Source organism: Lachnellula hyalina (assembly GCF_007821495.1).
Source record: "Lachnellula hyalina strain CBS 185.66 chromosome Unknown contig00062, whole genome shotgun sequence".
Taxonomy (NCBI): domain Eukaryota; kingdom Fungi; phylum Ascomycota; class Leotiomycetes; order Helotiales; family Lachnaceae; genus Lachnellula; species Lachnellula hyalina.
The window spans coordinates 1-136,798 of record NW_022157176.1 but is presented as its reverse complement, the minus strand read 5'-3'; the positions used below and the strand labels follow the sequence as shown (position 1 = coordinate 136,798).

At 47.2% G+C, this 136,798-nt stretch overlaps 36 protein-coding genes and 1 non-coding gene across 37 annotated transcripts; 17 read left to right on the top strand and 20 right to left on the bottom strand.

The window, feature by feature from the left end:
* Window positions 1-8,036: 8,036 nt before the first annotated feature.
* Window positions 8,037-9,305, bottom strand: creA (DNA-binding protein; the record flags this gene model as incomplete). Its single annotated transcript, XM_031149364.1, has 1 exon — window positions 8,037-9,305. The coding sequence occupies one exon, from the start codon at window positions 9,303-9,305 to the stop codon at window positions 8,037-8,039; it is 1,269 nt and encodes a 422-aa protein (XP_031005551.1).
* A 14,245-nt stretch (window positions 9,306-23,550) lies between these two features.
* On the bottom strand, window positions 23,551-26,371 carry orc4 (Origin recognition complex subunit; the record flags this gene model as incomplete). The annotated part of the gene is made up of 4 exons (XM_031149363.1): window positions 23,551-24,129; window positions 24,177-24,614; window positions 24,665-24,826; window positions 24,875-26,371. The coding sequence occupies 4 exons, from the start codon at window positions 26,369-26,371 to the stop codon at window positions 23,551-23,553; spliced, it is 2,676 nt and encodes an 891-aa protein (XP_031005550.1).
* Window positions 26,372-27,042: 671 nt separating this feature from the next.
* CYP7B1_1 (25-hydroxycholesterol 7-alpha-hydroxylase) lies at window positions 27,043-28,901 on the top strand (the record flags this gene model as incomplete). The annotated part of the gene is given in 6 exon segments (XM_031149362.1): window positions 27,043-27,231; window positions 27,244-27,257; window positions 27,278-27,592; window positions 27,680-27,811; window positions 27,861-28,434; window positions 28,557-28,901. 6 exon segments carry the CDS (start codon window positions 27,043-27,045, stop codon window positions 28,899-28,901), a joined length of 1,569 nt encoding a protein of 522 aa, XP_031005549.1.
* Window positions 28,902-29,919: 1,018 nt separating this feature from the next.
* LHYA1_G004401 (LysM domain-containing protein) lies at window positions 29,920-30,592 on the top strand (the record flags this gene model as incomplete). Its single annotated transcript, XM_031149361.1, has 3 exons — window positions 29,920-30,082; window positions 30,130-30,226; window positions 30,274-30,592. 3 exons carry the CDS (start codon window positions 29,920-29,922, stop codon window positions 30,590-30,592), a joined length of 579 nt encoding a protein of 192 aa, XP_031005548.1.
* Window positions 30,593-32,831: 2,239 nt separating this feature from the next.
* On the top strand, window positions 32,832-32,985 carry LHYA1_G004400. Its single transcript has 2 exons — window positions 32,832-32,921; window positions 32,950-32,985. It is a non-coding gene; the product is annotated as a tRNA-Pro (tRNA).
* A 2,775-nt stretch (window positions 32,986-35,760) lies between these two features.
* Window positions 35,761-38,801, bottom strand: fox-2 (Peroxisomal hydratase-dehydrogenase-epimerase; the record flags this gene model as incomplete). The annotated part of the gene is made up of 7 exons (XM_031149360.1): window positions 35,761-36,511; window positions 36,561-36,718; window positions 36,802-37,233; window positions 37,280-37,688; window positions 37,737-38,121; window positions 38,170-38,599; window positions 38,646-38,801. 7 exons carry the CDS (start codon window positions 38,799-38,801, stop codon window positions 35,761-35,763), a joined length of 2,721 nt encoding a protein of 906 aa, XP_031005555.1.
* A 4,257-nt stretch (window positions 38,802-43,058) lies between these two features.
* Window positions 43,059-44,051, bottom strand: rib2 (Diaminohydroxyphosphoribosylamino-pyrimidine deaminase; the record flags this gene model as incomplete). Its single annotated transcript, XM_031149359.1, has 3 exons — window positions 43,059-43,729; window positions 43,779-43,940; window positions 43,994-44,051. The coding sequence occupies 3 exons, from the start codon at window positions 44,049-44,051 to the stop codon at window positions 43,059-43,061; spliced, it is 891 nt and encodes a 296-aa protein (XP_031005554.1).
* Window positions 44,052-44,873: 822 nt separating this feature from the next.
* On the top strand, window positions 44,874-47,063 carry FAA1 (Long-chain-fatty-acid--CoA ligase; the record flags this gene model as incomplete). The annotated part of the gene is made up of 3 exons (XM_031149358.1): window positions 44,874-45,735; window positions 45,781-46,916; window positions 46,974-47,063. The coding sequence occupies 3 exons, from the start codon at window positions 44,874-44,876 to the stop codon at window positions 47,061-47,063; spliced, it is 2,088 nt and encodes a 695-aa protein (XP_031005563.1).
* A 5,430-nt stretch (window positions 47,064-52,493) lies between these two features.
* Window positions 52,494-53,501, bottom strand: LHYA1_G004396 (uncharacterized protein; the record flags this gene model as incomplete). Its single annotated transcript, XM_031149357.1, has 3 exons — window positions 52,494-53,101; window positions 53,199-53,308; window positions 53,362-53,501. The coding sequence occupies 3 exons, from the start codon at window positions 53,499-53,501 to the stop codon at window positions 52,494-52,496; spliced, it is 858 nt and encodes a 285-aa protein (XP_031005562.1).
* A 354-nt stretch (window positions 53,502-53,855) lies between these two features.
* On the bottom strand, window positions 53,856-55,605 carry pgiA (Glucose-6-phosphate isomerase; the record flags this gene model as incomplete). Its single annotated transcript, XM_031149356.1, has 3 exons — window positions 53,856-54,483; window positions 54,534-55,067; window positions 55,115-55,605. 3 exons carry the CDS (start codon window positions 55,603-55,605, stop codon window positions 53,856-53,858), a joined length of 1,653 nt encoding a protein of 550 aa, XP_031005561.1.
* Window positions 55,606-56,638: 1,033 nt separating this feature from the next.
* Window positions 56,639-58,847, bottom strand: gad8 (Serine/threonine-protein kinase; the record flags this gene model as incomplete). The annotated part of the gene is made up of 4 exons (XM_031149355.1): window positions 56,639-56,842; window positions 56,893-58,460; window positions 58,512-58,658; window positions 58,826-58,847. The coding sequence occupies 4 exons, from the start codon at window positions 58,845-58,847 to the stop codon at window positions 56,639-56,641; spliced, it is 1,941 nt and encodes a 646-aa protein (XP_031005560.1).
* Window positions 58,848-59,976: 1,129 nt separating this feature from the next.
* ADA2 (Transcriptional adapter) lies at window positions 59,977-61,612 on the top strand (the record flags this gene model as incomplete). The annotated part of the gene is made up of 2 exons (XM_031149354.1): window positions 59,977-60,069; window positions 60,122-61,612. The coding sequence occupies 2 exons, from the start codon at window positions 59,977-59,979 to the stop codon at window positions 61,610-61,612; spliced, it is 1,584 nt and encodes a 527-aa protein (XP_031005559.1).
* A 2,730-nt stretch (window positions 61,613-64,342) lies between these two features.
* Window positions 64,343-66,627, bottom strand: nirA_0 (Nitrogen assimilation transcription factor; the record flags this gene model as incomplete). Its single annotated transcript, XM_031149353.1, has 4 exons — window positions 64,343-64,991; window positions 65,036-65,395; window positions 65,446-66,254; window positions 66,376-66,627. The coding sequence occupies 4 exons, from the start codon at window positions 66,625-66,627 to the stop codon at window positions 64,343-64,345; spliced, it is 2,070 nt and encodes a 689-aa protein (XP_031005558.1).
* A 4,136-nt stretch (window positions 66,628-70,763) lies between these two features.
* Window positions 70,764-73,290, top strand: usp107 (U1 snRNP-associated protein; the record flags this gene model as incomplete). Its single annotated transcript, XM_031149352.1, has 4 exons — window positions 70,764-70,785; window positions 70,863-70,952; window positions 71,001-73,117; window positions 73,198-73,290. 4 exons carry the CDS (start codon window positions 70,764-70,766, stop codon window positions 73,288-73,290), a joined length of 2,322 nt encoding a protein of 773 aa, XP_031005557.1.
* A 2,995-nt stretch (window positions 73,291-76,285) lies between these two features.
* Window positions 76,286-77,239, bottom strand: LHYA1_G004390 (Uncharacterized protein; the record flags this gene model as incomplete). Its single annotated transcript, XM_031149351.1, has 2 exons — window positions 76,286-77,171; window positions 77,202-77,239. The coding sequence occupies 2 exons, from the start codon at window positions 77,237-77,239 to the stop codon at window positions 76,286-76,288; spliced, it is 924 nt and encodes a 307-aa protein (XP_031005556.1).
* A 466-nt stretch (window positions 77,240-77,705) lies between these two features.
* Window positions 77,706-78,716, top strand: LHYA1_G004389 (uncharacterized protein; the record flags this gene model as incomplete). Its single annotated transcript, XM_031149350.1, has 2 exons — window positions 77,706-78,109; window positions 78,152-78,716. The coding sequence occupies 2 exons, from the start codon at window positions 77,706-77,708 to the stop codon at window positions 78,714-78,716; spliced, it is 969 nt and encodes a 322-aa protein (XP_031005574.1).
* Window positions 78,717-79,313: 597 nt separating this feature from the next.
* On the top strand, window positions 79,314-80,083 carry LHYA1_G004388 (uncharacterized protein; the record flags this gene model as incomplete). Its single annotated transcript, XM_031149349.1, has 3 exons — window positions 79,314-79,532; window positions 79,582-79,650; window positions 79,724-80,083. The coding sequence occupies 3 exons, from the start codon at window positions 79,314-79,316 to the stop codon at window positions 80,081-80,083; spliced, it is 648 nt and encodes a 215-aa protein (XP_031005575.1).
* A 2,641-nt stretch (window positions 80,084-82,724) lies between these two features.
* LHYA1_G004387 (Uncharacterized protein) lies at window positions 82,725-84,125 on the top strand (the record flags this gene model as incomplete). The annotated part of the gene is made up of 1 exon (XM_031149348.1): window positions 82,725-84,125. One exon carries the CDS (start codon window positions 82,725-82,727, stop codon window positions 84,123-84,125), a length of 1,401 nt encoding a protein of 466 aa, XP_031005576.1.
* Window positions 84,126-85,633: 1,508 nt separating this feature from the next.
* Window positions 85,634-89,782, bottom strand: NUP170 (Nucleoporin; the record flags this gene model as incomplete). The annotated part of the gene is made up of 3 exons (XM_031149347.1): window positions 85,634-86,248; window positions 86,297-89,466; window positions 89,515-89,782. The coding sequence occupies 3 exons, from the start codon at window positions 89,780-89,782 to the stop codon at window positions 85,634-85,636; spliced, it is 4,053 nt and encodes a 1,350-aa protein (XP_031005577.1).
* A 719-nt stretch (window positions 89,783-90,501) lies between these two features.
* LHYA1_G004385 (Very-long-chain 3-oxoacyl-CoA reductase) lies at window positions 90,502-91,563 on the bottom strand (the record flags this gene model as incomplete). The annotated part of the gene is made up of 2 exons (XM_031149346.1): window positions 90,502-91,365; window positions 91,417-91,563. 2 exons carry the CDS (start codon window positions 91,561-91,563, stop codon window positions 90,502-90,504), a joined length of 1,011 nt encoding a protein of 336 aa, XP_031005578.1.
* Window positions 91,564-91,784: 221 nt separating this feature from the next.
* ERG28_1 (Ergosterol biosynthetic protein) lies at window positions 91,785-92,294 on the top strand (the record flags this gene model as incomplete). The annotated part of the gene is made up of 2 exons (XM_031149345.1): window positions 91,785-91,859; window positions 91,905-92,294. 2 exons carry the CDS (start codon window positions 91,785-91,787, stop codon window positions 92,292-92,294), a joined length of 465 nt encoding a protein of 154 aa, XP_031005579.1.
* A 151-nt stretch (window positions 92,295-92,445) lies between these two features.
* On the bottom strand, window positions 92,446-93,798 carry gal7 (Galactose-1-phosphate uridylyltransferase; the record flags this gene model as incomplete). The annotated part of the gene is made up of 5 exons (XM_031149344.1): window positions 92,446-92,666; window positions 92,715-93,353; window positions 93,398-93,536; window positions 93,588-93,639; window positions 93,698-93,798. 5 exons carry the CDS (start codon window positions 93,796-93,798, stop codon window positions 92,446-92,448), a joined length of 1,152 nt encoding a protein of 383 aa, XP_031005580.1.
* Window positions 93,799-96,300: 2,502 nt separating this feature from the next.
* CGA1 (Guanine nucleotide-binding protein subunit alpha) lies at window positions 96,301-98,490 on the top strand (the record flags this gene model as incomplete). Its single annotated transcript, XM_031149343.1, has 3 exons — window positions 96,301-96,737; window positions 96,783-97,832; window positions 97,887-98,490. 3 exons carry the CDS (start codon window positions 96,301-96,303, stop codon window positions 98,488-98,490), a joined length of 2,091 nt encoding a protein of 696 aa, XP_031005581.1.
* A 264-nt stretch (window positions 98,491-98,754) lies between these two features.
* LHYA1_G004381 (uncharacterized protein) lies at window positions 98,755-99,506 on the bottom strand (the record flags this gene model as incomplete). The annotated part of the gene is made up of 4 exons (XM_031149342.1): window positions 98,755-98,849; window positions 98,913-99,062; window positions 99,113-99,304; window positions 99,428-99,506. 4 exons carry the CDS (start codon window positions 99,504-99,506, stop codon window positions 98,755-98,757), a joined length of 516 nt encoding a protein of 171 aa, XP_031005582.1.
* A 2,079-nt stretch (window positions 99,507-101,585) lies between these two features.
* Window positions 101,586-102,557, top strand: citA (Esterase; the record flags this gene model as incomplete). The annotated part of the gene is made up of 3 exons (XM_031149341.1): window positions 101,586-101,798; window positions 101,963-102,269; window positions 102,322-102,557. The coding sequence occupies 3 exons, from the start codon at window positions 101,586-101,588 to the stop codon at window positions 102,555-102,557; spliced, it is 756 nt and encodes a 251-aa protein (XP_031005583.1).
* Window positions 102,558-108,944: 6,387 nt separating this feature from the next.
* LHYA1_G004379 (Uncharacterized protein) lies at window positions 108,945-112,129 on the bottom strand (the record flags this gene model as incomplete). Its single annotated transcript, XM_031149340.1, has 6 exons — window positions 108,945-109,975; window positions 110,022-111,305; window positions 111,360-111,450; window positions 111,545-111,823; window positions 111,869-111,958; window positions 112,016-112,129. The coding sequence occupies 6 exons, from the start codon at window positions 112,127-112,129 to the stop codon at window positions 108,945-108,947; spliced, it is 2,889 nt and encodes a 962-aa protein (XP_031005573.1).
* A 398-nt stretch (window positions 112,130-112,527) lies between these two features.
* On the top strand, window positions 112,528-112,922 carry sme1 (Small nuclear ribonucleoprotein E; the record flags this gene model as incomplete). The annotated part of the gene is made up of 3 exons (XM_031149339.1): window positions 112,528-112,668; window positions 112,721-112,811; window positions 112,867-112,922. The coding sequence occupies 3 exons, from the start codon at window positions 112,528-112,530 to the stop codon at window positions 112,920-112,922; spliced, it is 288 nt and encodes a 95-aa protein (XP_031005572.1).
* A 126-nt stretch (window positions 112,923-113,048) lies between these two features.
* Y106G6E.4 (putative 5-formyltetrahydrofolate cyclo-ligase) lies at window positions 113,049-113,897 on the bottom strand (the record flags this gene model as incomplete). Its single annotated transcript, XM_031149338.1, has 2 exons — window positions 113,049-113,689; window positions 113,738-113,897. The coding sequence occupies 2 exons, from the start codon at window positions 113,895-113,897 to the stop codon at window positions 113,049-113,051; spliced, it is 801 nt and encodes a 266-aa protein (XP_031005565.1).
* Window positions 113,898-114,133: 236 nt separating this feature from the next.
* rot1 lies at window positions 114,134-115,115 on the top strand (the record flags this gene model as incomplete). The annotated part of the gene is made up of 4 exons (XM_031149337.1): window positions 114,134-114,262; window positions 114,355-114,469; window positions 114,534-114,712; window positions 114,768-115,115. 4 exons carry the CDS (start codon window positions 114,134-114,136, stop codon window positions 115,113-115,115), a joined length of 771 nt encoding a protein of 256 aa, XP_031005564.1.
* Window positions 115,116-115,344: 229 nt separating this feature from the next.
* phyA_1 (3-phytase A) lies at window positions 115,345-117,017 on the bottom strand (the record flags this gene model as incomplete). The annotated part of the gene is made up of 2 exons (XM_031149336.1): window positions 115,345-116,683; window positions 116,734-117,017. 2 exons carry the CDS (start codon window positions 117,015-117,017, stop codon window positions 115,345-115,347), a joined length of 1,623 nt encoding a protein of 540 aa, XP_031005567.1.
* Window positions 117,018-117,605: 588 nt separating this feature from the next.
* idh2 (Isocitrate dehydrogenase [NAD] subunit 2, mitochondrial) lies at window positions 117,606-119,058 on the bottom strand (the record flags this gene model as incomplete). The annotated part of the gene is made up of 5 exons (XM_031149335.1): window positions 117,606-118,397; window positions 118,454-118,576; window positions 118,628-118,714; window positions 118,831-118,899; window positions 118,972-119,058. The coding sequence occupies 5 exons, from the start codon at window positions 119,056-119,058 to the stop codon at window positions 117,606-117,608; spliced, it is 1,158 nt and encodes a 385-aa protein (XP_031005566.1).
* Window positions 119,059-119,593: 535 nt separating this feature from the next.
* Window positions 119,594-122,777, top strand: SEC5 (Exocyst complex component; the record flags this gene model as incomplete). Its single annotated transcript, XM_031149334.1, has 3 exons — window positions 119,594-119,927; window positions 119,972-122,034; window positions 122,082-122,777. 3 exons carry the CDS (start codon window positions 119,594-119,596, stop codon window positions 122,775-122,777), a joined length of 3,093 nt encoding a protein of 1,030 aa, XP_031005569.1.
* A 217-nt stretch (window positions 122,778-122,994) lies between these two features.
* EPHX2_0 (Bifunctional epoxide hydrolase) lies at window positions 122,995-124,214 on the bottom strand (the record flags this gene model as incomplete). The annotated part of the gene is made up of 4 exons (XM_031149333.1): window positions 122,995-123,363; window positions 123,427-123,561; window positions 123,623-123,839; window positions 123,895-124,214. The coding sequence occupies 4 exons, from the start codon at window positions 124,212-124,214 to the stop codon at window positions 122,995-122,997; spliced, it is 1,041 nt and encodes a 346-aa protein (XP_031005568.1).
* Window positions 124,215-124,977: 763 nt separating this feature from the next.
* On the bottom strand, window positions 124,978-126,630 carry LAE1_3 (Secondary metabolism regulator LAE1; the record flags this gene model as incomplete). Its single annotated transcript, XM_031149332.1, has 9 exons — window positions 124,978-125,000; window positions 125,057-125,328; window positions 125,403-125,531; window positions 125,607-125,764; window positions 125,832-125,858; window positions 125,911-126,071; window positions 126,147-126,235; window positions 126,367-126,416; window positions 126,517-126,630. The coding sequence occupies 9 exons, from the start codon at window positions 126,628-126,630 to the stop codon at window positions 124,978-124,980; spliced, it is 1,023 nt and encodes a 340-aa protein (XP_031005571.1).
* Window positions 126,631-127,819: 1,189 nt separating this feature from the next.
* On the top strand, window positions 127,820-129,273 carry hpm5_2 (O-methyltransferase; the record flags this gene model as incomplete). The annotated part of the gene is made up of 5 exons (XM_031149331.1): window positions 127,820-127,987; window positions 128,084-128,207; window positions 128,263-128,386; window positions 128,441-128,898; window positions 128,951-129,273. 5 exons carry the CDS (start codon window positions 127,820-127,822, stop codon window positions 129,271-129,273), a joined length of 1,197 nt encoding a protein of 398 aa, XP_031005570.1.
* A 4,277-nt stretch (window positions 129,274-133,550) lies between these two features.
* Window positions 133,551-134,918, top strand: LHYA1_G004369 (uncharacterized protein; the record flags this gene model as incomplete). Its single annotated transcript, XM_031149330.1, has 4 exons — window positions 133,551-133,869; window positions 133,953-134,068; window positions 134,231-134,720; window positions 134,776-134,918. The coding sequence occupies 4 exons, from the start codon at window positions 133,551-133,553 to the stop codon at window positions 134,916-134,918; spliced, it is 1,068 nt and encodes a 355-aa protein (XP_031005584.1).
* A 208-nt stretch (window positions 134,919-135,126) lies between these two features.
* Window positions 135,127-135,948, bottom strand: LHYA1_G004368 (uncharacterized protein; the record flags this gene model as incomplete). The annotated part of the gene is made up of 2 exons (XM_031149329.1): window positions 135,127-135,671; window positions 135,732-135,948. The coding sequence occupies 2 exons, from the start codon at window positions 135,946-135,948 to the stop codon at window positions 135,127-135,129; spliced, it is 762 nt and encodes a 253-aa protein (XP_031005585.1).
* Between the last annotated feature and the right edge of the window lie 850 nt (window positions 135,949-136,798).

Here is a 136,798-nt window from a genome sequence, read left to right as displayed (position 1 = left end):
ACCCACAGAGCATATGGAATTATTGCTCCTCTGTCGATCACAGTTACCCAAGAGCCAGCTGACATCTTTACCTCTGTTCATTCATTGATGGAATGAAGAAACTGCGGCTCGGACATGTACACAGCAGACTCAACGCGATCATTTCCTCATTTCATTCTTCATACCTCTGTGCGATCTCCTGCTTCTATCCATCCCATCAAAGGGACACCTCAGCATAAATACATACAAAGCATTCTCATTCATCAATTGAAAAGTTGAGGCGTCCGTCACCAATTCAATTTGCGTCATGCCAATATGCATGCACGATGCACCCCACATCAGGCTAAGTACCATACGATACCATACCGTGTCATCTCACCGCCATGCTATAGATCCTCTCATGCTAGTAATAGATTCCAACATGATCCAAATCCCAAGATCCGCTACAGTACGGAGTAAGCGGTGTGTTATTCTACGCGAGCGGTGAAAAGCAAAAAGCAAAAAGCAATATAACCTAATGTTATAAAGTGAGTCAACATCTCTTACTAAATGATACTTAATCACTAACACCGGAGTATGTATTATATTATAATACTCCGTTAGCCAGGCCTGGCTTAAGTGTTTCTTAGCCTATTCGCACCTTCACGTTTAATTTCTTCTCCAGGTGCGAATACGAGAAACATCATGCCAAGATGTTGAAAGTCTAGTCGATTAATCACTCAATCAATCAATGAATCACTGCAGGTGTGTAGGTGGGTAGATCAGCTCGTTTGTAGCGTAGGTAATTTCATTTGGTGCTTGTTTTTTATCAAAAAATTCAATGCAGTCAAATCCATACTCCGTGAGTCCATACAAGTGCAAACACGACCTGGTTTTATCTACCATATCCTCTATTACCGATCAATTAAAAACACGTTCTCTGTACCTAGTACATGTACATGTACATGAAATCCAATGCGGCGCATACATGCATATATGTGCAGACAGACGAGCGGGTGAATGAGAGAAAGAGGCGCGAAGATCCGAAGCTTTGGTAGGAGATTTCCCGAGGCGGTAAGGAGGTAGGTACTGTAGGCTGGTAATCCTGTATAGTACCTATGTACGTCGTATGAAACCAGCGACGGGAGGCGTTGAGGGGAAGGAGGGGAATTTCACGACGGAGTAGAGTCGGTAGGTAGAATGTTATGTTGTGTTATTCCTTGTGGTACCTTAGCGTGGATCCGCCTACCTGAGCCTGGTTCTTCTAATTGATATATCTTCTATATACCCTAATGCCGTAACATGGGATACAAGGTACCTTAGTACGGTTAAATATATTATATTCCTATAAGGCAGTACTAGTCTGGTATAGTACTACTTTTAAGAATTTATTAATTATATGCATAACATAGCTACATGCAATCTACTTTACCTCCGATATCACTCGTGTGAAACAAAAATACATTCTCCATCCTGTTCCCCAGATTCTTGGCTCAGCTTGGCTCAGATCAGCTCAAATCAGATTTGCGAAATGGAGGCGCTCTGCTCTGAATCTAGATCTCGACCGTTAGTTCGGGGTTACGTTACGGACCGCACTTGTATACCCCACCTTCCATCCCACCCCCTCTACCCCCGTGTCATATACGATGAGTCTCGCGCGGGGAAAAGAAAAGAAAAGAAAAGAAAAGAAAAGAAAAGGAAAAAAAAGCTAGAATTTATAAACAGCTAAAAGAAAACATAGAGGAAAAGAAGTGGGAATCGTAGTATTATGCGGCATAGTATGCACGTTATTCTCCCAGCTTGTAGTATAGTACCATCGTCTCACCGGTTATACTATATAGACCCCTACTCCCACCCCTCTCGTACCTGCGTATTCGGTCGGAAGAATAGAAAAGATAATAGGCAGCGCGGATGAGGCTTCCCCATATTAGAGAATTACAGGTACGGAGTATGCAATTGTCAGATTGGGGTAGAGAAAGGATGCCATTTCGACACACTAGTACTATGTATGGCTTTAGAAATGTTATACTATAGGTAGTAGGTAGGTAGATCTAGGAGAGAGACAGAATAATAATCTAAAAGCAATACTCTTACTTAAGATCATCTCATCGATATCCTGCTACCATCCTGCCTGCTTACTCACTAATTTAATTCCCTCCAGCTACCCGAAACGGCAATTCCTGCCCATCCAGGTCCGACCTGGCCCCCAGAAACTAGAGTGGACTCCACGCTACGTTTATTTGGTGTGGGGTACGGAGTAACGTACCATACATGCATACGGAGTACCTAGTAGCGGTGACGAAGATGGCGGGGTGTCCCGGCGGTGTACAGTATAGATAGTACGGGGTATCGCGACGGAAGAGGGGAAGTACGAGTATCGTGTCTGTACAAGCACGTACCGAATGTACAACACAACATAACACAGCACTTAACATGCCACTCTAAGCCAAAACACGCCATTATATACCTTACCTCCTTCCCCGCACCCTTCGTTCGTTCCTCCATATTCATTTAGTCTTTTTCTTTTTCGTTTTCTTCGTCCCTTTCTAAAACCAAGAAGTTGGTCAAGAAATTGCCCCGAGAATGTTCGTCCGAAAGTCGTACGACGTAAGATGAGATGGAGCTGAAATTCGACCGCTACTAAAATAGAAAACTTAGATCAAGATAACGCTAAAAATGAGCTGGGCTGGACTTAGTACCACGGCAGTTCAGCGACGTTCTTATATTTCAACAAATGGCAATTTTAGCACTTGTAAGAACGGAAAATATGCGCAAGGGTGAAGTGCACCAATTAAAGTTTATTACTATTATCATAGTATGGGCCAACTGCTTCCTGTACTCCATGTTTTCTTGCTCATATATACCCCCACATTATTCTATTCCCCAGATTGTGGAGAGCCGAGCCCTAGCTCCACCTACCTTACTATTACATCCCCTCCTATCCCATCGTATCCTAACACCACTCCCAATTCTCTCTAAAGATATATTGCCGTCCAGGCCCCTAGATCTTGCAAGCTCCTTGCTCTAATAACGCATCCTATCTCGTCTCGTATCAAGAAAACCATAATTCCTCCGTCTCCAAATCCACGAATCACAAGCGCAGATCATTAAGCACGTGGAACTGATAAGCAGCCGTCCTATGTAGATAGGATGAATGGATATGATGACGCAGTTATATATAGATCGTCGCTTTGTTTTAGGTAATAATCCGATCCGATCTACCACTATAGAAAATCACGAAAGCTCGGAGGAGCTTGGTGCGAGGCTAAGAGGAGGGATGGGAATGCGAACTGCGGAGTGCCCTAAGCGGCGGTGTTTGTACTTTAGTTGTTTGCGATAATGATATTGGCTTCTGTGGCGGATGTTATGAATAGAATTCAGTTAGGAAGTACTATACTATAGCAAAATTCTACCTTTTAGCAAGGCTGTGCTTTTCTTCTTAAGTTAGTAAGTCTTTAACTAGACGTTTGAATGAGTTCTGGAAACTTAAACATATCAGATTGATAATATTCGAGTAATAAATACATGAAGTCGTGCCCCTCTCTATGTTTCCATCTCTAGCATAACATGGAGTGAAAGTATAGAGAAAACCTTCCCCAGCCTCGCCGAAAGGAGGGAGTAAGATTTCAGATTTCAATTTATAATATTCCCCTCAATAATATGCAGGCCCTTAAATAACACCATCCCATCCGGGCCAAACAGCGGACATAATCAACCACAGCAATGCGTTTTAATATATGGATATGCAGCCGGACAACCCCCCCTCCCCCCGCCGTTCAGCAAGCAGTCTCTAAGCGTCTTGCAAGAGAAGCAGGTTAATATCAAAGTATAAAACGCTCTAGATATCGCAAAGTAGGTACTCTATACTGTAAAATGTGACCATGTACAAGTAAGTACCCTCACAAACCCCTGAAACGGCTCTCCCGCATCTTTGTTTCGTGCAACACACCCGGCTGCAAGAACGGGAGCATTGCACATACTCTGCAACCGGCGCCGGAGAATCATCTGCCCCTTTTAACAAACTTGGTTATAGAAGTTCTTCCATGGATATGTACAGGGACCGGGGAAACCCCAGTTCGAAATGTACTACGGTTCAGATGAAAGGTGGAGTTACCCGAGCGCCTCTCTATCCCGAGTTCTGACTATGTCTGGTTATATATAAGGATAAGTACATTTGCATGTACTAAAAGTTCATGTGTTTGCAATGTTACCTCGCTGCTACTTTTTCCGGAAGTAGAGAAACATGGAGTTAGTTTTCCTTGTTTTCTGGTGTTGAAGTTACGTTTATAGATGACTTGGGCTTCCTAGGCTTTATTCTTAGGTGTATACATTAAACTTACTAGTAATGTATTTGCAAGACTCTTAAAAGATCGTCCAGAATCTAGCAAATGTACCTAAAGAAAGAACATGTTCCATGATCCCCTGCGTTTTTCAGAACCTGCAAGCCACTTCCTTTCCCGCACCTATTCCTCCCGAGCTCTCTGTTTCCCCATAGTGCATGCCTGCTTTTCTTCAACCTTTTCAATTTTTTCTTTCTTTCTTCAATTGCTAACAACACACCTGGACCATCCCTATGCATTGCATTCCTTCATCTCGAGTCTCCAACGTGGGTTTAGACCCAGCACCGATTCAGCTCGCATGTATAACATTTGCTACACCCGTGCCATACCCGGACATCGAAACAGTTTTGTAGCACAGCACAGTAACACAACACAAACCCCTCACTCACTCACTCACTCTCACTTCCGACCTCCGAATCAATCTCATCGCATAGAGAGCACTGCTACAGTACCTCCTTCCCGTTCCTTCGAGTCATCGTTACGAAAGGTTGAGTCAACTCAAAGCCAAATCTCAGCTCTCCAAGCCCAAACGCCACCAACATCTGGTAATTCAGCCTCAACTTCTATGTATCATCTCTCTCTCTCTCTTTCTCTTTCTCTCTCGGATCCACCAGTCGGTTTTCAGATATCCTTTGAAAAAACACGAGTTTGAGTTCAGCCTTATTGAGACGAACGTGTCACAACATAATATAGATAGATGCCCGATCGACAAGTTTCTCTTCTCCCAACCGAGCCCACGGGTAGACAACAAGTACTGTAAAATGCAAAATGCAAAATGCAAAATGCGGAATAGAGACAAAGGAAAGTATCTCTCTCATCTGCGGCTATAGAACGTCCATCCATCCATCTCACCCAGGCGGCTATATCACCATACACAAGCAACCACCTTGGCGCACAATCAACAAAGTCTACTATAGCTAGCAAATCAATATACTTAAACGCTGCCTATTCCATCAATTAATATATTCTCGCTGATCGCTGATCGCTGCCCTGCCTTGCCCTGCGCGCCCGCATGCACTACAACATCTCCACGCGACGAAGTGTCCCCCTTCCCCGCACACCCCCGCCCAAAAAACTCTGTCATCTTGTGTGATCTGATCTGACCTCATCTGATAGAATGCAAGAAGAACTGATCACCGAAGCAAAAACTGTTTTCTTCGGATCAAGTGCAGCGTACTGCGCGTCCTATAGCGTGATTCGAAAGAAAGTCGAAGCACTTGGATCACTTCTGTCTGGAGCAAATGCATACATACATGCGCATATGCATATTCCTTCCCCGCCGTGTTATACGCATCCTGGAACGAAATATGCATCGTGCGCGCGCAGCAGTAGCAGCTGTAATATATATACCCGCCATATATATATGCACGACATCCCGAAAGGTAAATTGCCCCGCCCCGCCTTGCCTTGCCTTGCCCGCACCGCACTCGGTGCATATGTATGCAGCATATAGGCACTTGTCTACCGAGCTGAATATTGCATTGCATTGCTTGGCGAGCCCATGTACAAACCATACAAAAACAAAATCGAAATGTACAAACACAGCATAAGGTAGCAGTAGAAGTAGTAGTAATAGAGAAAAAGCTTTTCATCCATCTATCCAACCAATCAGATCAAAGCTAGCAAGTGGCAACTTCGTACTCTGATCGGTATCATGGATGAACGAAAAGAGCCGACCCTTGTTCAGCTGAATAGAATATAAGAATGGGTATACAGCAACAGCAGGACTATCTACACTTATAATGCAAGCAAGCAAGTAAGCTATAACCGTACGAAACAAAACGTTTCAAACCCCTCATTTCACTTCACTTGTGAAACCCGACCAAGTATACACATGCAGCTATAAGCTAAAGAAAAAGAGAAAGAGAAAGAAAAAGAGTAAGTTATATACGAGTCATCAAAAACCATACAGACTAGCTCAAGAACCCGAGAACCTAAGAATGAAAACCCCCCGATTCCCTTTTTTCTTTTTTCCTTTCTTGCTATAGTACTATACCAAACTATACGTAGAGAGATACTCCGTACTAAACCTTTTGCATGAAGCATATAGATGTACTTGTACAGCGGCGTAATATCTATCTATTCTACCGCTCCCGCTACACCCATCTCATCTCATGTCATCCATCTCACATCAGCCCACCCCACCCCGCCTCGCCCCGCCTCGCTCTTCTACATTCTCCATTCTCCATTCTCCATGCCCATACATGCAACACAACACAAGGCAAAGCAAGCAAGGGGAAGCGGGACACACCCGCAAGCGACCCAACCTCACCCTCTCCTCCTCACCCACCTACTCCAACTCCCGGACCTCACCGCACAAGTACCGACGGATGCTATGCTATGTATGTGCTTCGAAGTAAAGGATGTATGCATGTATGTAGACATGCTCCCCTCTCTGCCCACCAAGCACGCAGCGGGATCGTAAGGTTTGAGAGGGGAATCAGGAGATATTCGTAATTCTTCTACAGCAACCTTGCGTGTGTATGTATAACCAAGTACCTTGCACATAACTAGGTAACTATACAGTACAATCCCTACCTTACACCATATTACTAATACCTAGTACAAATACCTCTCTCTACCTACCAAGTTCCCTTCCATAACCCCTACCTATCCAGCCAGTCGTTCCGTAGAATCCCCAATCCCAACTCTCGTATACAAGTAAACAACCTCCTTTTAGAATCAGCTTAATCTAATCTCCTCTCCAAATAGACTATGTATATATGGAATCCCGCACCTTATCCTACTATTAAACGGGGCTTTTTATATATACTTTGATCCCTAAAGAAGGCATCTCTAGGGGCCGGCCTTTTTAGTTGATAAGATACCCCCCTGTACAGTACGGAGTAATACTATAGTCACATATTGACTATAAGTGGAAAGTTGCAGTCAGCAGTATTTATGAAAACACAACACCTTGTAAATCAAGAAAACACTTATATACGGTAGACTTTATTTTACTTATTTAACCATATATTTTATAACGTAATGCTATCTATATTCAACTACCGACTGCCGACGGGAGCGCATGTCTTTCCGAGTACCTTAGAGTTCGTAAGGGGAGGGACTCGAGGGGCCGTCATGTGAAGATGGTACCTGACCAGAACTTGTTATCCATACCATCCATCCATCCATCCATCTATCGTTCACATGCTCTTTCCCTCCCCCCCTTTATAATATCACAAGGCACATGCACACAATCCACAATCACAATCACATGCCAAAGTCTAGACTGCGGTCCAAAATCGTACTGTCTGCACGTACGGTATGTACAAGTTTTCAAGTATGTAATATTGCATTTGCATTTGCATTTCCATCCACGCGATAAACCATGCCTTAGCTGGCTTGAACGCGTGCCTACTCCGTTCCGAGCCCCTATGCCCAGCCAATCTATAGAATGATGTGTTTAGACGACGCTGAAGAAACAAGACTGCAAGCAAAACAAAAGTAAAGCAGAAAAGAAACATGTCGTAAAGTTATCATAGTACCTCCTCCATTCAAACCCCAGTAGCCGAGAAGAGAAAAAGAAAAGAAAAGTCTATTTGCGTGGGCGCTGTTCTATGAATACACACAAAGTGGTAAGCCGTAAACTGAGTTGCAGTAAAGATCTCGAGCCCATATACCATCTAGCAGGTTGGGACAGGTCGTCGAGGAGAATTATTGTATATTGAGTTGTGAATGTCGAAACGCCTCGGTGGCATTTCTATCTTTCTATGCGCATAGAACTTCCCGGTTCCATCACATCCGGTCCATCAAATCGCCTCCTGCAACACTGCCTGTTGTACTACTTTGCCCACTTGAATTGAAACCGTTTTCGCCCGTAGTTAAGAGATCTTGCACTGCGACTTTTGGTACTTGCGGAACTGGTAGTTTCCTCTGCGTACCATCTGTCCTCTCCATAATATCACTGATCGTGAGACCACTTCTTGGAGCCGAAGTTGTTTTGTTGTTGTGGTATTGACCGTCGAGATGTTGGGGCTCCATAGGAGCAAGCGCAGGTGTATGTTGTAATGTCAGATTGCGAATTCCTGGCAAATCGTATCCACCGCCATACGGTCTCAGACGGGGAGAGTGTGCTGGAGTGGCGAGAGGGGTGTGATCGGGTGTTGGGGAGAGCGAGTCATGCGAAAAGGTGGGCGAAGATGGAGCAGTGCTATTCGGCGAGTTTGGTCTTGAGCGCTTGACTCTGTGCGAGTAGTGGTCGTCTTCTTCGTGGGAATGTGATCTCGACATCGCATAGGCCGACAGTGAAGGAAGGTGATTCCGACTGTTCTGACTGCTGTGGCTGTAGTAAGGGTGATGCCTCGAGTTGTGATGGGGGTGATGTGTAGCAAAGGTGCTTTCTCTCTCGACTTGGGTAGCAGCGGTGGCAAGCAGGTTGATATCGAGATTCTGACCATTATTCGGACTGCCTCCTAGACTCCGACCATAGGGATTAAGAGATGAGGACGGGGTAGAGTATGCGGCGTAGGAGTGTGGAGGGGAGACATTGGGGGAACCGAGAGCAGATGCAGGCGCGGATCGTGACATGCTGTTCTTTGGCGGTGGCATCATTTGAGCCATGGATGCCTGTTCCAAACCTCCATTCTGCACAGCATGTTGGACAGATTGTTGTGTCTTGTTACTCCTCCTTGAGTTGGGGTTGTTGTGTATCCTCGAGTGTCGAGTCAGCTCGTCTGACCGCGAAAAGCGCTTTGTGCAGCCCGGGAATTGACATGCATGCGGCTTCTCTCCAGTATGTGTTCGAATATGTCTTGTCTGATGTTCGAGACGGTGGAAAGCCTTGTCGCACAAGGGGCATTTGTAGGGACGAGGCAAGTCCTGTCGGTCTTCTCCATGCTGCCCTCCAATCAACGGTGGCATCATGCTCACGGCTGCCATTTCTGCTTCGAGCTGCACCCTCTGGATCTCAGCTAATTTTCTTCGCGCTGCCTCCTGCTCTCGCTCTTGTTGTGTCTGTGGATTCAGCAGACTTCCAAAATCTACTGCGGAAGATGCGCGTTGCATGTGATTGCCGCCGCAGCGAAAACCGTCCCTTTTTTTTTTTGATCGGCCGGAGCGACGAGGATGGATGGGTGGTGGTGGTTGTAGAGTAAAGTCGAGACGTTGCGACAAAAAGATTAAACGCTCTAGTCTAGTCGATGCTGTTACTGATTATTGTTTGGGTGGATATGGAGGAAGGAGAATGTTATCGAGTTGAGTTGAGAAGGGTGGGTGGGTTGGTGGGTTGGATGGATGGGTGCGTGCGTGGGTGATAAAATCAGTAGTGAATTCCTTTCGTTATATTGGCGATGACGGGGCAGCAGACGGAGGAGAAGACGTGCCGAGGGGGGGTGTGAACTTTATACGGACGGGGTGGAGACGCTGTAGTAGGTGAGCTGGATAGACCGGCGGATGGGATGGGGCAGGAGCAGGCTGGGCAAGGGGAATCCACGGCAAGGGAAACGGTGGAAGGGGAAAGGGAAGGGAAGGGCAAGGGAAGGAAGGGGCCACTCCACTGTGCTGGGTTCGATAATTTGTGTGGAGTAGTGGTAGGGGGGGGGGGGGGGTACAGTAGGGTAAGTATGACAGGGTAGATAATAGATATCCAGCAAGGCCAGATGCGTACAGTAAGTAGCGTATTTTACAGTAGTGCGCCTCCGTATGTATGGAGTGTTTTGCGGGTGGGCGTGGGCGTGGGTGGGGTTTGACGGGGTGTGTGTCCGGCAAGTAAAGTACAAGGCAAGGCAAGACACGACAAGACAAACCAAGACAAGACAGGACAAGTACCTACTACCTACTACTCCTACCTAGGTAGTGAGCGTGAAAGAAAGTGTGGGTGCAGCGTGAGTAGAAGTAAGGGGTACCGATAGCAAGGTACTGTAATAATAATAATAAAAATAAATACCTAGGGAGCCCTGGGTGCGGAGCAAGACAATGCGGTAACTGTAGGCGGTAAAGCATAAACAAATAAAATAACTAAAGCTGTCACTATACCAAGGGTAAAGGTATATCATATCCTGGTATCTGGGGTATATACTGTACATATGGTGGTACATGCACAAGTACCGCTCTTTACTTCCCCTACTCCGCTCCATCCTGTACTGCTGCTGCCTCATTTACTCCTTTCTTTTTTTCTGCTTGTACCAGGTAGCACTACGCGTGTTCGGTCTGCAGGGCTTTCTTTCTTCCTGCTTGGCGGGGCGGTGGAGAAGAGGGCGTGGGTGTGTCCTGCACCAGTGGTGAGATGATTCTCATAATGATGCCGAAAGACAAGAGTTACTTAGCGTTTAGGCTTGCTTGGTGGGGAAATTGTAAGAAAATCGAGGAATCTGAACGCTAAGAATAGAGTGATTCTACGTGCTTACTTGGAACTCAATATTCCATGGAATTGACGTGTACAGTATTCTGAAAGATACTACCTACTGAACTAGTAGAACGCCTACTCGACTGGTTGATTGCCCTGGTAGCCGACGACCTAATTACGACTTCTGTGGTTATCCGGCATTGCACCATTTTCCCTTTTCGCCTCGTCAAACGGAAGTGGAGAAAGAGCGCCAGCAATCCAGGGGGTTGTCTAGTCCTGATGGGGTAATATCGTGTAAGATAAAATACTTCTGTAACCTGAGCCCTAAACCTGCACGAGCGATTATTCACTCGAGTAAGTAAGTGAGATAGCTGAGATCAAGGTAGTATTACGGAGTAGAAAGATATCTATCTTACTAAGCCTTTGATGCAGTTAGATTAAATCCTAGAGGATGGAGTAGTAAAAAAATGCTACTTTGCTTTGCTTGGTCTTCCCCACACTTACTCACCCCATCTTGTATCACATCACATCATATCTTCAGCGCCTCACCCCGCAAGGTATACAGTAGCCCCTTGAGATCATCAGCTTCATTCATTCTCGGTACTTGGAAGTATAATCTGACAAAGACCTGCCCTATTATACCCATCTCCACCCCTTGTCTCCCTCAGTTTCCAAAAGAGTCCCAAAGCTGAATAATATGACTGCATATAAACTCGGGGAGCCCCGACCTGCCTCGTCAGCCACACCCAAAGTCCGGGAACCGCAGTCGCAGTCGCAGTCGCCGTCGCAGACAGACAGACAACCGGAGTTGTGCGAGCGAAACGTGGGGAATTAAGAAAATAAATTGGGGCCTTCCTGTTTTACATCCCTTCCAATACGTACCTTTCTCTCTTATTATTACCTACCTACCTATCGACTCACCGATGAGAATATGATTCTCAAACACTGTTTCACTTCACGGAGACGACAGACCATTTCATATACGAAGCAGGAAGCGCCGCCAGCCTGGACCCGAGAAGAGCAACTCGTAAGCGCTCACTCCCTCACTCTACGCGTATACAGGATGCTCACCTCACATTCCTACTGTACCTCACCCTTCTCGAGCCTATGAAACCCCTTGACCCCCCTTTCCAGAATACCTCAAGGAGGCGCAGTGCAGAGTGTGCAGTGCAAAGCAGGGCAGGGGAAGGGCGTCGTGGGGGATTAGGCTTCCCCGGAATCCAGTTAACTGGGCTGGTAGGAATGAAAGAAGAGATTAAAAATAAATAAAAATAAAATACAGCACCACCCTCCTTTCCCCAGCATTCGTTCATTCCGGACTCCCCAAAGAGGTAAGGAACTGCAAAGAATGCTACAGCACCTGTCAGTTTTGGCGCCTGGGTATCTATTTATTATTAGTACGCTACATACACGCGACACTCGAGGGAACATCGAATGAAAGACTGACGAGTCAGGTTTCAGGCCTGACTCGTCGGAGTAACGAATTCGTCTGTCTACTTGTAGGCATAAGTTAAACGAACGACACGACTTGATTTGTTTACTGCTCCTCGTCCGCGCGAGGAAGGAGCATGTTAAAATAATTTAATTATAGCAGGGAGCCAGTCCTCTATGTGAGATTTACATTATGTAAATGATGTTTATATAAGGAGAGGATAATAACAGGCTGATAGGTCATGCCGACGACCTTCCTCGACTGCTTGGGAAGAGAGCCGGGAGATCATCCAGCACGGAATCTGGGGTATTCGGGGCTGGATATCAGGTTTTAGGGTTATTTAGTAATTTGTTTCTTGCAATCCCGTCTTTGGTTAGATTCTCATATTATAGTTTCTCTTTATAGAGAAACGGTCTGGATGGATACTCACTCCCGTCTGTTTCGGGAGGAAGGGGGGCGCTTGATATTATGTCAAGACAAGACAAGACAACAAATGAACCAGCCAGCCTCGTCATATGAGGCTGAGATTCCATCAAACCCTTTCTTTCCCCAGTCCAGTCCAGTCCAGTCCAGTGCCCCCACTGCCAAGCAGCTCGAAGAAGCGGTTGTTTCCCTCACGTATCAAATCGCTTTACGCACGTGTGAAAAGCCACCTTTTGATACAGCAACAGCTTCCCTTCTTCCCTTCCCCCCCCACAGGCGAGACATCACATACCACGCACCTCGCACCTCGCACCACCTTCTCCAAGTGACGCACCAAACAACTCGACGAGATTTCTCCGGGGGCGGTGCGGTCCAGGCACGACGCCCGACCGGCGTCCTGATAAGCTTTGCCCCACACCACCCAACCCCATCCCACCAGCTCCAGATCAGACCACGGCACGAGGCGATCGATAGACAGGCACAATACTGTACAGTACAGTAAAACACGACTTGACTCGCGCCCGCTATCTGTCCAGTACTGTACGCATTCCCCAAAGCGGGCTGTCGTCATGACTCAACCTGATATGCGCTGGGTTTCCCCACCAAACCCTAAGCGCAAACCCCAAGAAAATGAAAATGAAAAGACGTAATAAGTCTTGAAAATTTTCCTTGTTGAAGGAGGGGCTTAGTTAAACAATTGGCCGAGAAAGGAAATAATGACTCTAATTATCGGGTCTCTTCTTTTCAAAGGAATGATTCAGCGGTCAGTTTGCCCGAGCCACCGACCGAACTCCCGACTCCCGAGCCCGGTCTTTGCAAATTCAAATTTGCGTAAGAGAAAAAAAGAAGAAGGCAAAAAAAAAAAAAGAAGAGGCCCTTCTTCGGACCGTATCTGGGGCTTAGTAAGTGGAGCCTCACTACTCCAGAGTGGGGAGTCCCAGTGGAGAAAGAAGAGGCTGCTCGCCGCTCGGGGTGTTACGGAAGGACACGGGGCGGGGGACCCGAAACATCTTCGTTGGAGATTCGTGACGTTGACGATACAATACTCGCACAGTACTTCGTACCGTTCATTTAGTAGTCCGTACATTTAGTAGTCCGAGATCGCATCATCTTCTACCTCGCAGTCTCGGTATAATTCTGCGCTGGAGCAGTGGTGACATGGTACTGGATCCGGGCTTTCGACAACTTGTAGGAGAGCAGGTGCTGAAGTACCGGTCGGATAAGGAAGGGTAACGTGGATGATACATTGAGGCAATCATGGATGATTGGTGATGCGATGCGATGCCATGAAATTGAACTGGTCTCATCTCATTAATCGGTGCCGCTGAATGTGGAGTCCTAATAGTGGAGAAGAAGCTGAAGCTGAATCTCCAATTTCCAAATTCTAATGTACAGTAATCCAATATCCAATATAAAAGGCCCTTTACAAGTATTGAAATACGACGACTTACCGGTCCACCGGCAGTATCTGTTTCTCTAGAGAAAAGTCACAAAGACCAATGCAAAGATCCTTCTCTATAACCTCATTATATACGTAACGGAATAAAACTCAAGTAATCTTCCTTGGACGCAATCATCGTTATTTATGCCTTCATCCTTGAAAGAGGCGGGGATAAATCCTTCGCCTGAGCTTCCAGAATACGGCGTACCTCCGTAACGTACCTCCGTACTCCGTAAATGCAAAGCAAGAAGCGCGCCAATGCGAAGTACATACCGGGGAGAGTACCTAGGTAGTTTCGCCGAAGCAAAGGCTTTCTCCATCTTACTGCAATATCCTTGCCTCGCATCGCTCGAAAATGGACATCCCGCTTTGTGTCGGCTTTCTCCATCTAGAACGCTTCTAACTAGGACTGGTTAGTAGCTTGGGACCTGAGTGAGGATTTCCTTATCTCGCGTGGGGAAATATTAGTACTAAAGGGGTGAGGGGAGTTTGAAGAAGTGTGTGCAAACCAAGCTGAACTCTGAGATATATTTTGAGTATCTGACGGCTCTACTAGTTGGGGTATTTGTTAGATGAGTAGAACTAGAGCTGAGTGAATGAATGACGCCTTATTAGGCAGTTTTTATCTTATTTCTATTTATTCATGCGCCTCGTGAACGTATCATTCATCGCTGCGCTGGAACGGAACAAGGGAGATGCCTGCCCGTGGTGCCCTGCGCAGGCTCGGCGTGGGGGTTGTGTTCCAAAAGCCTGGGGAACTTTGTGGGGTCAAAGCAGAGATGGACATCACACCCGGCCCGTCCAACCCGCATCGACATCAGCAACCGCAGCAATCAGCATCAACCATCAGATATGCATTTTCTCTCTCTCGAAAGGCATCATGATCTTCATGATATTGAATAGATGGGAAGGGCTAAACATCGAATGGCTTATATCAAACATCCATCAGCCTTGTGATATGCACCGGATTCCGGAATCGAGCTGCCTAATAATAAGCACAGCAGGTATAATAGCCTATAACTGCACTGAAGATCAGTCCCGTTGCTATATTGTATAGGGGTACAATACATATGAAATGTTACCACCTATGCTAAGTGCTCCCTCGGGGAATCTAAACCCCTAAGACCTTTAAAATTGCGAATGCGGAGACGAAGTAAGGTGAGGTCTAGACGGATGATCAGACCCTGATAGCACGATGAACGTGTGGAGTAGGACAGGGGAATACAAACCCCCTTTGTTCATTTGTGCTATTAGTTATGTATCAAGTATGTGTCCTCTACGGAAGAATTTCAATACTAGGGTACTTGATGCGAGATAAGACGCCTAGTCCTAAAAATAAACAACTTTTGCAGCTTACTGCTCTCATCTCAGCTTAATAATTATAAGCTTACCTTCCTGTAGGGATAGTTAAGATTACACTGAAACTCTACTAAGAAGCCTGATTTGGTCTATGGAAGCCTGGTCTGACTTAGTATACTTCTATAGACACCCCGCGAAGAAACTCCAGCCTAGCTGAAAGTATAAGCACAATACCACCAAATGCAATTCCGTAAATATAGGGACCTCCGGATAACTGTCACCTTCACAAGCTAACGGAACGGCCAGTTATCATCGCCCGAGTCGGAAGTTCTAAGCGCCAGATCACGTTACTACGTTTTTTATAACCACTTAGCAGTTAGGGACAGCACAAATAGATAGCGGATAAGTTCGCTCAGCACTCTTTACAGAGTAAGAACTTTGGATCCCCCCTTCTATAGAGCTCAATCACATACATGAACTCCTCGGACTTCCCCTCTCATGTTAATCGCTTATCCCCCCACCACCCCCCCCGGCCCGCCGCCAAAATAAAGGGGCTCCTTGACTATTAACACGTGATAGTCCGTATAGAGATCGTACCACCGTACCACATCCGCACTTCCGACTCCACCCGTACCCCGATAGGCATTCCCCGCATACTGTATCGGAATGCGAATCAGGTACAAGACGTCGCAGCGGATTTATGCGGGCGAGCAATGTAACCCGGTACTGCCCCTCCCCCTTATTTTCAATAAATAAAATTATTTAACATGTGAAATCAAAGTATTCCGTACTCGTTACTACCTACTAACTGTCCTCAACTCTATTTGTATGTATGTATCTATATCTATATACGGAACTATATACTCCGTACCGTACCGTACCGCATATTACATAAACAGGTCTCACTTTTCGGTCTCTCCGTATGCTCGCTCGTGCTCTATCAATCCTGATTCCTAGAGGAATCTACCTATGTTATCGCGGGGAATTCCCAGCTAATCCTTAGCCATCGGCTATGCCATGCTATGCTGCTCATTCAACCCAAACTACGGAAAAACCAAGAATAAATAGACTAGACTTCATACTACACTACCCCTCCTTTTATTCACATGCTCACAAGATAGATAAAATCAAGCTACTGTAAAATAGACTAGACCAAAACCTTCATTTACGTCAAAAGACCATGCTATGCCATCCATCTAGAGCCGTAGCCGTAGAGCCGCTCACTGCTAAATTTATTTCCGTTAGCGATAGGAATTAGAACTTACCTAATCTAATTTTATCTATTCATTTTCCCCAGATAACGAAAACGCGTGACCTAAGCTGAGTGAGGTGAGGTACGACGGGGACGGAGGGAGGACCGAATCCTATATCCATAAAAATTCCCACACTCCCGGGTTTCCTTCCTTTTTTAAAAGCCTTTCCTCTTTACCTCCACCTCCACTTCCACCCCGCTATAGTATCAATTCAGTATTCCTTCAAATTACTCCCTTTTCTTTAGTAGAGAAGGGGAAAATGCTACGTATATAACTATAGATATTACTAGTTTAGTAACGCATACCAAGCTAATATATGTTGATATAAGTCAAGTCTAGCATTTCTAATTTCTAAATAAACCAGCCTTACAGTCCTCCCCCCTCTTTTACCTTCTTCTCAGCCTCTATCTCTCCCTCCCTTCCTCCCACAAAAATCCTTACCAAAAACCACCTGCCCACACACCCATCGATCTCAAGCTAATGCCAGGGCGTCCGCAAGCGCAAGCGCTACCTAAAACATGCAGTCGGTCGGATATTCAATTATTTCTTCCACCTAGCGGAGGAACTTCGCGAGCTTGCCAGATTGTACTTGTAAAATGTAAAATTACGGAGTATAGTAGAGTACATGTGATGGAGGGGCCGGTGTTTGACCGAGGCTAAGAAGGTCTCGGTCTCGGTGGCAGTCGAGGTTAAAGTGGAGGTCGTGTCTTGTCTGTTAGTGGGGCATGTCATGTGAACTGTACTGTACCGAGGGTCAGTCACGGTACGAGGATGGATGGTTGTCTCCGGTTCGGAGGGCTATTGCCGAGGGAGTAGGGAGAGAGAGAGATAGATGGGTTAGGACCGAGAGTAGGGATGAGATAGCCCGTGATACGTACTGTACGGAGTATGTAGGATGTATGTACCTATATGTGTATGATGCGGAGTTGATATACATGGATGGGGATAGCTTGCTTTCTTCCGTACTTGCCCGCCTGCCTGCCTGTCTTTCCTTCTATTATCCATGACTGACTGCACCATGAATGCGGATTTGGATTAGAGGTTAGCAGAGTTACGACACGTAGCTCTCAGTAGAGATCTTTCTTCTGACCAACCCAGCGAAGTTGCAAATACCGGTACTAGTTGCATTTTATATTAGATAAGGTGTACCTTCTATATGTGTATATATATTCCAGATATTCCATCTCATCTCATCCCATCCTATCCCGATCTAGTATTCAAGATATCAACAAGGAAGAAAGAAGTCAATTTTCCCTCTTCTCTTTTCTTTTCTTTCATATAGGTCTACAGTACGGAGTAGCCCGCTTCTTGATATGATATGATATAATATAATATAGCATATGGTATAAGGATTTATCGCACATATATATATATATATATGCCTTAATTAAGTACCCACTTATCTCGTCTCGTGCCTGACATGAATCACAGATCTTCTTTGCGAAGTGATTCTCAGTTGATTGATGTCTTGCATCGGGTTCCAGCTGAACCAGTCAGTGTAGCTCCATACTTGCAATCAATTACGGATTAACGAACGGGTGGATGCATCTGTACCCCAGATAAGGTTGGTGGTGCGGTCGGTGTCAGATGTGAACGTGGATGTGGGGTCACCGGACCGGGTCACTGTCACCCTTTTTCTGTTCTGGGGGATATGGGATATAGGGCTACAGTAGCCGGTTGATGGTAGAAGGAAGGGCAAGTGCTGTGGAAGAAAGATGTATAAAGTAGCGGTAGATAATAACGCTTATAATGTAAGAGAGTTCTTGTTTGCATGATAGACGGATGAGTCTCGGAGATTTAATATCAATTCCTTTGGAATGAATGGTTTTGGTAAAGAGATGAGATAAGATGATGTGATGTGATGTGATGTGATGTGATGTTGTCACCCATTCCATATTTCTATGTATCCAATTTCCTCGCAAATAATGCCAGGAATATTTCCCGTCCATTTGCTCGGTCACTTACTCAACTTGTCATCCTCTTGAACCTGAAATGCATACTCATCCCAATGTCTGCCCAAGTAAGATCCCATACACCATAGTAGCAATCATCCCAATCAAGTTGACATGAATACTAGCTGCGTGCAGCTTCTTGAATCTCTTATTCAGGCCCATCATCGTCGGGCTCTGACCCTCGAGCTCAGTGTACTTTTTGCCATCTCGAGTTTCTATACCAACATACTCTTCAGCATACTATTTTTAAAGACAAAAGAAAACCAAGATCCAAGAGAGAGGTAAAATGAGAAGCAAGTGCAGCAGCAGCATACCTTGATGAATCCTCTCAATCATAACCCCTCGAACCGCTTCGCCCAGCCAAGCCCAATTAATCCCCGCCATCACTACCATTGCCCCCAGTAACCCAACCTCCCACCCTTTCCCTTCTTTTAAAGGCAACTTCCATCTAAACACTTCTCCTGTCTTCCAATTTGGCCATGTAACCACCGTTCCGAGAGCCAGCAGGGCAGTAGTTCGGAAGTAAGCGGGGAACAATCTTTTCTGGAGACTGGTGAATGAAGAGATAGAGAGAGCGCCGTGAGCAATTTTCGTGACGATGAAGGATTGGTAGAGTTGTGTTCCTAGCAGGGTGGAGTAGAGAAGCAGATGAAAAGGAGGGAGGATGGTTGTTGCGAGTGTCATGTTTGGAGAGTGCTGCATCTACTGCATCGAGAAACTTCGGGGAGACTGGAAAAATTATAAGATAACTGAAGAGTGCAAGAGCTGTGTTTTATACCAGATTACTCATGAATAGGAAAATTACGCGTCCTTGATTCACACGGAGTAAATTGAGATTTGGTTGGGGCGGGAAATAGACCGGATCGGATATGGATATAGCGATGAGCATAAGCCGAATCATATACCCATACTTCGTCAAGTCGATAGCTTTAGATCCGAGCTTCATTAGTATAGGTATACTCATAGTTTTCGGAAATCCTTGTGGCACCGGCGCGATACCTCCAGCTTTCATCACAGGTCGTGGCTTAGTTTGAGGTTATGAGCGAATTTCCTAGGCGTATTGAGCGGTAGTCTGCTCTTCCTTGAAAGTTCACAGATATCGGAGAAAGGGAAATAATACCTGTTTAAGTCTTTAGCTGTAGGTATTAAGTTTCTAGTTTCAAAGATTGACAATCTCATCTGATAGGGAAGCTACTAACGTGCAGCACGAGTTTGAGTGATCTTTTATCGAGACTAATAAGCTGCAGACTGTCGTTATATCGTTATCGTTACTAATATATCTTGAGAATTGGATAAGGGAAGAGACAACACCCAAATCCAGACATTACCTGACTTACACACCGACTCTTGGGCCTATCACTTGCCAGAATCCCTAATGAACGTATAAGAAGCCGAAGAAGCCGAAGAAACCAATGCACACTCGCTCACTACTACCTTCAAACCATTATGTTTCAGCCGTGCCTTTCCCTTTTCCTTTTATTTCATTTTGCGGCGTCCACAAGTCCAACAACTTCTTCACGACATCATCACCCCTCTTCATCTCCACCTTAACTTTGATGACATCCTCTGCTTCACTCTCAGAATCCCAATCCGAATCGCTACCGTAACTCTTCTTCCCCTTCCCCTTCTTCATGCGATTGACCTTCCTCGCCCTATATCTCCTTAAGTTTCTTCTCACGGCGCCCACACTGCTATCGCTACTCCAAACACTGCTATCGCTATCACTATCGGTACCACTGCTGTCACTCACATATCTCTTCTTAGGCGGTGTGGCCGAGTTGTTTACCCTTATTGGTGGGTTTGTAACCGGAGCGCGAGCAGGAGGACCACCAACCGGGAACCCAGGACCTCTCATCAGCGAATTGTAAAGGTCCAATGGCTTGCAGTGCGGCTTTGGCGTACGTTTAGCAATCATATGCATAAACGTAGCTGATCCAGCGACGTTTCCAAGACCCTTGGGAATGAAATCAGTTATTTCACCGCCGGCGTTATACAGGCTTAGCTCCACCCAACACCATTCGAAACGAGGATCTCGCTCATGGCATTTCACATCATCCATAAGCCGCGTCACTTGCCCGCTTTGATCCTCTGTGAGGCGGAGCTTGGCTTCAATGACGTTTCCGCCGTTGCGCTGGAACTGCTGGACGCGCTGCTGGACAATGTGGCGCTCGGCGCTTTCTTGAGTGATGGCGACGCGGCCCCAGGAGCGAGGAGCACGAGGCTCAATGGGCTCGCTGAGACGGACGGTGTACTCGTTGTACGTAGTTAGGGCGATGGCTGCATCATAGTCGGTCAGTGGTGTGGTATCACTTATACGGACTGAGATGGCGCTCTGTCCTAGGGGAGCGTTTCCTGGAGGGTAGACAGTAGGCCACCCTGCACTTCTTGGCGGAGGTGGTGGCCCTCCAGGAGGACCCCGCGGAGGTGACGGATTAAACGGTACTGCTCCTGGTGGGGGCGGTGGCCCTGGGATACGTAGATCTGAAATGGTAGTCCTGCGGGGAGCAGAAGGGAGAGGTGGCGGCCTGACGGCTGCTACAATGGGAGGCGGGTGAAAAGGAGGCGGGGGAGGTGGAGGAGGCCCGTTAATACGATGTGGTGGAACAACTGCCTTTCCGTCCACAAGCCTCTCGCGTACAATTGCAAGTAGTACACGGCCATCAGGCTGTCCCAACGAATTAGCATAGTCAAAAGTCAAGTACTTGGAGAGATCCTAGGAGCTGTCTTGGGAGCCGGCATATAGGCTGCTGAAACAGCTCCCGCCCAAGAACTCCAAATGTGTATGGGAATAAGCCTACCATGGTAGTGAATGGATGCTTTTTAAGCATTTCCTTTAACAATACCCACCAAGCGTTGAGCTTTTTTTCTTCCTTGATGGTTTTGAGAACGACTACTTCTCTTTCGTGTACCTTGCCTTCGGCCCATGGATACACAACGCGATGGAGCGCAGAATGCTCAGTATGATTGAGAGTGGTGAAGTTTTGATACCATGTGTTATCGTTCAATTGAGAGAGTATGGTTTTCATGTGCGTGGCTTCGAGAGAGTGGAAAGCTGAATGGGGTACTTGACGAATGTCGTGTTTCTGAACCACAAAGGCGAGAAGGTGCGAGTTCGCGTCGCATAGTACTCTCCTCATCTCAGCAGCAAGAGATTCTTTGCTAGTGAATAGACTCCTGATTCTGAACTTGAAACTGTTTGTTTTAGAATCAAAAAGACGAGACTGATCAATAGTAGGTCTACACAGTTAGCGGACATTTCACAAAATCTATCAGGGTTTCTCACTTGACTATCTGAATCTCTTTGGCACCCTGATCCTCTAACGGCTTTACGGTAATGACCGAAGTTTGAGGCAACTTAGGTTTCTCATCGACTGGGAAAGCCGAGCTTGCTGACGGAGAAACCGTGCCTAGCAAAGTTGTTCCATTTGTAGAGCTCTGGGATTTATTGACGGAAGACTTATGGCTCTCAAAATATGAAGGGGGCTTGAGGTTCCAGACGTTAGCTTAGCTTTCCCAAAAGAAGAATACACTCACAGGCGGTGGCTGGCTTGGCGTAGGAACGGCAACAGGACGAGGGGGCGGCGGTGGCGGGCCTCCGGTAGTCTTTCTGACCACCTTCTTCTTTTTGAGTGAAACAATGCTTGCATCACTGTCGCTGTCGCTACTATTGCTCTCGCTGTCGCTGGAAGAATCAGGACGCTTCTTCTTTGGTAGAGCCTTTGTCTTAGGTACTTCGATGCCAATTAGATCTGCGGTACGAACAATACGATCATGGTAAGTAACGATGCTTTTGATATCGACATTTCCCGAGGTTCTATGTGTGTAAGCTGATATCTCTTCTCTAGAGAGCAAACTTACAGGTCTTTAGAAAGCCCACCAACAGTAACGACTTGGAATACCAAGAGAAGATGTAGTTGAAGCTCGTACATTCGCTCCATATCGTCCTCAAGGGGCCCTTCCACTAGGCTCCATTTAGTGTTCTCAACCTTCTCCAAGAACACTTTCTCATCAAGTTCCAATTTACATGGGATTACCTCAGGTGGGCCCTTGGTTGCTAACTCTTTTCTGTCCCGTTTGAATTTGGCCTTGAACTCCTTACGGGGCAAGCACGCATCATTGATAATAGGCGCAACCTTTGCAAATGTCTTAGCACACTCCCTTATAAGGAGCTGAACGTATAAAATCCCCTCGGGGCTAAACAGCTTGAGACTCTCATCATCGTCCCCCAACAGACGTGATATCTGGTTGAGACTCGCGACTGTGGCGTCGAGAATGTTCGTGGCCCCTTCAAAGCCACTTGGGACGCGTTCTGCGATCAACGCATACTGGTGAAATACACCCGCAAGCTTTCCGCCGTACCCAGCAACGTGCTTCACATCCACGTTGATACTGGGCATCTTGTGGGCGTCTATACTTTCCTTCGACGACGGGCGAAATGGTTCTCAAGTGAAAATGTCGGATGGAAGAAATTTATACATTTATAGGAAAAGATAAAATGGGGGAAAGTGGTTAAAGAGGCTTCGAGGCAACCATCAGGCAGATCCTGATGGTTGCCTCGCTTTGCCTTGCTTGCCCCGCACAAGTTCTTCAAAGTGAGGCGAGCATTGCATAAAAAGAACCAATTGAAAGACACTATATAAAGCCATTGCAAATGGTCACATAACTACCTGGCCTATGTCAGCACGTTATCGTTGGCCTTGTGCAATATTACAGGATATACCATAAAGAGGCGTGCGGGAAATAACCGGCCAGAACTCATTGGAGAGAAGGCTGCAGTCAGCATTGTAACATCCCTTGAGATCAAGAAGGCCGAGCCGCATATCAAGCTTCACATTGGCCATCACGAGATATTCGCCAGCTCAGACAGCTGATGAGCTGCAGGCGTAACAATATCTCAAGAATCGGCCAACAAGCAACACACGTAGATGAGAGCTACAGGAGTTCATGGGATCCATCGTGACAACAAGTCAACCACTTGGCATTTGACTTGCTGAGAGAATTATGGGGTTTGTCTAGTCTCGGGAGATCGGGACAATTCAAACAGGGATGACTGTTGCACCTTAAGAATCCGGGCGATGCTGTGACACAGGAAATCAGCTTTAATATATACCTGCATATTCGTGTAGGAGGGATTTGGTATCGTCAGCTGTGAGAATAATCCGATACTCATATCTCCCTGCACCACTTGGCCATGATCCCACTCAAGCCGTCAACACTCCCTGTTATCTCCTCGAGTCCCACGTCTACCTTCCACATACGTCCTCCTACTCCAATATCTCGGCCACCGCCTCCATTGATGCCTGCAGGAACCAACAAGTCGTAATCCGCCAGCCTCTCCCAAGCTCCTAGCGCAACATCTCGTCCCCAAACTTTTGCGCTTGCACCTAGTGCCGCGACCCCAGTGCTGGATGTTTGTATCTTATGCTTAGAAGTTAATGAGCTGTATTCGTCATAGGCCATTGCAAAGTTGCAAGTATCAGTATCGAGAATTATATCAAGCCGTGTGGCAGATATCAAAAGAGCTAGCTCCAGATCTGAAAGCCCCTGCAGAACATGGAGCTTTGAATCTGGTGGTGACAGCGACAGGTTGTTTGACGTAAATTCTTTTCCAGTGAGCATGAATTTACTCAAAGAGAGATTCGCAATTGGTAGAATGCATGAAGCGAGGAATGCAGGAATAGACTTTGTTCGATAGAAGTGGGATTGCATATAATGCTTGAACGAATTGTCTTTGTTGTAGAGGTCCTAGAATTATTAGCAATATCAAATGTGATATAGGCCATTTCTCTTACATCAACCATTGTATGCCAGAAAGAAAGAAATTCGTCCTGGCCACTATTATCAGTACTAACCAGTTCAGCATCTAGTTCTTCCGTATTTATAGTCAATGCTTCTTTGCAGATCTCCCAAAAAGCCGGAAGACTTCGAGGCTGCGACAAGTACACATATCGATGACTGAAGCGACTCTTTACTCTCTTCTCCAGACTTTCCACCACATCAATTCGGGTGGTGAGACCTAGAACAGCAATAGGGGCTTTCCTTGCTTGTGCTATGTCAAAAAGATTGTACAGGAGTGTTTGTCGAGCATGTGTTGTAAAGAGGTCAAATTCATCGAGGATGAATATTACGGACTTAGTGGTTTGGTCTGGTTGATTTGTCTGGGATATAGATATCTCTGAAGGATGCGACAAAAGAGCTAGCAGTGATGCTAGAGTATCAGCATGGTTGCTCTACGTAATCTGTTAGCATCAAAATATATTTAACAAGTTCACTAAATCACCTTGCCAATCGAATCATCCTCGACCTCCATCTCACGGCCCAATTGTCGCCAGATCTCCCTCAGGGCTATCTTGTCATCAGTATGGATAAATCCATTCAAGCGTACAACATGGAAGTTCTCTCTGTGTTCAGCAGATATATCTGATATGATAGACTCCACAAGCTATCAAACAGTTAGCATTCGACAATATATTGGTGGAAGGGTACTTACAGTAGTCTTTCCACAGCCTCTTCCACCAATCACTAACATCGAATTGCCTTCTCCGGCCATAATTGTCTGTTCGACAACCTGATGAACCTTTTGCATTTGTTCATCATGACCCCTTAACTTTATGCGCCGCTGGCCACTTAATCTGTTTAATATTATTCGCTGAGTGATGCGTAAATGACCTTCAAATCCCTCAATATCCGCAAGACCGCCAGGAGGTCCATTACCGGCAACCTCTCCATTGGGTCCAAGATCTGATTTTTCTTCAGTATCTGGTTCACAGTCTCTGCAGAACCAATCTCCTTCTGGAATGATTGGAACCCCGTAACACTTCTGATGGACTGCTTTGTCACATCTGTCGCAGAACAAGATCTGGTTTCCCTTTCTAGAATCGAGCTTCAAGCAAATAGAGCACGCTGCTTCCTCTTCCTCTTCCTCTTCCTCTTCGTTGGGCTCTTCTTCTGAAACGGCAACCTTGGCGTCCTGGGCCTCCTCGGCTGAATCTATGCTTGGTGCCCTCGCAGCCTTGTCTGTCGCTTTCTTACTGCTGGCCATATCTGGAAGATCCTTGAAGCCCAAATCCACCCCGGTATCTTCTCGCTCGAAAGCTACACTCTTTCTTGACTTCAGTGTCCTGGGCTTGCTAGGTGTAAGAATGGCTTTGGGTAAAGTTTTGGTTGAAGTTGTGTTTTCTGCTGGCGCCTTTCTCGGTCTTCCTCGTCCTCGTTTGGATGTACTCGGCGGAGCTTCTGATTGTGATTCAACGCCATCCCGGTTATTCTCCTCCGTACGATTGGTTTTCCGCCTCTTCAGAACCTCCACCTTTTCCGATGCCTCGTCGACTGGAGCTTCTTCATCTTCGGTAATCCTTCTCCGTGCGGCCTCTCTCGACAGTGCCTTGTCTTTCTTCAATATATCCGACTTCCTCGGGCGGCCTGGCATACGTTTCTCCCTCAAGATAGTTTTTGTTCGTTCCATCATATCTCGTCCTCTCCGGCCGATGCTTCCTGTAGCCCTTGCTCCCTCTTCTTCATCCGAGACCGTAACTTCGTATATGTCGATTCTGGCAGTAGACTTCTTCTTCGTAGATGACTTCGGGGTTGGTGATAGAACATCGCTTCTCTGCCTCCCATTCCTTCTCTGGCTTCCCGTTAGTGATCTGCCCCCATTGCTCTTTGTTTGCTCCGAGTCCTCGGCTTCTGAAACCTCGATGTCGAAAATATCTTTCCCGGTCGCCAATTCATCTTCTTCCTCGGCGTCCTGCTCATTTCCCTTGCCCGGTTTTCCTCCAAGTCCAAGGAACCCTGATATTGTTCGGCCAAAGGAAGATATAGCGCCAATAGCTGGTGGAGAGGTCTGAGTATTCAATTTTCTCTTCTTTTGCCCACCAGACAGCGGCGTTGTGACTACTGCTTTCTGCGGAGACAATTCGTCAAGGTCGTCGTCTGCGAGTTGAGCTCTGCTGCGCTTGCGTGTGGGGACTGAGGATGAGGCTGGCATTGCGAAGCCAGAAACAGATAGGGAATCTCGGATTTTGATGTTCTGGCGACCGAGATATCGCAGTTGTCAAATTGTCATGGCATTGCCAGAATCGGTGAATCGGTGGACGACGCGTCGGTCGCGTGAGGCTAAAATTGGGCACGCTCCATCCAGCCCTCCTCCTTTCAACCTCCACTCAACTCTCCACAGTTAAGGAACCTCAGAACCTCTTCCGAAATCGACACAATGGCATTATCGAAGCTTGATACTATTGAAGGGATGAAGTCTACTTACACGGAGTATTTGGTGACTGAAGTGGGTTTGCGTTTGTCTTCACTAGAAGGGCAAAGATCAGCAAGTCCCTCTTGCTTCGTATTTTCTTTCCACTCCCCTCCCCTGCCTCCTCACGAACTTGTTATTTCTGTATACTTGTCCATAAGTGTGGGTCAGAGAGCACTTGTCCGGGTGGCTGGACAGCACCAAAATATCTGAGCAGGCCAATAAAAATTGCTAGATTGATGCCTATCTATCTGTCTAGGCATACGTGCCGCAAAGGCGGGGGGTAGTCTTTGCGGGGTTGCTTCTTATTATTATGTTTTGCTGCTAATTTCCCACCTTTATGATCTCCTTTCACTTTGAAATTTCTTTCCATTTGTTTGTATAAACGAGTAACCATTATGACTTTCACCACAATGCTGCTTGATGGCTACAAGCCAGTGATTATTCTTGCCCTTACGGCTGTAACTTGGTACTGTTGGCGGAGTCTTTCCGTACGCATTGAACCAGGGGAACCTCCGATTCTAAAACCTACAATACCATACATCGGACATCTTATTGGATTAGCAAGAGATCAGACCTCTTATATGGATAAATTGATGCAAGTCAAGGCCTAGCAAAGTCAAGTGCTGTTTGCTGACTGCCTGGTAGTGCCAAATACCCAGTGCCAATTGGCACATTGCCAATGATCAACAACAAAGCATATATTATCAACTCCCCATTGCTCATCCAGAGTGCTCTCCGATCGAAGGATCTCTCCTATGATCCATTCATACAGGACTCCAGTGAAAAATTGTTCGCGCTTGCCGATCCATCCACGATGAAGATTTTCAGGGCTCCAGGCACGCTGGAGAAACCGGCTTTGATGGACGAGTTTAACAAAGAAATGCATGGTTCCATGCTGGGAGAGCATCTGCACAAGATGAACCGTGTTGCTCTACTAGGTATTGCTGCCTCAGTAAATAAGTAAGCATAGGACCCTCTTTGGTCTGAACTTGCTCATGCCGTCAAACATTATCTCAAATTCTAGGAATTAATTCGCCCGTGATTCAGGATCGGAGAGGCATTCGAGGCCAAGAGCCTATACCGTTGGATCCGGTCAGTGATGACCATAGCAACTACGGACTCATTGCTCGGCTCACATAATCCTATAAAAGCGGACCCAACTCTTGTGGACTTTCTATGGTATGGTTCTACTGCACCTACTTCACCTCTATTTGCTAACTGTTCTCAGGGACTATGAAGGAGGTGTTACTTCCCTTCTTATGGGCATCCCCAAATACTGGGCACCCAAAGGATACGAAGGTCGCGCAGCTGTACAAGGCGCTCTTATAAAATACTATGAAGCAAAATACGACTTGGAGTCTGATGTCGCAGAAATGACAAAAATGCGGGCGAAAGTGTTCCGCAAACATGGTATAACGGACGCAGAGACCGCTAGGCTCGAGATAGGATTTCTTCATGTAGCAGTCTCAAACACAATTCCCACGTGTTTCTGGCATTTGTCTTTCATCGCTTCCTCTCCAGCTCTTACGGCTTCTATTCGAGACGAACTCATAGCCATTACCACGATCAATACCCTAGATTCGGGGAAGAAAGAGGCTGTTATCGATAACTCGAGATTTCTCAGCGATTGCCCAGTCTTCGTCTCTGCGTATCGTGAGACCATACGTCAAATAAGCTCCCTGGTCATATTTCGCCGGATAATGCAGGACACTACCATCTCCGACGGCAATTCCAACTATCTTCTCAAAGGAGGGAAGGATGTGGCGATAGCTGTGGGAGTTTCTCATATGAATCCTGCCAATGTAAGCCAATTCTAAAACTTTTCAATCTTTTGATCCGCTTCTGTAATGATATGGGAGTTCCGAGACGCGCCCCGACTCTACATCCTTCTTCATTGAATGTTGCTGACTCTGAGGATTTACAGTGGGGTTCTAATGTTGCCCAATTTGACGCAGAAAGATTTCTACACGAAAAAGGAATGGGAAAGGAGAGAGTGCCAACGAAGGCGTATTTTCCATTTAGCGGAGGCAAACATTTATGTCCTGGGATGCACTTTGCGTTTACGGAGATCCTGGGGACAAGCGCTCCCTTGGTGCTGGGCTTTGACATAGAAGCGATTGATGGGACGACGTTGAAAGTTCCCAAGATTGGGAGGAGCACTATGGCAGAAGCAGTAACGAAACCGGAAGGGGAGGGTTTGGAGATGGGTGCAAAGTTTACGAAGAGGAAAGGATGGCAAGGTGTGACTTGGAGATTTACTTTGGCTTAAGAATAATTCGATAGTTATTTCAGGGGTTTGATTCTACTGGTTTCACGAAACAAACACCTTTTTCTTTAGGATTCCATGAACGTTTCAAGGCCCTTTTTAGGGTGAGTCCTCAGAACGATATTCCCTGACTTTAACAGATTTACTCTCTCAAGTCACTCGTCAGGATCAACGAACATTTATAAAACCAGTCCCCTGAATAAGCTATGTCTGCTTTCAGATCAAGCTTGATATATAATAATTGATGATGACTGCTGCAGGATGGTGGTGTGAGGTAAGGCTACTGGTAAATATCCCCTACCCGTTGTTTTAAAGGGGCTCAACCGACTTTAGACCGACCAGGCTGAGAAGTTCTAGACTTCTTATTACCCCTGGATTTAATATCCTTGCTATACGCCCCATTAAGTTTGACAATGCCCGAATGCTAAGCTTTCAGCATCCTAGTGAGAATCCTTCTATTTACCGAAGCACTCAACCACTGTTCTTTACGCCACCGCTTTTGATCTAATCATCTGATTATGAGAAAAAAGTCATCCTTACGATGGATCTTGGATGGGTGACTCACTCAAAAAGCAGTTCTAGGCATCTGGTGCATAGCAGTTGCAAAGAAATATAATTATCATCTTCTCGTCCGATCACAACAGGCATCCTGCCTGTTTTGCCCCGCTCTCTGGACGGATGCGATATTAGTGGCGTTCAGGGGCCCGAGAGTGCCGCACTTCTCCATCAATCGACAATTTCGGCATCCCCGTTCCTGGATTTCTCACCAGTCAGAAGGCATTCAGCGACTTAAGCTTATGGTGGGTGCCTACCCGTCGTATATGTTAGGCCACAACGGCGCTGTGCCTTTCACTTGCAGTGAATCGGAAATGACTTTGACATATGGTTTCCGCAAAACCTAGGCAAAACATATGCATAGCAAGTTTTCTTCTATATAAGATGAAATGAAGATCCCCTTTTGTTTTCAGAACCATCAGCGGGATATTCAATCGTTTAAACTACCTCCCACCTTAAAGACATAATGCAGTTCTCCCTCCTCTCTTTCGCCGTCCTGGCTGGCGCTGCCGTCGCCTCTCCTCTGGCTGCCGAGCTTCAGATTGAGCAGCGTGCAGCTGCCGCTGACAACTGTACTCAGTATACCAGCGTTGCCGCTGGGAGTGTTTGCATTCACAGCCCTTCTGACTGTACGATCTCCTCCATGTTGTACGCCCACATTTGCTAAGAAATTCAGGTACCGCAACATACTTGGTGCAACCTGACGATACCTGCGGATCCATTGGTGCCATCTATAACAACTTCACTCTGTCAATCTTCCAATACTGGAACCCGTAAGTTCTGCTTTTAAATATCTACGGATTTAACTAACGGATTTTAGTGATATTGGCAAGACCTGCTTCGGTCTCCAAGCCTATGTCCCAGTGTGCATCAACACTCCTTGGTATACATTCACTCCTCCCGTCCAGGAGCCCGAAGGCACAGTCGAAGCCGACACTTCCAACCCCATTCCCCAAATGCCCAACATTGTGTCAAACTGCAACAATTTCGAACTTGCTGGTGGTGGATACACCGTTGACACCATAGTGGCATCAAACAACATCTCAGAGGATAACTTCCTTGACTGGAACCCTTATATCAACAAAACTGCACCTGTTGCTTGGGAGGGTTACTGGGTCTGCGTTGGCGTAGCAGCATAGACGTATTAGTCTGTGATTGGCAAGAAGGGTAGTGGGTCGATGGTGGGGTGGTTTTTGTCGGTCCATCTAGTCTGCCTTTAGTTGGGATTGGTACCTAAAGATCTACAGTCATTACACTTACTACATGCCTTTTTAGACAGTCAATAATGATTTCTTCAAGCTGTGGAACATCAATTGTGGCCATTTCAGTGAAAATACTGGTATAGAGGGAAGACATTAATAGTAGTTTCTTTGTAATGATCCTACTATTCCTTACCTTTCAATTGTTTACGTACCTTGGGCTTCGTTTAGCCGCAACAATAACATATAGTAAAGGACAGAATTTAGTACTTTACAGATTCGTATCTTTGATACAATATTCTCAGACACCACGCTTATATTTACAGTAGGGGTCTACATCTACACTAATACTAATGCCACGTAGCTCTCAATGCCCTATTGACACCTCAAAATACTAAATCATTAGGAATGACTATATGGTTTAGAATTCATTCTCCCTAGAACTCTGATATACGTTTCTTTTATAGCACAATTTCTTAGCTGTTGTCATAAATAGAAGTATTAAAGGCGTAGTAGCTGGTCCGCGCAATTTATAAATATTGATCTTTCGAATTTAGCGTCTTACCTAACATCGCGACGGCATGTATAATGTCTAAGTATTTAATGATAGTTTATAGATTATATAAGCAGATGAGATATCTATCGTGAATTAAGAAGAAAGTTGGCTGATCAGCGGAAACTAAGTGCCTCCACAATAACTACCCACCTCACATCTAAATGATTGTTGTAGTTTGATATAACTTCTAGTCTATTCCTAAAACTATACTGTGACACCATAAAACAATTGCTAGCCAGAATCATCCTTGGTCATTCTTCGCATATGCGCGTGAATACTTCTTTAGATGCCTTCCTGAAACTTGACGTGGAAATACCCAGTCTTTGAATCTATGCCCGGAATAACAGTCGCAGGCAGCACTGTTTTACTCGGCTCACCGTACTTCTTCCCTTCTGGTGTTTCCCTCCACCTCATATGCACGTCGATACTCGCATATCCAAAGACACCATAGATAGAAACCGAATCCGCGCCGGAAACGACAGCCTTTGGTTCCGCATCAAATACTACACAAAGTCAGATCTAGATAATGATCAGTATACCGTGACTTACACCAGCCGATAGCGGCCCCGAAAGCTTTGCCAATTTCCTGTACGTCTCGAAGGACATTTGCAGATCCCGCTTCTATCGCCGTCCTCGCCGCTTCATCGGGACGGGTAGGCATCGTAAAGAATGCAACTTCAGTTACACCTGATCTGAAAGCCGCAGTAGCTCCATCAGTATCTACCACACGCGTGAAAACTGGTTTGAATTAGCCGCTGTCCTCCTTCGTATCATTAGACTGTCTCCGTACGCGTAACAGGCGCTGTCGTCTCAACGTCAAAGAACTCTATCACACGACTCCAGAAATGTGCCCGTTCTTGAGTCTTGAGCCATGTAGAGTAATGTTCACAAGTCTCCCAATCTGTACCATATATATTAGAGGAGAGGGTAAGTGACGAGTCAAGAATAACTTGCCGGAAGCCCAAACAAAGAGTTCTGGATTCTCGATCTGATAACCCTATCCCAAATTTTCAGCTCCAGATAGAAGGAGTTTAGGAGAGAGAGACAGTACCCAATACTGGCGAATGAAGCCTTTCTGGTCTTTCAGAACGTCTGTCAAATGAGTGAATGTCTCTACTGCATGGCTTGGATTGCTGGGTACGGTGTTCTCAAGGTCGGGGCATTCTTTGGGTTTAAAGATGCTAATTATAGTAATCTGTTGAGGGCACATCTCCTCAGTATTGATTTAGAGAAATAGTTCTTAGAATTTAATGAATTTTGGCGGTGTAGGAGCGACGTGAATTCAATGTAAGCCGAGAAAAGTATAAAGACAGATAAGCGGGGTCCTGTCTGTCAAGCCGCCATTGACATTGATTAGTGCAGAGCAAGTGATAAAACGTCCTTGTAACCGTTTCATGTTTATACTAATAGTAAACTTTTATGATACATACTTATCTTTTCAGTTTCTAATATGACATTTTCCAGTCCACCTTTTTTTTCACCCTTTCCAAGTTTGATGTTCTTTAAGCTTTACAATTAGCCAATTAAAGTCGTAGGATTCACCCACTTTTGCTCTCACTCGTATGTAATAAAATAGGCTAAATTTTCGGCAAAACCCGTCTTGTCGACGGATGTCGTATAAGTGGCCTGGTGGTCTAGTGTACGTTAAATCGTTGATATTTAAATAATTTCACCCGTTCTAATTTGTTATTAGGGTATGATTGTCGCTTCGGGTTATTCCCAGCTGTTTCAAACAGAAACATGTGACAGGCCCCGGGTTCAAATCCCGGCCAGGCCCACTGAAGATAAACTTTTGATTTCATGCTTAATCTTTTGGTTTTGTGTTTAATTATAAAGTCCTCCAGAGAGTTATTATTTTCCATAATTAGATAGAGTCTTTTATGTAGTAGTTATTCCTTTCTATAATTTTCTAGTACAGTAGTATGTATCTAGCTTAAATATACTTTTATTAGTCTATCCTCTATTTTAAAACAATATTAAGGAAGGAGCGGTGAAGGGGGCAAATGTAAAAGCCGTGAGATAATTTTTCTCCATTATAAATATTATGTTGTGCCTCCTTACATCCTGCATCTCACGGTTGCGTTGCGGCCGAATACGCGAGCAATACGACTTTCATATCTCCAGTAATGCTCAACTCGTTTTAAGAAACAGACGATTAGCTAGAAGCTATATTCAAGGTAAAGGCTGCTGCTGAGCCCCTCAACTCCTATTCGTAATGTCTTATTTTTCGCCCCTGGAGGATTTTGCCAGGGCTATTGGCAGGAATAAGGGGGCGTTAGCGCCACCCTAGTGTGTCTTGGGCATTCTTCTAAAAATACAACCATCTGGTGCTTTGTTACACCTTATCTATCCATAGTCTTCCTGACAGTCTGTATTCGTTCGCACAAAGTCCGCTGAACACCTCCTACCTATATGCTCTCAGAAGCTGCTACTTTATTATCTAAATTTCAGTAGCAACTCAAATAGCTATAGTGTATCGGGTCAAGGTTCTAAGTTTTCACTCCCTCAAAGTCACTACTTCTCAGAACAACCTAGCTTTCTGAAATGGCAGCAGTGGCAGCCTCCAGCAATTGTACTAGCGCAAACATCTTCTTACTTCCTTGGAACCAATTAATAGCTACCCCCTCCTTCATTTCTAGCAGCTTATATCTGCCTCAGCTTACACGTTACAAGAGCGGCAAAGGTGTGGATGTACAACAGGAGTGTTAAAATAAGATACACATACCTCACCAAAACCTGATAATTTCAATTGAAAGGTAATACAAGTCGCACCATTTCTAGCCTCCGTCAAAATGATATTTTCTCGCTCTCGTCGATCTCCTGTTCTACGCATATCACTGTGCCAAACAAATCACAACCGTGGGGCTGTATTTTCAGCGTCAAAGTGAAAACATGTCGCAAAATTGTTACTTTCCTGGTGGGAGCGTTGCAAGCGAGATGGTCCCATGCGACCCAGATGCTGAAAAAAGTCCTTGTTGTGGGGGAAACGATGCTTGTATCGAGAATGGCTTGTGCTATAGCATGAAATATTTCGTCCTCTACCGCGGAGCATGTACCGACAGTGGGTTTCCTCCTGCATTCTGCTCGCCCCATTGTGTTGCAAGCGATGAGCCTCTGTCGACGTCTAGTAAGCAATCTACATGCTTCTTGGAGGGTGAGTCGCGCTGACCTTTTATTACAGGTAACCTGAATAAATGGGGAGTGCTTACGACCTGCGGAGACTTCCATAGCCGGACGTTCACTTGCCTCTCGACTGTGTCTAGTTGTTCAACCGCAAACTTTACGCTTAGCCCGTCAAATATCACAGCGTGGAAACCTGGGAATCTTAACATACCAAGTTCGAATGCCATTATAAATTCATCGGTCATAGCAACAGCAGCAGGAACAGCCACGGTCACGGCTACAGCTAAGGCTACCACGAACGCTTTTCCGGTATCCGGAACAAAGAGCAAGGGTGTCAGCTCAACGGTGCTAGGGGTCGCGGTTGCTGTTCCTGCCGTAGTTCTTTTCCTACTTGCACTGATGGGCTTGATTTTCTCTCTTCGCGAGCATAAGAAACGTGTCAACGCAGAGAAATCAGCTACAAATCTGACTAGCGAAGTTGGCCAGCTTCAAAGTCCCGATCCTCTAGTTGCGCAGCTTGTTGCTCAAACTCAAACTCCTAAGCCCCCTGTTTCAGAGATCGGGAGGAATAGTTTGTCGGGGAGGTATGAGTTGCCATCCATACCCAGATGATGTCTCATATCGCATTGAAGCCGGTCAGTTTGTTGAGCATCATAGGTAGAATATTCTTGTAATACCTCTAGATATCTATCTAGGAGCTTGTATTATATACGTTCTTACAAAGGCATATATAAGAACACTCTGTAGTGACCTGCCTTGGGAGTCGCAGTACTGCAAGCCACGCATGTGACCTACCCACTATTGAGTTCAAAGCAGCCAATGTTTTTCAATCCAATAGATGTCTCTTCCCAAAATGCCCACTCGACCCTTAAAAACATTCGCATATTTTGAAGATCTACCTCCGGAATTCCGACTACATATGGCAGCCAGAACTTTCCACTCGGGTCATGCAAATCAATATCTCCTCCAGCCAGCTGGATCACCAAAACCCCTTCATTCATCAGTCTTCCCTCCCTTCGTCCACATTTATCAAGACTCTCGTCAGCTTATGCTAAATAAAGTAAGTCTTCCTTAATCATAACACTCACTATTCAAGGTTGTGAATTGAAAGGTAGGAAATACAAAGCTCCAGAACTCCCAAACGGCGTTCTCATCTGCCTATCTCTCGACACTATTTGCACCTAGTATAAAATAATGGGAATAGATAGAAGTGTGTACTAACACGAGTGCCGATAAAGTGGTATGCTTCCGAGTTTCCAAGGTCGGTCCACACCTAAAGCCGCAGATGTATAAAAAGAACCTCCAAAAAACCTCATTCACAATCCAAGTCTTCATTTGCTCTTAATAGCATGTCATCAACCATCTATGCATTTCCAAAGCCCATTCATTTCCTAAATATACATGCGGCCCATTCTCACCCACTCCTGACTCACAACTTCGCATTCCCCGCATCAACCAACTCAACCGCCGCTCCTGAGATAGCCAGCTTCCCCGTCTCCTTAACCTTCACCTGAAAGATAACCTTATTTCCCTCCACCTTCCACATCTCCGTAACCAGCGTCTCGCCCGGCAACACCGTGCCCGCAAACCGCACCTTAATATTCTTAAACTGTCCAAACTGCTGATAGACCGCCTTTCCAGCGATGCCGAAGAAGCAGAGGCCGTGCAGGATCGGTACCTTGAAACCGCCCATCTTCGCGAACGCCGGATCGACGTGAAGGGGGTTGTAGTCGCCGGATAGTCGGTACAGGACTGCTTGTTCGGGTGTAGTCTTTTCTTCTACTACGACGTCTGGCGCGCGTTTGGGCGGGGTGTTGGATGCGGTGCTAGCACCTCTGTCAAGTGGCTTCTTGACGCCTCCGAATCCGCCTGAGCCGCGAAGGAAAACCGTGCTTTCGTTGTAGAATACAGGCTTGCCGTTTGCTTTGTTGATCGTTGTGACGCCTGATTTTAGTACTGCGGCTGAACCCTTGTCGACCACTTCTAGGAGCTTGGGGTATGAGACGAGGGTCCCGGATGTGGGGATCGGGTAGGAGAGTATTTCAAGATATTGTTCGCCATGCAGGAGGGTCATGGGAGAGAAGTTTGGCACGACTTCGTCGATGCTGTAGGGGGTTTCGGCGGAGAATTGGGGGATGACCCCGAAGGTAGGGAGGGCTTGGAAGTTTTCATCTCCCTCGCTAGGTGGTGTTAGTTCTTATTCTAGTGTGAATGAGAGAAGAGACATACAAGACGTAAGGCAAATCCGTTTTCTTGGCTCCAATTCCCAAGTTGTAGAGAATAGCATCTCTCTCTTCGTATTTGTATTCCGTGCCTTTTGCTTCTACTTTCTTGGCTTTCTCGATGTTGGCCAAAATTTCTTCATTCACTTCGCCGCCATCACTTTTCTATTTGGACAAGAGTGAGTCAATATTTCAATTTTCAGTACAACTACAAAGTACATGCTGCCAAGACTCCGAGAAGATCATACCTTGCTCGCATCACCCGCCTTATTTTGTATGTTCGCCATGATGCTCTTCAATCCCTCCTGGGGATCTTCAGGATGATCTGCTCGTCCATCATCAAAGTTGGTGATACGCTTCCAGTTCTTCGCAACTTCCTCGGGAGTCAGTTTTACATCGACCGGGAATCCGTGGCCGCCAGATCGTTGCCACCTTGTTTGTCCAACCCATCCACTACCGACTTCGAAGAGTCCGCCAGTTGCTGGTTTGGGGACTTTGTCAGAAGACAATGCGACGACCAAAGGCGCTATGTAGTCGGGCTTGAATGCTTGTACCATTTCTTCGGGCATAATAGTTCTTGTCATGGCGGTACCAGCGTTAGGTGCGATGGTGTTGACATAAATGTTATACTTCGCACCCTCACGTGCAATAGCTCGGGAGAACCCAAGGATACCGCATTTCTACACGTGTCAGCCACGTCAACATGGTCCGGGTAGATAAACTTACAGCTGCAGCATAATTGGCTTGACCGAAGTTACCATAAATGCCACTAGTTGATGTAGTGTTTACGATACGTCCGTACTTCTGCTTGAGGAAATATGGCCACGCTGCCTTGGTGATCTTGTATGTACCTCTCAAGTGAACAGAGAGGACTTGGTCCCACTGCTTGTCGTCCATGTTGCTGAAAGCCTTATCTCGGAGTATACCGGCGTTATTGACGATAATGTCGATTCGTCCATATGCATCAATTGCAGCCTTGACAACTGCGTCTCCATCCTCAGCAGATGCCTTGACACCAACAGCTTTGCCGCCAGCCTTTTGGATTTCTTGGACTACATCATCTGGGTTCATAAGATCATTAACGACAACTGAAGCGCCGTATTTGGCAAATGCCAAGCAGTAGACACGGCCAATACTAAACATAGTTAGAAATGCCTCTTTTCTCAACATGACTTCTACTCACCCCGCGCCACCCCCTGTGACCAAAGCCACCTTGCCCGTGAAATCAAGAGTCTCGCCTTTGTCATTTGGGCCCATCTCCATAGATTTCTCAAGCAATCCCATGAAATCAGCAACACCAGTCGGATATTCTGGGGTTTTGAAGTCGCTGACTGAATCCCACTTCTTCAAGATAGCACCTGGGGTATATGAATCATCCGCCTTTAGAAGGAGACCACTAGAACGCTCCCATCTAAGCTTAGCAATGTGTCCACCTCCGGCTTCAAAGATGGCCCCATTCTCCTCGGAGTCCTTGTGTACGAGAACCGCAACTAGTGGGACGATCCAGTCAGGCTTGAGGGCTGCGAGAATGTCGGGTGGCATGACGGTTTCTGTCATTCTGCTGGCAGCTACATATTGTTAGCATTGAAACCCCCTATCGTTTCTTGAAGACATACCAATGGGGGCAATAACATTGGCATGGATGTTATACTTTGCTCCCTCCTTTGCCAAGGTCTCAGTGAAACCAACCATAGCCAACTTAGCCGCCGAGTAATTGGCCTGTCCAAAGCTTCCAAACAAACCAGCAGCAGAAGCAGTGTTGACAACTCTTCCAAACTTCTGCTTTCTGAAATGAGGCCATGCAGCTCTAGCACACTTGTATGATCCTTTGACATGGACATCCATAATTAGATCCCAGTCCTGGTCTTTCATGTTCTTAAAGCTGACATCCCGTAGGATACCAGCATTATTGAGGAGGATATCGATACGGCCATAGTTCTGGATGGCGGTTTCGATGATCTTGTCGCCGTTGGTGACGCTGTCGTAGTTGGCTACAGCCTTTCCGCCTGCGGCTTTGATCTCGTCAACAACAATATCTGCTGTCTTCTTGGGCGTTAGAGATGTTGGCAGAGAGAGAATAGAGAGAGCATACCCTTGAGGAGTTTCCTCCTCCCTTCAAACCACCTCCCAGGTCGTTGACAACAACACTTGCTCCTCGAGAAGCGAAGAATAAAGCATATTGTTTCCCTAAGCCACCGCCTGCACCTGTTACGACCACCACCTGTCCATCATATCGTAGTTCTGACATTATGGATTGCTGTATTCCGAGAAAATCAATATGACATTCAATGTAGAAGAAGAAGAAGACAAAAGAGGAGTGGGAGATGTAAGAAGTATCTGGCTGAGAGCCGGTTGCTCCAGGATGCCGCCCTTGGGCCTCGGCACATTTCATGACGCTCTTTCAACCCCGGGATTTGACCCCACACGGAATAGGTCCACCTTCACATGCTGTAACATCTTGCATGTCCTATCTTCACTTCACGTGCGCATTCTGTACAGGAAGAAATAAGACATCTGACACCGATTCTCGTGCTGCCGCCAATCTCACTTCTAGTAATCATCTAGTGGTGTACTGTATTTATTACCATGTGAAGATGAAGCATTTCTCAAAACCCGGACGTTATTCTAACGCCCAAGTCCGTCCGTCTCAAACCCAACCATCCCACTTCACAACACCAAGCTGAGCTGAATATGCCGTCTCTCACTATATTCGCCATGAGCAATTCAATGACCCAGCCTTCGTCTCTTTTTCTTCCTCTCCATCCATCACACACCATCACATATCAACACATACGATGGCAAGCTCAAGCAACGCCCAGAAGGATGAATCCCTAGAAACTACAACCCAACCCCGAATCATCGACGATAAATCCCCCCACTGCATCCCCTTCATCCTCTCGCGCCTCCACGCCTACCAATCATCCCATCCAAACTCCTCCCGCCCCTTCATAATAGGCCTCAACGGCGTCCAAGGCGCCGGGAAAACAACCCTCGTATCCGCACTCGCGCAAACGCTGAAGGAGAAAGAGGGCCTAGAGACTCTGGTACTGAGTATAGATGACCTGTACCTGAAGCGCGAAGACCAGGTGAAGTTGGCGCGCGAGCAAGAGGGCAACGCATTGGTGCAGTATAGAGGAGAACCAGGTTCGTCTCCTTCACAATCCCAACTTCCCCGCAAAATGCTAACCCCGCATGAAACCAGGAACCCACGACATCCAACTCGCCCACAGCCTCCTTAGTACTCTCCTCGCCGGCCTCCCAACCCCCATCCCGGCCTACAACAAAGCCGCCCACTCCGGACATGGCGACCGCGCTCCCTCCAGCACCTTCCGGCTTGTCAACACGCCCTTCACGCCCCCCATAAAAGTCTTAATCCTCGAAGGCTGGCTCGTCGGCTTCCGCTCCCTCCCCCTTTCCGCCATCGCAGAAAAACGCGCATCGCCATCTACATTAACGCTGAGAAAGCATGAATTGGCGCATTTGGAATACGTGAATGAGAGGCTGAAGGAATATGATGTGTTGACGGATGAGTTCGATGCCTTTATACATATTGATGCGAGGGAGACGCAGTGGGTGTATGGCTGGCGGGAGGAGCAGGAGGTGGTGTTGAGAGCGAAGGGGGAGGGGGGATGAGTAAGGAGGAGGTGGTTAGGTTTGTGGATGGGTATTTTCCTGCTTATGAGCTTTATGTGGAGGGTGTACGGAGCGGGGTATTAAAGGGGAAGGGGGATGGGAGGCAGCTGAGGTTGGTTGTTGGGAGGGATAGGAGGGTCGAGGAGGTGGTTGTGATTTGAGTGTTGATTTTTCACTAGCAGACAGAGTATGCGTGTGCTGAAGGAGGTGGTTTGCAAAGATAGTATTGATGAATAAATATCATTACATAGCTAGGCTAAAGCAAATGGGTATCTGATATCTAGAAAACGCAAACATGCTTCTACTACTCTTCCCACACTCCTTTTTCGTACCATGCCAATGCTATCCGAAGCTCCGATGCCCATGCAAATACATAACAGTTCCTCCTTCCTAAATCCCGTCTTGATGAATTTCTATGTCTCTGGCAAGTTCTCAAACTCGTACGCACCTGTGGCACGCACCATTCATATCGTGACATTAGAAAGCCCGTAGAAAATACGAAGCCACATCACCAAGCCACATCACCAAGTCTCCCAACCCATGATGAAGCAATATGATCCTGATGTCTTGGATGCAGTCTCGCGCCTAACGTCCCTCTCAAACCCTAGAAGCTCTTCTCGATTTTTCTTGGCCATAACATGCAAATCCGACGAGAGCAAAGAAGCAAGATCCAGAATAGACAAGTATATTAGAACTTGCCCCGAAGTACACCCTCTCCAGAAGCCTTCATGTCCTTGAGCTTGGCATCATAACTTTCATACTTGGATTTGACTGCTTTTTCTCTAGCCTCAAGCTTATCCTCAAAAGCTTCCGCGATGCGACGCTTCTTATCTCGTGCCTCCTTTAATTTATTCTTCAGATCCATAATATTTGTCAGAATGTAGTCTCCTGCTTGCTTCCACTCATCGGAAGGCATTTGGGCAAAGGCTTCGGCTCGTGCCATGTCATTCGGAGCAAGACTTGAGATAAACTTGATCTTCTGCTCCATTGCGACATTAGATGAGGAAAGCTCTTGTGGAAGGTTGTAGGGTTCTGTTCCAGGAACTTCCTCCCAGCTCTCAGCTTTAAGCTTAGCGTATGGCATGCTCGATAACTCTTCGTCTGTATAATCAGGGGTGTGAGTGTCCGGTGGTGGCTGGGACAGTCCAGATTCTTGGAGCTTGCCCTCACGAATTGGGCTCTCGAGCTGTGATAAGCTTTCTATGCCATTATGTGCCTCCATTGGGGTTTGGTCTTCGCCAAATTCTCGAGCCTGTCCACCGTTTTGAAAGTCGGATGGTGCGCCTATTTCAAAATCATCAACACTGACATTTACCTGAAACCCTTCCTCATCTATTCGTTGCTGAATTCTTGGATGGTTTGTGACACCTCCAAGAAGTTCGTTGGAACGTCCTCGTTTTTTTGAGTGCTTGCTCTTCGAACTCGCCGCAATTTCTTCATGACCTGGTCGAATCTGGAGGTTCGGATGGGCGGCAGGTTGCTGCTTTGGACGTGAACGATTAATGTTGATAGGGTTTGCTTGATGCCTTACCCTATCGTGTTGTTCTTGTTTGAGATATTGTCGGCTTTGTTTGCGATGAAGCCCTGGAGGTGAGCGTTCTTCAGGAGCAGGTATATCGATATCGTTCTGCACAGTTTCATCATCTGCTTCTTGATCCTCCTCTACATCCTCCTCCAAAACGGAGTCGCTCTGGCTTTCGCGTGAATGGTAATCTTGTGGGTAGGTGCCAGCTTGTTGGCTGAATGGAATTTCATCTATACCAAGACTTGTCTTGGTTTCATCCCAGTTTGTAGAAAGAGTAACGTCGAAGGGGTCATCTCTCCGGCTTTCTTGTTGAGCAGGCAACATCTGTTGCTGCTCCTGCTGGTACTGTTGATCCTGATATTCGTTTCGGCCAGCTAGGTATGGATGTCGTATTGGAAAACCCGAGTGTGGAGCAGAAATGGTATTGGCTGGCTTCTGCTTTGTGCTGGGCTTCACCCTCGCTGTCTCTGCCACAGCAGCACGGGTGGCATTTATGCCAGGTGGCGGGGTGTTATTGCGTTGAGGCTTGCTGCTTTGGACGAAGCCATTCTGAGCGAGGTTATGATTCTCCTGGTTACGTTGGGCCTCTTGGCTTTTAATAAATCGGGTGGCCATCTTGAATTCGGCTCGTGGCGATGTGGAATCGGAATTGATTGCGGATAAGGTCAATTAAACGTTTCAGTAGGAGAAAGGTCTGTATTGGACATCCGTTAGCAAGATAGTCTTGGGGAGCTGTTTGCTATGAATTATTGGAAAAACCCGCTGCCCATCAAGAGGATCCAATGGATTGCTATCCCAGACGTACCGTATCACAGGTCCATAATACTTCGAGTACAAACGCAGAACTGCTTTAGCTCGCGAGAGCTGTGAGGTGAGGCTCAGGAACGCGGTGTTGATGAGCACCAAGGAGCGTTATCCACTTTCAAAGGATCCTGACAGCGAGCGTACTTCAATTGTGTGTCATGAACATCCACTTCCTTGGCTAAAACGAGAAGATATTTGAGAGATCGTAGCACGATTGAGGTTGCTTTTAGAGAGGTTGGCAATACGCGAGGAGGAAGACGCGAAGTCGCGGCCGAGTACTTAGGTACGTGAGCACGTGTAGATGTTCACGTGATTGTGTATGCGCTGTGGAAATTTTGATTTTCAGGCTGTCTAGGGTAGGATGCGGAGAAGAATTGTAGATTTATTCTAGACTACTCGAATTTTGTTCACCTTTCAGGTCAAGTCGTGTAGAAGGGGGGAAGTACGGAGTAGGTCCAATTCCAAAGTGAAGATTTCGAAAAAGGCACGCACGCACTTCCCAATAAGGACATTTCGATTTTCACCATTTGACAATATGTATTGTTACCGTAAAATACCCATATGAACTACAAAGCCTGAGTCTGCTTTCAGCCCATCAATCAATTCCTCATCAGGCAGCCTCCATACTCTGAACGCCTTGTAGAATGCCTTGAGCCAAGCCTCAAACACCTCTGCTGAGCGAAGTTGTTGAGCTACAATGCAGACCGTCGGGCACTCTTTCTCCTTGGCTGTGTCTGGGAGTTTTAATTGACAAGCATCAATGCAAGTCTGCACTAATGGCTGAATAAGAGCGTCGTTGTAAATACAATCACAAGCTATAACAATATCAAAACTGCCTGCGCCCAACAGAGACGCTGTCACTTCATCGGTCTCCCAGTCTAGAGGCTTAGCAGTGATATTGCTCGCGTTCTGGGCAATATTGACCGATGTAGAGCCTCTCTTCGGCTTGGCATTGCTTTTCCGGCCTTTGCTTGCTGAAGTTGACGTATCTCGACAGTTCTCAGCCAGGTTCTGGTTCAAAAGCTTCAACACATAGTCTTGATCCGTCAAGACATAAGATACCACGTATGGGCCAAGCGTTAAACCAATAATCCCAGATATTCCGCAACCCAACTCAAGAACAGCAGAGCTGCTGTCAAGAATATCGTGTTTGAGAAATGGATTTGCGGAAGTAGTGATCCATGATGCAAATAAGGGCGTGATCTTCCAAACAACTGGTCAAGTCAATTATACAGCCGATGCATTCAGGGCTACGGGACGAACCTGCGCCAGTTGTGCCACCTCCTCGATTAGAGGATAAAATCGTTGGTGATTGGTGAATGGTCAGGTCCCGATCCCCTATTGTAAGTTCCAGAATTGAGGCTTTTGAATCAACGAAACCAAGATTTTGGGAGGGAATTGACTGCGAGAAAAGCAGGAACGCTTCTGAAGAGAATGATTAGATATGGAAACTTGAAATATACGGCTATGAAACCCACCTTCTTCTGGATCTTCAATCTCAGGTCCCAACGCATGAAGTAGAGATTGAATAGTCATCCGAGAGACCTAGATCACGCGGATTAGATTCTTTCAAATCCACCGGACAGTTGAAGAGTTTTCTGATGTGCAAAGAATAAGACCGTAGAATATTGGACCCAGAAAAACCGTCATCCCCAACATTGCAAGACGCTATTCAATAGGTGGGGCTTCTATTTGTAGCTGTAGGTACATGAAACGAATGTTTAAGGGGTCAAGTATGAGCTCACTTTGAGTTTAGAAATGCTTGTACTGTATAGTACCCTTGCGCCTGCTCTGCCTCTGATGTGTCCTGGTCTGTGAAATGTACTGGAGGAAATGGGTGCCAGCAAAGTTGGATAACTTCAACAAATACTTGTCGTGCACTGTATCACTCACGTACTCATTTTTGTACCGCTAGTATCGCTCGCTGCCCTATACAGCTTGGTCATAGAATAGATGGTGAAGTGTCCAAGGTGCATCGGAGACTGAAGCTGTTTGGGGACTTTCAGTGGGGTGGGGGAGGGGAGGGGAGCCCAGCCACTCCACTACCCCCTGGAGAATCACGGAGCGGAGTAGTGCCCGCGCCGCGCCACACTGCCCAAGATCTGGTCCTGTACGCAGTGCAGCGTCATTGTTTTTGCCTCGTAAATCGCAGCTCCGGATCAACAAACCTCAACAAAAATCCCCACTACCAACCAACATTATTCACCCTTCCACGCTGCACAAGGAATAACACTCTGCACCTGAATTTTCTCGTGCTGTTGACGCCCGTATAGGCTTTAATACTCTACCCATACTTGCACTCTACCCTCTGCATCTCTAAACCTCTCTCTCCCTTTGATACCCCTGTCGCACCCCAACATGTCTCTCAAGAATGCCACCGTCCAGGCAAGAATTGTGAAGAAACCGCCCTTCAGTCTCGAAGTCCCCGGCTACGATCCCGTCGAAGGCGAGACCATCCCCCGCAGACATCCTCTGACCGTCAACAAACTCAAGGACCGTCCAGAAGAAGGTGTTACGACAGTCTTCGATGTCGTCAAGCGCGGTTCCGAGAAGTTTGGCAATGCGAAAGCCCTCGGCTCCCGGAAGCTCATCAAAACCCATAATGAAGTCAAGAAGATTAAGAAAGTAATAGATGGCCAAGAGCAGGAGGTCGAGAAGAAGTGGACATACTTTGAGCTTGGCCCATATGAATATCTGAGCTATCAAGAGTACGAGAAGCTCACCCTCCAGCTTGGAGCGGGATACCGGAAGCTGGGCATGAACAAGGACGACAGAATCCACATCTTCGCTGCGACAAGCGCTCACTGGCTGGCAACAAGTCATGCTGCTGCCTCTCAATCTATGCCAATTGTCACAGCCTACGATACCCTCGGCGAAGAAGGTCTCAAGCACTCTTTGGTGCAGACTAAGGCCAAAGCAATCTTCTTGGATCCCCATCTTCTACCTACACTTATGAACCCCTTGAAGGAGGCTTTAGAGATCAAATACGTCATCTGGAACAGCCAAAATGAGGTCAAGCAGGAAAACATTGACATGCTCAAGAAGACTTATGACCGTCTCACAATTTTGAGCTTCGAGGAGCTCAGAAAGCTCGGCGAGGAGAATCCGGTGGATCCTGTTCCACCTAGTCCAAAGGATCTTTGCTGTGTTATGTATACGTCTGGTTCTACCGGGCCTCCAAAGGGTGTGCCAATTTTGCATGAGGCAGTTATAGCTGCACGTACGTATTCCAAACTTCGCGTATAAGCCCCTACTAACAATTTAGTTACTGGTGTGAGTGTCATTGTAGAGCCATACCTTGGCCCTGGTGACGGTCTTTTAACCTACCTACCTCTTGCCCACATCCTCGAATACGTTTTCGAGAACGCCGTTTTATATTGGGGGGGAACCATGGGTTATGGCAACCCAAAGACGCTATCCGATCAATCCGTAAAAAACTGCAAGGGTGATATTAGGGAATTCCGACCAACAGTGCTTGTTGGTGTACCTGCAGTATGGGAGTCTATCAGGAAGGGTATTGTTGCAAAAGTCAACAGCAGTGGTGCTATTGTCAAGAATATGTTTTGGGCTGCACTTTGGGCAAAGAATAATATGCTGCACTATGGTCTCCCAGGCGCCGACTTCCTCGACGCGGTAGTCTTTAAGAAAGTCAAAGAAGCGACTGGAGGAAGACTCAGAATATGCCTGAATGGAGGCGGATCAGTCTCAAGAGATACCCAGCGCTTCCTCTCCCTGGCCGTCACCCCCATGATTAATGGCTACGGTTTGACAGAAACCACCGCAATGGGCGCCCTCATGGATCCCCAAGAATGGACCGATAACGCGCTCGGCGACATTCCTGGCTCCGTCGAGGTCAAGCTCGTCGATTTTCCCGATGCTGGGTACCACGCAACCAATAAGCCAAACCCCCAAGGCGAGATCTGGATCCGGGGCACCCCGGTCCTGAAAGAATACTACGAGAATGAGGAAGAGACTAAGGCCTCTCTCACTCCTGATGGATGGTTCAAAACGGGCGATATTGGCGAGTTCGACCATAATGGCCATCTTAGGATCATCGACCGCAAGAAGAACTTGGTCAAGACCCTCAATGGCGAGTACATTGCTATCGAGAAGCTCGAGGCTGTATACCGTGCCGCAACTGTCGTAGCAAATATCTGCGTATACGCCGATGAGCAGAAGACAAAACCTGTCGCTATTATTGTCCCCGCCGAACCTGCTTTGAGGAAGCTGGCCGAGAGTATTGGCGTTGAGGGACAAGGCGTTGAGATTCTTGCGCACAACAAGAAAGTACAAGATGCGGTATTAAAAGAGTTGCAGCAAGCGGGACGACATGGAGGTTTGAGCGGAATTGAGATTATCGAGGGAGTTATCGTAGCGGATGATGAGTGGACGCCTCAGAATGTAAGTTTTCCTTCCCCAGCGACAGTAATGTTATTGAACGAGACTAATTCGAAATAGGGATTGGTCACCTCAGCTCAAAAGCTAAACAGAAAAGCTATCCTAAGCAAGTACAAGAAGGGGGTCGATGCTGCTTACGGGCAGAAGTAGAGGCTTCGGGGAACAATGGGCGGGGAGTATTTAGATAATGGGGAGCAAAATATCAAAATGCCAAAATTGCTGTTTTGGGGGGATTGGCGGTGCTCTGTATAGTATGTCCTTATAGTCGTCAGCTTTTAGCTAGCCATGAAATTAGTCTTTCTATGAAGCCTGGAACTTTCCTGCTCCAAAGGTGTTTCTTCCAAGTGGAAAACCCGGGCTGGAAAATCTAGTGCGCGGCAAAGTTCGCCAACATTTTTACGCTGCTATTATTCAAACACATTTATGATTGCTTTGACGCTTTACCTTGAGAATCTATCTGCATACGCCGACTCCACTTCTTTCTACTTCACCTCAATCCCCGAGCTGGAAACTCCTCACCTTCCCCTCCAGCTGCTCCAACTCACACAAGACATCCCGATAAAACGCATTCTGCAACATCGGATCCCGCAAATCCTTTGTATCCTCCCCAAAATTACAGAATAAACATCTCCGGACAACCTTCCCGTACGTCGAGCCCAGTCCATTGCCAATACTCTCGCCCAGCCGCTCCGCCGTCCGGAAATCAGTCAACGCATCTTCCATCCCATCAACCAAATCTTGCTCCTCGCGCAGAGAGCGGAACGGCGCCTGGTACGCGAGCTCGATTAGGATTATGCCGAGTCCGAAGAGATATGGGTTTCCGGCTAGGCTGTTGTGGGAGAGACTGTTGCTGTTTATGCGGGTTACCTGGGATTCGGGCATGTCTTTTACTTGGACGTTTAGGTGGGGTGATATGAGGGTTAGGCGTTGGTGCGGGTGTGTCTCGTTCATGCCGAAGAAGATTACGTCGTCGCTGCGCCAGGAGCTTTTAAGGAGGGGTGTGGTATGGAACTGGAGCACTGCTGATGCTAGTTGTCGGGCGAGGCGGAGGCTCTCGTATTGCAGTAACTTGCCGGTGTAGCCTGGATGATGGAGTTAGTTCTATTACTATGAATACCATGAGAGATGAGGGTGGGAAAGAGTTGCGTTTTCGGTGACTTTTTGTCTCCCTTGGTGTCTTACTAAAGACGAAGCTACCCGAGAGATTTTATTGATCCTTGGAACTTGGAACTGTGTAGAATGTCTCACAACTCGTGAGATATCTAAGCATCAAGGTGGATATCAGCTCATGGCCATCAATGCAACTTACTTCGTTGGGACATTATATCGATAAGGCGCGCGAGGGACATTGATTTCGTCGGCTGGGTGGCGGAAATGTCGGTGTTGGAGAATACGCGGTGTTTGCAAGTGTCATCTTTTCCTAGGTAACCTATGCAATCATGTGGTTTGTTGGCTAATAGGCACCGTCGGAGGTGAAGGCAGAAGTCGTGATCTTTGGAAAAGTCTGGAAGCGATATCTCCAAGGCCTGGCTTGCAAGCTTCAATGCAGAACAGGCAGGCTCGGGGCTGGCGAATCTCACACCTTTAGATGTCTTGAGCTTCTCAGTGGGCAGTAGAGGTGGTGCATCGTTCACTCTTTTCAGTGTCAATTTGAAGTGTGAGAGTGCGTGTTGAATTTCCTCTCTGTGTTCAGGCGTCTCGTCGGCCAAAGAACTGCTGAGAATTGATTCGATTACAACCCAGACCGGCGCAACTTCATTAGTGTTGTTGCTCATTAAGCTTTGCGTAAAAGCCATTATGAATCGGATGAGGGATGGCTCTCCATTTGTAGCTATAACGTGCTCCGGTTCTAGTTTCACCTGCGCCCAATGCTCTGTATGAACGCTGCATGCTTTTCCCAGCGCCTCGAAGAGATGAACAGCTGCCTGTCTTACAGCTTTATGCTGGTCCACTTTGTGCTTGGTTCTTCGTGTGTCTACCACAGGGACAGTCTCGACCTGTAGGAGTTTTAACCTGTTGATTTGCCCCGAAATGCGAATGAAATCTGCATTTAGTTTGGTCAGTTGAGTCAAATTTGACTCTAGGTGGGATTCTGAAAAGGCAAACTTTAGTTTGCGTTTAGTGCGAAGGAAGACATCTTGATTTGACTCGTCCTTGATGGTTCCTTACGTTAATTTGGTCAAGTGACAAAGGGGGAAGGAGCTTTACCGGTGTGGACTTCGCAAGAAAACCGTCAATAGACGACAGATTTAACTTAATCTTGTCTATAATTCCCACACAAGTAGTGCCTGACGCTCCCAGATGGCGAGAGAACTTTTCGTCCGTTTCGGGATCCGATGCCAACGGGTGGTCGTCTTCAGCAAGTATCTTGTTTGCTGTGTCGAAATTCGTTAGGCATGCGAGCATGATCTGGATCTCGTTGCAAAACGAGGTCTGTTCGACAAGTAGACGACGCTGAAATTCGGTGACCTCGCTGCCACAGCGTTTATATCGCGAAAATACCTTGTACATGGACTTGTACCTCCTAGCACTCTCAATCGCCAGAGGTAGCACACCAAACACAAGACCTGCAACCTCGGCCATGTCGAAGCATTACGTGCTAAAACAAGTCCCTCTGTCTAAGGGGTATAGAAGCTCTAGAGCCGAAAGGTTACGAGGTTAAGGCTATCGAGCGCAAAGCTCTGGTTGCACATGGTGTGGTGGCAGGGGCTATGCAAATACGCCCAACGACAATAGCTGCAGGCACTCTTGCGTGGCTGCGCGTACCAACATTTCATGTGCCCAATGATGGCAAGCCTCAGATCTGCACCACCTGCAACTACACCTACACCTCTGGATTATCAGAAAGACGCTCGAGAGAGCTCTTCAAATTCTCGATACATGCGTCAACAATTATCCTTGGCCTGACAGTCTCGCCACGAATACAAACAACTACACTCGCTGTGGCAGCTTTGAATGTGCTACTTAGCTTGGAACATCAGAACTTAGTATCGCTTTCTCTTACAGCCTCGCGATGACCGGCATGAACAGCCGGAAGCATGGAGTCCACTTGCTGCATGAGTGGATTGATGGGACTTCCGTCGAATCCGAAGCTGGCTACGGAGGCTACGATATAGCTGCTAGTGGGTTTGCATGACAGCTATATGAAAGTTGTTTAGAGTTACTCAAAGGTATCGTACAAATGTCTGGCTCACTCGAAACACAATCACTCAGAGAGTGTTTAAGTCGGTTTTTTCTATGGGGCGACGGCTTTGGCGGAGGCCAACTCGACAGGGTTATTCAAAGGTCTGATGCTCTAAAAGACGCCATACTGCATTTTATCGCAGCCATTGCAAAGATTCTCTTAGAGGGTAAGCTAAGGAACATAGATCAAATCTTGAATTCTTACCACTAACATCTAGTCCAGATCTAGTTCCACAATTGGAGCTATCATCTCCAGAGATCCCTAAGTTGACAGACGAGCTGAGACCTCTTGTTGAGAAAGTAGAGTTCATCACGAGCGACGATCTCGATGGCTCCGAAGATTACAATGATTCCGACTCTGATGTGGCATCTATGGTTTCTAGCCAAGGTGGTGCGGCCAAGAATATCAATTCATATGTCTCTTGTTTGATGGGACTGCTTCCATCGATAGAACATACTCTTACTCTCAACGTTCAAGAAGAAACCGCTTCTCCTCCAGTTGGATTTCACGTTTCTGATGCTGCTCGTACTTACGTCTATAATGTTCGCGACAAATATAAGGACGCCAATATCGAGTTGGTAAGTCGGCTGGGCGAAGCAAATTTCCAACGACATATTGCTATACGTCGGAAAATGTCTCAGAATGAGTCAGTCATTGAGGAACCAGAGTCCACTTTCATACCAACCTCTATATTCCAGGACTCTGGATTTGGAAGTATGCTACCAGGGTCGAACTTTAGTCCATCAATTGCGTCGCATTCTTCGTTCAAAACCGATGGAAGCCAGGGTGGCAAGAGGTCTTTCCGAGTACCCGAGGCCCCTATCGACGCTTACAAGGGCGTATCATTCCCATGTTTTATATGCGGCCATGTGTTAAAGAATATCAGGAATAGATATGATTGGAAGTAAGTCGACCTTGTCACGCTGATCCAAATATCTTATATTACAACGAAAGACATGCTCGTTGGATACAGAAGGCGGCATGTATTATAACGTCTCACTCTGTCTAGCACGTTATAACTTAGTACATTAGGTGTCGCTTTTTTCTGTCCACCACGGCTTTGTCAGTGTCAAAAGTTATATGCCCAAGCTGACATTGATAGAATTCACGTATTTGCTGATCTCCGTAACTAAGCCCGTCCCCATCCTACTTATTTGCTTGTATTAGGGGGCTGTTTCATCTCTTCAGCTTTTCCTCTCTCTTAAAATACAAGTACTAATTCTTTGATAGAACCGTACATCTGCACCTTCTCTGAGTGTGCAGATTCCCTCTCAACTTTCCCTACCCGTAGACTCTGGCAGGAACATGAATTCTCTCAGCACAGAGTAAATATCAACTGGACATGTCCTTTATGCAAGGCTGAATGCTTAAGTCCTGATGATTGGAATCGTCATTTGGAGACGAATCATATAAATGCGCTCACAGATGTTGAAGCGCGATACGCATTCGCTGCGGCAAAAAAAACCAAAGTCCAAACGATAGAACTTCAGAAGTGTCCTCTCTGTCTTATAAATCCAGGAACGAGCCAGAGAGCTTTTACAACTCATGTTTGCAAGCATTTGGAATCCATCGCTCTTGCTGCACTGTAACCAAGTCCTTTTTTCATACCCCTCCTCGACTGTGTTGGAACTCCTGAGGAGAGTTTCATCCTCTCTACCCTTTCACTTTGCAGGAAACAGGAAACTAATTTATTGCAGGCCAAATGAAGCAACATCTGACTCAGAAAACGAGTCCGCTTCCAGCCATTCATCGATGACTTCTAAGGATGTGGAGCATCAGCCGGCGTCATGCCAGCGAGAGGGTTCTAGTAGTAAGCATACCGGTTTGTACTTCTTTACGGATGTTAACACCTTATAGTTGGAAAATCAACAAATAAGGAACTCACTAGCCATGGACCATCTCGCAAAACCCATAGGGCAAGGAAAAGAAAGGGACAGCAGACGCAAGATAAGGAACACTGGGAGTGGTTCTGGAGTTGCTGTGCCTGTTTGTGTCATTCTGGGCTACCCGTGGACATAACGGAATTATGCCCAGGTTATCATTGTGGGCATTATCGCTGCGAAAACTGTCCAACAGAGGCTCATGAAGTTCGCGATGAGGCTTAATATATATATAAAAGGCTTACTATACTTTTAGTGGTATGCTAATTAGTTATTTAGGTTGCTAGGGTACTTTTCTTATGTTCCTACTCATAGAACCTATTCTATCTAGTGTTGGAAATCAGGAGTGCAGCTCTTTGTTAACTATAGAGCCTAGCTTACCTAGGCTGTTCACCTTAATAAGAAGCTCTACAACCCACCCTCTGCGGCAGTAACACTACGGTCTAGGAGCTCTTCTAGGGAGTTCCACCCTTTTACGAGTACCTTCCTCCCAAACACGGCCGGAAACATCTCACTTTAATCCCTCTTCCCCATCCCCCACCCATTGCCAACCCCATACCCAAGCGGCGTCGCACCACCCATGGCCTTCCCCCGATCCCGAATCCGTTTCGGCAACACTACACCCCAAAACCACACTGTCACCACGCTCGCCCCAGCCCCCGCGCTCACCAGACAGTAAAACGCTGTGCTAACATAGAAATGCCCGCCCATGCCCGCCCACTGCACCTTGCCGTTCTCGCGCGGCAGATGGGGCGTCGGGAACCAGCGCACGGAGAACTGAAGGGGCAGCGGGTCGCCGATCACCAGTCGCTGCGTCAGGGCCGCGGGACCCGTCGTGTGGGACAGAGGAGACGTCGAGTACGCGGCGCCAGAATCGATGACGCCTGAATCGTGCGGGCGCAGGTGGTGTTTGGGCGTGCTGTGTAGGAGGATGTTGAGGTGTGTGGAGACGTGGAGGTGTGATAGTTGGAGGGTCCCGGCGAGCGCGAAGATCAGGGGGACGTATTCTTGGGGTGGTGGGACGTGACCTGCGTGGTGGACAGAGGGTGGTGGCCGGGAGGGAATACGGCAGGAGAGGGGCGCGTCGTTGTGAATGTAGAATTCAAGTAAATGAAAGAAGGGATCTGATATCATGGGGATGGTGCAGTTCATTTCTGGAAATCCCACTCGTTAGCATACGCTCTGCATTGCATAGAAGGAGAATTGAAGAACCAAACATACCTTCTTCAACCCCATACTGCATTTCTAAAGGCTTCCCGGTCTCGTTGCAAATAGGAAAGGGTATGTATTCCAGCTCGTTCTTCTCATTTGTCATATGCTCGCCCGTGTCACTATTCATTCATCCGTCAGCTCGCCTCATACAATAGCGCATAAGAAGACTCACATGCTCCTATTCAGACAACTAACGGGTATGCTCGCCCCATAATGATAGCTAGGAAGTGGAATCTGGGCGTGGTCCTCAGCCTGCACTTTACCCAACAGTGCACTTCCCAATATCGCAATGATCCAGGTTCCGCGCGCCATTATATTTCTCCTTCTCAGACGCCAGAAATTTCGAGAGTAATCATGTGCGCATGCTGTGGAGCTCCGGCGCAATGTTTTGGCGTCGAAGTGATCTGGACACCTTTTGTGAGATTAGAGGATCGCGAAGGACTTCGTAAGTCGCGACGAATTGGCTGCCGAGGCTGAGTCACGTGTCGGTACAGACAGGACGAGGCTGGACTAACTCCTTTTCACTCCTCTACTGAATTAGAAGCTTTATTGGAAGTAGAGTTACGTATTCGTTATTCATTCCTTCTATAAACGGCATCATTCACAGTCTCATTCTATTCCCGCCAATTTTGATTCCCATTCCATCATTCAAATTTTGCTACTAACTCAGGACAGTTTTGACTTCTCCTTGAAAGCTGCAATGAGACCACCGGTAGAAGCATCATGTCCACTTGGGACACCTGGCTCATCAAGCTCAGCTTGGATCTTCTTGGCAAGACTCTTGCCCAGCTCCACACCCCACTGATCAAAGGAGTTGATGTTCCAAATTGCACCCTCGGTAAAGGTAAGCTGCTCGTAGTAAACGATCAGCGCACCGAGTGTGCCAGGCGTGATCTTTTGCGCCAGGATGGAAGTCGTGGGTCGGTTACCCAAGAAAGTCTTGTGCTTTATGAGTGGCTCAGGTGTCTTCTCAGCCTTGAGTTGCTCATCACCCTTACCGACCATAAGCGCCTCAGCCTGAGCAAAGAAGTTGGAGGCCAGCATTTTTTGGTGCTTATTGTTATCAATTGGATTGTGGGATTCTACGGCCATGATGAAATCGGTGGGTATTAGCTTGGTTCCTTGGTGCAGCAATTGGTAGAAAGAGTGCTGTGCGTTGGTGGCTGGCTCGCCGAAGAGGATAGGTCCGGTGGTGTATTTTACGAATTGGTTGTCGCGGCCAACTGCCTTGCCATTGGATTCCATGGATAGTTGTTGGAGGTAAGCTGGGAAGCGGTGGAGATACTGGTCGAATCTAAGATATTTAGCATATAAATAGTCAAGGGTGGTAACTGGGGGGCTCACGGTGACACTAAATGAGTCTGAGCACCAAAGAAATCCGAGTACCAAACACTAAGAAGTCCACCAAGAACGGGAATGTTCTTCTCAAGAGGTGTCTGTCGGAAGTGATTGTCCATAGCATGAGCACCTTCCAAAAATTGCTTGAAGTTCTTGAATCCAATGTGGATGGCGACACTTAGACCAATAGCAGACCAGACTGAGTATCGTCCACCAACCCAGCTCTCAAATCCAAACATGTTCTTAGCATCAATACCAAACTTAGTAACTTCGCCCTCGTTGGTAGAAAGAGCAACGAAATGCTTGGCGATGTCGCCCTTGCCATCAGTCTTAGCCAGGAACCAGTCCTTGGCAGATTGGGCATTGGTAGTCGTCTCGGCAGTGGTAAATGTCTTGGAAGCAACCAAGAAAAGCGTGGTTTCTGGGTCAGAGCCACGGAGAGCCTCGGCCATATGCGTTCCATCAATGTTGGACACAAAGTGAAGAGTCTGCTTGCGGTCGCCATAGAATTTCAGAGCTTCCGTAACCATAACCGGGCCACTGTTAGAACATTAGTATATGTGAGACATATATGTGGCAAAACTTACAGATCAGAACCACCAATACCAATGTTGATTATAGTAGTCAAAGGCTTGCCCGTAAACCCTTTCCACTCCCCGCTTCTAATAGCCTCACTGAACTCCTCCATATGCGCCAGCTCCTTGTTCACTCCTGGCATAACATCCTTACCGTCAACCTCAATGGGTTCATTGCTGACATTTCTCAGCGCAGTATGCAGCACAGCGCGGTCTTCCGTAAAGTTGATCTTCTCACCCTTGAACATGCGATCGCGGAGCTCTTCCAGTCCAGACTCCTTAGCAATTTGCACCAGGATCTTGAGCGTCTCTTCGTTGAACAGGTTCTTGGAGAAATCAAACAGGATCTCGGAGCCGTCGGATGTGTTCGGGAACTTGAAGGAGAATTTCTCGAAGCGTTGAGGGTCCTTTTTGAATTCCTCCTTGAGGACGAAAGATCGGCCCACGCTATCGTGGTGGGCTTGGAGAGCGCTCCAGGAGGGAAGCTTGTCGGCTTGAGTCATTTTGGTATTGTTATGCTATGCTATGCTTTGCGGGGCTCGGAGGTGTATTTGTAAAGGCGGGAAGCGCGGAGACGGTTTTGTTGTTGCGTGCTTTTGGCTGGTCGTTCGATTGAGAAATTCTTAACGGTGATTTCTGCAGTGTTTGATTCAATGGTCAGCGCATATCGTTCCATTTGCCACCATTGGATCCGACATTGAGGTCCTCCTTGCTGCAAAAGGGCCGGTGAGGAATCAATGTACTGTACTGTACTCGGTAACCCCGCAGATGCTGTATCCCATGGAGATCTCGCACGAAAAGATTAGATGGAACTTCACATACCGGTCAATTAAGAGATCCTGGATGTGGTTAATGTATCCAAGATGTATCGAGCTGTTGAGAGTAAAGATGAAGGTGGGTTGGGTTGGGCTCATATGATATGTTAGGTTATTATCGCGTATGACGTTTCGTCCCCATCCCCCATCCCACCTCTAGCGCCGTTCAGAGGTCAACAGAGGGCGAGATTCGTCCGATGACTGAGCATCGTGCATAATGTAAGTATACGTACCGTACCTAGGTATATCGACGGAGAAGCATTACTAATATCTATCTGCCTACAAATCACATTCCAATCTAAAAGACTTACGTTTATAAGATAAGTAATTCTCAAGCCAAGAAAGAAAGAAAGTTCTCATTCACCATTTGACACGTGGGCGAAAAAGAACTCTTGACTAACGAATCTTCGCTTCTTTCTCTATGTAAATCAATTGCTTGCAATGTAACCAGGCTAAGTCCATCAACCCGAGGAAGTCACCAGGCTAGCCGCCGCAAAAATACCACAATGAATCCCAATCAACGCCTTAATCATCATTGACGGGGAAAATAGACTCGCTCTCCTGTCTGAAATGCTACATGAATCCGAATCGCCTTGCAGGTATGACGACTGCAAAGCGTGCGCACAAGTCGAAGCTTAATACCCCGTGGATTGCTCAACTCTACTCTCGAGAAAGTCCGTTCTTTTATAAATGTCGTGGGTCCAAGGGGCGAGCCGATCATCTATCTATCTTGAACGCTGCCAATTGCCGATGGATCCTTAATACTACCACCACCATCACCAAGTCCAGCAACAGGTCGGTTGTAGGACCAGCCTGTGAACTGCTGTTGCATGGTTTGGGACAGCACGGGGCCGTCAACGTACGAATCAGCGGGTGCCTCTTGGGTGAACTCTTTGTCAAAGTTGTTCGTATCCAAAGCATCAGTCTAAGTTTTGTCAGCAACAGATCATTTTGCGCAGGGATAGATACACTCACCACATTGGGTTTGAAGGTTGGCTCATACTTTCGCTGCAAAAGCTTTCGCCAGTCAATGCTATGGAAGAAGGGGTGAGCCTTAATCTCAGAGGCGCCATTAGCGCCTAATCGTTGATCGGGCTTGCGGTTCAGGAGTCTGGTGAGAAGATCCTTGGCAGATGGAGGAACAATCTCCGGACCAGGGAAATGAAGTGGCTCGGACAAGATTTTCCGATACATCTCGTTGGTGTTCTCATCGTAGAAAGGTGGCAGACCAGTCAACATCTCGTAGAGAAGGACACCAAGAGTCCACCAATCCACAGTCTTCGTATAGCCTTGGCCCAGTAACAATTCTGGAGCGAGGTATTCTGGTGTGCCACAGAAAGTATTCGTACGATCTTCATCCTTCATATCCAGTTTGCATAGACCGAAATCGCATAGAGCAATGTGTCCAGAGTAATCGAGAAGAATGTTCTCGGGCTTTAGATCTCGGTAAATGACATTGAAGCCGTGCAAACATTCCAAAGCACAGAGAAGTTCAGCAGTGTAGAATCTTGATCGGTTAATATCGAACCGCTGCTCCTTCTGGAGATGATGGAACAATTCTCCTCCATTGACGAATGCCAAGACAAAGTATAGCTTTTCAGGTGACTGGAAGGTAAACTTGAGGGGCACGATGAAAGGGTTGTTGATCTGTGAAAGGACCGATCGCTCCGCAAGAGTATGGGCGACTTCTGACCGGGAGATGATGTGAGCTTTGCGAATGGTCTTCAGGGCGTAAATTCGTTGGGTGTCCTTCTTCTTGACCTGCATGACCTTTCCAAAACTTCCCTTTCCAACAACCTTCAAAAGATCGAAATCCTCGATTTTCAAAGATCTTGTCCTGTTCTCGATATACTCGACACCAATGCGAAGCTTGCCTGTGCCGTATGTAACATCGACCCACTCTGTGCCACTCATACCTAAATTCTTTTCCTTGTTTGTCCATTCCGCCAATGCCTTCTCCTTGTCTTTTTTCCCTAGCTTGGGATCTTCCGTGTATTTTCGAACTTCTTCAAATCTAGGATTAATCCGAGTAACACCAAGGAAAATATCCTGGCTGCGTCCGGATCCTGGAGCGGCATTTGGATTACGTAAGTAGAGATGAACGGCAAGTTCAGTGACTCGAGAGACATCGAATTTATAGGCAGTATTATCTCCGGCCCAAAGCGGGTTCTCCGGGGATCCAGCAACTGAGTTTACAAAAACTTGCAATTTATCAAAATCCAAGAGGGCGTAGGGGAGGTATTTGGAAGAGATTCGACCGTGATTTGTAGGTACCGGACCAAATCCTCCACCACCAGATGTTTGTGGTCGCGTGTTGCTTGCATATGAGCCTGCCATGCCTTGTTGTTGTGAAGAGCCTGGTCGGACAGATCCAGCCACTCCGAATCCATTGCCTTGCGAAAGAGAGTTATGCTGATGTGAAGAGGCAAGCGAGTTCTTGTACTGCTCTGGGAGAGAGAAACCAGTGCCTTCGTGGAGGGTGACAATGAGAATTCCTGGTCGAGGTTGCGCGGGGGGTTGTGTTGCAATGATTTCGGATGCGGCTGAACTTGTCAGTACGTGGGGTTTCAGTCTTTCAGAGATTTAAGACTTACCTATGCCATTGTCGTTTTGTGCAGGAGTGCCAGCACTACTGGCGATGCTTGCTTTTTCGTCTTTCGCACTATCTCCAGTGAGGGTCGACGCCGAGGGCGTCCGCGAGAAGGTATTGGCAAGAGGACCCAGATGCGTCTCCTTGAGCTCTAGAGGGAGGTGTGTCAGTAAATCGAGGTTCAGCGGAGCAACAGGCAATGAATGTTGAGCCCATCAAGTCTCGCAGCTACTTTTGTAATGTTCCACAGAAATAGACAATAACTGGAGGGCTCTCGATGGCATTGATAGAAGGAAAGAGTGGTAATGCTGGACTTACTCTTGGTCAATTTCCAAGACATATTGATGCTGCCGTAATAGGCTATGGAAAGTGAAGATGAGGTGTGTGGAGGTGATAAGATATTGGTAATGGCTGGGTAGGTACTTGTAGTTGTGCGGTGAACCAGGAAACCCCGCAGGAAGTGGTTACGAACCCAAGAAGACGCCCGCGTTGATTCTTGATGGTTCTTGGTGGATCTTGACTTTTGCAGTGGATGGTCGATATATGGTCAGTTAGTTGTAATGCAAAGATTGCAAATACGAGGGAGGAAGGATTATTTTAATAAATAACGAAGAGGCAAAAGGAGATCAGTCCAGACGTGTTGACGGGGGCTTCCAAGGTGTGTGTGGTGGTGTGGCTCAGCCTCCAAATTGACAGGCAGGCTGGCAGGGTCTTGGCTTGGCTCGGTCCGCGAACAGTACGGTCACGTGGGTAGCGTGGTGGGGGGACTCTCGAAAAGGGGTGAGCAAGGTAGTCAATATTACTCCAGTATGCGTGCATGTGTAGGTATGGTATTCTCCGTAACTGTAGCTGAGATAATCTAGAAGAATAATGATCTTGATCTTTTGTGATATTCATTGAGACTCAGCTTGGAAAGATAAGAGAGATCTTTATTCTGTATTTTTCTTTTCTCTAATGAGTGTGCAAGTACTATCCTTACATAGGTAGGTACTTTTGATTCCAATATATACTTCCGCATCTTATAAATAGGTAAATACCCAGAGAAAGTAAATAAGGTAATGCTGCATATCTGTGAATAGAATTCCCCAGCTCAGCTCGGTTACTCCGTCTCCGTATACCTTCTAGCCCCACCATTTAGCGCTAGTCGGCGCTTACGGTATCAAATCCGAGCGGCTCAAGATGTCAAGATGTCATCTGGAGTTGACGATCCTGATATTAACAATCTGAATCTGAGCGCAAGCCACAACATCAACCTCGACTCGACCTGCAATCAAATTGCTTCACCGCTAAAAATCCTAGGATCGCCCTGAAACCGCCCTTCACATTCAAGCCTTCATCTTGAGCGTTACAGAGCCGCATAGGCTTCGAATGCGCCCTACCTAAGAGCCAGGCCAGTGGGACAGAAAGAGGACCTTACCGCCCCTTCCCCATCTCCTAGGCATCAGTCCCATCCCGAATTTGTATTTGAGATGGGCGTCATCCGGAAGAAGACCGCAACGCGGGGTGGCGAAGGAGGAGTCAAGTACGTCTGCGAGATCTGCTCTGCCGATATCACAAACACTGTAAGTCTTCTACCTATCTAAGTCGAGTCCGATCCTAATACTGTTCCAATAGGTCCGCATCCGATGCGCGCACAGCGTCTGTAACGAATACGACTTATGCGTAGAGTGCTTCAAGAATGGGGAATCTAGTGCCAATCACCACCCTCCTACCCACCCTTTCAACGTAATCGAGCAGAACTCCGTTCCGATATATGACAAGGATTGGGGTGCCGATGAAGAACTGTTACTTTTGGAGGGATGCGAAACATATGGTCTTGGGTCCTGGGCCGATGTAGCAGATCATATTGGAGGATACCGAGACAAGGACGAGGTTGCAAAACACTACATCGACACATACATCAGCAGCCCAAAATTCCCACTACCTGCACGCGCCAGTCCCAAAGACCTAACGCTACTGAATCAAGTTCCACGTGAACAATTCCAAGCTCTTAAAAAGAGAAGAATTGAAGATCGGAAAGAAAAGCAGAAGAATGCGCCTCCTCCACAATCCAAGAAGAAGCCTACTGCAAGTGTACCAGCGTGTCATGAGGTCCAAGGGTACATGCCTGGCCGCTTGGAGTTTGAGACTGAATACGCAAATGAAGCAGAAGAGGCTGTTCAACTTATGCAGTTTGATCCTGGAGATGGCATCAATCCTCGGACAGGCGAGTTGGAACCCGAGATGGACCTTAAAATGACCGTCATGGATGTGTACAACGCCCGCTTGACGCAAAGAGCCGAAAGGAAAAAGGTTATCTTTGAACACAACCTCCTCGAGTACCGCAAAAACTCCACCCTAGACAAGAAACGTACCAAAGAGGAACGTGATATCCTTAATAAGGCCAAGCCGTTCGCTCGGATGATGAACAGGGAAGATTTCGAAGAGTTCTGCGACGGCTTAATCCGTGAGCACAACCTACGCCAAGCAATCACTCAACTCCAAGACTGGCGCAACAACAAAATCGAAACTCTGAAAGGAGGCGAGAAATACGAGCAAGAGAAAGCCCAGCGCGTCCAGAACAAGGTACCTATGGGCTCCCTGGATCGTGAACGCTTCGCTAGCTCCCAACGCTCCAAACAAGCACCCATCATCGAAACCCCCTCTGGAGCAGCCCTACTCGTTGCTCCCGAACTCCCAATACGCCTCACTCCCAACACAGCAGCCAATACTCCCGTTGCTTCACCCGGCCGCCCCGCGCTAGCCGAGAAACCCAATGGTACGGCTCTCAGCAATGGTCACGCCACCAACGGCACTGCCACTCCTCAAACCGCAAAAGTCAAGTACCAAGTCCAACCTATCAGCGGCGTCACGCCCCTACCCTTATCTCAAGAAAACGCACCAGATATCCATCTCCTCACAGCAGACGAAATCGAGCTCTGCAAAGTGTGTCGTATCCAGCCAAAACCATACTTGGTCATCAAGGAGCGCATCATCAAAGAATCAGTTACAGGGAATGGTACTTTGAAAAAGAAGCAGGTCAAGGAGTTGGCGAAGGTGGATAGTCAGAAAGGAGGCAGGATCTTTGATTACTTTGTAAATGCTGGATGGATTGGGAAGGCTTAATTAAACTGGCCCTTTACTTTATGTTATAGGATAGGAGAGGACTTTATGAATTGGAGTTAAGGCGGCTGGTGGGTTTGAACTTGCTTCTTGGAAATCGGGATTTGCTACAGTACTTGTATATTGGCGAAAGGGGAGTTTGGACCGGACCGGACCGGGCTATACCATGGGGGAGTTTGCAGATAGAGCTGTTCTCATAGCTGAGATTGCTAGCGATGTACGTACGAGTTGGATGCAATGCAAGAAAGACATGTTGCAAACAGTGGCTTCGTCGTATCAGTTTTGTATGTGTCGTTGATTAATTAGCAAGTCACGTATGATATTGCCATGCCTCATAACATCGGTCAAACCAATACCTGAAACTTATTTCCTACTACAGTACTAAGTAACCTACTAGCAATATATTTCCTCCCCTAAACAACACAGCTACATATAGCGTTGAAGCCCAGCACCAACAAAGACCCTTACCTGCCTCTTTCTATCTCTGTCTATTCCTCGATTATACGACTTTGCGATTTGCGATTCATATATCCAAACACCGTCGAAGACTGATCACAGCAAAAATGTAGATGGGAGGAGAGAGATCATGAGGAGATAGTGGGGTTTGGTGACTGGAGGAGGGGGTGGGATGGGATGGTTAGTGAACGTAACACATTGTGTTGAGGTTTCATTGATCAGTCACTTGGTTGGTTGTATAAGTTTGTTTGTCTCTTCTAAATGAGTATGACTCACAATAATTGAGTGTGTTTGCTATATAGAAAAATTGAAAATCCCTCCACTGACCTGTATACTACGAGCCACCAGACAATAACATGTGGCTGATAGAAACGGCTGGGGAAAACGATGCAGTTTACTATAAAGCAGGTATCGCCTCTTGATGTCCCATCCCATCCCACCCCGTCCTCTTCAACCTCTACAGTACCTTAGGTACACCGTATTCGTAGGTATGGCCACACGCGGCTAACTGGGCTCGCTGACCAAAAGATCAGGAAATACCTATTGTAGCAAGCAACACTTGGGGAATCGAGGAGTTTGGTATTGTAAAGCTGGATTGCATGCATGGTCTACGAATGGCGTTCCATGAATAGATTGGATGTAAATTTGAGTGCAAGTCGGATAGACAAACAGCTAGCTGTGCAGGGATCTCCGAGTTGTAACCGCGTCTCCCAAGTCGTCCGATTGGTATTCAATTGGACTGCTTCTTCTGTGGTATGGCTAGCCAATTGACGGATAGTGGTACGTCGAGAGAGGGAATCTGGAGGTGTAGGGCATCGTCTGCTAAAAGGAGGATGGTATATCCGATAGTAGAGGCCACTGATATACAAAGACCCCAATTTGACACATGTGATGAGGTGGCCGGTGTAGAAGATACATAGTATCAGGGAATCGGAGAGGGGATATACACTCTGCTGTCAAACAAGCAAGCTCCCATGTGCCATCCGACGATGAAAGACCTTTTCATTCGGAGGCAAGCGCTATATACCTTGAGCGATATCATTAGCTCGCTTTGAGGACGTAGCTTTTGTTCTTGTAATCTTCAACATCAGGTAATCTGCACTCAGCCATAGGTGGAAAGTTTGCAGTTGGAGTAGACTTACCTGGGACCGTAAACCCGTTACTTTAGATTGGATTGCAATCTGGATGCCCTGCTTCGGCCATACACCATGTTAATTTTAGCACCTAAGATGAAGAGCATATATGTCGTAGGTACCTTAAGTGTCAGCTCATACTGGTAACATGACTCGGCGAATGTACAAGTCGGTACAGTAGCTAACAACGCATACATAGGTATGCGAATATGATAAGAATAGGTGGATGGTCAGGTTTAACATGTTATTGGTATGTTGAGTTCTCAGGTTCGCCACTGACGTCCTGTCCTGAAGAACCAATCCAATCAGGCGCGCTAAGCAGGAAACAGTGGGGCCAGCTCTGCCATATTGGCGGAGTGTTGCCCGTCTCCGCGAGCTAGAGACCCATCCGTTCTACATGCTTTATTGCAAGGCAGTAGACAGTGGCAATTCGAACTCATCCAAACCCCTATCCAGAGTTAGGGATATATATCGCGTTTTTTCATTCATTTATCTGCAGCGTCAAGTTAGCGAAGTTGGCACTCATACGATTCGCGATTCCGCTTCAACTTCACCGAGCATCTAGGGGGGCGAGGACCAGGAGAGTAAGGTCCGAGAGAACAAGTCCATTCGTGGCTGGCTGGCTGCCGTACTGGAAACATGTCCTGAAATCGGCGGATACAACCCGTTTGTCTCGCAATATAGCATCACAAAAAGGCCTCCTTAAAGATATTCGAACTTCGCCATCGAAATTCGACATGTCGGCTCCTTGCGCATATCCAAATCTCCATCTTGTACAAGGTGGCATTATAAATCAACCCTCGATTGAAGGGCTGGCGGAAGTCTGGCAGAGGTCTGGCAGAGGTCTGGCTTCTATTTGACTGACAATGATATGGTTGTCGTGAAAGGTTTGCTGCCGGCACGGCACGGTTAAGGAAAGCCATTTCAAACACCTCGAAAGAATGAAGGTATGCTCATTGCCGTTAAAATACTCCAGACGGCAAGATTTTCACTCACGGAACAAACTATCCTTCGACAAGTAACAAGAACTGACATGTCCAGGCTCGCCATCTCCCTCGACAAACAAAGTCGAATTCTAAGAGAGATCCACCAGGACCAAAACAAAAGCCGATGACTAGGGCGCGGACCGAAGGCCTTTGATAGTTCAATTTGTATTTAGCAGATTGTGAATCTGCATGAGACTCTGAGCGCCCCTCTCCTCCGCCGATGGAATTTTCCATCTCGAAGGACCCGAGGTCGATGCCAGGAACCCATGCGCAGGTCCTTCAGTAATCCAATCCGTGGAAAATGATGGAGCATACTTTGCATGAATCTCCTCGACAGGCTGAGTATACGTTTTCCTAGTGCACGCATCGATAAAGTCGTCCAAGCGATAAATCTCTTGGGATTTACCAGGTAGTGGCATGATGTCATTGGGGTTGCGAGGTAATGGAATGGAGCATTCTTTCGCAGTCCTTCTCAGCATTTCTTGTAATGGTCTTGCGACTGGAAATCCGGCACGCGACTGCATGAGAGCTTCCATCGCAAACTGAATAGCTTCGGGTCCGTCCTTAGCACCACCCTCCATACCTCCGGGGAAAAATCTGACAACCACATCAGTCAGATGAAGTACTGAGAACATCTGAAGTAGTGGTTGATATCGGCAGGTGTACTGGGTGCAATAATGTTGGTCGATGAGGTACAATCCTTGCTGGGCGTGCGTCCAAATGACTTCTTCCACAAGAGTCGTTGGAAACCCTTCGAAATCGAGTAGAGGACGGAGGAGCTGGATTATGGAGTTCTTGAATAGGATTCTGTATGATCAGCGAGATCTTATCTACATGGGAAACAATCATACAGGAGAGAGAGCACATGCGGAAGTGCTTGGCTATTGTTGTTCTCGATGTCTCCAATGCTGGTCGGAAGGTCATCCTGCCATGCCACGAACTTGCTATACTGTTGCAGGATTTGACGTGCAGATAACTTTGAACCTGGCTGGCTATACATCATCGTGGCCACGTCTCGGATGATCCTGATCAGTTTGGACTTCTCCCTATTCGTTGTGGCTAGGAGCCCTGGCCACGCGGGGCATTGATCATTCACATAGCGATAGAAGTACCATTTGGCTTCATCTGGCTCTGAGTCGTTCTCTTCAATGGTGTCGGAAGCTGTGTAGTTGACTATCACGGGGGCCTGGAAGGTCATTTGCGCCCATTCACTGAGTCAATCAGTATGGATGAATTAGTAATGGGATGAACTGAGACTGACACATTGAGATTCTGCACTCCTCGAACGGTGTTCTTCCAAACCTCTGCGAAGCCGTCACTTGTCTGGTATGCGACGTTGGATAGACTATCGGTAGCCACCCTCAGGTAAGACGAGGCACGCAAGCTTTTTCCACGAGCAGAGTCTATCAGGAACATGACCGCAAAGGCTTGTACGGTGGTAATGGTTTTGTCCTCCGGGTTCATGTCGTCCCGCACAGCATCACTGAAGTCTTCGCCCAGTTGCACAAAATCTATTTCGTCCGAGTCTGCCACAGAGTGCAAATGGCAAGCCATTGCACAAATGGCATTGACAAGAGCGGACGAGCAGTATTTTTTGGACTGCCTTTTGTAACTATCGACGAAACGGCCTTCGCTGAACAGTGTATGAACAGGATGGACCCAGGCAAAATACAACTGGAAGAGATGGTCCAAGACCGCAGAATCAGAGGTCACAGTTGTCCATTTGTGAGAAGATGACGTCCCTCCCATTTCGTGATCCGCGACTTCGAAGGTAGAATGATGAGACGTTCTAGGCGATGTGGTCTCCAGATCCTCGATAGGGGAATGGCCCAGACTTTTGACGATGGTGCTATACGCTTCTCCATTCTGAAGGCGTTCCAGAATCTCGGGAACTTTTCCATCATCTGTCGAGAGTGCTTGGAGGATCTGGTCGGTCAAATGGTCCTTTGCCTCGAGCTCTCTGATCTGCCTGACAAGCTCCTCCTTTGCATGCTTGATATGAACTTCGTAAACGCAATCGGAGGGTTCTATTCGTGACGCACACCTATGACACGGTTTCTCACCGTCACACTGCAAGAGAAGAAGTCAGTCGCAGATGGCGTTGGCACGAGGGGGTTGCATTAGGTTAAAGGTGAGGTGAGGTGCGCACACCAAGTAGCCAGATTCGGGGCACAAAAAAGGGACAACGCACCTTTGCTCGAGCCTTCTTACAGTTAAGGCAGGCATTTCGTGTAACTGACTCTGGGACCCTTCGACGTTTGGACGATGCTGTAGAGCCACTTATGTTGCTAGAGGTGCTTTTACTCGAACTGCCAGCGTCGAGCGGGTGGCGTGGATCACTGCCCGAATTGCCCGTGCTCTCGGATGTGGACTGGTACTGGCTTGGGTTGCTGGGAGACGCACTGCTGTCTCCGAAGGACGGACGGATTCTTCTGAAAGACATTATCGGGGCCGGATGCTTACGGCTGATACCATATAGATCTAGGAATTGAGTGGTGCCAATAATGCATACAAAGTCGGTCTGCTCAATACGTAGTAGGTATTTTATTTTGGTGCCACCTGAGGATACTGTGGGATTGTGGGTGGGAAAGCAGTGGATACAAGAATGCCATGAACGGTTCTCGATATGGCTGGGCTGGCAGGCACCACGAGATCACGATGATGCAGCAGCAGCAGTAAATGTCGGCTAATCGACGGAGGGAGCTTCTTATTCTCGAAGTTCAATGTTGGGTAGAATTGTATAGGTCGAGGTTGGAGGTACGAACTGCAACTAGCCGGTCTGTACTTGGTAAGTCTTTAAAGCATGCAAGGAGAATCTCACTAAGTATCATCGATTACTAGGATCGGAGAGATGTTGCGAGGGTGATGTCGACTTATTTGCCCTTGGGCAAGCTGCGAATAACTTCTCAAAGGCAAGTACGGGACGAATATCATGTTCGAAAGGTGGGTATATAGATAGGCACAGACATGCAGTTCATCATATGACGCAGGGCCTGTCTAGCTTCCATGGATTATCGAGGTCGAAGAGCAGCCCTATGGAAGAGCCGTATAGTATAACGAAGAGTGCATTGAAGAAGACACAAGACTGCTCGATGATAGTCGATATCGAAGTTTAATAATGGAGGCGTTGGAAAAGAAAGGACTTGATGCTTGGTCTAGCCTACGCTCGTCATTTCCTATCATCTCAGACGCGCCGCTTTCTACGCGCTATGAACAACCAGGGGATGGAGCATTCATACCATGCCTAGTATAGTAGGTACAATAGGTACTACTAGTACATGATTGTTGTTGTCGCGTTTGGAAAATGGAAGGCACTCACTAGGAAATACTCTCCGCTCCCCCCCTTCGCCACTCGCCTCCTTACCGAACTCCCGGCCGCTGGCGTCTCTTTCTGCTTGTTGCAACAGCTGCGCGTGTCTTTGGAGTGATTACTTGTTTTCGCTGCATCCCATCTCTTTTTTGACAACTATGCGGATGGTGAAAGACCCCTCTGGCCCAAAGATCGTGTTGCATGTGGCGGAACCTAGACATCGGGACCTTCTACAGTACGAGTACGACATCTCAATGTAATAGGGATCACCAGATGGCTCTGAGATTGGGCACGGAAGGATCTCCGATAGGTATGTCCCGAGAGCATCGAGATCTCGGAGAAGGCTCCGACTCCGACGATCAAAGGCACGGCATGGCATCTCATTTTGTTGGAGTGTACGGCGAGTGGATCGGATCGATCTACCGGCGTCTAAGCCGAGTCTCCGTCGGTTTCCAGAAACCGTCTACCAAGTAGCTCGTGGCAAACGGCTTCTAAACTTCGGAGAGCCTTGCCTTGTTCCTCTCAAAAGATTTACCCCTGACAGTCACGTTACATTACCCCTTTCCTTACGGGTTCAAACTCAGAACTCTCTTTCCCCACAAGGAAGACCAAGAGACACGGCTAAAATTCTCTTTATCTCACCTGCATGATTATCATTATGAATGATGTTGTGGAGCCGTGCTTCCAAATTGACATCTACCAGATCTAATAGAACCGCAACGAAAATCCGAACCAATCAGAATGAGTATCTTCAAATTCCCATTACATCAGGACTGCTCTACATTGCAAGTCAAGTCTGATCGCGCTTGACAGTTTTGGCATCTAGTCACGGCAACTAATAACAAGTATAAAGTAAGACTGGTTAGAGTGCATATATTATTGGTTACATGCTACGGTTCTTAAAACTCCTGCAATTGATTGATTGCGGAAGTACAGTACGACCCAACGCCAAGGATAAGATGGCTAGGCTATATGTTGCAAAGATCAGCGTACCGACAACCAGATATCTGGAGCACTTCCTAGAATCTTTTTGCTTAAACGAGATGCCACTCCAACTCGGGGTCGGGTATCACAAACTTGAAGGATATAGAACGAAGCTTCTATAGCTTGAATGCAAAGGCGTTGGCTTCTTGCGGTGCTTGAATTTAGAGTGGCAATGGCTCCCCTTTTAATAATTAGATGTTTTATAATAATTAATAGTAGCTAATAGTTTGTCTAGCCAAGATTCGGCTATCTTGTGTAACGATACAAAGGCAACGCAAATTTAAATAGCTATAGCTTCTAAATATAGTATCTGCTATAGTAGAAGGTAGTCTACATTCGACTTCCATGTTTAGAGAACTTATAACCTTATGTAAGACAATGACATAAAGTATACTCAAGGTAACGATCTTAAGCTAGCTTACCGGACGGTATAGTCGAATCTCTATAAAAAATTATAGCAGTGTGTGGTAATCTCTAGATAAGACTTGGAAAGGAAGCTAAAGGAAAGTTATTCGGATGATAGCTCTTTGGCAGCGTCTGGAAATAATCTACTTAGTACCTAGGTCCGAGTCTCTTAGGACTAAATTGAATGCATGTGAATGCATGTAAGAGCGTATCTCTTGAGCCCCTATGATACAAGATGAGAGCTCTTTAAACGCTCAAAAAACTCCTTGAAAAGGGCGCTCCAAAAACTCCCTGTCCGCCGTCAACAATACACTGACCCGGAGCCCACTCCGTCACCAGTCCAGCAAAAGGTATTCGTATAACATCCTTGTCGTCGTTGAAATACACGTTCATAGTGTTGAGCGGACTCGCTTCCCGATATGCACAGTCGACAGTAAACGGCGCAAGTTCGGGGCCGTTTCAAAGTCTATTAGAGGGAGATTCACTAGTAATAGTCACCAGGTTACTTTTGAAGTATCCAAAAACATTCTTGACAGGTGTCAAACCGCTTGGATTCTAGCACCACCTAATCAATCAACAGATACCATTGAAATTTCAAGTCAAAACTTCTTATAAGACAAATGACCTTGTACAACCAAGTAATTAAAAAGCAGAGCAAAACAGAATAATCTGATATCTATACATTTTCTATACCCAAATGCATCTATAATACACTTATTCTCTCAATATACACTACCACCCCTGATGTTTCAACTGTTTAACCCTACTAACAGTCGCCTTGAACCCCTCTTTAAAATTTCTTCTCCATCTTAAACTCGCAAGTCTTTTCCTCTTCAAGCCTGGCCGCTCGTGATATCGCTGATCAAGGGAGTCCTTTTTGACTTTATTCTTTTTGAGATTCAACTCCATCGACTTAAATGCCCGTCCCACATCGAAACTCTGGGTTACATATACACGTCTCCCCTGAGTTGGATTCAACCGCAATGGTATCTTTTGCACTGCCGCCGATGGGGCAATACCATCTAGGCCACGCATGAGATCCAGGTATGGAGTGGTGCCTGCTTCGCCTGTAGTAGAGCTTGGAGGATCTTTCATGCGTGAGATATCAAACCGGCCGGAATCGGGAGTGCGGTTGGCGGAGGCCTGACGCAATTCATTAAGCATGCTGGACGAGTCCGTCTCGGAGGATCGGATGGCGGCTTGGAGAGAGGATAGTTTGGGATACGAGGACGATGTGGGAGAGGGCCGTTGGGTCCAGAGGTTTTCGGACAGTTGCTCAATAATCTCGTCGTTCTTCGCGCGAGGATCTTTCGAGGCCTCTCCAGTCGAGGATTCGCTTTCAGGGGTAGTGGGAGGCGCAGAGGTTGTGGCTTGTGATCGCACAGCATCACATCGGTTGCTTGTAACAAAGTTACGTTGGGATGGAGGTGCGTAAGTGTATTTAGAAGTCAATTGCCTCCGGCTTGCACGTCGGATGTTGCTCGAGGGGATGAGTAGATTTGAGAGGGGCGACGCATTGCAGCGTATGAGAGCATCAGCTGCTCTTCGAAGCTCCATTGCCCTTTGAATAGTCAGTACCATTGATGAAGTCCTAGTAAGGGGAATACAACTTACATTGAGAGGAGCGCTGGTCGGTAGAGCTTTTCGTGATGTTGGATTCAAATCGTGAATTCTGGGAGCTTTGGACGACGCTAGTTATAAAAGTTGCTGGTCCGTGCACAGTGGCTTCACTTTCAATTTTGAAGCTCCAACCTCATATGTAATTTTGATGCGCCAGCCTCAGCAACTTCCCTTCTCCTTAGTTTGCTACTTCGGCGACATCCTAAGATAGGACTCTTATTATTGACACATTGGGAGATTCAATCGAGACAGATTCAACTATGTCGTATAACCCTTATGGAGGTGAGTTATTGCATCCTTTGAAGCTCCTAGCCCTTCTCTGAATACCTGTAATTACAAGTCCTAACATGGTTGAATAGCGTCGCCCTATGGGCCTCCTCCAGGATTTGGTTCTTCTTTCTCGGGCCAGAGCGGCAGTCCCCCCGGCATGGGCCCTCCTCCGGGAATGGGTAAGGCTCTCGATACTCGAAGCAGATACCCCTCTAACTCTTGTATAGGTCCTCCGCCAGGCATGTCAGCGCCAGGTACGGCTCCTCCTCCAGGTATACAGCAAGCCAACAGTGCTCAGGGTAGTCGACCGAGCGGACTCCCAGCCAGCTTCCAGGGCCCTCCAAATATGCCCAATATCAACTTCTCCGCGCCCGTTATTCGATTAGGCACCGGCCCTACGAAACCCTCCACGCCATTATCTGCAGGTGGGCCAGGAAGGAGAGAAAGTCAGGATCCTGCATCTGCAGGTGGAAGGGCTGGTCTGGGCGCTGAGAGGGGAATGGATGCTCAACGGCAAGCTTTGAAGGACGCTATGATGTCTCTGGTTCCACCTACAAAAGAAGAGATTGTACGAACCATATTTATCGGTGGCATTACTGAAGGCACCGGCGGAGACGATGGAATTGAGCGAATTTTGAGCACGGCAGGCAGATTACGGAGGTGGGACAGGGCTGTTGATGCTAATGGAAAGCAATGTTCGTTTGGGTTTGCACAATACGACGATGCGGAGAGCCTAGGTACGGCAGTAGAAGTTCTTAAGGATATTGAAATACCAACCAAGAGACAGCCGCCGAGCGATGGAGCCAAGAAAGATGGAAGCGACGAAGAAGATATTGAGAGAAGCAAGCTGCTTGTTTTCGTCGACGACAATTCACTAAACTATCTTGAAAGTTACCAGTCGAACCGTGGAGATGATGCCGCTGGAGAACAGTCGAGATTAGACATTGCTCGGGCTAACCTTAAGGGTGTTCTATACGAGTTGTTCCACCCTCCCATGTTTGTCAAGATGGAGGAAGGAGGCGAAGACACCGAAATGCAAGATGCAGAAAGAGGAGATAATGTGGAGGTTGTCAATATACCATTAGCCATCGACGATGAACTAGCAGATATTCCAGCAGAGATGCGAGAAACAGTTGCACAGGAAATTGCAGCATTTAGAGATCGCAGCACGAGGAGAGATCTCGAACGTCTCAAGCGGGAAGAGGAAATGGAAGCCCTTGAACGACAACGAAATGGAGCTCCTCGGCCGTCACGGCTCGCATCACCCCCACCCGGGGTGCCTAACGGACCGGCTGCTGGAACCAACAATATCCCACTTGGTCCACGCGGTGTACCAAATGCACCTTCTGGCCCCAAAGGTCAGGGCTCGCAAATGCCGCGGGACTATCAAAAAGGGGTCTCATTTATCAATGGTAGCGGTATTAATGGCAACGCAAGTGGAGATGTATGGATTAACCGTGAAGAGGAAGACGATCCTGCTAGTGATGAGGAGCTTGAGCGTAGACGCGCAGAGAAAAAGGAAGCTGAATTGGAAAAACAGTACCTTGATCAGGAACGCCGCTGGCTGAACCGAGAACGTTCACGAACGGCTGCTTTGGAGCGCGAGAAAGAGCGCGAAGGCGAAGATGCCGGCAAGGTCAGTATTGAAAAGGAGAAGATGGCTAAACGCCTAGCTGCTTGGGACGATGATCTGGAAGCATCACGCAAGGTCGAACCTTACTACTCGGATCGTAGCATGTGGATCCGAAATCGGGAGACGATCAGGTCTCGTGAGGCTGGAATAGATGATAGAGATCGCATTGCGGAACAGAGAGAGCGACAGCGCGAGATGGCTGATAAAGAACAGGCGCGTGGAATGGCCGATTCATTCTTGGATCGACAAGCCGAAGAGCTCGAATCCCGGTCAAACCGCGCTCAGCAGCCCTTCAAATTGTCACTTGGTGCCGCAGCCCAGAAGGCCCAGAAAGCTGCACCCCCTCGTCGGACCGTCGCAGAAGTCGAAGGACTGCTCGAGGACGAAGAGGACCTCAACAAGACTTCAAAACGCACGCTCATTCCTATCAAATTCGACCCTTCAGCCGCACCTGCTGGTCTGTCAGACGAAGAGCGTGATCAGGCTCAAAGGCAACTTGCGCAAGAGATCCCCAACGACAAGGATGGGCTCTGGGCTTGGGATGTCAAGTGGGAGTTTGTGGATGATTCTATCATCGACAAGCTCCGGCCCTTTGTCGAGAAGAAGATCATGGAGTACCTCGGCGTGCAAGAGCAGCTGCTAGTCGAAGTCGTCGAGGAACACGTCAGGACAAAAAGCAAGCCGCAAGATCTGGTGGAACAGTTGGAAGGTGTAAGTTTTTCCGTCTCCTCTCCTCCCATCTCGTCTTATCTTTTCAAACGCGACTTTAAGCTAATCAATCAATCTATCAGGCGTTGGATGAAGAAGCTGAAGAATTAGTCAGGAAGCTCTGGCGAATGCTTATCTTCTTTTCCGAGAGTGAAAAGAGAAATCTGGCTGCTTAGGCAGGTGATGAGACTGTATCGGGGCATGTAATGATCAGGGACTACGAAGTTACACATCAAGGGCATGCGGTGGAATTTGAAGCATTTCCAGCGTTGGGAAAAGTAATCGTATTGTAAGAATAGGACAACAAACAGCAAAGCTGCCGACATGAATGCGAATATCACTTTTAAGAATCACTTGGGCTTACAGTTGAGCTTTGTGTAGGTTGACTGGATTTGGTACCCTGTTTAAACTCGCGAGCGTCATTCATTGTCTGCTGCAACGCTATGCTATGCTATTTATACATGCCATTTGGAATACCTTAGTCCAAGTGAGACTTCGAGAATGTAGGAACCGTCAATGTACCCTCCTATTAATTCTAACCCATAATTCTACCCACCTCTCGTTTCATCAGCCTGAACCATATGCGCGCTTCCATTCAACCAACCTCTCCGTCCCCTTCACGCCACCCGAAAACCTCAACACGAACTCCTCCAACGTAAAATGATCCTGCAACTGCCACGGCCACACATCATTGCCTGCCCAACGAATTAGCATGATTAAAAATTGGAGTAGTTAGCCAAAGAGCCTGGGAACTGTCTCGAGGGCCGAGATCCCACATATTGTAGAATACGTTCTTTTGGTTCCCGACACAGCTCCCAACTCTAAAGCTCATATATAAAGACGGAGGAGTTTTCACTAACCCTCACCCCATTTCATCACCAGACCCTCTAGATTTTTCAAACCTGCATTTTTCGAGTAACCCTTTGACTCCATTATGTTGTCCCAGTTCAGATCGGCCTTGTCCATCATCTCTTGCTCTTTTCGAATCCGCTCCTGCATCAATTTTTGCTCTGTCATGTGCGCCTTGAAGCAAATACCCCTCCACGGTAGCATGTCTTGGACGGCGCGTCGGGCAAAGATGTATTCGCTGCAAAATTGCTCCGTGGGAACGAGGAGCGATATCGTGGCGTGGGGGTTTTCAGCTGACGTTTTCAGCATCGGCTTGACTGCGGAGGTGCATAATTAGTAGGAATTGAACTGTCTTGGGAATACTGTGACATTATTCTTACAGCTAGAAATGTATTCGGTGGTTGGCACACCGTCAACCATGTTTGGGCCCAGCTGGATCCGGTCAAAAGCCCAATCTGTGGGCGGATCATTTGTCCGTGGATTATTTCCCTTCATGCTTTTAAGGACGGCCGAGCTGTAAGCACATTTGACAAAGAAGACTAGTTTATGGGTCTTAAGCCGGTCGCAGAACTTGTTAACAATGGACGCCGTGTAGTGGTATAGAGCTCCGTTGATATCATTATTTGGCAGCCCGTGAGTCTTTGAAAACCTGGCCAGTTCGAGGAGATCAACCGAATCGGTTGGGCGTGGTAGGTAACCAAGGATACAGTCTCCGTCGGTGTTGTAGAACGTCCTATGCACGTCAATGTCCCAACAGCCTTGGTATAGTTACCTAGAAGCTTCGCGGGGCTGACTTACCGGTTCGGTTTTACGAAGCCCGTAACGCTCGCACCGTAAGGACGCAGAATACCAGTGTCTCTGTACTGCTGCTCGACAACCCGATGTACTGGCGGGATATGGGCCAACCACATATCCTTGATACGATTCTGCATAGCGAGTTAGCCCAACGAACAATTGATTATTTGTGGAGAGCAAAGGAGCCGCGAAGCTGTCTTAGAAGTCGGCACTAGCGGCATATAGCGAGCTGGACTCCTGGACCAGCTCCCTTCAAGAATTTCAGCACAAAGGCATGAGGATAAGCCTACCAAGTCAGGGTCACAATCCTCTCCCATAGAAAACCTTCGATTCGTCTCGAAACGCTCCATCGAGCGATCAACGGCAAACAGGTCGCCGAACATTTTAATCTGTTCGAAGTTCATACTAAGCCACATCATGGACTTTGTGCCTTCATAGCGATAGGGAAGCGTGGCGCGTTGAACTACAGGGTAAGCAACGAGCAATGGGCCGAAAAGTTCTTTTATCCTGAACGACGCCCGTGCAATTTGTGCATAGCATGCCAGAGTAACAGACGCCGAGTACCATAAATGTATTATTGCGTCGGTGAACATTCCTCCATGATTTTCGTGTGCGAGTGCAAGGATGAGCATATTACGGAAGGTAGATAGTTCGTCTGTTTCATTAACAACCACGTTGCAATGCCCTTGGTAGTTTGAGGGAAGACCATTGATAGTGGCCATTACACTTCTCAGATCTACCGCGGCTATAGAGTAGAGTTTTTCAGTGTCCATCCATACATGCACTCTTGTAGCGTCAACGGCAGACTCACTTGTAAAGCAGAGATCCAGGTCTTTGTGATAGTTCATACCCTCATTCTTGGCCAGATTGAGGATATCTCGCGGCGGCGTCATACCCCATAGAACCTTAAATACCCTCTCGTTGTACTGATGCACAGGCAGATTGTCCATATTCATGAGAAAAATCACCTCGTCGTACGTGTTGCAACTTCCGTAAATCCCTTTCACGGCTGGCTCTAAAAACAGGTAATCGGCGTAGAGCTTCTCGTGCTTGATCACGGATTTCTTGCATTCGGCTTTGTGACGCTTCCAATCATCTTCTTGGCAGGCTCTTGAGCAATACTGAGGATTACAGTCAGTACCAGCGGCAGCAAAGTCTGTGAATGCTTGAGATGTGTACTTTTACCAAGTGACAACGTTTACAAAATAGTTTCCCCTCATCACAGCAGATATCTTCGGCGCATTGAGTGCGGATCATGGTGGAAATGAAGAATGGTTTGATGATGCAGTTACGATTTTGCAGATACTGTAGCAAGCAAGCAGATTGTCTTACATAAAGGTAAAATGGGACATTGGCATTATCCTCGGTGGCACTTGCCAATTCGGACACCACGACGCCGGTGAAGCTTGTTAGAACTAAACACGGGACATAAAATCTCTCGGGGAACTCTATAGGACTATGAAAATACCTTCCTCGATAGCAATACCAACACAGGACAATGTTATACTTGTACTCGTTTGTAGATTGCTAGGGGAGAGCTTGTTCCTTCTCCTTTAAAAATCTTTCTAATCCTGAAGACTTCGCAGCTAATTCATTGGCCAACGAAGGCCGAGGCAACTCAAACGTCTCCCGAACCCTTCCATATTGAATGCCACCCAATTGAACCAAAGGCCGCATGACTGAGAGATCAATCTCTTCCCCCTTCTCTCCCAGAGCATCCTCTCTTACCCAGAACCGTGTCGCTTGAATAATAGCCAGGGATCCAAAGGGCTTCCCTAACTTCGCATGCCCATAATCCAAATCTTTCATCTCCAACAACTTCCCCTCGACCGAGAAAACAGCTTCCTTTACCCGCTCCGCCTTCACCGTGCTCGAAGATGCGGGATGCATCCCAGAAAACTCCCACTCAGACTGTCCAAATGGAACATCTAAAGAAGTTGCATTGACAGCCTCGATCATGTGTTCTGACACCACACTAATAACACACTCGCCCGTCTCGACAAGATTTCTCATCGTGTCCTTTGGCCTCTCAGCACGACCTGAAAATCCTATCACGAATATCGGGGGGTCGTGATCGACAACTTGGAAATAGCTAAAGGGTGCTAAATTTCGAGTTCCGTTTTTTGACACTGTGCTGACAAAACTGACTGGTCGAGGAACTCCAGACACTAGGAGTTTGTAATTTGAGATCATGGGTCGGCCATCTTTGTAGGGGTCAATCTCAACGTGACCTTTCTCGAGACTCGATGAATCTGAGGATCCCTTTCCGTATTTCCAATCCGGGTCTGGATTCTTGGTATATGTGATCGGAAGGGTGGAGTCGAAATCAGGTCGTGAAGCTTGGACTTTTTTGAAATCTGCATATTTAGGCTTCAGCTCAAATGGGCTCTTAGTGCTCGACATTCGCGCCTGACTGCAATGGTTCGTCGTTTTTATAACGGACTTTGAGGCTGTTGATGTAATGGGGGAAAATTTCCGCATTGTTGAAATTGTTGGTAGGAGCGATGGGTGAAAAACCGCAGGGGCAAGTGCTTCTAGTAGGTAGGCAGATAATAAGTGCGCTAGGCGGGGCCAATCGAATATTTACAGTAAGGATGTGATTTCTTTGCGTTCGTAATAAGAAGGTGTTTAGTATGCATCAATGTTGCATACTGCAAATCACTATGTAAAATACGAGCTGTCCAACAAAGCTATTGAAGCTGCTTGGTAAAGATACTTTAAGAGTGGGATACGCCCTACGCCATACAGGGCGGGGTGGTATTCAGGGGCTCGCTAAAGGCAGGTGCGTCCGGCTTCGGTGGCGAGGGCATTGCTTATTCTCACCTCCACTCCCCTCTTGAAGAGTGAGTGCGTCTTTATATTGTCCTACTTTTGTATCTGAGAAATAACAAAAAGACAAAAGAAATTCAAACCCTTTTCCTTCAACTATTTCCCGTCGTCATCAAGCATGTCCTCCACCAATATTAGACCAAAGCACGTGGACCGCACCTTTGCTCCTGGCATCGGTATACGCACTCTACCTCTAGTAGAAAGCATACCATCTAACCCCCCAAGGTCCACCATAGCTATCATGTCATTCGGCGAAATGGGAACTGGCATCGCCACCCTACTAAAGAAATACTCCTATCCGGTAGTCACAAATCTCGATGGACGAAGTGCTAAAACGAAAGCACGCGTAGAGGCGCTTGGGGTGAAATGCCTTCCACTAACCGAATTGGTTGCGGAAGCATCACTCTTCCTTTCACTCCTACCCCCAGCTGAAGCTCATAGGCTAGCAGAGACTGTGGCAAGAGCCTTCCAAGAGTCCAAACCCTCCAGCAGAGAACTCACATATCTCGACCTGAATGCCATGTCTCCTGATCTCTCGAGGCAAATCGGCTAGACTATTACTAGTGCTGGCATGAGCTTTCTAGACGGAGCACTCCTGGGATTCCCACCCAGAGAGCTAGAAAATAACGCCTGGTTCCAGCCTGCGATGCTCCTCGCCGGTCCCAAGCCCAAAGTCGGCCCTGGTCCATGGTCAGAAGAGCTCCTTAGTATCCTCAATATCCGCCACGTCGGCGGCGACTTCGGCGCCGCCAGCGGTCTTAAGACATGCTTCAGCGCCATTCACAAAGGACAATCTGCAGTCGCCATTCAAGCCTACACCACAGCGGAGAATCTCGGAGTCTTGCCTGCGCTCAGGAAACACATGACTGAGTATTTCCCCACGAGTACGCCGATAATCGAGAGCAGCATCTTCAATGCTCAGAGGAAAGCATATAGATGGATCAAAGAGATGGATGAGATTGAAGATACTTTTGCCAGAGAGGGTGGTTGGGATAGGGATCTTTTTCACGGCGTTTCGAAGGTGTTTGGAGTGGTGGCGGAGAAGACTGATTTGAGGAGTGAGAATAAGGAGGATGTGGGGGATATTACGACAGAGATCTGTGCTGGGTTGAGAAGGAAGAGTATTTGAAGCGGAAATAACAATACCGCATAAAGACGGAAAAGACGCCTATGTCCTTATTCCCTGCATTATAAGAGTATATAACTCGCAGGGGTTCACTTTGGCTTGAGATATTGACACTCAGTCCACGGTTCCAAGATGTTTTATGATATCTTGTGCGGTAAGAGCAGATTCTATTCTAAAGCTCTCCAAACAAAATCGAACCTACCACTCGCTCTAATTCTGCCAGGACAGCATTGTCCTGCTCTCGTTCTTCGCTTATTCTTCTCCCCATCCTGCGCTTCATCTTCCAAATCCAATATCTCTCAAGAGCTTAAGCGTCGAGCATTCGTTTCTCTTCCCTAAAGTCTTTACGCAGATTACCAAGACAGTCGGTCGATTGTCCATTGACTTCAAGTACGTATTTCTTCATTCAACGAGCAAGGTCGCTCCTCACTTAAGAATTCCTACTGTGTTCCTTTGTTGTCACTTTCTCATCATGGTTTGGAAAATGTGAGGGCTGACGCGGAGAAGACCACCACGAGAAAATCTCCCAATATGTCTCAATTTTCCGACACATCATAAACCTTCGCCAGCTCAGAAGCCATCGAGTCGGTTATGTTCTTAATGCCCGACTTCACGCCCGATACACGCCTGAGGGTCTTTGGTCGAGACTTTCATGTCCACTCCTCATTTCTAAAGCTCCACTCAGCCTTCTTCCGGACGTTTCTCGAATCACCGGAGAAGGGACTCCCTGTTACTTCATGTGGCTTCCGATACGAATGGGTTACTGAGGTGGATAAAGACGATACTTGGTCTCTAATTTGGGCTGGCTCTACTGAAAAGGTAAGCAGGTCATTTAGCAGAATACAGATTGAGCCTAACTTTTCTCCAGTCTGGGACTGTATCTGACGTTGGCAAATTCACTGGCGACCAGAACGCGGAGATCTCGGCCTTCACCATTGTCATCCAAGCAATTCACAACTGGCGATTTATTATTCGAATCCCAACCCAACTCTGCCTTGCTACAAAGCCAGCCGATTGCTATTGCACTTTACCCAGCCTATCTAAGTCTCTTTATTGTCGCTTTTGGAAGTCGCGAGTTCTGCGATAGTATTCGGGGCAATGAGATAAAAATTCGGGTCGCAGCAATTAAGCTGAGAAACGAGGTCCTCTATCGGGCATATATGACCTTGCTGATGGGCCCATGGACCATGCCAAAATATTTGTGCATCAAAGACAAGAAGCTCGAGCAGTTGGCAGCTTTGGTACATCACAGCATATTTTGTAAGGTTCTGCGTACGCAGCATAATGTATCCCAGGGAATCGTTGAATTTGGGGGCCCTCATTTCGCAAGAATATACCAAAGGGAAGAGCTCGAGGCAATGACCTCTTAACATGTATGAAAAGCCGGGTGAAGTTCCTTCCCTACGCTTGCTATCTCTCTATCGGCAGCTTGTCGATGGAGCACTGGGAAATAAGCTCGAGTGGCTTCTCCAAAACAACTTAGCTCTCTATCCTGCAGCGATAGGATTGAGCTCCTTCAGATTGCACAGTTATCAATATCCCGCAAAGCCTATTATTACTTTTGAATCTCAGCCTGTTCCCCCTAAAAGATACCATAATTAAGACACGATACAGTACACGATAAAATGGCGGGGAAACCTCTCTAGCCTCTCCTCTTCTAGCCTTGACGTTACTCTCGCATGCAGCTGCCTAAAATGGGTAGGTCTATTGCTAGCACCTTTTACATACCTAGTTATGGAATAGCTTTTCCGCCTTTTGCTTACCTAAAGCGGACCAAGCGCGCTAACGCAGAATCAGATCGAGATATGCGAGAGTGGCAGCACCTTACACTAGCGTGTTTTGAGTTCTTACAGAGTACAGTATACGAGTAGCACAGAACATTAAGAGGACTCCATTTATTTCATTCTGTTGGGATATGGGGTCATTGAACGGGATGGGACGGGACTTTATATATGTGATATATCGTGGCTGACTAAGCTAAGAGGCTTCCCCCACCCATCCTTTGTACCTACTATGGACAAGCTATAGAGTAAGTTTTATTAGCTGGTACGGAGTCATCACATCTGTGATACCAACACATTCATTCTGGGGAAACCTTTAGATGGTGGGGCCTGTGTTTATGGAACGCGGTGTGGCATTTGCTTGCTTACTTTCTGTTGATCATTTGCAGGCCGGTGCTTTTCATTTCGGTTTGTGTTTAATTATTTTCCATGACACCGTTACTGTCGTGTGCCTCATTCATGTGTATGGTTGGCTTGACTATTGTTCGTGAAGTTATTTAGACTTCCCGTTGAGTCAAATCTCAGCTAGTGCGATATTTGAAGTCCGAACAGCCGTTGAAACTCTACCGGTAGTTGCCTTCAGGAAAACGAATACAATAAGTCCACCAACTGGATTAGGACATTCTACTTCGTCACAGGCCAAACTGTTACGCCAAGAAGACCAAGGCAGGGGGCCTTGCTTTGGTGCGTTTACCACCCTTCTTAACTCCTCTGCTATAGATTTCTTGGCGTAACAGTTTGGCCTGTGATAAAGTATCCCCGTTCACTTGCTTCTGTCGGTGGCAGTGCCAGGTAGACCTTGGGTTTGGAAGGGATTTGTTCACGCCTCAGTTTCGTACTACTGGAAGACCTTGGGGAACTCCAATCAGAGAGTTATTAGAGCCGCAACCTCCTTGATGGCCTTCGTAGAATGGATCTGAATCCGAATCAGCGGATTGGGCCAGCCAACTCATTGCAGACATGTGTATTAAGTATCGTATTTGGATCTGTAGACCATGACCATGATAATCATCTTGACGTCGCAGGAGAAGAGATATCCTTACGGAGGTGGACTAAAGATTGGTGCACAGAATCGGTGGTCCACCCCCGAACTTTCCTCACCCTTAACCCCAGCTGCACCGATCGATGATCTATTATTCAGAGATCCCAATGTCGTGATATTGGCAAATGACAGGGTACGTTAATCGAGTTACGGAGTATTTGCATTTGCTTGGCTTCATCTGTCGTAATAATTACGGAGAAGATGAGATATCTCGTCTCCGCAAGAGTCGGCAACTTGGCAAGGCAAGACCCGTTTTCTTCTACGGAGGTATACTCCGTAGTTACCGAGGGTTTTACTAACTTAGCTTGAAGAACTACCGTCCCGTAGGTATCCGTGCCGTGCATCTACAGTACTGTACTGTAGTGTAGCGAAGAATCCTTGGAAGAATCTGCCAAGACCTGGTCCTTGCCAACTCTCTAGAACCTCACGTACAACTTGGGTATATAAATTTGACTGGCTTGTGACCCTACTGGTGCAGTACTAGTCTGGTAGTACTCCGTGAAAGCCTCTAGAATAGCATGACTACGAAGTATAATGATCTTAAAGCGCGACTTCTCAAATGAAGCCCTGTCTTTAGTTAAACCTGGGCACTTTGAGTGGTTGTGGAGTATAGAAAGATGGAGTAAGAGTGTCAGGCTTAAAAATGCGAGTACGGAGTGTCTGCGCCACGTACCCCTTAATCCCCCTTCCCGCCCTACGGATATAACCGCCCTACGGATATAGCCTGGTGTTCCCTCAAAGGCAAGACATGCAGTTTTACTTTCTTTTTCAGCACTGGTGACGTCTCTAGCAGGGCTCCGGAAGCATGCGGAGTGTAGAAAGGAGGGATGGCTTTGCTTGTACTGTACCGTAATCGTGTTCCTAGGCCTGCCGAATTGGTTGATCATTTTGTTGAAACCTAACATGGATGGCATGGTCCCTGTCCTGCCCTGCCCTGTCATCCCACTTTTTCACCGCCAGCTATGCAAAAAAGAAAATCGTCGATTGATCCATACGATTAAATCATCTGTTCTCTTTCCTTTTTTTTTTAATAAAGCAAAAGCATGTTTCATTTTCCATTCTCTCTCCCTCTTATTCCCGGTTTTGCTCGGTTCCCTTTCGCCACATCCTGTATTGTACTTAGACATTTTGATACGTCCTTGTATTACACCAGATAATCGAACCGCCCAACTGTATAGTACCTTGGGAATGGCGGCTCCTTTGAAAGTCCTTATTATTGGCGGTGGTATTGCTGGTCCTGCCCTCGCCTACTGGCTCTCACGGATCGACGCCAAAGTTACTCTCATCGAACGCTCTCCCCACATACGAGCCTCCGGGCAACAGGTGGATCTCAGGGCCCAGGGTGTATATATGATGAAGAAGATGGGCATCGAGGACGCTGTCCAAGCCGCCGCTGTTCGAGAAAGTGGCACGCAACTCGTTGACACCAACGGCCGGACCAAAGCCTTCTTTCCCACCGTCCAGAACGGTGCCCTGAAGCAAAGTTTCACGTCCGAGTACGAGATCATGCGCGGTGATCTAGTTAATATTCTATACAGTCTCACGCAAAATTGTGAAAATGTTAACCATCTATTCTATACTACCGTCGACAGCATTACGCAGGATGACGAAAATGATCCTCACGGCAAGGTCCACGTGAACTTTACACATGGTGCCCAGGAGGATTTTGATCTTGTCGTTGGCGCTGAGGGGACCGGTTCCAAAACTCGCGCCATGATGTTGGGTCCAGACGCTCCGGATCCACGGAGGCGGGTTGAGGGAGCGGGTAAAGGTTTTATCGGATATTTCAGCATCCCCTCGAAACCAGAGGATTCAGATAGGGGAACTTTCTGCCACTTGCCAAAAACCAGCGTATCTCGAATAATCGCAACGAGAAAGGATTGCCCAGAAATTACACGCATATACATGCTTATGTACGGCACAGACGACGCTCTCGAAAAGGCATATGCATCTGGGAATCTAGCACAGCTGAAGAAAGCTTTCGCTGGTATATACCAAGACGGTGGATGGGAATGTAATCGATTCATGGAAGCACTACAAAATGCCCCGGAGGCAGACGACCTGTACTGCACACCACTCGAAGAAGTCCATCTCCCCAGAGGATCCTGGTCGAAAGGCCGAGTGGTTCTAGTCGGTGATTCTGCTCATACCAAGACGCCCGAGGGGTTCGGGACGACGTGGGGCCTGATTGGGCCCTATATACTGGCTGGGGAGATCGCGGCCCTCTACGGGACAGCCAGGTGGACGCCGTCAGCAGCCGTAATACAAGGCGCGAAGAACTACGAGGAAAAGTTTCGGCCGGTAGTTACTGCGAGGCACGGGAGTAGATCGTGGATCGAATATGTAACCCTTCCTACATCGCGCCTGGGAACCCGATTACTGCATACGTTTGCACCAGTAGCAGCGCACTTGCGGTTCGACCAAGGCTGTGGTTTGGATAGAAGGACGACTAAATGGAGGCTTCCACACTATCCCGAGCTGACCAACCAATTGGAAAAAGTCTGCTCGACGGCAGCGTCCAGCTTTCCAGACTCTTACTACTATCCCGAGCTAGCAAAGTTAAGCATTGATAGTGGTTGGACTTGGTAGAAGAAGCAGCTACTTTGGCGGATTTTGCTGTTGTATATCATTCAATCTCAAATCCCGTTTGCTGCCTGCCCACTCAGCTCTTCCATGGACATAAATCAATTCTGCCCTAGTCCAGTGTCGTCCGTTGAACTTCAGATCCACTTTTAAAGTGCGGGAATAATGTCCAGGTGGGATCGCGAGCTCTTCCCCGCTCAAAGCCTAGAAAGGAGTGGTTTCCCCTCCCTGGTTTGGACCTCAGCTCAGATGTCCAATTCTTCGCAACACCCTCTCGCCACTTCTCTACTATTTCGAAACGCTTATCATGTTGCATTAACACCTCCCTCTAAACCGCGCCCCGGCATATGTAACAGCAACTTTTCGCCAAGCTGAACTGCAACATGTCCGATCGTCCCGAAGCTTTGGCCACGTGGATTGGTCTTGAAGATGGAATGGGGCTGTTTCAATATGCAGAGCCTTGTCACTTACTCTGCGTAAACATGTACACGCACTCGGTATACTCGGTAAAATAAAGGAGTTAAGAATCAATTCAAGACCGACTACTCCGTATTAATGTGGAAAGATGCATGCAGATTTCATAACACCCTGTTAAGCTTTCAATAGTCTAGTCACATCACACTGCAGGCGGGGAAAGACACTATCCTCCCCGCCACCTCCTGAAACACCTCGCTAAATTTCGGCGCCGCGCGCCCCCCCCCCCCCTTACCCCGCATTTTGATATGAAGGACGAAGTATATAATCTTTCTTTCTGGGTGGCTCGGGTGAGACGGACTCTACACTAATCTTCTATATGCTCATGGTCCTCGAGAGGGCAGTGTTGAAACTACTCTTCAACTAGGTACAATATCGCGATTTTGAACAGAGTCACTTGACTCGTCTTTCTTGGCAATTACTTAGTTATAAGAAATGGATTAAGTAAAGGGGGTGAACACCTTAAACCGAACCCCTACACGCAAATCATTCGTTGCTCGGTGGCTACTAGGTACGTCTTACCATATAAAATAGAGTTTCTTGAGTGCTCACGGACTAGAAATCCATTAAAAACCCACCTTTTACACTTGTAAGGGTTCGCTCCGACGTGTCCACCCCATCTAAGCCTTGTACAGGTATCTGCCTCCGGATTACGAACCAATCGCCCTCGAAAGAGGCCTCATATTCCATTGCTCATTCTACTAGACTCAGCAGATGGACTATAACACAGGACGAAGGTACAAGAAGAAAGGGGTGTCTCTACTTAGTTACATGAGTCGAGTCAAGTCAATGTCACCAGTAATGAAAACGCCATTGGCAGAGAATAATCTCACATAAATTGGTATCAAAGCTCTCCCTCTCACTTTAAAGTACAAATACATGATGTGCAAGAATTACATGCATGCTTTTCTTTTAATTCCCTCGCTGGCCCCGAGTCACAATATATACGCGCGCATGAGAGCACTCATGTGTCCATCCCCCAAAACGCCAGCAAATGCCGAAGATCTGTTCCCTTCTTTCCAAGACTGATTCCAATTTCATCACCGAAAGGAATTTTGTATCTTCCTTCTGAGCTGGTGCACTGCGTTCTGGTCGCTGTTTTGCAGATCGTTGCTCAGGAGACCCAACAATTCGCTTATTTCTTGCGCATTCTCATCACTGCCGTATAATCTCGTATTCGTCCGTACGCACTCTTCGTACCACTGGTCGCAGATGTAAACAATGTGTTCAGCGAGGACTTTCTTGCGACTCGCCACATTGAACGGTGGGCTATTGCTGTACCACACTCCCTGCAGGGTAGCGATGATAATCTCATGGGGGAAACCGACTTCGATGAAGAGATCTGGAACCCAGTTGCGAGAACTAGCATTGTGTTGGAATTCGAAAGCGTATTTTTCAATCATCGGAATTAAGAAAGTGGGGTTGAAGGTGTTTTCGGAATGGTTGAGGCGGTCTGCCATGTCTTTGAAAACTGTGATGACAGCTTCGTAGGGTTTTTGACCAGCGTCTGGGTCACTGTCGACTTTGACATGCGTACTCGAGATGAGTTGCTGCCAGGTTGCTTTGACGTCGGCCTCGTTACGGTGGTCGGCACACTCGTAAATCATCAAGCATATGTCAAAGTAGCTGGCTTGGTCTGCAAAATCATTATATAGCTGCGAAAAGCATTAGATATGATCATGACCGGATAGGATAATACTTACGTCAGACAATTCTAAGACCCGGCTATCGAGGGCTTGAACGACACTTGGTTTCCGCTCGTCGGGTACTCTCGAATCAACGCGAAGTCGGTTGAGCAACTCATCTTGGATATTGGCAACTTCAAGGAGCTCAGTAACTTCATAAAGCAGAACTTGACGTGCTTGTCTTCCAATACCAGGACTTGACGCTTGGGCATTTGCTTTGGCTCTGCTCAGATACTCAATTCGTGTCCGGAGGATGATATTGAAATCACTCTTTGCTAGATCAAGTTGAACCGCTGCCGCCTCATAGAATCGCTCTCGGTGGACGTAAAACTTCCAAAGAAGATCTGCTTTCTCCACACTTGTAACGGCTGACCGAGTCAAGAAGTGTACTACAAAAGGCGAGTCTGTGGATAAGAGTCGATCGACCCATCCTTGGTGTAAATACCACTCGTATAGATCATATTGGAACAACTCGTCCTCGGATTCATTGACCACACTGTAAGCTTCAATACGCTTCGTAAAAATCAGGGTCGCCCGACCATCAACTGTGTTCGGTTCCAATGCAGCAGCATCATCAACTGCAATTAATACACAATGGACAAGCTCATAACATTTCCTTCTGAAATTGTATGCTGGGATCCGGTTATCACCCTCGGGCTTGTTTTCATTAACCCACGCTAGAGCGGAATTCCCACGATCTGATTCATGAGCAACTAGAAGAGCTAGACTGATCGCACCTGCGTAGAATTGGAGGGCAGCGAATTGATCCATGGCGCTCTGAAGATTTTCGTATGAAAGCGCACCTGCAACTTGCGTAAAGAGCCGAAGGCTTTCATTGAGAAGATTGCGGCTCATGTCCTTGCTCACTCCAGCTTCGGAAGCCTTCTTGAGTTGTTCTTGGGCTTTGAAAATGATGACATCGTCAGCACTGCAGAAACTGCCACAGCGTCGTCGTAAAGCATCAGCGACAGTGTCGACGTTCGACCCATTTGCAATGTTTCGATTTACGATGGCCTTGACGAGAACCTTAGCAAGGTCTTTGCCTTGATCCGTGGCGAAGAGAAGCTCAAAGGTAAGGTCCCGGAGGCGTTGTTTGACAGGGTCCTCCAGGGTACCCCATATCTGGTCCACTCTCTCCTCGAATAGCATTTGGACGAAGGAAATCCCCTCGATGATACTGTGGTTTAGTTTTTGAAGCGAATACAGCGCTTGATGCTCGCCTTGAAGGGCGATTTGTTCCTGCTGACTGGCAACATGCTGAAGACTTTCGGGTCCAGCAAGACCTTCGATGAAAGAGCTGTTTTCTTCCAAAAATTGTTGAAGTCGCGTTAGATTGTCTTGGATGCTAGTTAGCTTCTCCCCCCTGATGGTTGATTTGATGGAAACGGCTCCATTTGGTGGGATATCCTCCCTGATCACTGAGGTTTTCCACAGCGAGCGAACAAGCCGGCCCATATACAATGCTAAACCTTCGTGTCGTGCCGAAGGTAGCACATTATCAGCAGCATTTGCAATACCCTCAGACACCACATTTTCGTTGAGCGATGGCCGTCCTCCAAATTCGACGAAGGCTTTCCGTGCAAGTTTTAAAGTTTCGGGGTCGCTAATTCTAGCGACTCGCAGATCCCCAGGAGTGACATCGTTTCCTTGTCCACAAGCAACTGCCAGAGCAGTGGCCGTAGTTTCGCCTCGGCCATATTTGCGAATAAACTTTTTCATCTCATTCTCCAGACCTTCATCGCCGCCGCCATTACGAATTGCAGCAGCAAAGATATCAACCAGGCGTCTGCGTCGGATCACGTGGATTCCAGTATTTGTTAATATCGCAATCTCCGTTGGTGTTTCGTCATATTGCATAGCAAGCTCATTTCCAAAGCCAAGAGGTTGATTCGAAGCAGCAAAAGATGGCGTTGACAATCCCACTGCCTCAACACGGCTGTTCAGAGATAGCCAACAGCCTTGCTCGTAATATTTGGAAGCTTGAGCTGAGAGAGCTCGTGCTTCTGTGGCTATTCTACCGGTATCGGGCGAAGAAATGAAGAGGGTATCACGGCCAACCTGTTCCGTCTTGGAAACAAAGCAGAGAAAGAACCCAGGTGGAAATCGGAAGCCTAGACGAGTGAAGGCCAAGGCGAGTGATGAGGTGTCGGTAGCCGGCTCAACACCTTGGTATGAAAGATTGCTTGGTCTTGGCTCCAACTGGGGAGGGAATTTAATGTGCTGAACCTGCATGCTTTGAGGTGCTCCCTGTCCGCTGAGATATCCGTATCCTCGGGTTGCGCTCAGAAATAACCGACACCCGGCTGTAGTGGTGGCCATGATATGAAGCTTGGAGCCCTCCCTGGCAGAAATAGGACTAATCGAGACGATCCTCAGTTGATTCGTAAGAAGAACAGACGTGGAGATCATGTGACTGATATCTCTCAAACACTCGAGTCGCCTTTTCTCGATCACTTGCTGAAGGGTTGTTGGCGAGTCCATGTGGAATGTGCGGATGGAGGATTCGGACGAAAGGGTGTATAGCAGCCGTCTGGAATCATCCACGACAATCTGGATGACATGCTCGTTGGTCTTGTTCCCCCATATTGTAGGCATAATCGATTGGTAGCCAGGACTTGTATGATTGACTTTCCCACACCGGCTTGCGAACCACTTCTCCTCCTGCTGGTACGTGAGCTCGTAGATATCATTGTCGGCCTCCCCAGCAAAAAATATGCGCCCAGTCTCAGGCGAGCCCTCGATGACCTGAACATTAATCCCCCGAATAGAAAGCGACATCTTAGTCTGGTACAAAGAGACTGTCCAAACGCCAGGGCCCTCGAGGTTTGCCGCAACTCCAAGCAAGATGATATCCGCTGTTGTCGCAACCACCAAAACATGTGTAATAGTCGAAACAAAAACGCCCTTCCTTGGCTTAACAAGCTTGACCGCTGTAATATTATGTATCTGCTCCTCAAATCCAATAATTTCAGGGTTGGGCGCCGTGTAGTCCCAGAGGTATAGTGCATTGTCAATGGAGACCCATGCATGGTTGAGGTCCGCAAATAGCCCCATCATCGTCGAAACCTCCGCATGATTATACTGCTCGAAAATGCGGTCTGGTATATCATACATTTTTGTTCTTTGAAATGGCGCCCAAGCTGCTTCACTAGCACCGTTGGGAAGGTCATAATCGGAAGAGATGCCCTCTGCGCCTCTATTAGCTTTGGCCGACTAAGTATTGGGGCTCTACTTACGTCTAACATAGCTATCGAGATCTGGGAAGCTGGCCTCCCTCTGTAATACCTCATTTATGGTCCTGGCAGCTCGTTGAATAGGCTGTAAAGATTGCGATTTCGATGGGGCAGGCGGCTGCAGGCCATCTTGGGGATTCGAAGCGGTCCGCTGCAAACTACCAGTAGTGAAGACCGGCTGCCGAGGGGGTGGGAATCTCGATGCCGCAGGTGTATTAAAGAATGCGCCTGGTAGAGGTCTTTGAGGCGTCTGCAGCACGGGATAAGACATTTCGACGAGAGCGCTGCGGCTGGTGGAGGTTTTGCTGCGTCGTTCCAGGCGCTACCAGTAATATTTTGGTCAGAATAAGGACATGAGGAGCTATTTGAGCACTATGGCGGTTGGACGAGTGCGCGACAGCGAAATTGGGCGACGGTAGTGGAGTTGAAGGTGAGGTAAATACTTGGAAGCTCTTGATCAACGCGTCTGCTTCGAGGCGCATCCAGAATCATTTCCCAGCCCCCTGCACGTGACGCAAGAATAACAACCAAAGGTATTGATACTTTGAGAAGATACGGTATAGGTATTGTTCATAATTTAAGTGAATTTTAGTAGAGGTGGAATCTTGAAACCCAGTTGCCACTTTTGTTTTTATTGTTTGTTCGCACCACTGCGAAAAGTGTTCTATTACTGCTCTTGCTGCTCTGCTGCTTCAAGAAATCTGGTTTTGTGAGAAAGCACCAAATTTTTGACATTTAGTACTTAGAGTCGTTATAAGTCTATATTATTATTAAATATTTGCTTCTCGGAGCATCTATGCTAGCACTGCAAATGGCAGTATGTATATGTATAGACGCGACCATAGCTAGCTTAGGTAGCTTCATCCATCATCCTTTACTAGTATACTACAGAGTCATCAGTAACGCCTCACCTCCTCCCAATGCCTCTTTGATCCTATCGTAAAGCCATTCGGTGTTTGGCCATCATAACCCCGTAGCCCCATAACCCTCTCAAACCTTTTTCGCCTCCCTTTCTGCCTTCTTCAGAGCTCTCTTCCTTATTTTCTCATGCTCCACCCTGTTGAACTGCAGCCCAAGCCCACTTCCAATACCAAGCGTGTTCTCCAACCACCACTGCATCAAACCATGGGTCCACCACGGGGAGCTCGTATACGCCATATTCTGCGCACCTCCACTTCGTCCAATTTTCCCCAACGTCGCCCGGACAAATTGCCTTGGGTTGGGAATCAGGGCGCTCGATCTGCGGATCTTGCTCATAGCAGTAGTAACCAGATAGCTCAGTGCCAGCTCAACATCCACACCACTGCCCTTCAACTCACCTCCCAGAGCCGTCGACCAATGTTGCAGGAATGCCTTACTGCCAGAATAGGTAGCAAGCAGCGGGATAGGAATCCAGCCACCGAAGGAGCCCATTGTGAGAATCAGGCCCTTCTTCCTCTTCACCATGCCAGGAGCGACAATCTGAGTGACTTTCAACGTAGCAAGGCAATTTATGCCAATGATGTCCCTGATTTCCTCCTTGGGTGTCTCTATGAATGGTATGGGGATACTGTGACTTAATCCAACATTGTTGATCAAGATGCCCACATCAAGGTCATTGACGAGCGCCTGCAAGGCCGCATAATCCTTCTCGTCGTCTTTGGCGAAATCCATTGCTAGCACTTTGACCTTGACTGCTGAGCCCGCATATTTGTGTTCGATTTCCTGGCGGAGCGTGTCGAGTTTTGATTGCGTGCGGGAGACGAGTAGAAGGTTGAAGCCCTTCTGCGCAAGCTGGATGGCATATTCCTTGCCAATTCCGTCCGAGGCGCCAGTAATGACAGCCCAGGTGCCCTTTTTGCCGTATGCTCGCAGCTGTAAGACTAGTTAGCAATGCAGAGGAATTCTGGCTGTTAGGGTACTGACGTTCTTTCCGCTGAGCACGAAAAGGCTTAGGAGAAGGCGGATGTAGCTGACTACTTTTCTGGAGACAGAGAGTAATCCAATGGCTGCGAAACCTAGTATAACCACCTTTACCAGCGGGGCATTGAAATCCATGCTGTTGAAATCCATGGTGTGAAAATGCGGTATTGTATTGTTGTCCAAAGTTGTTGACTCAAAATTGGTTGGGATGGGACCTTTTTACTAATTAGTTAGCTCATGCTTCGTTTCCAATCGCGTGAATCCGATAGGAGGCGATCTACATCAATACTCTTTACTCTCAAGTAAAATAATTATTTCAAATCCCCTCCAAAATTCGCCAGATCGATCAATTGTAACCCCAATTCATAAATATGGACTCAACTCTCTCCCTCCTAACCTCCTACCTTCCACAACACGAAGGACTCCTCCCAAAATGGCTTTTCTTCGTAAGATCCACGCCCCTATTGCTTAACCCCTACTAACAGCTCCAGGTCTCAGTCGTCTCGGTCGGAAACTCCATTCAAGCATACCTCACCACTGCCTACTCAGCACAAGTGTATCTCGGCCCTGTAAACTCCTTAAAGCCAGCCACCGCATACGATCCCGCTCCCAATAGCCCCGTCACCCCGCTGTCCTCGAGGACGTTCGGAACATGGACTTTGATTCAGTCATTGGTTAGGTTGTATGCCGCGTACTATATCGGTGTTGCGCCAGTCTACCAGATGGCTTTCTTGACATACCTTGTGGCGTGGGGCCATTTTATGAGCGAGTGGCAGGTGTTTGGGACGGCAAGGTTGGGCAAGGGATTGATTGGGCCGTTGGTCGTGAGTACATCTAGTTTGGTGTGGATGTTCTTGCAATATGGGTTCTACGTTCAATAATGGGGAAGATGATTGCGTTAAAGAGCGTAAAAAAAAAGGAACCCAGGCTACGGGGTGGGTGCTGAAGTTGGACGACTGGAAGACATGTAATTGCTAATTTCTATACCCGCTATGCAAAACTGTTTATATTCAGAGTAAAACAGAACAAGGATCACAAAAGCTTTCTATACAAAGTTCCTCCACAGGCTCTCAACTTCGCCGCCGCTTGCTCGGGCGTGATATCCCTCTGCGGTTCAGCCATCAACTCATAACCCACCAGAAACTTGCGCACCGTTGCACTCCTCAACAGCGGTGGGTAGAAATGCATATGGAAATGGGAGGCCTCAACTTCCTCTTCTGAGCCTTCAAGGGGTGCCTGGTGGATTCCGGAACCTATTTCCAATGTTTAGCTTCGAACCGAGGAAGGATTTGAGAACTTACTGTAAGGGAAGCTCGTCTCAAACAAATTGTCATATCTTCTTGTAACCTCCGCAATGGCCTCTGCGAAATCCAGCTTTTCCTGGTCATCCAAATCTACCAGCGCCCGCTTGTGCTTCTTGCTAAGAACCATGACTTCGAATGGCCAGGTTGCCCACCATGGACATACTACCAAGAAAGTAGAGTTTTGGAAAACAACCCGCTCTTCCTTCTCCTGCTCCAATTTTGCGTATTCTTCGAGCATGTGACAATCACTATGCTCTTTGCGATACTTCTTCAATTGCTCGAGCTCTTGCGCTGGTTCATCGGGAAGGCCTGTAGTGGTCCATACTTGGCCATGTGGATGCGGGTTCGAACAGCCCATTGCCGCACCTTTGTTCTCGAATATCTGCATCCATGTATACTGTGCGTTTGGGGCAGTGATTGTGAGACCTGTTGGAGCAAGCTTCGTAGGCTGGGCAACTGCTGCAAGTGGAGATTTCGGGGATAGATGGGTAGTGTAGATTTGGGTCCATGCTTGAATGACAGGCAGGATTTCGGAGGGAGTGAGGTCGGCGAGCGTGAGGTTATGGTTGGGGGAGAAGGTTAGGACATAGCATTTTCCCGTCACTGATTCTGCGCGCAGGAGAAGGCTAGAAAGGTCTGAAAGAAAGATTAGCGGCCGGATAGAGATTTGAGGACAGCACAACCTTTGGGGCTCTCTTCCTGCTTGTATTCGGCCTGCTCTTCTTTAACGGCGCTGTAATCATTGACAAACACAAACGTCTTGGTGTATTTGGGATTTGAATCACCCTGGGCGCGTTTGTTTCCGGGACATAGGTAGCACTTGGAGAATGATCAGGAGATGTTTCATTTCAATGGATTCTTGTCGCATACAGATGGATCGTACTCAGGAAGTGTAGACTTTAGCGCATCCTCTTGCTGACCTCTGCAATCCAACAATAATAAGTAGGTATATCTGTAGGGGAGAGGTTTGTAGAGCTTACTGCCATGGTCTTTTCGTACGATGCGGGGAGACGAGCAGCCAAGTACCCCGCAGTGGATTGTATCGGCGGTGCGAAATGTCGTCGAGAATCTTTTCTGGCATTGTATTGGAATGGATTCGAATGGACTGTAGTGTGCACTTTCTGGAGGGTAGTTGCAATAACTGGAAAATGGAGTCCTTTGTACTGTATGGAAGAATCTTCCGACGGGAATTAAGGCTTACTATACCAAGTAGAGCTTGTGATGCAGGAACTGTCCATCAGTCAGTACAACGCGGACGCGGGGTGGGCCCTACTTTTTTGCTCGGGTGAACAGGCACCGCCAACCGCCACGCCACGCCACTTTCACTCTTCACAACACCACATTCTTGGGTGCTCCTTTCATTTCAGTCTTATAAACACATTAAGTGTGCTAAGTACTTAAGTTGACAAGTTTAGTCAAAGATTCCCTTTTCTCACAGATGTTTTTGCTGCAACTACTATATTGTTCTGTATTGTACATAGCGTGTTGTTATTTTGCTCTTTCTGGTTCTGGAAATACTGTGCTATGTTACGAGGAATTTCCAGATTGGGTGTTGGTCCAGCCTCGCTTCCTCGAGTGTTTTCTATCACTTCATCTAATTAAGCCCTTGCTACCATTTTTTGCGTGTCGTGCATGGATTTTCACATTGTTTGATGTTCGAGTCAATCCAAATTGATAGCTTGTATGTGTTGTTTAAAATCCAAAGAATTTGAATCGGATAATTAGTATCATGCATTCACAATATGGCAGCGGTAAGGGAGAAAATGTTAGGTTGAAATCAATTTTTTATTTAATTACTCTAAGGAAGGACAAACTTACGAATACTCCAGGAATATCAAATCTGCCTCCCTATCTTTACAGATTTCTTCGCTTCAAAGGTTGGCCCCCCTGTATCCGTGCGTGGCGAATACGTTCGTTCACCACCAACTGCCCGCTCTTTTCAAGAGAGCGGTGGTAGCCAATGAGTCGCAGGTCCAAGGCTGAACCAACTTCCATAGTCTGGCACCACGGTCGAGCAGCGATCATGTGTGAAAGCGACCAGTCCGGCACCAATCGATTCAGACGGTAGAAGAACACCGCGTTCTTCGTTTGAGACCAGTTGTTCTTGACCAGCCGGAAGTGAACATCCACCTCCTTCAGCCCAGGGAAGCTTTGCACAGTTTTGGCAAGGCGCCAGATTACGTCGCTCTGTGCCTGTGCTAGGCCCTTGGACTCCTCCCAGTGTGCTCGGAAGATGATCAGGATGTGGAAATTTTTGGTGATTCCTCGGTACACTGACAAAGCCTCGAAGAAGTCGCTGGTGATCATTTCGTCAGGCGAGTTGCCCTTGAAGAGCTCGCTTCCCTTTGTGAAGTCGAGCTTGATTCTAAGCTCTTCTCCTTCGGGGAGGGAATTGTCAAAGCCGGGACCGAGCGCAAAATGCGTTGGCAGGCCGTTTTTGTTGGATGAGGACTTAGAGGCCTTGCCCTGGCGCTTGCCAAATGCTGGTCTCTCCACGATCTCTCCGATTTTCAGGTTGCCCATTTGGGATTGGACGTTTTGCATCTTGATGATGCGGGTGTCTTTTGCTTGAAGAAGTTGATCTTCTTGTGGAAGTCTGCGGTCTTGTTGCAGAGTTGAGATGAGCGTGTGTGGAAGATGTGTTATTTGTGTGGATGATTTAAAATTATTTACGTGAACATTGTGTTGCTCAAATACTTGAGGAGAGAAGTTTGTTATGGAGTAATTCCAAGCTGTTTGGTAAAAAAAGAATTTGAGCCAAAAATAACATCTCATCAATTATCCATGGATTAAAGGATCACTACAAGGGACTTAGAACAATTCTATCGTTTGTTTACCTTTGTCCCTTCCAAGGCCTTTCAGGTGCAAAACAGGGAGTAGCAAACTTTCTTTGTCAAGCTCTAGGCAACAGCTACATCTTAAGATCTAAACAAGCCCGTAATGGAAAAGCCGAGTTGTAGAAATAAGGAACTAGCATTATATAACATCTGAAGTAGGAATCAGATCAAAGGACGGCGGAAAAAACATATTTCGAGTACTTCTTTGGGATTTTCTGGGCCGAGACCGGGGCACAAGGTAATAGTTCTCAAGTGGGTCAGCATAAAGTTCAAACCCCTTTTCCTAGATACCACAAGTAACAGATTCAAAGATATCGTCTAAGGTAGTTATTGCGGTTGCTCTAGTACTGTAATTTTGAAATTGGACTGGCGAAGTTGATCATTACAATAACAGCGCGCGCACATCTTGAATTCTGAAAGGGTACTACCAAAGCAGAAAGAGTGTAAAAGACATAGAATGTAAAGAAACATAGTTGGGTTTGCAAATTGCCAGATGAACGGCGCCTGGAGCACGTGAGTACTTCACATAGCCACGACTGATCAGCAATAATGATAGCGTAGAAAAGTATAGTAGTAAATGCCGAACCATTTGATTGGCTGTATATTATCGTCTGTGGCTGGGTGTAGAACGGGGAAGGCTATGTAAGCGCCCAGGTCGAGGCTACAGTACGCCAGCGCACAAACGATTGAAGTGAAGAGAGCTCCTGAATTCCATCCATTTCTCAAACTAGACTTCAAGACTCAGAATGGACCCTATCTCAGTAATCGGCCTTGCTGGATCACTTGTGGGCATTAGCGATGTGATCGCGAAGAGTTTACGCCGCCTAATCGACCTCCAATCCCGATATCGAAGCGCCAGCCTTGTCGTCAGTCTTCTTATCGGGCAGCTGAGTACGCTCAAATCTGCTTTGAACCAAATCACAGACTTTGTTACTTCAAGCCTGACGAGCGTGCAAAGGCGTGAGCAACTTGTTGCGGATTTCGGGGTATCTTTGGAGAGCTGCAAGCTCTTGATTACGGTGCTAGAAGAGCGTCTTGACCAGCTGGAATACAACGACAATGGAAACTTGAATGCCAAGGGCAAGGTCGTTTTTTTGTGGGAGGAATCTGAACTGAATGCTTTCACGGCTCATCTCAACAATCAAGCCAACGCTCTTAACCTTCTCCTTACGGCTTTACACTGGTAAGCCATGACATCTTTCACCGCAGCACAATGCTAATGAGTTAGTCGGACAACTTTTGAGCGCAATGCGTTGCTCCAGGACGACGAAAGTCGCCGGATTATTAAGCGGGTGGAAGATAACAGAGCATCTCTGTTATCGCTGGGGGATTCATCGTCCAGCTATACCAGGCGCAGTAGAAGAACCGAGAATTCCAACCTCCTGGACACGGAATTCGGATTTGATAATGAAGTAATAACAACTGATGTGTACCGGGCTGCATTGAGGTCCAACTTGCAGAAAGCAGCTTCTAAGCGAGGTGATCTAGTGCTCCCCGGCACGACCGAAGGGGATAGCTCGACCCCTATGCCTACAGCTCGTCTTGACAATCTAGGGTCTGGATCCAGTCCTCTTCTCACAACCCCATTGCATGATGGTCTGGTGCTTGAGTCCCCACAAGAATTTCCTGCTTTAAGACGATGGTTTCAGACAGATGGCGCCATAACGCATACCACCGAATTTGATAGATTTAGTTCCCGATTGAGTCGAGTCGGCAGTCTGCTCAGACGCGGCGACAATGCTTCTGTATTCTCTTTCAAATCCCAAGCACAAAGCGAGGATGAAAAGCCGGACTGTCCATTGATCGCAACTTCCGAGCCATTGCCGAAACCAAAGACTGCTAGACGGCATCTGCGAACGATGGAAGCTCCGGAAGAGCTGAAGATTGAAAAGTGTGATGTCGCGGAGGAAGAATTGAAAGTGATACTCTTAGGATCCGGAAACAGCGGCAAATCGACGCTGTTTAAATCCATTGATGCCTTCAACCAGGGCGGCCTGAATCTGGAGGAGCGTTTGTGGTACAAGGAAGCTGTGTTCACGAACACGATCCAGAGTATGCGCGATATTATACAAGCTATGCGGGAGAAACTTGATTTGCCACTGAATGACAGCACAAATTATCGCCACGCACAAACGATACTATTCCCATCATCTAGCTTTGTTGGTAATTTCTTCTGTTCAGACGTGTGTCCAGCGATCGAGGCTTTATGGAAAGATGAGGGGGTGCAGCAAGCTTTTGAAAGGTCGAATAAATATATGCTGCAAGATTCGGCTGCATAGTGAGTGTTCCCTATGATGAAACTCCATTCAAGTTCTAAGGACTAAGGATGCAGCTTTTTCAACTCAGTTCGTCGTATCAGCGAAACTGATTACATTCCAACCGACGAAGACATCCGCAGGGCTCGAATCAGGAGTACTGGTATTTTCAGCACAATGGTGAAGTCTAACGGCATCACGTTTAGACTAATTGATACTGGTGGTGAGCGAAGCGAACGCAAAAAGTGGATCTCTCAATTTGAGCATATTAGCATCGCAGTCATTGTGGTTGATATCTCGGCTTACGATCTTGTCCTTTACGAAGAAACCTCCGTGAACCGTATGCAAGAAGACTTTACAATCTTTGAGAGTCTCTGCAACTCAAGATGGTTTGTGAAATCACATATCATCCTTCTCTTTACAAAGGTTGATATCCTTGAGCAAAAAAACACGAAAGTTCCTTTCAGGAGGTATTTTCCTGATTTCACTGGAAAGGAGAACAACTTACATGATGTCAAGGATTATATTGAGGTTCGGTTCGAGTCACTCAATAACCATCCCACGAAACCTGTTCAAACTATCTTCGCAAGTTTGGTCGACGAGTATGATGGTTTGGCCAACCTGGTTCTGGAAGCCATTGTTAGCCGGCTTTCACCGGGCTTGGATACTTCCCTTAAATGATTCATATAGTACACTGTGTATCCAAAGCGAGCAAAGAGTTTGTAGAAATGGAAATTCAAGTGACTTAAGTCGGAATGCCTGCGTAAAAAGACACTAGACTTGAAATAATAGATCGATGAACATCGTCGTAGCGAACTTGCATGGCTTGAACTGTGAATACAAATATATGTTGTGATTCGGAATAAGAATCGAGTTTCTGTCCCTAGACCTTCGGAATGAGAAATGTTACTTCCCACCCTTATGAGACTATAGTTTTGCCTTAGTTTACTCCGCTTTTTTCATCTTGATGGACGAGACAGTAGATGCTTGCGCAATGACATTATTGAGTCGAAGGTACATATCCACCCCCATGAAAGCGGCTAACATCAAATCAGCATGTTGTCCAAAAGGGTTGCAACAACTAAGGTGTGGAATGCACGAACAAATGGCGAGGTAAGGTCCGTACAGCTTGCATAACTCAACCTTCTCGGGCGACGGGACTGGCCAGAAAGCAAACTCAAACATGCACGTGACAGTAGTCAGGAAGACGACTGTTGAATAGGGCAGCAGAACCAGTGGGATCTTTGGGGAATCTAGTCATCGTCAGATATTGTACTGTCTCAGGTCTTGGTACGATACTAACTCCGATAAAGGCCACCTAAGGCCCAAAGCATGACTGGCGCTTGGAAGAAAAGCTCTGACCATATGAACAACTTGAAGAAGGGCGGAGTCTCAACGAAGAATCGATCGTTGTAGTTGTCGATGTAGTAGTTTTTCAGACTGAGCATGAAGCTGGGGACCATGGACGACGGGTAGATAGCTTGAAGGTCCATGACTATCACATGAGAATGGTCAGCGAAAGGCTGGAATCTCCAAAGGTCTTCCGGATACATCACAAATCATATATCCCCATCATGATTATGGGCGAATCAATTCTTGAACAATCGAGGCAACTTACGGAAAGCCATAGGTAGAGAGATACTGAAATGAATCAGGTATACGAGGTCTCGTTTGCGGGAGAAAATTGAGTCCCCCATGGTCACGAATTTGGTAGGGTAAACTCAGCAATACGGACGTTGAGAGACTAACATATGAATCGTGCTGTACCTAGTTAGTTGGCGGGACTTGCTGAGTATGTATGTTGCGAGACGTTGATCAGACTGTTGAGATGAAATGGAATCGCTACGCTACGCTACTACCTAGGCAACGTCGCTTAGAACAACGCTACTGTGTATATACATAGACCCATTCTTATGCATTCTTCAGGACTAGACTAGACTACACTATTCAAGATCAAATGTCATTCGCATAGATACTCTACTTCTTTACATCTTGCATTCCACAATGTTTTACAGCTCAAAGGTTGAGGTGTGCAAGATGATAATGAATTTGCGAAGATCCTCTTTGCCACGTGAAAGCTGAGTCTACGGCTCGCTCGTCTTTAGCTTCGACTCTTTCACTTTTCCTGTACCATGTACAGTATACAATCCTTCATAAAGAATCACCCCCCCACATAATTTTCAAGTCCGGCAATTCCCCCTCCCAATCCTTATCTTGATCCTTCTCCTCTTTCAAGGACTGGACCATTTGCTGCCGTAAAACCTCTAACTGCGATGGAATTTCATCATCCTCAAAATCATCCCAAAAATATAGCTGTTTCAGGCCCCCTAAATACTTCATATTTCTTGGAAAACTCATAGAGCCGTTCCCATCGTCATTGAACCCGAGTCTCTGAATCTTGCCCATTTCCTCTGCAGCAAATATATTCAAAATAGCTAACGGATCCTGTCCGTATCGCTGGGCCCAGCCGCCCACCAAACCAAAAAACAAAACGTCTGTCTCAAAATCAACCCAGGTTCTCTTCTCTCCAAAATGATCAAGCCACAATCTTTTCCTCCCAAAACCACCTCGATCCCATTTTCCCTCAATGCTCTTATCTAGAAGCTTTCCCGCAAATGCCAACTGATATCTTCTCTTGGCAACTTCCCTGCTCTCGCTACATGTGTACAGCGCCGAAGGTCCTCTCGGTAGCTTCGCATCACGCGGGTGTTTCCGCTGTGCATGACTGCGTTGACATTTGATAGTTGTGGAAAATGGAAGAATGGTATGAGTGAAGGATACTGAAGTCACGGTCCATGGTTCCGGCCTGCACGTAGTGCGACGAGGGTTCTTGACGACTTTGTGAGTGACATGAACATAGAGATTCAAGATCCTAGGACCTGGTAGCGCGAGATCCCATATAATGAGACGGATTTCTAGCGGGAGACGAGGGAAATATGCGAATCCAGGTTTCGGCTTGCGTCCAGTTTGCGGCTTGTAAGTTTTGTTCTTGGAGGACTGGCGAGGCTGGGCTCTGCGACGTCTGGGAAGAGCAGGTTCCAGATCGCTGGATATCATTGCGAGAGCATTCATATCAACCGATATCTATCTGGATGCTGTTTTATACAAGTCTTGGTTCGTATGTAGGATTATCGAGGGCTTGAGGGGTTTTCATAATATAGATGCGGGGGTTGTGGCTGGCAAATACATCATGCAGGTTCAGGGAATACTGACTCACCGAAAGCCTGATGTACGTATACAGTAGCATTCGGTCAGAAAGTCCGGTAGGTTTCTCCATACATACCTTTTTACGCCGTATAAAAGCTCATTTCGCCTACCCGGTACGGAGTACGTAAGACTGTATTCTTGTGAAACTATTTTCAAGATATCATATGCAACTTCATGCAATTCAACGCTGCAGGGGCTCGCTTCTGGCGAACCAAGCCAGACATGCCGAAAAATACATTTAAGATCTTACTTGTATGTAGCCTTGCAGAATGCAAACGAACATGAAAAGTGTTCTTGTAAAAAGCAGCCATATTCACTTAGAAGAAAGTGCCCTTTTAGTGAAATGCATCACATGTAAGCTCAAATCGGTGATACACGCTTTCGGTATCACATCCCGAAACACCTGCAGCACGTAAGCAGTCGCATCCTACCACCAGTACAAGACAGTCCTATCAAAAATACCAATATTTCTTCCTCGGACTTCCACCTGATCTTCCTAACTCCCATAAAGTCCAAAGTATCCGGTGCAACACAGCAACTCACACAGCCTCAAACTGTGCCCAAGGATCATGGCCCTGCCCACACCCCGCTCCCGACCCCGCATCGCCTGCTTCCACGGCGGCGGCTCCACGTCCAAAATCTACGAGTTCCAATGCGCGCGCCTAGAAGAACTGCTAAAGCCCGATTTTGAATTCGTATATTTCGAAGCCCCCTTTACACGCAGCGCCGGACCGGGCGTTCTCCCCGCGTTCGACGAAGAGAGCTTCGGGCCGTACAAGACCGTAAGGATAACTGGCTCTTTGATTTTAACCTACCCCCTTCTGTTATGTTTCGTCTTATGTATTCCAACTACTCCTTACATTTTCCCAAAAAGGGAACTTGCTCTCCTTCTGCTCTCAATAAATACACTCTTGAAGAGGAAATAACTAATTCCCCCGTGATCTAGTGGTTCAAGAGCGAGGATCCGGAGCTGCAGGATGGGAGTGGCTATGATGGTGCGAGGGATGGCGTGCAGAGGGTGTGGGAGATGATGCGGGGTGCTGGGGATGACGGCGAGTGGGTTGCTGCTATGGGGTTTAGTCAGGGGAGTAGGGTTGTGGGGGGACTTTTGCTGGATCAGCAGTTGAGGGGGAAGGCGGGGCGGAAGGAGGACGGGGATATTGAGCTGAAGTTTGGAGTGCTTTGCATGGGCGGTGGAGCTCCCATGATTTCAGTCATGTCACGTGGTTGGTCCCCCTTTCCTCTCCTCATGTGTGTGTGGGTATGTGGATCCGAGGTAAGCCTTTGATTGACTGACTTCGATAGATGCCTCTTCACATGGCGAGCTTGAGCTAGTGTCAATCCCGACGTTCCATCTCCACGGGCTCAAGGACGCGAATCTGTTTCCGGGGAGAAAGCAAATAGCTACGTACTATGATCCGCAGACGACGAAGCTGATGGAGATTGATTACCATCATGCTATGCCTTGGAATCATGACGATCTACATGGTTTTGCAAAGTTTCTCAGAGACGCGTATAGTGCTACTCAAAGCAAACCATGAGCGTTGATTATATTGGATATGTTCTACGGTTGCTCGTTTCGAGGAAGCTTCCTAGGATTAAGCGTGATTGGGAATGCGGCGGCTTTCGCATAAATTTGCAGTTGATAGACCTCTAGATTTGCAATGCTGCACTCGGGTTTAATCGAGGTCTAAATTACGAAATTACATTTAGATTTTCTCTCATACAAAAATACAAAGCCAGGTTCACAAGGAATTTCCCTTCTGTTTGGTGGTGAAAGTGCTCAAGTGTGAGATTGATACTTGTTACATCCTTTGGAAATGGTTGATTCCCTTCATCGGTCAATTATATGCGTTAAGGGGTGTGGTAAAAATATTTTATGGCATAAAACCCAGCGCTCAGAAAGATGATATGTCATTGTACTTAGACATAAAGGCATTTAGGAGCCTTCATAGTTTTTATAAAGAAAATCGATAGTTCTTTTATCGGGCTTGATAACCGACCCGTGTCTGCTTTGGATAATTATCTGTTTATTGCTACCGCCACTTTGCGGGAACTCAAACTTTTTCAAATCACAACCCCCACTCCAAGAACTACTCTCGTCAACATGGCCAAATAAAATTAATTAATTAAACGGGACGTAAAATAAAATCCAGAACTTCCACTACAAATACTCATGACCTAGCAAGCCATATGCTCTTCGTGGTCTCTTCAGGAGATGCAATATGACTGACTTTGTCCCGTTTTCTATTCACATTTGATAGTCATAGGTCACACCTGTCATATAATGGGATAGAAGCAATCTATATGAACTTGAGAACACCTTCTACAATAAACGTGGCAGGTGTAGCCAGCTTCAGAGAGCAACGCTCTACATGCCCTGTCACGGAACGGTCCGAATGTTTTCCCGTTAAAACGCACACTCGTTCTCTTAACCACAAGCATATTTTCTTTAAATTGTTACGTTGCCAATGATCACGAAGCTGTTTTTTATCAACCCTTCTTAATCGATTCAAAGAAGGAAAATAGATCTATTGATATGACCCACCCTAGGTATGGGTGGTATTCTTGAAGCAGTACGCGTTATACCAGACATTTTCTCTTTCTCGGGGAATGGAGGCCTCTTCAAGAGCACGTAATCAGTGACACTTATGCAAATGGCAGGCTGACATTTACTGGCAGTCCGTTTGAAAGAAAAAAGCAACCGCTTGAAGTCCAAGTCATGATTTCTAAAGCATTTTCAAGTCGTTACAGTAAGTAGTTCCAAACAAAATACAATTCAAGTGTATGCGACTGGAAGCTTACTCCACTTAGAGTCTGGTATATATATTCTGAAAGGGGGTCTGCTCAATGAAGTAACAAATGATAACTTGTCAGCGCTATGAAGACCAAACTTGGAACGTCCAATGGAGGGGTATAAAGTTTCATGTGACCAAGGGCTGGAGGTCATTCATGCTTACCTCTTCGATGGTTGAGTTGATGAGAGCCTCACTTCACTTCACTTCAATGCTTGCCTCATTGAAAGTTCTTTGGTTGGCGATTCTGTTACCACCGTGTCGGTGTCGGTGGTTGCTATTTCTATTGTCGGTTCGGATAATCCTTTTACCTAATCCCGGCCCCACTCTGTACTACGGTCAAAAAAAGAGGGTCTGTCTGCCTTAGTCTTAGCGCCAAGTACTGTACGTCTGGCAAAAAAAAAGGTTAATCCTACACCGCTGCTCCTTTGAGACATCCCACTGCACTGCACTGCACTCCTTGGATGAGTTGAATATCTCTCGGATCTATCTCCACGTACACTTACCCACTGCTATTCACATTCACACAATACAGATCAACCTTCTTCATATTTGCATTGCGCCAAACTATCTCTGCTTGCCGGCCGCTGACTCTGCATTTCTCTTTCGCCCTTACTTGAAGTTACTTCTTCGAATCACTTGTCCTGTACAGTACCGTAGGGCTGCTCCCGGCTTGACGTTCAATCAAGCTATCGACATCGACATTGCGGGGGCGCGCGCACGCGTCCGACTTCAGAGACTTCAGAGACTGCAAAGATTTGCAAAGATGGGTCGTCGACCAAATCGTAAGCCCCCTTTCCGCATTCTCCCTTCTCTCCTACCTTCTCTCCTGCCTTCTCTCCCCTCCCCTCCCATCCCCGGGCCTTGCGATCATTTTGCATGCTCCAAGTACAACATCTCCTGTCTGTCCTACTACCAGCACAAGGAATCTTCCCTCCTCAGTTATACATATCAATTGCCTTGTCATTCACTTTGTTCCTCGAGGGCGGCGACGCGCTTCTCCATCTACCTATATCGTGCAGGCAATTTGCCTACTCTAGCATGAGCACGAGCAGGAGTATAACACACGTCAAGGCATATTGAGTGTCCATTCAGCTTTACTGGGGCACCTTCTCTCTACCTGAAATTGAATTTTCCCCTGAAGGACATGTCCTATCCAGAACCATAGCTTTCACTCTTTCTCTTTACCAATCTGGCGTTCCAGGGTAATTGCTGACTTAGCTCTCTGTGCAGCTATTATTGTAAAGAACTTCAACCGCGGTAGCAAGCTGACAGACCACTCCAACCGCTATGCACACACATGCAAGCACTGCGGAAGCAATTTCCCCAAGGGACGCGTTGACAACCTGATTACACATGCCGTTAAGTTTTGCCCTTCGATCAATCCCCAGGCACGTGTCGAGGCTCTTGGGGACTATGCCCAACAGGCCGGGACCAATGATGCTGTCAATAGCCATGCCACTTTCGCCCCAACCATGAGCGCAGTGGCCGGCCAGCAACAGCAGATTCCTGGCCACGGTCTGGACGCCCTCGCCTATGCGGCTCTGAACGATGGCCAGGCTAATGGCCAACCCCAGGTCCAAGCCCAAACTCATTACGCCCTTGATCACGCCATGATGGTTGGGGGCAACGGCGACGACTACAGAGGGCAAGACCAAGATCAAGATGAGCAGGTCGAAGTCGAGGTTTCAGCTGCAAAGCGGCCGAAGTTAAAGATGGCGACGGCATATACCATGACCACTCCGCCACCCCGGTTGGATATTCCCCGTGGCAGGGGTCGTCGAGGTCCTGGCAGCCGTGGCGGTCGTAGAAGTCGAGCTCTCGCTCGTAAGCGCCTCTTTTGCCCTTTTCTACTTTGCTATATTTTACATCCACATTCGCATTAATATTTACACATTCACATGCTAACCTGCGCTGCCCTTACAGGTTCCCACGGCCAGCCTCCCTCCCCCTTTGATGGCAGTGGCTCATACACCGAGTCTCAACAACCATCTTATGCTGCCAGTGGCCATATTTTTGACTTGCAGCCCGAATTTTCACTATCACAGTCACACTCCTATCCCAGTGACTCTCATCGTCGAGAATCCTATCCCGACCCAGACCAAGAGAAATACGACCCGCCATCGCCAAATATAGATCCGTCTCTGCAGCAATTGGAGCCGAGTATTGAGAATGCGGCATTCGGTGTTCCTTCAGATGGCTATTATGAGCAAGATCAAGCCCAGGATCACTTCGGTGGTCGCGAGGGCGGACTTGAACTCCCGGACAGCAACTTCAGTCAAATTGCTACACTCCGATCACCCGACCGTGAACACTCATATCACGTGCCCGACCACACAAACGCCCCCATGACAGGTTATGTGGGGGAGGAACTTAATGCAGACGACCATTATGTCTTTGGGCCGCGGCCACAGCGAGCTCCTGCGTATCAGCCCCATGAACCTGCTCCCTTCGAGCAGCCTTTTGCCAACTCCGGCCCTGCCTCCTTCGCCCCTCGACAATCCATTTCTGCAGCGCCGTCTCATTTTGGAGCAGATGTCGACAGCGCAGAGCGTGAGAATGGCAAGCGTAACCACAAGCAGCGACTTCGTGGTAAATTTAATGACACCCGGAAGAGAGAGGTCCAGGCCGTCAGAAAGCTCGGCGCCTGTCTTCGTTGCCGCATGCTCAAGAAGCCCTGTTCTCAAGGAGATCCATGTGAGGCTTGCGAGAAGATCGAGGACCCGAGACTTTGGCATTTTGAGTGCACACGAACCCGCTTGGAGACTGCGTTCAACCATTTCAGTAGCGGCATTCATAGTACTTCTGCTTACGCCAACGAAATCACTCCGCTGCGAAATGAATCGCCCTTCGACTCCGCCAAGACCATCATTGACGCCACTCAAGCCATCGATCTCCCTATATTCCTTTCCATACAATCCAATCACGGCTGGCCATTGCCCCGTGGCGAGCGTGAGGATCTGAATCTCGGTAGTCTCCTCCCCAGCATCGAAAGCAATGTTGAAGCAAGTCACTTTGTATCGCTTGCCGGTAATTCTCATATCGTAGATCTTGCAGATGGAACTGCGCTTGCTGCTGGTGTCATCTCTGATGTTGCTGCCGCACATGCTGTTAACCATGGTGCATTCCCTATCTCTCTTGTCAGCAGCAAGGCTCAGGAGGAGATTTTTGTTCTGAACCATGAGAGCAATGATATCCCAATAATGATCCGCGTTTACGTACAGGAGATGCTTCCGCACTTTGTCGCTAATGAGCCTTCTGACTTTATGCGCGTAGTCCTTGATATTGCGCAAACAAAGGCCGCACAGTTCGACCATGACCACCCTGAATTCGAGTCTGCTGCGACTCCCAAGAAAGGCCACCCCGATGACAAATATAACATCGTCAAGTTGTCGCTTGAGATGTGGGCCGTGGTTAAAGTCCTCCTGGAGACCGACCTAACATGGTCCCTTTCAAAGCGTACTGCCGATGAAGAGATCGGCTCTGGTCGTATCATCTTGCCTCATGAAGAATCTTACCACTTAATCGTTTTACAGCTCAAGGCTGCTGCCGAGACGAAGGCAGCAGATCTAGTCAAGCAGGTTGTCGGCATTGTCGAGCGTCAGCTTCTTAAGGCCACGAGCAAGACGCATTTTGACTTGTTTATTGTTGGCTTGCTTATCTTAAACACATTGGAGAAGGCGACTTGGCTCTTTGAGAAGTTTAATCGACCTACGTATGTCGTTGCTTTCCCTCTGCAAGGAGATGACGAGGGTCCAAATGCGTTCCTTGATGCCCGCCTTTCAATTGTCAAGCTGATGAACATCCTGCTGCGCATGCGCGGTGTCCCACCTCCGACCTACGAGGACAGCGATGGCATTCTGACCACCCGCCATGATGACGAGAGTCGCGCTTTCTACGACCGCATTCATCTATCTCGTAAGTTACAACAGTAACCCAATCTCTGGCAGTTTAAGCTAACATATCCATAGATGCGTACGTCTTGAAACGTTTCCAAATGGACCTTTTGAACGAGTTTGTCATGGATAATTCTCGGTCATACGAGCTCAATCTCTGCTCTTGGCTTCTACTTCCAGCCGAAGACCTCCCCAAGGAAGCCGTTCCGAAGAAGATCGCCGCGACCAAGAAGGAGTCAAAGCCTAGAAAGCACAGCTACTAAGCACCTTCATCCTTCCACTCACCACACATACTTTTCACGAATGTTCACGAAGATATAACGGGTCACGACTCACGATTTACGAATATTCAGGGAAGGCAAGCCGTCTAGGAAAACTGCAAGTTGTTTGATTACCGGCCTTCATTTACTTTTGTACTTTACCATATGGACGCACAGTCAGGCGGCATCGCTGGTTCGATCTTGCGCAGAACTGGCAATGTTCATACACTCCGAACCCCCCGTTTGGCAAGTACGAGCTGTTTTTCACGCCACAGTATGCGCTTCGTCTGCCTTTGACGCTCCCGTACTTTTCTTTTTAATGTCTAGAGCATATGCCGATGCTGATACCCTGTACAATTACAATCATAATGGAAACCATTAAGAAACATAATTCCTACGGAAACAAGCCTAATTTGTGCCATCCGTAAGGCCTAGCGTGCTTCATGTAACCATTAATAACATGCCTCTAAACCAAGGCTCGAATGAAACCTAGTCGTCTATGCCGACAATCAGACACTTTCATGGCGGAAAGCAAACCTGCCAGAGCTTCCGTTTCTGACGCATACCTATGGAATCCGAGATGATTTTTGACAAAGAAATATTCTACATCTTGTCAACTTTATTTATATGCATACACATCTCTATCATATCCCGTGGGCAGTACCATCGCCCGAATTACATGACGAAATAGACTGTATTCACTAGGATGAACCAAATATCCGGCACCGGTCCAAGATGACCACCCATTTTATCAGTGTAAACATCAGCTTGCATCCGTCCATCCAGACTCCATCCTATACCAGCCATCACATGTCCTCCAAGTCATTCCATTCGCTAAACGCTCTCTCATCTGCAACCATTTCCATTCCATTCCATCATTTCTCTATACCACACACCCAGGGAAACCACCAACCTCCTTCGCTATGCCATGCAATCAAACGCAAAAAACCTCAAGCAATCATATCCGAAAGGGTATCTTAGGCATTGAAATGAAATCTCTCAGCTTCTAGCCGACCCAGCCCGTCTCGAGGCGCAACATATCTTCGTCGATAGATGTTGGTGAAGTCTTGAAGAAGAATGCGGACCTTCCTATGTCCGTCCTCTCCAAGCGCTAGTCGCTCCCTTATGCCCGCCATGAGCTTGTCGATCTCGGCTTCGCGAACAGTGCCAGACGGCAGCATTCGCACAGTTTTGTCAACCCAGGTGGCAGTTTGCTGTGGTAGAAGTTGGAACAAGCCCAATAACGCACCACTACCATCGGTGAAACAATCACTGGGAAATGTGATCATCATGCCAGCCATAATTTGCTTCACCAAGAATTCCCCATTCGAGATGATAAGCTCCTGTACGGCTTGCTTTATTTCTGGGGGATTTGGGCTGTTGGTGGAGCTTGGAGGATTGTCACCACCATATCCAATGACATCGCGGAGGTAATGTAAAGTGGCGATGAGTGGATCGCGTTGCTCTAAAGCGAGTGCGGAGATGCCTGCCTGGAATATCGGAGTAAATAGTGGTGAGCGGATTAGCTTGTAGGGGTAGTAGAGTAGAGCATCAGTGAGAAGTCGATAGAAATCCTCAATGACATCTGGGAGATCAGTAGGAGGTAGATCGCTCATCATTTGTAGCATATTTGTTGCTTGAGCCTCGAAAAAGGCGTAGATGGCCTCGGTCGTCTGCTCATCCACGTGCTCTCGATCCTCGGAGAACTCGCGCAAGATGGCGGCAGTGACCCAGAGGAAGCAGCCTTGCTTTGAGGCAGCAAATCCACTGGCAAGTTTATTGGCCATCTGGGGAAGTAAGGGCGCCATTGCTGTGCGGTATGATATTATCATAAATCGCCAGCAGCGGCAGATCCGTTCACAAATCGGTGTGAAGCCAACGAAACTGTCCAGGATTGTGGACAAGATGGGGAAAATTTCATTGCAGTACTTGACAGCGGGATTTTCTTGTCCAGGTTCAACATAAGGTGTGACAATTTGAATGAACCATGTGATCAACCCGACGAGATCTATTGTTGTCAGTAAAGCGCATCATCAAGGAGGGTATTTACAAACCTGCAACTGCTAATTTTCCGTCCTCATCAGAAGCCGCATTAGCTCTTACCATCAATCTAGCCATCAATGGATCACAGTAGAGCTTCATGAGCTCGAAAGTCTGCGAAGGTGGCTGAACAGCAACGACTGAGGCAACACCTTCGGTCAACTCTTCTTGACTTATGCCAGGTAATTTGTCAAGCGTCTGGTCGTAGAATTGCTGGAGCTGTACTACTTGACTACCTAGAAGGTGCTTGCAGTCTGTACAGAAGAATTTCATCGACATGGCGGCAGCTCGCACAATCTCCTTGGAATCGGTTCCAAAAGATGACACGATATATTGAAACTGAGATTCTAGATATTCCGGATGATTTGCAGTCCATTCAGTGTAACGTCCAAGGACCATAATAGTGGCAAATCGCAGCTTCTCATGGTGGGGAATTTGGACAATCAAAGGCATGATCTGTGGCAAAATGATGTCCTCTTCTTTGTCAACCATTCTTCCCATAGCACGCATGCTAAAGAGAGGGGCTTCGAGTTGCTGCCAGTGTGGAACTGAAGTTGCAGTAGCTTGGCTTGCATAGGAAGCCATCCATGCCTTGATACGTTCCAGTACTTTAGAAAGGCATTCAGTGACCCCCATAATCTCGCAGCAGTCTTTGAGGGCATCGCCCATGTGATGTCTGAACTCGCGGAATTTTTCCTCTGCTTCTCGGTCTCCATCAAACAAGTCCGTCTCGTTCGATCCAGCTGCAGATGGGAATTCAAGTTGCTTCAGTAAGATATCCACAAGCTTGGCATAGATGTCCACGTATTGGACTCGGGCTTCAATGTATCTCTCAAGGATGAGGTAGAGCTTCAACTCATACCAGAATAGGAAAGTCAAACCAATAGCATCTCGGTCCATGTCTAAAGCCGCACATTCCAATACTGCTGATACTAGAGGTCGGAAAACCGCAGGCTCACGAGCAATCAAGACCACCCATGATTCTCCCGCTTCGGCAAAGATTCGAGTTATACCTTTGAAAAGTTCTGTATCTTCCTGCTCTGCTGCTTGGCGAATCCGAGGCTGGAGTGCAATAACTCGAGGCAAGAGGATCTGGATTGTTGGGAGATACTCATCCACATCCCGTGTCTCCCTGAAAATGGCACAGAGACAATCTGTAGCAGTATCGAAGGACCTTTCGGAATCTAAAGCGCTGAGCACAACGTCCAGGAGGGGCGAATTTACAACGTCGGCAACAGGCACTTCGCGAAGCCAGGATGTGACGACCTCAAGAAGCTGAGGGTTGGTCGCGGCGGTGGCTAATGAGGAGTTTCAGCTAAGTATCATGAAGAGTGGGCGCGGTACAACCATACCTGATGATTGAGCATAACTGATCAAAAGTTGTACTACTATACGAGCATTGTCGCCTAATAGCTCCTGCGTTCTCTGGTGCAACTCATCTTCCTAGTATCACGCATTAGATTCTGATATAGATTATTTCTCGCCGACCACACGTCGTCGTTAATTCTCTCGGGATGGTGTCTATCGGCCCACATACAGTCAAATTGATTTTTCGTCCTTCGGTAACTTCTTCGGGAAGAACTTTAAGGAAGTCCAGGATACAGGCGTAGCTTTCGGCATTGTTGCCCAGTGTTGAAACCACCAACGGCACCACATCCTTCCACCCCGTCATCTGGATCGCCAGAATAGCCAGACAAACACAAAGTTGAATTCGAATCGGTCGGGGCCCAGTCGCGAAGGCTTTCAACAGCTCTAGGAGCTGGTCTCGTAGGGATGGAAGAGCATCCGGGGGTATCTGGTTAACATCGTAGGTAATCTAACGAGTCAGTACTTGAACTCCAAGCAGCTCTCGAGTACGTACCTTTCCCCTCAACGTTGTAGCAGCAAACAGTTGTGCCTCTGGTTCAGCCCCAGACTGTAGGATCCCAATCGTAACCTGCCATGCCTCGGTCTGTAGAATGAATGAGCCTCGTCAACAAGTTTGCTAGGTGGGTCGAGATTGACGTACCGACTTCTGGAAGCTCTCTAGGTACTGGTGAGCCGCTTTCTTCTGTTCCCTTTGGCCATCTCGCATAGTGGCCATTGCCGTCAGGACAGGCGCATGGGCGGCCATAGTCACCATTTTTGAGGATGGAGGGGCAGGCGACGGAAAGGAAAATATGCGGTTTAGACGTGCAGGGAAGTCATGTAACAGCTGCGACTGTGCTGTTTAGTTCTGACCAGGTTCCGTATAGTATTAAGTCGAAGAAAGAAGGCAGCGCCGAGTACTAAAATTGGGAGAAGAGGGTGCCTGTTACTGTATCAGGAGCAAGACCGTATCATAAGAAGGCAGTGGCCCACCACCACCAAATAAATCACTAGCGCGCAAACCAGCAGCCTTGTCGTAGAAGCCGCACCCAACCCTCCCCTCCTAGACACCAACGCACCCTAAAATTGCAACCACGACCTCGAGCGCAAATACTAAAGCACCTCTACCAGCTTCAGCATTCCCGAATTATCACCAACTCACGCGACTTCAACATGAATCGAGGCGGCGGAGGTGGTGGGCGCAAGGTCCTTCTCCCACCCATCAACTTTATCTTCAAGCTCCTGCAGCAGCACTCTACTGTCCAGATCTGGCTATACGAGCAGTTGGCGATCCGAATCGAGGGCAAGATTAGGGTCAGTGGTCTAGAATGTAAAATAGTGGTCTTTTGCTAACGAGAGCGCCTAGGGGTTTGACGAATTTATGAACCTGGTCATTGACGATGCTGTGGAGGTCAAGCAAGCAACGAAGACGACTGAGGAGAGCAGGAGACAATTGGGTATGGAATCAAGGCTTATGCTGCAAAATAGTTAGAACGCTAACTTATACTCTAGGCCAAATACTGTTGAAGGGGGACAATGTTTCGTTAATTCAGAGTCTGAATGGATAGAGGATATACAAAAGGCGTTTTGAATTCATTTGGTTTTCTACAATGGCCAAAAGCATCATGGGATTTGAGCCGGTTGTCTGGAGGAGTTTGATATGTCATTCGGTTCAGCTATGAGAATTACTGGCTTCATGCAGCGCCTTGCACGAGTCTTCCATCTCCCACCAACAACCCGTGCAGAAGATGGTCGTGCTCTCCAATAGGCACAGGCGGATCAGTCTCGGCCTGCATAAGTTGCTCATGAAGAGCTAGACCATACAACAATACATCTGCTCCTGGACTCTCTGGTGGTTCCTTTGTCTGTGACCCTCGACCTTGCATGTATCTATGCAGGAAATAGTCATAGAACCCCTTTCCGTGACCAAGACGTCTCACATATCCACTTTCCGGGTCCGTATCAAAGGCCACTCCTGGCATCAGGATCATGTCTAGCTGCCGGGTCTCTTTCTTCGTTGAGTTCCCAAGTATATGCTCTCGTTCTCGGATATTTTCTGCGTCAATGGTAGGTATTCCCCAGCCGTCTCGCGTCAGGGAATCATAATCCGAAAGCGAACGAAGGTCTACCATCTCCATCACTGAGCGTGGGGTGTTAGGCGATGGAGTCTGAGACTTGTGAAGGTAGGGTACGAAGACTTGTTTTCCGGATTCAAGAGCATGGCGAACAATGGCATCTGTCTGAATCTCTCCAGTGGGCATTGACAAGTAGACCCCAATGTGTTTTGCATTTTGATATACTTTAAAGCTTGTGATCCTTTCGAAAACCGCTGTGCCTAGGACATGTTTAATGATATAATAAAATCAATGGGGTAAGAACTTACTCTGGACATTAATAGATTCCTGGCTGATTGTGGAGAGTTTCTGCTTCATGGCAGAACGCAATTCCTTCTTTGCTAACTTTATTGCAGCTGAAGATGCCATATTTCCTGCGCTCTTCAGGTTCCGCATACTCTCCTGGTGCTCTCCCCCTTCACCACCCATATCAGACTAGATTTCAAAATTATTGTCACGAGATGTTAGTGGGGTCGTGATTTTCAAGTGTAACTCGTACTCGTACTCGTACTAGTGGCGCAGCCCCTGTCCCGTTTACGACCCTCTAAAAGCTTGGCGCATACAGTAATAATCCAACTTCGATTTGTACTTCACCCTTCGTACCTCCCTAACGACAATTTACTTCACTCGCTCGCTCACCTCCATCATCACCACTACAACCAACAATGGCCTCACTCTCTTTACCGTCACTACTCTTCGCGGGCGCATGCCTTGTTTCCTCTGCTACCGCAGCAATCGATAGTCAGCTGGTTGGGACGTGGTCGACGAAGTCGGGAAAGGTCATAACGGGTCCGGTACGTGCCTATTCTTGGAACAGGACAAGGCGAGGGCGAGAATGCTCTCGCGACAACGAAGCATGACGCTGATTGCAGACTTTTGGATATAGGGCTTCTATAATCCCGTAAACGACAGTTTTATCGAGCCCAGTCACACTGGCATTTCATACTCCTTCACGGCCGATGGATTCTATGAGGAGGCGTATTACAGGGCCGTTTCAAACCGTACGTCGAACACGAGCAACAATTTGCTGGCAAGGGAAAACAAATACTAATGATGCTTCTGTAGCTGCGGACCCATCATGCGTCCAAGGAATCATGCAATTTCAACACGGCACCGTGACAATGAATACTGACCTCTCACTATCCTTTGAACCAATTAAGGTGGACGGACGACAACTTTCATCTGACCCTTGCACGTCAAAGAACGGACAATATGCTCGCTACAACCAGACTGAGACGATGGCGGTAAGCATCTCCTGGGTAATTTACGATATCAGGATTGCTGATTTGGACGATGTAGAAATGGCAAGTCTACATAGACCCCTACACGAAAATGACACGCCTCGACCTCTACGCATTCGACGGCAAGAAGATGAATCCCATGTTCTTAGCCTACAGCCCTCCCGTCATGCTTCCTACACAAACTATGAACCCCACGCCGACGGCAAGCGCCAGTACCACTGGAAGCTCGAAGAAGAGAGACTTGGGGGGCTCAGACAACGAGCAGATGCCTATGCCAATGAACAAGGACTCGCATATCCACGCCACTCCAGCGCCCTTGCCTCTTATGCATCGAGTAGACCTTAACGTGGTCTGGTGGACGGGAGTAGCGATGATTGTTTTTGGCGGGACTGCGTACTTCTTATAGATAGCGAGCATGGGGTAATATGGTAGAGAATCTGTATATTGGAGGAAGACAAATAACTTAAATGTCAAGGCGTATAACCGGAGACGGCGGCGTTGGGGTTCAAGGACGTAATTTTGATTACTTCCGTAATGAGTACAATCCAAGAGGCTGGATTTCATGTAGACGAATAGGCGTTAATCGGAAGCTCAATTGTCTCAGTAAATCCTCGGGGTATTATAAGCACGTCTGTCTATGCAAAACATTGGTCCCATTTTCCACCTTGCCGTGCAAAGCTCAAACTATCTACGAACGCACTCAATTTACATCTCCCCAGATTATCCCCGCCGCAGGCTTCCAATGGCAAGACCTGATCATTCACAATGACGCGGACGAACTCCTCCTTAGCCCCCACACAACTCATCTTCTCAAAGTATGCCCGAGCAGCAAACGGCACCGACCAAGCTGCCGAATACCCCTTTGTGTGCTCCGTATCCTGCAGCGTCGTGTTCGACAACGGCATAGTAGCATTATACAGGCCCAGCGCAGCGAAGATAGCAGTCATATCGTTATCATGACTGAAATCTGCATACAGACTTGTCGTGCCACCGATGGGAAAGGTTTTCGGCGACGAATCCAGCGTGGAGTTAGTGCTGGTGTGGTCAGAGACAGGAGTGGCTGTCAGCCGAGCAATAAGCTCGTTGGTAAAGCCTACGCCTTGTGTGGGACCAAGAGGGTTGCCCCAGCCGTAGCCGTAGTACTTTCCTAGGGTTTGGTAGTAATCGTATGAATGCCATTCTGAGAGGGTAAAGAGGGAGCAGAAGGGTGAGATGTGACCCAGGGGGTTGGCTACGGTGTTGAAGGGGCAGAGATCCATGAGGTAGATTGTATCTGTATTGGTGAGGTTTACACCTGGGAGGTTCCTGTTTAGCCTTGCGGTAATGGAAGGGGTGAAGATGCCGAGCCATGTCTGTTGGGCGCTGTCCCCAATGTTGGAATCAAAACCATCTTCGAAGGAAGTGCAGAGGCCATGATCGAGGGTGTTGTTTGAACCTGCAACTTCACTAATGACGACAATTTTGTAAGGATACCCATCGTTCGACTCGGAAAGATCATCAATACGGGCATCGTGAAAGCCCTGGGTCCAGTTTTGGGCTGATTCTATTACTCTGTCCTGCCCTGAAGAACGGATGAAGGGTGTGGTGTTTTGAGCCAAAGATTTGTATCTGCAGTAGTACTTCTCGCCAGAGTTGATCATCTGCTGTTGGCCAAAGACAGATAGCTGGTCAGCTCCCAAAGTGTAAGTGTAGTCTTTGATGAAAGTATAACCTTTGCCATACGACTTTGCATGGGCGTGAATATTCGCTATTGTCTCACTGTATTTGGTGGATTTCGAACTTGTTGGATCTCGGGCACCATGGCGAGAAAGGATCTGTGCGAACGTAACTTGGCACTGGTCTGGTACTTCCGTAGCAATCTCTGATTCCACAGCAAAATAAGGAGAGTACTGGCCCCAATAGTGTGACAACTCAGGCTGGCATTGATAGCCCTCTGAGACAGAATCACATGATTGTGTTGGGTGACTCCAACCCCTATGTTCGAAATTAGCTTTTATATTCTACCCCGAGCCACCACCACCTACACACCAGGAAAGACATACGCAACAGCACGACGTAGGAACAGCAGGATAGCAATAACCCCCAGACTCATAATGACCAGTCTTCCGCGATTTCGGCGATTCTGGCTCTGAAACTTCCTCGGATGGCCCTCTAGAATTCTCAGAGTTTCCTCGTTGACGTGTAGTGTAGATCGAGTCTCGCGATAGTTCTCAGCATGCTCGGTAGATAGAATAGCCTCATACTTATAGGCCATGAGGCCTTGCTGGTGGCGCCCGGTCGGGTCTGTTTCCACCATTGCCGACTTCATCCTTGGTTCTTTGCTGCTCTTGACTCTTGGAATCATTCTAGTCGGTGCTCATAATTCAGGGGGGAGAGAGATTATGGGTGGGCAAATACCTTGCTTCATTGGCTCAAGAAGAAGAAAATGGAGGTGTCAATCCGGACATTGCTCGAGAAAGGCAGGCGATACGATCGATCGGTTACTATAGGGTTTTTGATGAATTGTTATCGAGTGCCTTGCCCACGTGTACGAAGACACTTGTTTGTGCTACCAATTTAGGTACCACACGTGACTTCAACTTGCATATATGAAGGTATTGCCGCTTTAGAAGGACGAGGTGGCATAAGTCTATCTGCTTACAATTGTATTCCATTACCTCGGTGTTATATATTCTCTCACTACCTTTTCCAGAATATCTCACGTAATGTGAAATATTTGAAGCATAAACCAGCGTCATCTCAGAATGCTCCAGATAGCTTGTACTGATATGGCAACAAATTTTCGATAGATTTGACTACAGTCTACGAAGATGTATATATAGACCGTAAATCTCAGAAACAGGCTATGCAATTTACTTAATGATACAGTCTAGAGCTCACCCCGTCAAGGCAATATCTACAAACGCTTGATAATTGCACCAGCATACTCGTGTGTCTTCGACTTTCCACCTAGATCTCCGGTCAACGTCTTTCCTTCTGCCAGGGTATCGAAGATAGCAGTCTCTATCCTTTGTGCGTGGTCGAACAAACCCATATGTCTCAACATCATTATGGAGCTAAGAAGAAGAGCGGTAGGGTTGGCAAGAGCCTTGCCGGCAATATCTGGTGCGGATCCGTGGACGGCTTCAAAGATGGAGCATTCATCTCCAATGTTTCCAGATGGTGTAAGACCAAGACCACCAATCAAACCAGCGCACATATCGGACAGAATATCACCATAAAGATTGGGCATGACCAGAACTTTATCGTTGTAAGGTGTGGGGTCTGTGACAATTTTCAAACAGGTGTTATCAAGGAGCTCGGCGTCGAATTCGATGTTTGGGTAGTCTTTAGCAACTCTGTTTGCGGTACCCAAGAAAAGACCATCGCTCATCTTCATGATGGTAGCTTTGTGAACCACACGGACCTTTAGTCTTTCAACATCCTGGGCATACTGGAATGCGAATCGAAGAACTCGCTCGGAAGCCTCTCGGGTGATGAGCTTTATGCTTTGCACAACGCCATCTACGACAATGTGCTCGATACCTGAGTATTCTCCCTCGGTGTTCTCTCGAATCAGGACGGTGTCCACGTTATCGTATGGGGTTTTGTAGCCGGCAATCGAACGGCAGGGTCGGACATTTGCGAATAAGTTGAATGTTCGTCGCAGGGTTAGGTTCAGGGAGACATGGCCCTTTCCAATTGGTGTCTAACATCATCAGCTACGGTTTTCTGCGGCCAGAGCAGAGCAGTGCAGATTCTTACAGCGAGGGGTCCTTTGAGGGCTACTTTGGTTCTCTTGATGCTCTCAACCGTTTCCGCTGGGATGCTCGTCTTCCCGTCCTTCAATTGCGGTGTAACATCGACTGCTTCCCATTTTATTGGGGCCTTCCAATTCCATTAGTAAATATCTTACAATGACTGACCCGTCTTCCATACCTTGGCCGCCGCGAAGATGTCCTTGACTGATTGCGAAATTTCAGGTCCGATACCGTCACCCTCAATCAAACTGACTGTGTAGAGTCCCTTATAGAATGTCAGCCCTTGCTATCCTTGCCAAACATGGTCTCCGACCCAATTGACTCCATTGCAGCACTGCAGATAGTTGTATTGGGCCTGGAGGGGTGTTATCGGGGCCTTACGTCTGAGTCCTTTTGTCCGTGAAACTCGGCGACCTTCCCCTTTTTCGCAGTGGCATATTGGCGACGGGACTAATTGAAACAGAAGTCAGTGAGTGTAACCTGCCAATGTGCTTGTGCGAGTTGTATATGGTTCAGCCTTACCTGCACTGCGGTTGAAGCCCAGGCGCGGGTCGAAGCTTGTAGGCATTGCCGCCGCGCTGGAGCAGCAAATGAACGAACGGCCAGCATTTTGATATAGTGATGTAGATACCCCGACTTTTGTGAAGAGTCGCAGGATAATTAGGAAGAGCGTTGGAGAGGAAGAGTTCGAGGACGTGATGAGGACGAAGAAGGATTTGCGATAGCTAAACGCGGCAAACAACGGGTTGCTTTTTCCTGGCGCCCCCGCGGTAGTTGTAGAAAGCGGCACCAGTTTATATCGAGTCGGGCGGAGTGCGACATTTCAAGTAGAGCATAACGAATGCCGCTTTTAAAAGTCAAAGTCCGAGGCCGCATTGTTCGATTCGGGTGTCACGGAAGGTACAGTACAGTACAGCTACGAGCATGTAGCGATAGCAAACTCGCGGTGTGAATGTAACACTTCAACCGCAGTCCAGACAACAGCATATGAGACACTTGATTCATTCTCCCAAAACCCGCGAGACTTCAACAACATGAAAATGCCAGGCCGGCGTAATGGAACTGCGGTGGACTAATGGTGATATTTTCGTAAACTGAATAAACTCTTCACCAAGCCTTCGAATCATCCAGAAACACTTCCGGGATGGCGGATTACGAGAGACGTGTGCTGGATCACTACCAGCTCTCCACCGCATATCCTCTAGAATGGCCCCCCGAGAAGGACCTGAGCGATGATTCAGATGAAGAGGACACGAAACCGCAACGCAATGGCATGTTGCGGAGGTCCAAATCGAGATATTCAGCCTTGGAACGGGTCACCAGTGATCGCAAGAGTCTAGTTCCTGGCTCGCAAAAAACGGGGAATGGCCCGGAGAATCTAGTGCAGAGAGATGAGCCTGATCCTCTGGGAACCACGGAAAGCGTTGTGAGAATATTGCGGCAGCTGGGTCTGCCGGTTCAGGATGATACACGGCTCCGTAGGTATATCTTTTCAAGCAATGCGCCCAGCTAACAGACGCAGGCAACAGATTCCTTCTCTCCTCTACAACTTTTTCCCCAGCGCTATTTCTATCCCAAGTCCATTCGACGGCATCTACCGACTCCCTCATCCGTGGTCTTGACACCCTCTCCAGATCTATTGACCAGAAATCCGCATCGTTGAAGGTCCTTGTCGAATCCAACTTCGAGCGCTTCGTTCGCGCTAAAGCCACCATTGACAATGTCTATACCGAAATGAAGTATCGAGGGGATGTTCCCACAACACGGCTTGGCCCACACTCGCGCCATGCCAGCAGGAATAGTTTCAGAACTAGCAGTGGAAATCAAGCTTCAATGGCACTTGGGCCCGACGCCAAAAAGAAGAATGCTTTGACGAAAGAGAGCGAGTATGGGGTTTTGGGCATCAAAACGCCGCTTCTCGATGTATCGGCCAAGGCAGAAGAAGTCTGGGGTCCAGCTTTGGGAGGGCGGGAGAAAGAAGAGAGTCTGAAATCCATGTCTACAACGGTTAGTCGATACAAAGAGCTTTATGAGGTCAACGGAGCCATCACCGACTGTATCAGAAGGAAAGACTACGAAAGTTTAGTGGAGGAGTATGCAAAAGCCAAACGATTTGCAGACGATGCCAAAAGACTCTCGGATCAGTTAGCTTCTACACCCCCTACGGATTCACAGATACACCAACTTCTGCTAGCTGCTCGGGTATGGCATGATGTTGAAGATCAAATTGAAGACTTCAAAAAAGATGTTTGGCGTAGGCTGATCGCTATGCAAAGCATTTCAAGGTCTGGCGATGCTTTTGGTGGCCAGCAGGACCAGCATATGGAACTCATTGGTATTTTGCTCGAATTGGGGGTGGTGGATAATCCTATATGGGTCTGGTTACTCAGCCGATACGACTACTTGAAGAGCAAAATTACTACATTTTCGGATCGTTCAAGGGTCGAAATTGAAATTCTCCGAAGGAGATTAGCCAAAGGAGACAGACCTACAGCCCAAGTAGTAGCATCACACCTGAGATCTCTTGCTCGCCAGACTGCTGAGGACAAACCAACCTCTTTAGATTCTGCAGAGATCATTGAACTTTGGGAGAAAATGAATACCTTCTTGACTGGAATGTTATCTGCTCAAGGGATTCTAGGCGAGGTCATGGAATTTTGGCAAACAGTACAAAGTTTTGTAGATGGTCAAGCCCAAAAAACATTGCCTATTGGATTAAATGGCGAGTCACGACAACACCATAGGCTTTCTGACCAAGGCACTCTCGACTTACAGAAAGGAACCGTAGAATTGGTCGATATGATAAGGGAGAGTATATTTGCGTTCTTCGCTGATCCACCTCTGGAAGATATTTCCTCCTTGTTCTCTCCATTACCACCAACTCCAAGGACCCCCAAATCATCTGGTGCTTCGGGGCTGACACCAACATCAATGCGAGACCCGAGGTTCAATTTTGACAACCTACCACCGCCATCACCGAAACGAGGCGAGGCGTGGGAAAAGTTTGCTTTCTGGCCACCGTGGTCAAATTCTCTGAGCGGAGCTAATTATCTCTCGAAACTTCTCGTCTTGGTGGGGACTGGTGCCAGTGAGATGGCATCCATCTCCGCTATCAGAAACGGTGACACGGCGGCATTAGAGCGACTGAAAGCCTTGGTAGGCGGTGCCCGCGAAAGGTGTGTGACCGCCATATGTGCAGCTTGGAACAAGGATGCCGAAAATATCAAGGTCTTGGAGGACTGGAGACGATCTTCGGAGAGGCGTAACCTGACAAGAATGCCTGCAAACTTCGGTGCATTTGAGAGTGCAGTTCTCTCGGGGATGCAGAAGATTCTATACATTTCCGAGGCAAAAGTTGGCTCTGCAGGTGTTGTCTTTCCTCCTCCAGCAAAGCTGTTGCAGATGGTTAGGAGCCAATTTGTGACTACGTTATACAAGGCATTGAGTGGAATGGTGGAAAATGCGGAGAAATCTGTGGCAAAAGCAGAAGATGACTGGACGACGGACACCGATGGTCTCGCAAGTCCTGTTGCAACTGTGATCGCTACTAGCATTGGGGCAGGGACTGTCAATTCTAGTGACAGGGTAAATTGTATTTTCCTCCACAAAGTAGATTTTACTAACTCTTACAGAATGTTCGCATGCTCCTAACTTTGAGCAACCTTCAATTTCTCCGTGTTGACATTGTTCCAAACCTCACAACCCAATTTGAGAACGCATTCTCGGTCAAGTTGACCGAGGAAGCCAAGACAATCCGAGATGTCCTTGGCCAAATCGATGCCCGTCTCTTCCAATCCTACACCCGGCCGGCCGTCGAAAACGTGCGCAGTATCATCCGTCGAGGCATTTCTGCTCCAGAGTGGGCTCCAGGACCTAACGAGAAACCGAAGGATGTCAGACCTTATATCTACGAAGTACTCCTCAGTCTTGTCCTTATCCATACCCAGGTCTCCACCACAGCCTCCTCCCTGACGGCTCAAGTACTTTCGTACCTTCTCGAGCAAGCATCCCGCGAACTTCTTGAGTCGTTCAAGCAACGTCAACGCTATCCCCTACCGTCACTCATGCAAGCAACTTTGGATGTGGAATTTGTGGCACAGACTCTTAGCCAATACACGACAGACCGCGCAAGTGAAACACAAAGTCAAGTCTATCAGGAGCTAGATAAAGGGACAGACAACGATGCAAGACAGAAACTACAAAATGAGCTGCCGGAAATGAGAGCCGTGCTCAAGAGGCTTAGAGAGGGAAGCAGAAGCGAATTTGCTTGTTTCAAGAAGGCTAGAAGATCAGAAAGGCCGTCCATACCACCACCACCCACAGTGTGAGTTTGGACAGGGTGAAGTGGACCTTTGATGATACCATGCTAGATATGTAAATGTTGATTTCACACTAGCGAACACTAGCAGAAACTGCAATATACAAGTTCTCTGCCCACCGCTATCCCTTTTTCTTCACTTTTCTTGTGAGCATCGTTCGAAGGAATTCTAAACCCAGCGCCACATTTCATGATACTTCTCCTGATTTCCATCATCTCCCAGCCATTCACTTTTCAAAAAACGCCCCCAATATTTCGTTTGTCTCATCGGGCTTCTCCAGCTGAATCCAATGGCCTGCATCAAGATTCTTCACTTCCAGATGAGGTGCGTTCGGCTTCATCTGCTTTGGGAAATCAGCGCTTGCAGTGATGACATTATTCCCCGTGAGCAACAGGGTGGGCTGCTGAAGCTTGTAGTTTTCCTGTGGGATTTCTGCTTCCAGCATCAGTGATCGAAAGAGTATATTAGCGCGGGGGGGGAATATACCTTTTTCGTCGCCAGCATTGATGTCGTGCAACTGTGCTCTGTACCAGTTGATCGCTGGTGCAAATCCACCTCTAGAAGGAGCGAACTCTTTCCTGAAATCCGCCTGGTCCTGTTCGGGGCATTAGCTAGTCTTTTGAGTACACGTGCTCCTAGGAGAATGCGGACAACTTACCTCTGCAGTAAGATATGCAGGCTTCGGCGCCATCATACCAGCTTCGAACCAAGTCCTTGCCCCACCGGGTGCACCCATATACTTCTTCACCAGCTCCTCGTCCCGCGTATGGAATAGACTCTCTGCAGAGTCGATCTATCCTCTTGTCAGCTCAAACTCCCTAATCTTCCGTTGCTTGGAAAGGAGGGGGGCTTACATTCTTGTCCATGATTTCAGCGGCATCCTTCTCGTCAAAGAACAAGAAATAGCCAAATACAGAGAAGCCCATATGCTGCTGCACCATCCCATTAATAAACTCCACGTTCTTTCTCGTGAGCCCCTGACCCGGAGGCGAATATCCAACGTCCACAAAAACATATTTGCTAAACAACGCCGGATAAAAGTTCGCCATGCGAGACAGCAGAAACGATCCCCTATTTCTATCTCAACATGAATCCCTCTGATCCCCGTAAACAGGATTCTACTCACCAGTCATGGGCAACCCCAACGACCTTCCCGACCTTCTCGTGGTCAAGGATCTCCTTCACATCATCACTCATCCCCTTCCCCGTATACGCCTGTTCGTCAAGCGGCTTGGAGCTCTTCCCATAGCCCAGAAGCTCGGGCGCGATAACGCCGTAGCCTCTCTGCGAGAAATACTTGATCTGGTGGCGCCAGTGGAAAACAGAGGATGGGAAGCCGTGCAGGAAGAGGATGGTTTGGCTGTTGGGGCTGGAGGCGCGCACGTGCATGTAGTTGTATGTGAAACCTCGGGAGGTCTTGAGCTGAGATTGGGGGTAGGAATCCATGGTTGGTGTTGTTGATTGTTTGTTCTTGGTGGTATTGAAATGTATGTAGTGATGGGAATGAAGAAATACTTAAATTGAGAGAAGGTCCTTCTTGATAATATATATTCCCGACAAGGCTTATTTTAGCCAGAAACTTATATTTCATGACTCGATAATGTAGAGAAAAACACTTACATCAAACAGGGATTCAGATCCTATGGAGTTACGGTACGTGCTGTCTGATTTGGCAGTTTTGAGATATGAGATAGGATCGGCCTCCGCAAATCATCATACTGACTAAAGCATTGGTGGGAGCCGGAGCTACAACTGAGACCTCGTAACTTTGTCCGCTCTAAACTGTGTAGCGTTGTCAACTATCGGATCCCGCAAAAATGAGAATCAGTAGATATTCGGTTCTGTCAAGCTTGATCCTCTTAGGCGTCTGCCCAATGCATCGATCGAACTTGAAAATATCCACATCACTGTTTCATAAAGTACGATAACTCTAATTCAAGCGCCATTTCAACTTGTTTTCTGATAGATTATATCCAGGGAGGTGTATTTTGAGGCCGTCGAAAATCCCACTCCAACAATCCGAGTAAACGCCTATAAACCTTTATACAGAAGTATCAACTGTACTAGTCCCAGGCTTACGTCCATATACGATGACACTTTTCGTTGGCTTGTCAGCAAGTATTCATTGTAATAATAGGACTAGAGGGAGATAACAGTGCCCCGTCATGTCGCAAAATACTAGTGGAATAGATGTGTAAAGGGAAATCACTTACAAGTCATAATAAGTGTGGTCTAGCTGACCGTTAGTATAGACACACAGGTCGTAGAGATGTTGGGATAAAGCTTACACCGCACATTTTGTGTATCCTTCCTCACTTGTATCAGAAACATCTCGATCTGCTCGCGAGACCAACCATACGCCTTGTTAAACATCCGCAAACTCATCGCACTCACCCCTTGTACCATGTTGTGCATTTCAAACGCACCAATAAGCTTCAAGCGCTTTTCTTTCGGCCAAGCTGAAGTTGGCATCTTGATGCGCTTCTCAACCACGTCCACAAACCCTGCTGCTGTCATGTACTCGGCATACCGAGTACAAGCATCAAGGGGTACTCCCAAGCTTTGGGGGGTTAGCAAAAGGGCATTATACAGATATCTCTTAATTTAATTGTGAAGCTCATAAACAAAACTCACATTGTAGATGCTTGTAGCGCTTGTCTGCTGAATTCGAATAGGCCGCTATCAGGCGGCGCCGAACCATCATCACAACGAACCTTCGGGTACACGCATTGCAACTCGGTGTAGCCCCCTGGTTTGGTTTGTCTGAAGCCATTAAGTAAGCTGGACACATCCTAGCGATGGGAAGGGGAATTGTACTCATAGCATTGGCTCACCAACTTTGGCCAGTCCCGAATTGAGAGGAGCAAATCCCTTGCATGAATTAAATCAAAAGTGTTATTCCCAAAAACCCACGACTGTTCGACGTCGTCGATCTCGAAGCGACAGTTTGCTGGCACCCATTGTGGCTGAACAGGGGCAATATCTAATCCTAATACCTGTTCGTTTCGTGAAAGAAGCTCAGCATTGGGTGCCTTGAAGGGTAGCCAGCAAGACGGTAAATACCTCGGCAGAAGGAAACGCATCAGCCACCTGCAGTAAATTGTCAGCTCGGTATTCCCATGAAGTCCTGCTACGTTCTCACATTGATCGCCCATAGTCCGGTGCCGGTCCCCAGATCCAAAATTCGCTGGGGTTGGGGGTTGATAGGAGCAAGAAACAGCTTCTTGTCGAGCAGCATTATATATTTCGCATGGGACATGTCGATTCGATCCAGCTCTTCTTCGTCGATTGGGAGGCCATATTCTACAGACCATTGTCAGAATGCTCAATCGTATGCGCGCCAGCCTGCTGTCGCAGCTTATTCTTGTTGCATCGCACCTTCGTTTCCGTATGCAGCGTAGGTCCTCCCATGTTCCTCGACGCCCCTTGTAACGGCGGAAGAAAGCGTTTCAGTAAGCGATCCAGGCCTGCACAGTATAAGATCAGGAAAAGCATGCTAGAGATGTAGGGATTGGAGGGTCGTGAGCGCAGTATATTGCCCTGCCTTGGAAACCAAGGTACCCTGAGGATTGGATTGGGCTGAATTGATCGTGCTTACGCTGAACCCGCGTACGATGAACCCGCATAAGCTGAATCGCCTTCAAAGTCCTGTCAAGGGTATTAGCACCTACTGCTGCACAGTATGCGTATGCAAATCGGGGAAAGATGCGCATTTAGATAAGGAGGGGGGGCCAGGGGGGTGCCAAACATTCTGAAATTCCGCTTCAATTGCATCGTCTTCGTGAACCGTTGCAGGTGGAGGCGGAGGTGGAGGCGGAGGCGGAGGCGGAGGCGGAGGCGTAGCTCCTGGTAAATCGTCCATACCAGAGTCACAGTACCAACCTATGCGCTTGTTCGGTAGCAGGCCACGAGGAGTGGCTCGGGTGCGACGTAAGGTATGATGGGAGGGGGGAGGTAAGGAAGGGTTGGGCCGTCGTGTCCCAATGAAGGTGATAGTGCAGGGGCGGGAACTGGACGAAGAATCTCTACCTGGCCTGCGCGGGTACCATAAGTAGGTAGATAGAAGTATATCTGGGTAAGGTAGGTAGGTACTATAAGTAGGAAGAAGTAGAAATATGGCAGAAATGGGGGCGAGGTACTTGTAAAGACCTTCTTCCTACCTACCTACAATATACCTATATTCGAGGGCCTAGCGGGGTACATGTGCGGTTTTTAGTCCCATAGTTAACGGCTTAGGGCAAGTTCGGGCGATTTATCACGGAAAGTTAACAAGAAGAAGCCAGAAAGATGCAGGTGCAGATGCTGGTGCTGGTGTAGATGCAGATACCTACCTACTGTAGGTAGTCCTAACAGATAGCGATGGTCGGCTGGTTGCGGAGAACGGACACTTCGGGTGGGCTGCGAGTACTACTGGAGTAGAAAGGAGTATCAGATCAGAGGGAAAACAAGTACGGGGTGAGGATAATGGCTGTATATGTTCTTTTTTATTTTAATATGGTCTCTACAAGCATAGATAGATGGATGGTATGTATAGTACAGTAAGCGCATGTTACGAGTATCCATCCCGCTTCTCTTCTCTTCCCCTCCCTTGTCCCCTCCCCTCCCCTCGCCTCACCCCATCGTCCCACCATATGTTGCTTTTGACTGTTGGAACTACTGCGGATATAACATACACAGCAGGTGTGTATGTCGGACGCTTGTTGGTTGTGGAGAACTTCACTTTACTACTGGCTCACAAATCTGCAATATTCTATGCTAACCCGCATCCGGACAAACCCACATAGGAAACTAACTTGTAAAAATTGTTGGTTCCAGCAAGCCGGGTGCTTGGCCGTCTACAGTTAGTTATCTTTAACAAACATCCGACTAGCCTTACAGTATTACGCAGTACATATCCTCTCCTGAAACACAGACTTGAGTGAAATCTGATTCTTAATACACTTACTTTCCCTCTCCCTGAGAATTCACTCCCTCTCCCTCTCCTCCCCCCCTCCCCCAAAGAGTACTTTAATACTCGCTTTTTGCCTCCTATCCTATCTCACTTCAAAGATATGGCTACTTCAAATTCGGACCTTGTCCGAAAGGCCGAGGCCATTCTGGCAAGTGCCAAATCCTTCAAGGGTGACCGAGCCGAAAGATACGAATTGATGAAGCAAGTAGATCTCTTTTATCAGGACTTGGAAGATCCAATGGACGCTATGCTAAAGCAATTCTCGTCTGTAAGTGACAATACATAGAGACAGGCCCCAGATTCAATCTTCATTCCCCATTCCCTTATTATGGCCTAGCATCTTTGCTGACCTTCAATACAACAGACAAGCGTATCAACTTCGCTGGCTGTGATGGTTGCTAGTGGTGCCTTTGAAAAGATGCCGAAGCAGGGCAGCATCACAGCGAAGGAGCTCGGCGCACTTGTCAAGATCGAGCCGAATGTCATAGGTCTGTGGTCTCGATGTCTTTCACTCTGGCTCTCGGGACTGATTTGGCGGAATAGCACGCCTTATGCGAATGCTCACAGGTACTGGCATCATTGAACTCACTGGAGATGACACCTACGCTCATACCCCTAAGTCTCTCGTCTACCTACAAGGTGCAGCTGTTGATTTCTGGAATCTATGGTACGTATACAAGCATTCGCCCCAAGCATATATCACGTGTTAACAAACATCCAGCACAAATTTCACCCAGTGCTTCCTCCGCTTTCCCGAGTACTTCAAGACCAAAACCCCAGAGGACCTGATTGATCTCCGGAAGACTCCATATTCTTTCGCATATGGCGCTGAAGGTCTGACGTTCTATGAGGTCCTCGCATCGAAACCCGAGACTCTAAACATGTTCAATAAAGCTATGATGCAACAGGAAGCTTCGTTGCCAACTCTAGGGATGTTTCCATTCGCGTCCCTCAAGAATGAGGTAGAGGCCGAACCACAGAGGGCCTTCGTTGTTGATATTGGTGGTGGAAGAGGCCAATCTCTTCTCCTGATCCAGCAAGAAACCTCCAATGGATTTGGAACGAGCTCGAAGATGATCTTGCAAGACAAGCCCCATGTCTTAGATACAATACCGCCAGAGCTGGTTCCCGGAATTGAAAAGGTGCCATATGACTTTTACACTGAGCAACCCATCAAGAGTAAGTTGTATCCTTGTTTTCAAGTTTCAGAATCGAGACTAATAGTGTCTAGATGCCCATATCTATTATATACGCCGAATCATGCACAACTATCAAGACAATGTTTGCAAGACAATTCTGGAGAATATCGCCAAAGCTATGGGTCCCACTTCTCGTCTCTTGATTGCGGAGATCATTGTTCCCGCTCGCACTACAGTGGGTGAGGACATGAGCACGTATTGGATGGATATGGTAATGCTGGGCATTGGTGGGAAGGAAAGACGTGCAAACGAATTTAGCGATCTTTTACAGTCTGTGGGTTTGGAATTGGTCAAGATCTGGCCAGCGAAGGTTGGTAATCAGGCGGTTGTGGAAGCGAGATTAAAAGGGGCTTGATGTTGACAATCCGGTGTATTGGGTAATACTCGCCTTGTTTTTAAGTCTGATAGTGGAGACTGTTTAGCGTGGAAAGTATGAATCCTACATATGTAACTAACCCTTTACCCTGGTGTAAATCCGTAGAATAGCAAGAAATATAATAGCTAAAGCATTCTTAAAGTGAGAGCCTTATATTTTATCGGATGTAAGCTCTCTAAGTGGTGCGGGTATAGAATTATGGGTTAAAACTGCCTCCACTATTAGACTTAAAGAGGGTATTTTATAGTATATCTGCAGAATTTCATCCTGGTATGAAAACCTTAGAGTGTCTGGTTTTAAATAACTATTTATAGTATCTCCAAAGAATATCAAATGATCATTTTCAACGACGGCGATGGATTAGGTATATAGCGAAAGCTGTATTGGGGGAATAGTTCCGTTAGTACATATATGCCTTATTATCTTTCTGCTGTCTCTGCGTTGAAAAGGGCTTCATAGTGGATGACATTGTAGCATATGAATAAGATCCTGCAAGTAGGAGATAGAAATGACGGCAATTGCAGTGCCTTCTAGAATGCAAGCTACTTGAAACAAATTCTGATCCTAGCAGCTATTTCAAAGGGCGTTCCTGTTGGGGCGTTTTAGTAATGCGTAGTTTCAAGCAGTCCGCTTTCGGGATGGAGAACAGCGAAAACAGCGCAGGTTCAGGAGTCAAATTTGAAGCAAGGATATTGTAGACGCTACAATGGTACTTTGCAGGCACTAATTTATATTCTGGCTTTTCTTCCAAATAGCCGTAGTGAATTTGTTTTAATGGACCGGATAAGTTCTCCTCGTAGGTTGTAATTCGGGATGACTTGCCAATAGCATTAGCTCGCCCTTAGATGGTACGGACATTGTGACGATTACGAGAGGATTCTCGTTAAAGTTTCTCCTTCTCATGCGAAAGACCTAGAGGTGCAGACCAGTGGTAAGCCCATAGTGTGGTCTGGTCGGGACTTGATTAGAAGTGAAGTTCTGAGCAGAGGCAAATGTAACATGTACCAACAAATCTCCTCGAGGATGATTTATTCCTAGGGCGACTTTCCTCCATAGCGAGTGAGTGGTATGTACTCGAAATAACAGGCGTCACCCTCCGTCGTAATCTTTGGTGTCTTAATAGTTACAGATGCATTGTTTACGAGGGAACAAATTCTAGTGCATTGTTTATCTTACATACATGATCTTTCCAGACCCTCTTCCAAGGTACCTCCACACATCAAGAAAAGACACAATCATAACCTGGGGATTTAACACAAACACCAACTTTAAGGGATGTCATACTAATACTCTCCCACTGTCCACCACCGGCTCCACATTTTGAATCTGAAACAATCTGGTTCGCAGCATTGGTAAGAGATCCCTTTTGAGGGGGCGGGGTCCTATTAGAGTCGTTAGCATTTGAGCATACAAACCTCTTCATAGAGACTTACAGAGCATTGCCTTGTCCTGGATCATAATTGATATAAATTTCACACTGTTTGTTATCGCTGACTACAACAGGACACCACTTCCAGTCCTGACCTCTCACGTAACAAGTGGGGTCGCTGACAGTGACAAAATCCGAGCCTGTACCGATTTTGGCAATTGCGTTCTGGCAGTCTGAAACACTAGGGCTTCCAAAAGGACACGAGGGTGCTGTGGCTGAAGCTGAACTCGTGGTGGCAATCTTGGTACTAGAGGTTTTCGTCGTTTGAGTGGCTGTACATGTTATTTCAGGCACGTAATTATAGGATGGCAGAACGATGTAACAGCCTGCACCGATCGTTAGGCAAGTGTCGCCACCACCGGGAGAAAGCCCTTCGCAGAAGGTACCCGGACCCCAGGATGTTCCGGAGACGAGTGAGCCTGTCGCTGTGGAAGACTTCGTTGAGGTGAAAAGCGTCGTTGGGGGTCTGGTGGTGCTGAATATAGAGGACCCGGTGCTCAGCTGAGATGAGCTTCGAACTGTTCCAGAAGAGCTTACTACCTGAGAGCCGGAGGTACTTGATCCTGTCGAGCTTATGGTCGGGGTTATAGACATGGAGCTGAAGCCACTGCCAAACTGAGATAGGATATCTGCGTTCACGGAAGAAGCAGCCGCCGCAGCCGCAGCAGTATCGAAAGGGGTCGCAGGGACCCAACTCTGGTCAATGAAGTCTGGATCTAGCACATAGTGTATACTGGGTAGCGCAGAGCTAGCCGAACTGCTCGCCGATGAGCTCTTGGAAGAGCTTTGGGTAGACGAGGCCGTTTGAGAAGGTTTGGTCTGGGATGGAAGAGACAGACTAGCATCCGGGTCTGGAGTAGGGATCAAATCTGTCCCGATGAGGATGGCTGGTAGCAGAGGTGGGAAGTATAATCCGGGAACAGTGCCAACACCGAAGACAAGAGTTACGCCAAGGCCCCCACTGCAGAAGACAAGGCAGGGGAAAAAGAGGAGTGCAAGTACTTCAGCGCCACTTGAGTCTCTGGTCGTGTAAACTTGATTTGTTGTGACCCCAGCAATGGTGCTGAATGAAGAAGTCGATACAGCTGAAAAGCTAGTGACTGTAGGGAATCCGGGTGGAACGATAATTGCACCTCCCGAGGATGAAGGTGAATGGACGGTGCTTTGTTGGGATTTTGTGGAGGAGGGACCGGTGGTACCGCTTCTTGTCGTTATAGTGTTGGACTGGCTTCCCGATGATGATGATTTTGCCAAGTTTGAGGAGAAGCTAGATGGTCCAGACGATTGGCTGGAGGTGGCAGATTTTGTAACCCCTGAGCTCGACCCAGAGGTAGTGCTGCTACCATCACCTTGGGATGATCCAGTGCTAGCAGTGGTACTCCCAGTCTGAGATGCAGAAGACGCACTCTGTACGGTAGAGGATCCCGAATTGTTCAGCAGTATAGTTGAGGCTTTAGACCTGGAGCTTGATTTGGACGATGATGGTTGAGGTGGGGCTGATGAGTTTGTTGATGAGCCCCCTGAGCAGTCACTTGTGATGACAGGAGGAAGTGGTGGTTTGGTTGGAGCCAGAACATTGACTGAAGATCCCAGTTGTACCCACACTATTCAAAGGAGTAAGTAACTTGCTCGTTTTACTAACAAAACGTACACTCACCTTGTCCAAGTTCGCCAACGGATGTTGATGTAATTGCTCCTTTGCTGTTACTTGTTTGGATCACTGTACCTGCACACCCAACCCCGGCATAATCAGTGAGAAAAGAAGCGATATATGTCGCAGTTGTAGTTACAGTTGCTGCTGTTGCCTTCACTGTGGTTTTGGATGGGGTCATGCCAGAAGATCCGAATGAAACGCATGACTTTGTTTCGGTGGCCTGTGTACCTTCATAAACACACAGATTGTACGCTTGCTGACTCAAGATTGATGATTGTATAGAGTTACTAGCCGGCACGGCGCCATATGATATTGAGAAAAGGGTAGAAAGGGCAGCTATCATTGCTCTACGGCGGAGAGAACCCATCATCATTTAAATTTCCCAAGAGAATGGCTTCTAAAGAGATGTACTGAAGGATAAGGTGAAGAGACAGATATTTAGATGGAATTCTCTCAGCTCTGTAGGTCTTGAGCTCATTATAACACATCATCTCCGGTAGGCTTGGAACAATGGGTTGACGAGACCCGGGTCCGCATAGGAGCCAACAATCCTTCAACCATAACTTAAATCAGACATCAAAGAAAAAGCAAGTAAGCAAGTCATGTTTGAATCTTGAATAAGCTTATTTCAGGCGCTCCTAGGCAGAACTCTAAAGAACTCGTCGCAAACATTGGTCATGATTCACAAGCCACTGCAGCTGAGGGTTCCATAAACCAGGAGGACGAGGCGCAGGTACATTAAGGCTATCCGTTGCTGACGCCCCCACACCCGAGTAATTTGAAAACGGATGATATAATCGCGGGTTCTCCGGAGATACAGCCCAATGCGGGTATTGAGGACATGTCAGCTATGGTTAATAATCAAGGCGGCTTACTGTCATCACCATAAAGGTTTCATGTTTGCTTTTATCATTGTTCCTTCCTACAATACGAACTCAGCTGGGTGGATTGTCCTTTATATAGGTGCGGTTCGGCAATGATCCTGATGGAAGGATGTCCTTCGGAAGTGAGGTATTTGCAATGCTGGGTTATTCTTGTAGATAGTCTTATTTCATTTCCAAGTACTGCACCGTATACATATCTCATAATCCAATCTACATTACTTTCTATCCATTCTCTTTAAACTATTTATCCATCTGTCTTTCCTATCATTACATGTTCCCATCTAACAAGATGAGACTCTCAACATTTCTCGTGTTCCCAGCACTCTTTTGGGCCTCAAATGGCCAAAATATTAATCAACTATTTCATACGGTCCCAATCCCAGGAGCAGGAAGTTGCAGTGGTGCTCAGAGCCTAGCTTTGAATAGCTGGCTTACCGATACTTTGACTCTTGTCAATGCGGCCATGGATGATTTAAAAACTTTCGACATGGGCAATGTCGACGCCACTCCACGTCTTACACGAAACCTCATAGCTTGGTTCAAAGTCCGTGTTACGAAGGGTAGAAGAGTGAATGAAGGAGACACTGGGAAAATCACTACCATCTCCAGTAAGTAATGTTCCTGGCAAAGTGTACTGAAGTTTTATTTTTGGGATGAGGTCTTGAAATTGAGGGCTAACTTTGTTTTACAGACACATTCGCTGCTCTTGCCGACTTCCTTGCTGAGCAAAACCCAAACCTTGTTGGAGAAAGTATGCCATGGCTTTTCTGCGGTGGCGGTTGGCAAGTAGAGACCGACCTGTTATATGTAAGCACCATCAGCTCCTATTAGCATACTGATACTTTTGAACAACACTTCCAAAGTTCACTTGGCTCCAGCCGTTTTCTTGGAAGTGCAAGCGAAGCACTTACATGCTTACTACAAAGAACGAACACTAGGAAGTATAATGCTGACTCTTGAGTTCTCTAGGAAGAGGACACCGGTAACCCCATACTAGATGACAGCGTCAACCCACCCGTCCAGGCAAACATGCGAACATTCCCCATCCCCCCAGGCGCCGATGACTCAATAACGAGCCTACTTTCAAAGATGCAGCAAGGATGGCCTGCCAACCCTGCATACTATGCCTACTGGTCATCCGACATCCGCGACTATATGATCGTCCCAGCAGCGAAGAGGTACAATGGAAACCCTCGGGACTTCTGCACCCCTCCCACAGGAGAAATCTTCTTCGCGTTCACTATTGATGACATGCTAACGGATAGCGTCACTATCTGCCCTGATTCCTTCAATACTCTTTCCGAGCCGTTCGAGACGATTCAACAGTCTATGGCAGCCCCTGCCGCCGCGAACGTTGGTACTTACCTTAACGACGTGTCGCCGAGAGGATTGACGCTTTTGCATGAGTTTATTCACTTGACGCTTGGGACGGATAAGAAGAAAACTGGTGACAGTGGAAGTAAGAAACATCATCTCGAGACTCGTGTTATGTAGAGATGCTAACGTTGTGGCAGCTAAACCAACAGAGTGCCTGACACTGGCTGGAGCTAAGGCCGTGATAAACCCCGACTCCTACGCGTTCTTTGCTTGGTCGTTATTCTTAGAGGCGCATGGGCCTAATAATCTGCAGTGGCACACTGGGCGGAGTCAAGATTAAGCGTTGGTTTGTAAAGCAGGATTGATGGAAATATTTGGTGTTTTGTACGGTATTCTTCTTTGGCATAAAGCATTCGTCAAGTTCAGTCGGGGTTGTACTAGAGTCCTTGGACCGAAATTCAAGCTACCCTTTTTGATGAGGAAGTTTTAACAGTATTCTATCCTTACAGTCAATCTGCCGTTTTGGTTACATGAGCTCCAATGGCATTCTATTCCCATAAAGACAAATCGCTCTCCTCCGTCCCAAAGAAATGCGTCGGAAAATGTTCAAACGCACAGTGTCTCTCTATAAACTTAACCATCCGCCTCTCTCTGAGCCCTCTTAAAAGGTGTTCCCAAACACCTTCCCACTTCCCATCCAACATCACCCCCGCGCTCTTCTTGAAGTCTTTCTCCCTTTCTTCATCATTCCAGAAATCAATGAACCGCATAACTACCTCCCCTCCTTCTTCTTCTTGGATGAACCCCCGAACTCCCCTGCCATTCATCGCTTTGGGTTCAGTCGGGCCGGGGCTCAAGAAGTAGACTAGACTTCGGAGGTCTTCAATCTCGAGACGGACCGCTGGTGAAAGGACGGGGCTGAAGTGGGCATCCATCACCCCAGTGAAGGCTGTGACGCGGTCCCACCAGAAGCCGGTGAAGTTAACATGCACGGTGCTTGGTGGCAATGTGCTGATTGCGGCCAGTCGTTGAAACTGGGTGGCCGCTGCTGGTGAGGCTTCGAAAGCCGAGAGGGACTCGGCAGACGTCCAGCCTGTGCTTTACTTTAATGATCTGGGGTCTGGGTATAGAATTGGTGGGAGATTTAATGTACCTGTAATGAACCAGACGGTTTCGGGGGATTCAATCACTCTTCCCCATAGCCCATGGAAGAATCCGGGTTGCTGTTGTCTTCTCGTGGGTCTCATTATTGAGAGCCATTTCTTGCCATCGGTTGTCTTTGGTTTCTCAATAGTTATAGAGAGAGGGATTGTTAAGGTCGTCCATGATGCGAGAATGTATTTTCGCTCGGTGGTATTTGGTTCTACCATGCTGGAGAGATGGAAAGGAGTATTTGATATTTTTATAATTTTAGCAGCAAAAGGCGAAGTCGCCATGCGGGTATTCATAGTGAAGCTAACTGCTGACTATAGGAATAAGCGAGACTATTTTTAGAAAGAGAGTCTCTCTTAGGTATTAAAAGTTAAGATCGCAAAATCACTCTCTTTAATATATCTACTTTTAGATAATTAATTCTTTTATAATACTTTTATAAAACTATCTTAAATTAATTATATAATTATTAAGATATACAATCCGCTCTAGGATCTGCTCTAGGATTTTTTCTAACCTTTCTAGTTATATGATCTAGCTTATATGATTTAGTATAGCTTAGTTAGCAAAGAGGCATTACCTTTTTATATTTATAATATTACCTAAATACTAAGTATTAATTAACTAGTATTAAGTCTATATTATATAATAGAGAAGTAATTATATTTTATATATTAATACTTATAATACTAATACTAATTAGTAGTTATTCTTATAAGAGATACTATAGAATAATAAGGTTTAAAAAAGAAGTAAAGATATAATATAATAACTAAATTAAATTAATAAGCATTAAGTTTTTATACTAGAGAATAGTAATAATAGCTTATAGATTTCTAATAACTAATAGATTAATAAGAAGAGAAATAGATAATATTATTTAATTTTTCTAGTAACTAATTAATTAATAAGAAGATATTAATACTACTAGTTACTAGTAATTTAAAAACTATAGTAATTAATAGATTAATAAACAGCTATATTTATTATATTATAAGAAATAAGTTTTAAAAGTAAAGCATAAGCTATGCCTATGCTTACTAAGCCTTAACCGGAGAGCGCTTACTT